Genomic DNA, 143376 nt, shown 5'->3' with positions numbered 1-143376 from the left:
AGCAGCACCTGTCCCAGGGGATCGGACAAGGTGAACAGACTCACTATGAGATCTCCCCTGCAAGGTCCCTCTCTCCAGCTCTCTCTCTGCCCCATTCCTTGTCTCACCATGGTTAGGTATTACACTTCTAAGGCTGGGAGTTCACCAAGGCACTGATCCTTCTGAGAAGGACCCTGCCTGACCTAGAACCTGTCCATGCCCAACCTAGAAAGTGTCCGTGCCCAGAAGGGTGCAGGTTGGGTCCAATCTGCAGTCCCCAAGGCTGCTGAGATCCTGGACAGAGAGGATAATCCCAAACCACTGCCCTCCTCCCACCAAACTTGCTTCATGGGGCATTCCCAAAGGCTGGCTGGAGCTTGCACTCTGTGCCTCCAGAGGCCTGGCATCCTCAATTCTGGCTGAAGGCCTGTCTCCCATGCTGGCAAAGGAAGTGGGTGTGCTAGGTTGGGGGTAGGTACCTGGATGTCTTCTGCCGTCAGGTGGCTTTTCATCTCCTGTTTCCTCTTTGGTGGCGGGACAGGTTTGTGGGATGGAGGCAGATCAATTCTGCAGGGAGAAAAGCAGCCGTTGGTTCGACTGTGGGGACAGGGAATCTGCTCGATCCCACATGCACCACTGTCAATGGCAAAACTCCCTTTGGCTTCAGTGGGAGCAGATGCGGATCAAGCAGCTCGGGCATTATTGGGGGTGGGGTGGGGAGGGCTTTCCTTCTGGGTTTCATCTCCATGAAGCTCACTTCCCCAAGGGAGCCCGTGTGTCAGGGCTGACCAGCTCCTGGATGTTGCTTCACCCACTCTGCAATTTAGCCATAGAAATGTTCATAGTCCCAGAAAAAGGGATCAGTCAGAGCTCCCAGGTGCAAGCAGCACTCACTTCTCCCAGAGAACTGCATCCCCCTTCTCCCCCCCATGCCTGTTGCCTTTTCACTACAGTTCTAGCCCAGACCTTAAATCCCTTGGGGCAGGGACCCTGGGACAGATTCCACTCTCTTTTCTGCCTGTGTAAATCTGGAGTAATCCCAATGACTCCACACATTCTCTTTGCCCTCCCCCCCCCAACTTCTTTCCTCTTGGTCACTGGACCCACAGCTGAGTCTTCTCTGAAGTTAGCTCATGAGCTTTGCAGGGAGGGACAGTCCATGTGTCCGTACAGCACCTAGAACAGGGGGGCCTCGATCCTGACTGGGGCATCTAGGCACTTCTGTGAGATGGCTAGATCCAGTGATTCAGCTTTCCACTGAACTGTCAACATAATTAAATGGGCTGCCTCTAATATTTCACCCACCCTCCTTGGATTCTTTTGTCCACACTACATTTCTAATCCCAGGTCAATCTCTGCCTCAGATTGTGGCCCCCAGGCTGGTGCGGGTAAACCCACTTCAGAGCCGGCAACAAAATCATCCCAACAGGGACGGTTTGACTTTTTGCTTTGGATTCCAGGAAGCAGCTTGTGGTGAGCACTGCCAATGAAGAGCAAGCCAATGGTCTGTCTGGTCTGGTAGCTGGTCTCTAAGTGGCCACTGTTGGATGTGTCAGGCTTTGGCAAAAAATCTTCATATTGCATACACTGTGCAATTTATTCCTGATCCCAAATGGGGGATCAGCTTTTGCCCTGGAGCATGAGGATTGACAGCCTTTGTAATCTCCATCCTAGGGACAGTCTCTGCAGATTCTGCTCATATGCATACACGTGTCTAATCCTTTTACAAACTTATTAAATTCTGCCACTCTAATTAGTGGGCTGCCCCTCCCTTTTCTCTCCATACTTGTTCATTCTCCTTGTAAACTTCAGCAGATGCAGGGGGTAGTTTTCTGCAAACTCCAGCGGATTTCAAGCCCAGAGCAGGGCTCGGGACAGGGATGCAGGGTGGAAAATGGGGGTTGCGGACTGTGGCAAGGATGCCCAGTGACTTCAGTGGGCTTTGGATCAAGCTCCTAGATGGTTCTATGCAAAGTGGGGCACCACACAGTGATGGATGGCATGAAGAGTGGGGAGGAGATGTCTCTATTATCTTGGGCTCCAGGAGAAGGCCTGACCCCAGGGTCAGGGCATTCAGCCTGCTCCATTGTATGACTCTTCTCAGTTAAAGTAGCTCTTCTTCTGCCTTTGTGGAGGGCCATTGTGGGAAACCAACTGTCTGAAAATGGCTCTTTTGCAGGCCTGATGCTGTCCATGCAATTGCACCCAACATGGTTATTATTGTCTCAACTCCCGCTTTTCACTCCACTGTCCCGTCATCCTCCAGTGCCTTCTCTCAAACAGAATTAAATGGAGCAAAAAAATTTTGCCAGGATGTAACACTGTGGTGGGGGCGATGGGGAGATCCATTTGTCCTTCAGCTCTTTGGTGCTTTCCCTTTGCAAATGGGAAGGGGGTGATTTGAGGGTGATAGGTGGGGCATTTGCTCTTAAAAAAGGATACAGCAGCAAGGAAGATGCTGTTCCCTGGGAGGATGCATTAGAAGAACTTCTCCAAAGGGGATAGGGGTGGAATTGTTTGTGCAGCACACACTGGAGCAATCACTCTGCTCCAAGACCTCTGCTCTGTGCCTCAGGGGACATAGCTGGGCAATGGACCCTCAGTGAGCAGCAGCAGGTGGGATCCAGTGAGTTGGTCCCTTCTCCAGCATCAGGCTAGCACACTGTGGTAATAACCAGACTGTAACGAACTGCCTGGTATGAATGTATGACCACTGCCCTCTTCTAAATCAGAGCAGCCTTCCTGTGTGTCATAGATCCCATACTGCTGGTAGCTAATGGAGAGTCACATTTAACTCAAGGAGCTGGGGCCGCATCTCTGGTGCAGGGGGAGATGAGATGCTCTGGTGGGAGTCTGACTGGCCATGTAGTTTAGGGGCAACCACCAATTCCTAGGTGGCTACAGACTTCTTGTGATCAGAGTGTGCTAATAAGGGGTACAGGGAGAGTAGAATGGGGAACAAAATGGTGTTTGAAAGCAAAGATGAGCGCAAACCCAGACACGCCCCTGCCCCCCCAGACTTTGAATGCTGTTAGTGGGACCTGAGCCTGGACTCAGACCCGATTCTTGCCAACAACCTGAGCACCTAGGGGAGGATGGGGCCAGAGCTGAATTGCAGGTTGAGGTCCCAGCAATGTGACTTGAAATCATTCCAATAGTCAGGGAGCCAGAGAGAGATGCCACAGGAGAAGAACCAGGGGTGAGGGTGAACAGGGGGGAGCCTGCAATGAGGAGGCTGAAGGGGGATCCACGCCGGAGGAGCCCAGCTGTGCATCAGGATCATACTTCAAACCCGTGCACACTCTATTGTGAGTCACCCCTTGTTCTGGTGCCTTATTCACCGGAGCTTGGGGAAATACCACTGCCTGAGTGTCTTGCCCTAATCTGAGTCCTGGGGAAGGTGATCAGGGAGTAGGAGAGGGCAGGAGTAGAAATGGGAGGGGGCCAGGCTGGGAAGATGCAGGGAGACCACATCGGAGGTGTCCAGAGAAATGGGGAGATCAGGAGAGCAGGAGAGGAGTGAAGAGGAGAGAAAGCAGGTTGGCTTGTCCGCTTTTCTACCCCAGAATCTCTCAGTGACACAATCAAAGGAGAAACTCTCCCTCCTCCAAAACTTTCTAACAACTGAAAAAGGATCCATAACAAACTCTGCTGTGAGTGGGAGCCAGAAGATGGGATCCAGGAGCTGTCCCTGCATGTTGCCAGAGCATAGGAGGTGGGGAGGGGAGTCAGGTATTTTTATAAATGGGCCTGAAAGCTCCCATGTGCGAAATGCAGGGGAGAGACACTTGCTAGGATCCACTCTGGGAAAGGGCCATGCTGGGGCTGGTAATGGCTTGGCCCTGTTAGGAGGGGGAGCTACATCCCTGAGTGATGAGGCAGAGAGGAGCAAAGATGATTTATCATTCAGGGAGAACCAGCCGGCAGGAAGAAGGGAAAGAAACACACACAATGAAAGAGAATAATTCACTCCTCTGCCCAGGAGCCCTGGACCATGCCCAGGGTACACTCAGCATGGGGCACTCCCTCCAACCAGGCCAGCCACCACAGGGCTGGGGAGCAGGATCCTCTTGGCATGTCTCCTGCCTCCCGCCCACTGTTCCCTCTAAGCTGTGTGCGTGTGTGCATGCACACAGATCCTAAACCCTGCACACACGGTGAAACACTGTGCACACAAACATTTGCACAGAAGACATTTTTTGCACACACGGCCTGTCAAAAATTTGCAAAGAAGAAAATTAGAGGGAACATTGCTCCCACCCTGCTTTTGGGATAGTTCAGCACCATGGACAGCGGGCACTCCAATTCCCAAGGGCTGTGACAGAGGAGAGGGGCCAAGCATCTCCAAACCCAAGGGTGGGGCCGAGTGATGGATCTCTGAGCTCCTGCTCCATCAGCAGGTAGAGGCTAAAGGGGCTGCTCTGTTGAGAAGCAGGCGAGACAATGCCCCCTGCATCCAGGCTGGCACAAGCAAACTGGTGTTTGTGCCTACCAAGCAGGCCTCCCTGCAGCGCAATGGGCAGTGGCGCAGTTTTTGCAGGTTCCCCTATCGTGCCTCCTCTTTAAACATCTGCCCCCAAATACACATAGCCGGGGTGACAAGGTGGTAGAGAAGCCAGGGGAAGCAATGTGGGACTCTGAGCTCAGTCTCCAGGGAGTAGGGCCCTAGGCAGCACTTGGGAATCCCGGTTCAGTCTCTAGCGAGCAAGCCCTGGCTGTCTCTCCACCAGCAGGCACCCCTGATCAATAGCCAATGGGCCACTTATCCAACCCGCCCGCCCCCATCACCAAAGATTTATTTACCTCATTCTCTGTGGGGCTCAGGCAGCACCCACTGCAACCCCCCCATCCTTTGCTTGTGATTTTGGAAAAATCTCAAACTGGCCAATTTGCTTTGGCAAAGCTAAAAAGAGGCCCAGTTTTGTCCAACCCCCGATGCGGGTGTCCCACCCCTCCATGTGCCTGGTGTCGGTGTGTATGTTTGTGCCAGTCAGGAGCAGCCCTCATCTTTTGCTCTTTGGAGACCAGAATCCCACACATGGGTTCATACCCTGCTCTCCCTAGTGCGTGCCATCCTGTGTCACCAAACCTCGGACAAAGGCATCATGGCTGGCACTCACTGCTGAGGAGTGGAATTGTCGTGGCTATTGCAGGTTCGGATACAGGGGCGTTGGCCAAGTGACCTGTGTGAGGGCTCTGGCTCGGAATCTGAAAGGACGTTGCTGTTTAGGATTGAGGAGTATCAGAAAAGCTTTCGGGGGAGGGATCTAGCAGGGAGAGCCACAGCTCAGGCTTGGAGAGCAGGAGTGGAGCTTCAGGGAAGGAGGTGGGGTGGGGCCAGTCCAGGACTGGTATGCTGGAGCCCAGGGTTGAGGTGCAGCTGGGAGCGAACGCAGAGGCGACTCACAGGTCATTGTCGGTCTCCGTGCGGCTCTTCTGCTGTCGCCTGTAGATGATGAACACAGTGACGGCCACGCCGATGATGAGAGCTGCAGCAATTACGCCCCCCAGGATCCCGATAATGCCCCCTGGGGGTCCCTGTGGCAGCGGCTTATCTGGAACAAACACAGAGACATAAAGCATTAGCATCCGGAGCTGGGGGAGCAATGGTGCCAGGTGTAGCAGAGCAGAGGCCCAATGTACTGCAGATCCTGTGGCTCCCGGAGAGAGATCAGCCCCCCCACTGCACACACTCCTTGATCTCCCTGTTCCATCCCTCCACCTGCAAGGCAGACACTTCTGCCTCATGATGGATCTTGTCTCTTCCAGGTCTCCAGAGACCTGGTTTTCTATTGACTGACACTGCTCCATCTTGGCCCCGTCTGACCATTTGGGTCCATGGATTCCATGATCATAGGGCCCTGCCTCGAGAAGCATCAGATGCCTCCTTCACGGGCCTCCCGTGGAGTGAACAAGGCTCCTCGCCACTCAGCAGCCCCTTGCCGAGTACCGTGATCCTCCACACCGAGGGCCTCCCTGCTCTCGGCATTGCTGACCCCACTCTCCCAGCTCTCCCCTCCCCATGGCCTGGACCCCCGCTGGGACTCGCCTCCCCATAACCAGGTCTGTTCTAAGGATTACAGCCAGAACCGACACCAGGGGGAAAGCTATGGGGCACTGGGGGTGGGGGCCTTGTCCTCCCAGAGTCCTAGTGCTCAGATACTACAATGCTGAGCAGCAGTGCCAAACCCCAGCATTCCCCGCTCCTAGTGGCTAGAGATTCCCCCAGGTGCCCACCAAAAACTCCTCGCAGTCCACCAGGGGATTGGCTATGTTCCTGAGGGTTAACCCTTCAGCTGCAGGTACTTTTCCAGATGGCTTAATGCCCAGGAGGACAAGTTTATACTATCAGAGGTTAATCCCAGGGAAGCACATTTATTCCTGGAAGCAGTGACTGACTGGGGGCAGAGCAGGGGTGTGTGTGTGTGTGTGTGTCAGGGCCCTGCATCCATGGGGCACAGATATCCTGGCTGTCGGATGGGGCATATACCCCCTGTCCTGGCTCCCATTGGCTCGATGAAGAGCTCCATGACTTGGAACCGGCCTCAATGCAGCTAACATGGACCTCATTCAAAGGAAACCGATCTCGTGGGCTTGATGGGAAAGAGCTTTGAAATGTACGATAAAAGGATTTAATTTGCTCTACCTTCCAAACTAATTAAACTTGAAAACTAGCTAATTGGCACTTTGTACTTACAGCTCTGGCAGTGATGAAAGTGGAAGATAATTGGAATGGAGGAAGGAAAAAAATCCAGGGGAGGGGGAAAAAGGGGCCTGCTGGAGCCTGGTCCCCTGGGGAAGGGATGCAGCTCACAGCAGAGCATATGCCTTCCTTGGAAATGGGGTGGAGACCTGCCCAGTGGTGTGTGCATCTCATTACAAGGGCAGTGGCCCTGGTGGATGCACCATGTAGTCATCTCCTCCTTGCAGAGGTGCAAAGTGTGATCTGATTTATATCCTCAGCCTGTCACCTGAGCCTGTCACATGCATGAGACATGGGCCAATAATGCCAGCCCTGTCTATGGGGTGGGGCCCAGGGCAATCACCGCAAGGACACACAGAAAATTTGTGGCAGAACAGAGAACTGAACCCAGATTTTCCAAATCCTAAATGTCTGGCCTAATCCCAAGGACAACCTTCCTCTAGCTGGGATGTTAACACTATCAGCTCTGCAGCGCCTTCCAGCCCCAAAGCCCTTGTGGCTTACTCACAGCTTGTGAGCATTCAGATTCTGCCTATTTCACATAAGGGAAGATGCTCTGTGCTAGTCAGTGGAATTCCCCCTGTAGGGCAGATGGAATAATAACGGTATATTGTATATGCTGTGGGCTCCAGGGGCTCCGGCAGCGGGGAGCCCGAAGCCCTTTAAAGTGCCAGCCTGGGGAAGCCAGTCAGGTCCGGCATGGCGTACTGGCTCTTGCCTGTATGCTAGACTGGACCGGACCGGACCGACTTACTTTCACCTCTGCCCTCCACTGATGAAAAGCAGCTACCTCTGGGGTGGAAGAGACCAGCTGCTTAACAGCCCCCAGGAACAATGCAGCTTAGGACAGGAAGTGAAGCAGAATGTTGTGCCCTGTTGAAATTGCAAGGAGAATGTAACTTCTCACATTGGATTGTATCTGTATCACTGGAATTAACATACTTAGACTTGGATGGGTTTCATTTTTAGTGGCAAACGTCGATTTCACTGCATATACACAAACTGACAAAAATATTTCCATCAATAACCTTTGAAATTGACTGACAGGCAAAGAAAGGAAAATGCTGCTTGAGGAACTTGAAATAGCCTTAAATCAAACTCTAACCTTTGCTTATTTTGGCATGCAATATTAACAATTTGTGTTTTAATGGTTATAAAGCTTTAACTTGTTGAAATCAGCATCTACTCACCTACGCTGCTTTCTGACCCCCTGCCCATAATTTAATCCAACTGTGAAAATTTAAGTGGATAAAAGTAAAAAAAAAAGCTTATAAATAGACATTGCTGTTTTCTGTCAAATTCTGCCACATCTAAACAAATCCATTCCAGGGGCTCTTCAGTGGCCACGTGTAGTCAGCACTTTGGATTAATATCCCCTCCACAAGAAAATTTATCCAACACACTCCCTATGTGGAGCACTTGGGTTCAGTGCTGACTCGGATGGAAAAGCCCCCCTATTGATTAGTCAACCCCATGCTCTGGGTACTCCGCCAGCTGCTTAGCTGTGAAGTTGTCACCCTGCCATCCCATGCCCGAAGACCCATCGCATTGCTAGCACAAAGCCAACTCTAACAGATTTCTGAAAGCAACACATCTATGTGAATCCCACTCCCAGACTGCTGCACAAAGGAGCAAATGGGGTCTGCATGGGATTCATGGAGATGTCCCCTCTCCCCAGTTACTGCCAGCGATCAGTCCCTGTGGCACACGGCAAAGAACCGACACACTTATCACATCAGTGCAAAGGGTTCTGAATGCCAGCACGAGACATCACAGCAAGCATGGAAAAGGCTCAGTAAGCCAACATGCTACCCCAACCTCAATTTCCCTGCTGTTCTTCCATCCCTTTACATGCTTTGATGCTAACCTGGGCCTTTATCCTACCTGGCAAGGCACCCCAGCAACTCCATCAGCTGGCATCTCGCCTGGCCTCCCTAGGCCCTTCTTTAAAACCTCTGAGCCAGGCTGCAGGATACTGCAGTCATCACAAGGCAAGGCCCAGCTCTCATCCTCCTGAGCGGTGTTACTTCAGCTCCTCTCCCTCCCCCGCTTTCCCTCTCCATACAACACCTTACCCCATAAATAATATTTCTGCCTTGAGACAGCTCACTTACTGCCATGCTCAAACAGACTGTTGACGCAATGGGATATGATCTCTAGGACTGCATTAGAGATTGTGGCAGGGACAACGATTGTAAAGAATCTTCCAGTCACTTCGGCTGGGGCATTTCTGTGATGAATTGGCCCCAAATGGCTCTCTTGATGTCAGGTAGTGAGCGGGGAACATCAGCTTCCTGCTACAGCTGTAAATCAGGCTCTTTGCATGGAAAGGGCTTGCGGGGGGTGGGGAATAAATAAATAAATAGAGCCAAGTGGATGTCCTGGAGCCAGCACGGGAGTTCATGACAATGGAGGGGGTCAGGGAGATTTGGAGAGGGGACGATGCAGCCATCAAATTTGCAGGGAAGAGAGAGAGGACAATAAGAAAAGAAAGCCAGAGGAAGAGGACAGGGAATGACAGTGGGATGAAGGAAATGCAGGAGCTCCAGGATGAGGGGGATGGTAATGAATAGCTCCACCCCTCAGGCCCTTTCTCCCACAAGGGTGAACCTCGTCTGGGCAGGAGACAGAGCTGCCTTGCTGTTCCAGACAGCAGAACGAACTCCCCCAGGAACGTCAGACCTCACCCCCCCTTCACACCCAGTGCCAGGCACACTGCTCCCACCCACCTCTTCTGACAAAAGCACAGAACTGCGTGGGCATTTACAAACCTCAGCAGCAACCCTACCAAAACACACCAGTCCACCGCACACGCAGAGGGGTGGATGGCCAAGAACATGCTGCACGTGACAGACGTCAGCCGTGTTGCTGAATGCCCGGCTGGGAGGGGATTGGATTTGATGGGGGCCAGATCAGAACCAGCAAAGACTAGATCAGGAAGGAAAGAACGAAGGGAGTAGGTGAGTGGGAGATGCAGGCTTGGCTAGACAGGCCAAGAGGGAGAAAGGACAGGAAAGAGAGGGATACAGAGAGGGAGGCTGTCTTCTATTTCCCCCTTCCCTGTTTTCTCTTTCATCTGCTTCTCTCTCCACATCTTCAGCCTTTCACTTTCCTGCTCTCCCCTTCTCTACCTCTGAGCGGCCGTGGCTTAGCACAAGGTGGCCCTTCCCGTGTCTGGTCCCTGCCCTTATCAATCTCACTTTGAAGAAGCTGCTTGCTTGGGGGCATCTTAATGAACCTGCTGAGTGTTGCAGTCCATCTGCCTGCCGGACTGTCTGTCTAACTGCATTAGCTGGGCTGAGTGAGCCAGGGGGCTCAACGGCAGCCCAAGCTCCTCCTCTCCCTTGTAAGAACTGGGGTACTGTGGGTTAGGGCTCAGAAGCACAGCATGGTATGGAGGGCCCAGGAGTGGACTTGCAGAGGCCGCGAGTTAATATTGGGGTTCACTGAGAAAGCTGTGGGGGTCCAGGGCTGGTCCGGGTTGCAGTGCATGGGCAGGGGAGGGGGTGTGGAAATCAGCCTTGGACTGAGAAGAACTTTTGAAAATTAAGAATGCAAAACCCCTCGCTCCGTGTCACGCTAGAATTGCTTAAAACTCCCCCCAAAGTTTGCATGAAGCATTTGGCAGCAAGGCAAGTAATGGGAAGCCCGATGGTGCTAAACAAACAGCTCAGCCTTATCTGAGTGGCTAAAGGCTGCTGGGAGCTCTTCATTCCTGCTGGAGACTGAATTAATGTGAACAATTAGAATTAAGGATGAAAGGAAAAGAAAAAAAAATAGTTTTTGGTGCCATTTGCCTCCTTTAGTTTGTTCTTGTATTCCATTCTTCCCCAGCCCCCTCATGGGGCTGGGAACACGGTGAGGATCCACCTAACCCCCGGCCTTCCTTGCAAGTGGATTTAAATAGCTACATAGTAATAACAAATCCATTGCACTCACACTGTTGTGTATGTCTGGGGTTCTTAAAACTCTTCCCCAATGCAGGTAAGTATTATTATCCCCATTTCGCAGATGGGGAAAGCGATGCACTAAAAGATGCAACTTTCCACTCGCTGGCAGAACCAGGAATAGAACCCAGGAGTTCTGGCTCCCATGTGGCTCTTCGGAGCTGTGGACCATGAGGCCTTCAGCTGTAGGTCCTGATTCCAGGAATGAAAAAGGAAAGAGATAAAGGACTGAAAGGTTGGAGACCACTGGGTTTCCTGTCAGTTCACTCTGGCATCAGGATCCTAATGAACCAATCAAAACACACCGTGAAATTAGGAACCCTAACAGTCCAATCAGAACCCCAAGGCAGATCAGGAATCTGGAATGAACCAATCACAAAACTTGGTGAGATGGGGAACTCTAGAGAACCAAACCAAAAACGACATGAAATCAAGACTCTAGTTAACGAATCAAAATACTTGGTGAGAGCAGGACTCCTAACAAACCAATCATAACCCTGAATGTGGTCATGGCTCTGTATGGAGCCAATCAGAGCTGTGAGTGAGATGACGATACGGCACCAAAACAAACCAAAACACTTAATGAGATCAAGACCTTCTGTAATTAACCAGTCATGATGCTCAATTAGTTCATGTCCACCAATCTTACTCAGTTGACTGTTCACTAAGAATGTGCACTATCTCCAGTGGACAGAGAGAATCCCCTTTAGACAGAAAAATTGAAGGGGATGTCATGTGAGGGCTCCTGTCCTCAGCACAGCCCCCCACCAGCCACGAAACACACCCAAGTACAAAAAAACCACAGGGCTGACAGCTCCATTTACAGCGACAGAGGCCTGGCTCAGATTTATGGCCCTGTCTGTGTGAGCAACCATGGTATCATTTCCAACCACAAGCTCAAACAGAACAAGCCACCCCCACATATCGTGCCCCTGGGGTTAAATAATGCAAGTGAGACATAAATAGTAAATATTAGCAGAGGGAGAGTGAGGGCTTTGGAGGGTGGACAGAGAGGTTCCCAGGTGGGATTTGGAAAGAGGTGAGAAACTGGAGAGACCCAGACAGTGGCGGATTAGCCAATGGGTCAAAGGGCCCATGCACAGGGGTCCCAGCCAACTGGGGGGCCCTGGAAAAATGGGCACCCCTACGCCCTGACCCCGCTCTGCGGCAGACACACCGCAGAGGGGGAAAGCCCCAGCACCCAGGCCCCCGCTGTGACTCCAGGACTGGAGGAGCTCTAGGTCTCAGGGCTGGAGAAGCTCTCACTCCCTGCTGCAGCCCCTGGGCCGTGGACAGGGGACAGAGCTTCTCCGGTCTTGGGGTTGCAATATGAGGGAGAGAGAGGAGCAAACAGGTTGCAGGCCGTAGTGGGGTGGTGGTGGAATGGGGCAGGACTGTGGATGGACCAGGGGCGAGGCCACAGGGGGAAGGTGCAGAATGGGGTGGGGATGTAGCAGGGTTGCAGGAGGAAGGGGCGGAATGGGGGCAGGAATGTCGGCGGAGGGGATGGGGAGAGCCCCCCCCCCCCCGCTTGCTTTGGTCCAGGGACCCAGGAAACCTTAATCTGCCTCTGGTCACACAGGCGGGTGTTCCAAAGCTCAGAAGCTGCAGAGGAGAAGGCTCTGCCACCTACAGTCAGGGGAGGCAGAAGGCTGGTACTAAATGGGCAGAAGGAGGGAGGGAGAAGAAAGGGACAAGATTTATGAAGTTGGCTGGAGCAAGTCTAAGCTGGGGATAAGCCCTGATCTTCGCCATCGGGGCACTGCTTTGAGGAGCCAGGGGTGTCATTCCGCACTATGGCAGCGAGGTAGATCTCTGTTGGTCTCAGCAGGATTGTTTCAGATTTGCAGCGGCGTAAGCCGGGGGGGGGCGAGGGGGATTTGCTCCAAGTGGAGACATTTCGAATGGGGACCTGAACTGACCGGGAGCCAGCGGTGGCATTAGGAGGGCAGTGTTGGCGTGCTGTGGAGTTCTGCATGTGCCGGGCTCTGGAGGGCTGAGACACGGGGAGGCGGTTGGGAAGGGGGCTGCAGTAACTCACCACAAGAGGAGAGGAAGGTGTGAGTGAGGATTCAAAGGTGGCACAGCCAAGGAACTGGCAAGTCCAGGTAAAAATAGGTCTTGAGCTTGCTTTTAAACTCATGTGGTGGGACTAGCTAATTTGGGGCTCTTACCTCCATAGCCCAGAAGCACAGTGCCAGCCCAGAGCATGGCAGGGTCTAGTTCTTGTTCGCAAAGGGTTAACAGAAGGCTATGCCTAAGGAGAGGCGATGGAGATGGGGAGTTTGGCTAAGCAGGCAGGGCCAAGGCTGGGGCGTGAAAATGAATCCGAGGCTTTACAGGGATCCAGAGCACCTATGGGAGAAGAGGAAGGATGGAGAGTGCTGGAATGATGGGCCCTCCTTACTGCCCTGCCCAAGTTAACCAGCAGGGAGGTGAGAGAACTCGCCAGTGGGCAGGGCATCAGGAAGGGACAAGCACCGTCCATCTGCACTGTACACAAGCCAGCAAGAGCTGAGGTTCTACGCTGCATCTGCAAGACGGGCAGTGGGCCAGATGCTCAGCTGGCACAAATCCTAACTAGCCTAGCTCCACTGATTTCCCCACTGGCACTTTGCTTGGTCAGTGGTTCAGTGCCGAGTCAGGCAACGGTGCCAGCTGCTGCATAACCAATGCACTTTCTGCAGCCTGTGGGTCTGACCTCCCCTGCCTTGCACGGTCAGCATGAGCCACAGTGCTCTCCCACCCTTTGCACTGGTATAAACAACAGCGCACAACACAGGGCAATGGCGAACAAGATCCAGAGAGCCTTTCCTTAACAGGCTGACCCCGCGCTGTCCCGCTTCGCTCCCAACCAGAGCTCCGGGCTGCAGGCGAGAATGCGTGCGAAGGCATTTCACAGTGCGGAGAATCAGCCACCAGGCTGCCACAAATCAATGCTCCAAGCCCAGTCCCGAGCCTGCCGCACAGAGTTAACCCCACAGTGCCCAGCACGTGTTCAGAACCCTACAGGGCCGCCCAGCTCTGACGCTTGTGCAAACAGATCTTTGCGTTTCCAGCTCAGGTTGTGGTGCACCCCGAACAGTGCAGGCTGCACTGTGGTGGCTCAAACCCCAGAGAAGGGGACAGTCATTCCAGCGGGGGTCCGGAACCATGGAGTGAGGGGCAGCCCTGAGAAATATCTGAATGCAGGAGACGGCTGATGGGACGCTGTGGGGCTTTCTGAGCCAGAGAAGTCTCTGGAGCCAATTCTCTGGGGCCTTGCAGCTCAGGTCATCTTGTTTGCAAAGGTGGTGGTGGTGGGTGGGGTGAAATGTTCTAGCCACAGGAATGAGCAGAGATTCCTGATCCTATATCGGTTTATACCCCTTTGTCCCAGGTATAAATGACTCCGCTGGGTGCAGGGTATGGGGACAAGCAGGCCCTATATTTCCTCAAAGGAAGAGGGGGAAGGGAGCGAAGAGGGTTAATAACCTGCAGAGCTGGGGATACGGCCAGAACAGAGACGAGGGAGAGCTGTTATTCCTGCGATGGGCTCGGTGGAACTATATAAATAAGGAGGAATTTTAAAAGCGAGCCCAGGCTCTTCGATGAGGCGGCTTGTTTATGTAACAGTCACTTCCCCAGCTGCCAGCTTCGCGGAGGGGGTACAGCCACCACTGTGCAGGAGGCCGCTCCCAGCTCTGCCTGTGTTGTTGGTCTGCAGCGCTACGTCCCACCCGAGGCATTCAGCAGAAATCCTCATCTCACCCCGAGCCAAACCACTCTGTGCAACAGAGACGCACGGGCACCCCCCCCTACATCCAGCCCTGCGAGCATGCTTGGAGTATTGGGACCACGCTGCCCAGGTTCACAACTGACAGGTACAGGGAACTATATTCTAGGATTTGCTGTGGTCACTGCCCCAGCGCCAGTGCCAGCCCCAGCCTGGCCTCATTTGGTGCATTTTGGTCACTGAATCAGAGCAATCCCCTACCAGCCAGCACCCAGGGGCTGATCAAGTCCCAGAGGAAAGCATGGCCTGGCACCCAGCCCACAGGGTACCGATTGCATTTCCCTTCCGCATTTCCCGATTGCATTTCCCTTCCAACCAGTGCTGTGAAAACAACTCAAGAGGGCAGTGGAGAGCCAGGAGCATGGCGAATGGGGGGCAGACCCCTCCCCTGGGCTCCTGCTTTGAAGAGAAAACCCATCTGCCAATGGATACGCCCAGGTGTTTGATATTAGCTGAGATTTCATGCACATTCTATCCTGGGCAATTGCTTTGCTATCCAGCTCAGGTAATGGCAGGAGGTACCAGTGGAAACTCATCTCTGGCCGCTAATGACCTTCCTCCCCCTCTTCCCTGGTATAGGAGCCATCAGTTGTTAAGTAGCTGCTGGACTGTGAGAGTCTCATCTCCTCTGGAATGCAGTTTGACCCATGGCGACCTCCGATTGCAATTCCTCTTTGAGTCTCCTCCAGCAGCCGCTAATAAGGATAGAGTCTAAGGCTGGGTAATCGCAAGGGGAGCAGAAAGTTAACCCAGCAAGTCCTGGTGGAACCCCCAATTGATCTATGGAGAACATCCTTGGCATGGAGAGATCACCAAGCACTTTGTAAAAAAAGCCTCTCCTGTAGGGGTGGCTTTGCCCATGCTAGAAAAAGCAGCCGCTTCTGGTGGGGAGTACAGCAGCTGTTTGACAGCACAAGTCAACACCAGGCAACAATCCAGGGTGGGAAACAAAGAGCTCTTTATGCATTTTAAAGTGCAAGGGGGATTTAGCAAGGAAGCCACGGCAGCGATGACAGGGCTAGATCCTCTGCTGGTGGAAATTGCCACGATTCCATTGCTTTCAGTGCGGCTATGCCGACCTACCCCAGTGCAGCCCCCTTCAGTTACACTGGATTGCCCTCATTGAATTTGCAGTATGCACTCGCACACACACACACATTCAAGTACATCAATCACAACACAACACAGAAAGGCCTGAATCACAACATTTAGATTTAGATCCAGATTTCAAACTCTCCACATTTGTGGGTGTTTGGCTCTGGGGCTTCTGCTTGGGTCCATCTCTCCACACAACCATCCGTCACACAATGCCCCAAGAAAGCCTTGTGGCAACCCAACCACTTCCCTGGAGAACCACATGGTGCCTCTGCAGCCAGACAGTACAAAGGCCAGGCCAGAAATCTTTTCATTTGCTCCAGATCCCAGTCCTTGAGGTGGCAGCAGCAGCAGGGCTCATGCTGGCATGGGGGATGTAGATATTGCTGCCAGGAACAAAGGCTGCAGCTTCACTTAGTCACCGTTGGGTGTAGTTGGCTTTCCCAGCCCCCAGAGCTCACAGGCAGGGCATTTCTTTGCCAAGCCAATAAATGCATACCTGCAGGGTCAGCCCAGGTGCAAGGAGCAGGCAAGGCCTCCAGGAGGCTTCTGCTGCTCCACCGTGGTCCTATTTCTTCAGCAAAGAGAGTGGGCTGGGACCTAGCCAAGGCTGGGCTGTGCCTGGGGAGTGCACAGGTATTTTGGGGTGTGGCTGGGATCATCCTAGGCTTGGGTGGTGCCTGAGGGGAACCATGCTCAGGTGTGGCCAGGGTAGATAAACCCTAGCGTAATCCCCAGAGTCTGCAAGGCTACGTTGGAGTGAATCCATGTGTCAGGTTAGGGGTCGGCCAGGGAGCTACTCAGTGGGTCCAAGGCTGAGATTAGGGAGCTATGGGAAGTTTGCTAAAATGTACCCCAGGGGTCAGTCCACAGGTCTGGGCCCCCCCACCCCCATCAGCCTCCTGCACACTGGGACTTGGCCAGACAAACTGCTCCATCCCAGAGAGTGAATTTCTGAGGGGTGAGAAACACAAGGAGAAAAATGGAGACAGGCCTGGTATAAACCTGAGAGTTAGTATCGTGAGCCCCAGTGACACCCCCAGCCCAGCTCTGGGAAAGAGGGGAGCAGACTTAGCCCCTCTTCTCTCTGGTCCAGTGTATCCATCCACTTCCAGTGCTCACCTCATTGGAGCATTTATACCAGCTCCTGCAATCTCACCTATTGCTCATTGGCCAGAGTCTGCTGCTTCCCAGGCAAGGCCAGCACCGCAGAACATCCCCAGCGCAGCTCTAGGCAGGATGGGGCCTGGCAATGTCGCATGTTCCCCTCTCCTTCCTACTTCTTAATTTTGGTTCTGCTTCATTTCCTCCCATCTTAGCGGAGAAATGAACAATCAAATCCCTTTGCTAATTTATTTTTTCCTTCTGCACATTTTCAAGGAGGTGATGGCACTTGAAATTGCCTCTCCTGGAACTAAGGGGCCAGATCCTGACCTCCATTACATCAGTGTAAATCCAGAGGGACTCTAGGGATTTCAGTGCTCTTACTCCAGATTTATGTCATTGCAAGTGAGAGCAGAACCAGCCCGCTAATCCGTCTCTAGCCGTTGAAACTCTGTGGATCCCCAGGAGAGTGCATTAGGGTCGTGCTATTACAGGCAGCCACCAAATGAATTTGGAGAGATAGGGGTGCCACTGCTCCTGCTTAAACTCTTATCATTTGTTTTAATAGAGTTAATTTGCTTAACAGCCTTCCAGCTGCTCTCCTGGGGACATCTCACTCTCCACTCATCCTGAGCCCAATCCATCCCATCAGCTTCCTCACAGTTCCACAAGGGATGAATCTGGCTCAGTGTCACTGGGAAGGAGACAGACCCTTGCCTGTGTTTGTCTGAAGACCCCATCCTCCTCTCGCTGGCATCAGTGACCTTCAGAGAGTTAGCCATGATGTAAGGGAGCAGAATCAGGCTCCAGGCAGCGCTTTAGGTTTGTACAGCACCTGACATAATAGGGTCCTGGTCCATAATTAGCAGGTAACAGCAGCAGCATTGAAAAACAGGCTTCCAAAGAGACTGGGAGATACTTCGCTTACCAGCCATTGCTGCAGCTGCTCTCTGCTGCACGCTCCTCACCCTGATAAGCCTCACTGCTTCCCCACCAGTGCTCCACCTCCAGCAGCTTCCCAGACATCCAGGAGATCCTCCAGAGCCCAGACAAAAGAATCACAGGGCTGGAAGGGACCTCGAGAAATCAATTAGTTCAAGCCCCTGTGCTGAGCCAAGTCCAAGTAAACCTAGATCATCCCCAACAGATGATTGTCTAACCTGTTCTTAAAAACCTCCCATGTTGGGGATTCCACAACCTGCCTTGAAAGCCTAGTCCAGAGCTTAACTCCCCTTAGAGTCTGAAAGATTTTCCTAATATCTAACATAAATCTCCCTTGCTGCAGATTAAGCCCATTACTTCTTGTCCTATCTTCAGTGGATATAGAGAAAAATTGATCACTGTCTTCTTTATAGCAGCCCTGAACATATTTGAAGACTGTTATCAGGTTCCACCGCTGTGTCATCTTTTCTCAGGATGAAACATGCTCACTTTTTTTTTAAATCTTGACTCACAGGTCAGGCTTTCTAAACCTTTTCTCCTGTGTGTTGCTTTCCTCTGGACTCTCTCCAGTTTTTTCTGATGTCTGGCACTCAGAACCGGACACAGAACTCCAGCTGAGGGCTCGCGACAACTGAGCAGAGCAAGACAATTACCATCTATGTCTTACATACAACACTCCTATTAATACACCCCAGAATGATATTAGCCTTTTTGCAACTGCATCACAATGTTGACTCATGTTCAATTTGTGATCCACTATAACCCCCAGAGCCTTTTCAGCAGTATTACTGCCTAGCCAGGTATTCCCCATTTTATAGCTGTGCATTTGGTTTTTCCTTCCTAAGTGAAGCACTTTGCACTTGTATTTACTGAATTTCATCTTGTTGAATTGAGACCAATTCTCCAATTTGTCAAGGTTGTTTTGAATTCCAATCCTGTTATCCAAAGTGCTTGCAATCCCTCCCAGCTTGGTGTCACTTGCAAAATTTTATAAGCATTCTCTCCACTCCATTATCCATGTCATTAATGAAAATATTGACTAGTACCAAACCCAGGACTGATGTGTGTGGGACCTCACTAGAAACACCCTCCCAGTCTGACAGCAAACCATCGATAACTACTCTTAGAGGACTAACTTACTAAAAATCAAGTTGTATCACATCTATCTCTTCCCCCCCATTCACAAGGCTAGAAACCTAAAGTCAAAGAAGGAAATTAAGTTGGTTTGGCATTATTTGTTCTTCACAAATCCATGCTGGCTATGCCTTATAAACCTGTTATCCTCTAGGTTCTTATTCATTGATAGTTTAATAATTTGATCCAGTACCTTTCCAAGTATCAAAGTTAGGTTGTTTAGACTCCTCTCTGTTCCCTTTTTAAAGACAACTATTATGTTTGCCCTTCTCTAGTCTTCTGGGACCTCACCTGTTCTCCATGAGTTCTTGAAGATAATTGCTAATGCATCTGAGATTGCTTCAGCTACACCTTTAAGTACCCTAGGGTGAACTTCATCAGGCCTGCTGACTGGAATACAGCTAACTTATCTAACTATTCTTTAACCGGTTCTTTCCCTGCATTACCTTGCATTATCTGGTCACTATTAACCTTTTTAGTGAAGACTGAAGCAAAAAAGGCATTAGACACCTGAACCTCCTTCCCCACTGGGTAGAGAACCCACACTCTCCTTTGTCTTTCTCTTGCTCCAAATGTATTTAAGGAACCTCTTCTTATTGCTTTTTATGGCCCTGGTGAGATGTAACTCATTTTGGGCCTCAGCCTGTCTGATTTTGTTCCTACTTGTTTGCACTGTTCTTTTGTATTCATCCTTAGAACAGACTTATCACATCATCCAGCAATCTCTGGGAGAGAGGCTGGGACCCACCGGCCATCCTGGAAAGGGATTACATTTCTCCTCGCTCCCAGGAGTGTGGGTTGGCATCAAACGCTGCGTGTTGCAGGGAATCTCTAGTAAAGTTACTTCCAGGATCCTAGTGCTCTGGATGCTTCGGAGCGCCTTGGAATAAGAACAAAGTTGTGTGATATCCACATGGCCCTGGCCTGGATTCTGGTGTGACTGCCTTCCTTATTGCTTGTCATGTGCGCTGCTCCTGATCAATGGCTCTGAGGTTAAGAGCCACTTCCTCTAACCTGTGGAAGCATCCGAGCTCATGAACAGCAATGGCAGCTGCAAAGTTTTCCTAGGCTTCCCCTGATAAGACCCCTTCCAAAGGGGTGCTTTGGTTGGATTCTAGACCCCCAAACGCACTGCCCTCCTTGCAAGGAAAAAGAACCATACCATGCACTCCCCTACCTTCCATCTGAGGATCTTTGCAACACCCTTGGGAAACAGTCATTGCTATTGCCACCAGTGAGTCAAATGAACCCTGATGTAACTTCATATGCCAGAGGTAGATTTGGCCCACTATCACTATTTTACCAATGGGAAACTGAGGCACAGAGAGGCCGAATGACTTGTAGAAGGTCAATGGTAGAACCAGAAATAGAACCCAGGAGTCCTGCCAATTACTACTAGACAATGATCCCCTTCCAGAATGGGGAACAGAACACAGGCATGTGCAAGGTCATACCGCACAGGGGATGCCATTTTGTAGAGCACGTATTTCTGCATGTGGCCCACGGAAGTACTCCGTAACTAGCTTCTGGCCCTCAACATTGGAAAGGTTGGATTGTCTTAAGTGAGAGGTGACTTGAAGGTATAAGTGCCATAATGGGAAGAAAAGACAGGGTCCTACAAGGCTTTTTTATCTTGCAGAGAAAAGCAGAAGAACCACCAGTGGCCACAAGTTAAGCTAGATAAATTCAAGTTAGAAACTAGGCACACATTTTTAACAGTGAGGGTGATTAACCACAGGAACAAATTACCAAGTTTCTCCCTCTTTTGATGTCTTCTGATCCAAACTGGCAGATATCCTTCAGCCAAACACAAGTTCTGCTTTAGTCAAACATGTGTCATTGGGCTTAGTACAGGGGTAACTGTAATGGCCTGTGCTTACAGGAGATCAGACTAGATGATCTAATTGTCCCTTCTGGCCTTAAACTCTATGACTCTAGTCCTCTGGAGTAATTACTAGACAATGCTCTTCTACCAGAGCAGGGAAGAGAACCCAGGAGTCCTGATTTCCACCCCCTGTGCTCTAACCACTAATCAACATTCTGCTTCCCAGAGCCAAGGCCAGAAACCAGGGGCAATTCCCTCAAAGCTCCACTCTACCTATTAGACGACTCTCCCCCCACAGTCAATAACATTCCCTTCCCCACTGCATGTGGATGCTAAGGGAAGGAGCCTTGGCATTCTCTGTCTTTGGGAAAGCTGCCAAGTATGCAGCATCCCAGAGACGGGAGAGACCCCAGAAGACTCTATGGAGAGACCAGAAAGCGTAGCATTGCTCGGCACATGTTCCCTGCAGCTTTGTGAGCCTGCGGAATGCTTCCTCCCAGGGAGCTGGACTCCACTCACTCTCCCAGCCTCGTCTGCTCTGTTGCTCAGGTAACACTTTAAAGGCAGGTCCTCGGTGAAGTTTTTAGGTCAGATATAATTGGGAAGCTGTCGCGAAGAGCTATAAAACCTCAGTTAATATGCTGGAACTATCTAGTTAAATGCCAATTATAAAACCCTATAAGCTTCTCAACTCAAATATATTAATAACATAATTAAACATTTATTGCTTATGCAAATTAAAAATTAAGTTAATCGGACAGCAAGGAAACCCCAGGAAGTGACCATTTAACAAACTAATTTCTATTTAATTATCATTCCGCCCAGTTACAAAAGCCCCCCATGCCATTATTTTGGCCTGGTTTGTAATGCTGATTTGAGCGATTCAGACTCCGCTCCGCTCCAGCTGTTGGGATCAATCTGACTGACCTTCCTCTCCGGTGCCACTTGCACAACTGGCAGCATCTGGATGGGACCCACCTACTTCCCGCTTCCCCCATCTGGCTGGTGAAACCTCAGTGCCCTTCGTTGGGTGTGGCGCGACCAGAATTTAGACCTCAGATCCCACCTGTCTCAGTCTAATTATTGGGTAACTAGGCTCTATGGGCCTGCTTCTCTGCTGAGCACCCATGACTCCAGCGGAAGCCACTGGGACCAGCGGGTTCTCAGCTCCTTTGAGCATCGGCCATGGGTTTATATACAGAGGAGGCAAAATACACTCAGACTTTAGGGGGGACTGATGGGAACTTTGCAGCTCAGGCCCATCTGTAGCCAGAACAAGGGCTGCATACAGAGACAGGGAGCAGGTGAGCAGTGAGCTCCCCCCTCCCCCCGCCTTTCAGAGGAAGGTCCCTCCTGTCTGGCTGTCACCCCCATAGGGGGCTGGGGAATCTGCCCCTGCCAGTCTCTAAATGGCCAAGTCCAATCAACCCTCTGCATTTCAAGGGAACAAAAAGTCATTTGGAAAAGGGAGGGGGGACAGGGAGTCCCAGGAAGCACCAGTGGCCAGCTGAGAAGCAATTTGTGCTGCATTCCATCCCATGAGCCCTAATGGGAACCAGACACTTCAGGGGAAGAGATTTGCGACTGGAACCAAAGGCTGATTTTTACCTCTGGAAGGGCAAGTGGGAGGGGGCTCTTGCTCTAGCTCTCAAGCCAGAGATGGATTCTCTTCACACTGAGGTGGCAGCCTGGCACGTATCCCGTGCCAATCTCCTGCGCCCTGCATGGCAGCCCTGGGTGCTGGATGGCCCCTGGAGCTGGGGTGCTCGCCTTCCCCTCTGGAGATCCAGATTGAAGGCACTTGGGGCCGGGAATGTTGGGTTCAGTCTAGACCTGACTGGGGATTTCTCCATAGAGTGCAACCTTCTCACACAGTTCAGAAGAGGTTGGAGGAAGTAGGGGTGCTACTTGCCAGGGCCCAGAGGCATTGGCCGGGGCTCAGGACTGGAACAGCAGGGGGTGCTAGTGGCAGGGTTGAGGGGCATCAGTAGAGTTGCATGGCAGCCCTGGCCTCTAGGCATCTCTCACGTTTTTGAACCCAGGTAGATTGACAAACAGAAGGGAAGAAAGAAAGACCCTTAGGTGAGGAGGTCAGAGAAAGGGATTCAGAGACTATCGGGAGGAGAGAAAGGTGGATGGGATACCAAGAGCATGCCAGGGGTGGAATGCCCATGATCCTCAAAGCGATTTAGGCACCTAACTCCCACTGATTTGGGCCAACACTTCCCCGCAGCCCAAATTTCGCCTCTGCAAAGTGAGCGGACGGGCGCTCTCCAAGCTGCCGGGAGCATTCCTAGGCTTAGCTGCTGAATGTTTGTATGGCAGGTTAAGCTCCTGGGGTGAAAGGTGGCATGTCAGAGCAGTGGGCTGTGATTATCATTACTACAGCGAGGTACATTGTAGAAGCCAGCAGCTGGAGAGCGGGAAAAAACCTGGCGGTGGGAAATGAAGTGTGTTAAGTCCCCGGGGATGGAGCAATTCCTCAGGAGAGCAAAGCCTGTGGGGCCAGAGCTGGGTGGAGAGACACCCCTCCCTCCCCGTGACAGGCGATCAGTTAAACCTGACAGGTGTGAAGTTGGCAATTTTCTTTTCAAAACTGCCAGATAAACAGGCTGGCAGGAATCAGAGGAGATGGAGAGGAACAGAGAGATAAGGCGAAATGGAAACATAAAAGATGGGAAAGTCAAGCACATTGCACAGAGAGGCCAGTCATGGTTCGGAGACGGAGAGGAAAGGAGCGAGAGTATTAACGTTGTGTCTGCAGTCCCATGCTGCCAGCCAAACACGCAGCAACAGAGCTAGGAAGGGGCTTGACTCACAGGCAGCTGCCCAGGGGGGTCCCCCGGGCCCTTGTCAATTGCACAGAGGAGGCAAATTTGGATGCTACGGCTTGACATTTCCTCAGGAGATTTACCTGCCACTGAACAGTCCCTCCCGGGCTGGTGGGCACAGTTCAGAGCCATGGTTTCATGGGGTGTGTGGGAGATGCCTATTTTGCACCCATGACATTGACAGGCACTTGTTTTTCACCCCCAAATTCTGCACTGAGTGGATGCGATAAAAGCCTGATCCAAAGCCCATGAAATCAGGGAAGAGTCACCCTCTGATTTCAGTGGGATTTGGATCAGGCCTTGTGATTGCAAACTCTCTGGGGCACAAAACATGCCTCACTCTGCATTTGCATGGCTTGTCAGTGGAATCCAAACCTAGCACATTCTGCACAGCAGCATCAGCTAAATGTCTTGAGCTAAAGGTGCAACCACATTAGTTGGTAGCAGTAGTAAGTTATTACCCTTTAGCAGACAGGTCACTAGCGAGTGGTGTGACACGCTGCACATTGGTGTATTACACTTGCAAAGCATCACGGATAATTATGGTGCTGTGTATGTGATTTTTCATACCTAATAAGTATTGCTCATCTGATTTGTGCACACTGATACATGTACAAGTGCTTGGTTTGTGAGTGTAACATGTGTGCAAAGTTTGCCAGAGACCTTTGGATGCCTGGCTTGTGAACATTTGGGCACATGTGCTGTCTGTAATGTGACAGCATGGGTTCTGATGGGGTTTGGTTTTTCTTATAGTGGGTCATTAAATGCTTCATTGCAATGAGAGCCGCTGCATGCTGGGACAGTGTGCTAGCTCCCCCCCCTTCCCCCAACAAATACACACACTTTCTCCTGGCTCATCATAAACGTCACTAAAAAAGGGAATTCCAGCCTGTGCAGGCCTCCTCAAGGAGCCACACTACTTCACAGTCTCAGTGCAGGGGGTCCTAGACTGGATAGCATTTGCATAAAGCAATTTCCTATAGCAAATACTTTCATACAAATCAAACTCTGCTTTGCAGATAATCTGAGAACGGAAAAAAAGTTAAATTCATCAAATCCATTTTTCACTACAAATAATTCACCCATTTCTGTTCTAGACTGATATTGGTCTCCCTTGACTCTGGATTAGCACTACAAGACTGATTGACCTGGTCTGACTGCATTTTCCCTGTTCTGATTTGACTCTGGACTAATTCTGGATTGTCTCTTCTCCTGACACTGGCCTACCTCTAGGGTGACCTTATTCTGGATTGATTAGATTACCACTGGATTCACCTTAGTCTGGATTGATTCTGGGTGAGCTCTGGATCAACCCTGTTCTGGACTGTCTCTGCACTAGCTCTGGACTTGATGCTGGGCTAGCTCTTCCTGAAAATTTTAAACCTACATAGTGGTATTTTCGCTGGAAAAAATCCCAAAGCCTTTCACAAATGCACATGCAGACAAGATGCCCAAAGAATCATTTTTCTCCCCTCTGACAGGGGACTGCTGGGAAGGAACGCAGCAGCTGTTCAACAGCACAGAAAAAGGATGGGAAAACAAGGGAAATCCTGCATTGGGTGGAAACTGCCCCGGGAATGTAGGGAGGCAAAACTCAATCACCCACGCAGGAATTTATAGCTCAACACCTGACTCTTTCCAGCTTCACCACAGGATCTTTAACCATACCAAGGGTCAAGCTGACATGACCATGGAGTACCTCTGCATTGATCCTGTCTAAATATGAGTTGACTGTGGTCTTTTTAAGCATCCCTCACCATAAGATCTAAGCATCAGTCTAGCCCTGGGTTTATGCTGATCTAGGTGGACTCTCTGCCAGTGGAATCGATCTCCAGCCTTTACTTTGCCTGAGTGCACTCTCCTATAGACATGGCTAAAGTCCTGGTAACTCTTCCAACACTAATTTTGCTGAGCCTGCAGCACCAATGGATCCTGGGGGATCTACTTGATACTAAGGGTCGTCCGAGAGTTGAGGGTTAGGAACATCATGGAGGAGAACTCCCTCTCCAGAGCTCCGATGCCCCAAAACGACAGGCAGGTTCTCTGCTTGCACTGAGCAGAATTCCACACTTGCCAGGCAGCCCATCTGGGCCAAATTCAACCCGGGGGAAAAGGCAGGCAATGCCATCAAAGCCAACAGGGCTGGACGTGCTTACACCAGCTGTGTGTCTGGCTCATTTCCTTTAACGGGGTCATGTGCTGAAGCTGGCCAGGCAAAGCTAAAGCAGAGGCAACTTTGACAGGGCCAAATTCTCCCCTCCCTGACCCCATTGTGACAGGGATGTAACTCTACTGACTTCAGTGGGGTGATGCCTGATTTACTCCGACGGGAGGCTCATATCGCAGACAGGCCCCATCCACGGGGCTGTCCTGGTCGTGCTGGGGATACCATCCTTCAGGGCTGTTGCTCCAGGCCTAAAATTAAAGCAGAGATAAACATGCAAGCTCCCAGCCACAGCAGCTCCCACACTCAGGTCAGCCTCTCCCAGCTGCTCCAGCTCTCGCTTCGCTCTGTGGAGCAGTTCCAGGCCGCCTGCCTTCGCCCGGCTGCTGCAGAAGACAGAGACCTCTTAAGGAAGCACTGATGCAAGGAAACAGAACTTTGCTAGTGCTGGGCTTGGCAGTGCTGGCAGGAGGACAGGCTATGCCTGGCAACGGCTAGGAAGCTGAGCTGGGCAGAGAGCGGGGAGTGGCAAGGAGCCCTCTGTGGGTGCAGTGAGCTCTGCAAGGCCTTTGCACACAGCACTAAGTGCTTTTGATGGGCTGATGCCGGGGAAGCTTCTTTAATGGGCGGGGACTGTACATGCAGCACAAGGCAGGCAGTACAGGAACCAGAGGCATGCTTAGCTTCCTCCCCGGCCATCTGATGCTGCACTGATGGATTTGCTACCTCGACCTGGTGGGATCACTCTCTCCAGATGGGGGAATTCACGCTGCAGGGCCATCCAGCCTTGGGCTCCCCAACCACGGGGCCATCAGTGCCACCTTGACCTTGCCCTGCAGGGATCACCCTGTCCCAGATGGCAGGGAGAACTCAGCCTGCATGGACATTTGGCTCCCAGCAACACAGGACTCATGCAGCTTGGCCTAGAGCAGGGGTAGACAACCTGTGGCATGCATGCATGTCCAAGGCGGCATGCGAGCTGATTTTCAGTGGTACTCACTGCCTGGGTCCTGGCCACTGGCCCAGGGGGGATCTGCATTTTAATTTAATTTTAAATGACGCTTCTTAAACATTTTAAAAACCTTATTTACTTTACATACAACAACAGTTTAGTTATATATTATAGACTTATAGAAAGAGACCTTCTAAAAACGTTAAAATGTATTACTGGCACGCAAAGCCTGAAATTAGAATGAATAAATGAAGACTCGACACACCACTTCAGAAAGGATGCCAATCCCTGGCCTAGAGGAACCAGCCCAGGGAAGGGAGAATTGATCGTTCATTCCCATTCCTCTCTCAGATCCACTGACGTAAATCTGGAGTGACTCTATTGGCTCCAGATTTACACCAAGATCAGAATCTGTCCCTTGGTTTCTGCAGCCAGATCTAGCCTCCTTAACATCAGCTCGTTTGCTGGCTCCTCACCCGCACTCTTGCCCACCAGCCGGGCTCCAAATGTAGCCCTCGCTGCCAGCTGTGCCAGCCTATAGATTGCAAAGATGTAGCTTTAGGAATAGAGCCAAGCTGCCCCACCTGCCTGCCATCTTTCCCCAGGCTGTGGACACACTCACACGCACACACACAAAATCGGGATTCCACTCATCACCATGTTTTTATTTTGTTCCAGAGAAACAAAACACTTAGGGCACCAGGCGGGAGCTCCGGCTTCTGTCATGCTCAGCTCCCTGCATCCCAAGTGGAGAAGCAGCCCTGTGTTATGGGCTTTATCCATCATCGCTCAACTGTAAGCCATGGCCTGGGAAACGAGGGCAGCACTTCCCTAGAGTGGTCGCTGCAGGACCATGCAAAAGAGCAGCAGGCCCCCACCCTCTATCCCCGCCTTCTTTTCTGCTCACAGCCCAATCTATGCTCCCTTATCTCCCACTGAACTTAGCTGGCTTTGCTGAACCAGCTGTTAGGAATCCACTTATATATGCCAATGCCCCTGTACATCAGTGTATTAGTTTCTGTTGGTGCTGCTGACTTGAAAGCTTGCAACTGAAGTGATGCTGCTTTGCAGACATCTGCTGTTCCCAGGTGAGGGAAGGTCAGAGGAGAAGAGCTGCCAGACAATGGGATAAAGATATGGGCACTCGATTTGGGTGCTGGCACTGCCCCATGGCCTGCCTGCAGCCCTTGGGCTGCTTGCTGACCTTTTTCTTCCCATGCACTTTTGCAAGATCACCTCAGGCCAAATCAGTCTGGACAGACAGATTTCCCTAGCTGCCCCCCAACTTGCTTGGAGGTGATTTGAACCAACAGGACCCGACTGGCATTCAGAAGCACACATCGCTGCTCCTGCCACTGGGAGGGGAACCCATCAGTGCATCCGCAGCTGGGAGATTATAGTTATTCTTTAACCCTCTCTTGAGCTGGCCTCTGATGCTGGAGGGCCCCTTTCTCCTGTGCCAGCCCCAGTGGGGTGCCTTTGATGGTCACTGGCAGCACAGTACATGCTGGCCCTTCCCAGCCCTGGTCCGGAGGGGTCGCCATCAGCCTTACATGTGAGCCATCAATCAGAATTTAATTGCCACCGAAGCCCTGATTAGTCTCAAGCCACTAAGATTCCCTGCTCCTAGGTCTCAGTGGCATTCATACCCCAGCTGAGCCAGTGGCTCACCCAACTAGGGGCTCAGGGGCTGCCTTCTGGATATTAACGCTAGGTCCCTGAGGAGCAGCCAGGGAAGGGGAGGGTGGGGCAGGACTGATACTGCTTGGGATTCTTTTGGCTCATCCCTCCCCTAAAGCCTCCCAGATTAACATCCCTCTCCAAATTCCTGCCAGGTCCTAAAGGAGAGCATCTTTCCAACCCCCACCCCCACCCGCTGCCCGAAAGATCCCCCCAGGGGGGTTTTACTCTGAGCCCCGTGCCGGGTGGAAGGGCTCAGTCCCTGCACTGTGCCTGGGCCATAAAGCTGCAGCTACCGATGATTCACATACCTTCATACTGAGTCCCAGCCCCTGGGTTCAGGGCACTCCTGGGAATGTGGGATGCCCCAGGCTCAGCAAGCTACAGAGCATGCTAGAGACCAGCGATGGGCCAAGGTGAGTTCCCAGTCGGAGTGAGAGACTGATCCTGCAGGACAAAATTAATCCCTGGGTTATGTTGACCATCTTGATGAAGTCAATGGAATGGCCTGTGCTTGTTCTGGGGCTGGTCCCCACATCTATACACCATCACCCAGGACTTCTCAGCCTTTTCTGTACTGCAACCCGTCTTCCATATAATCCTCCCGCCCCTGCTGACCCCCCTTCCCATATGCAATATGAGAAGGGCAGGGTGGTCACAACCCTCTGACTCGTGTGTGTGACCTCCAGGTTGAGAACCCCTGGGCTAGACTAGATCTGAGGCTAAAGAGAGGCAGCTATCTTGGAGTACGAAGGGTTAAATCCAGCAGTGCCCATTGCTTTAAGGGAAACCCCAGCTCTACGTCAAGCCATCTGGGGAAGAAACGAGACAGCCCCCCAGTCAGGCCAGTGCTTTGCGAACTGCATTCCTGGTTCTGATGTAACCTCCCCATAGGCCCTGTTGCACTGAGACCAGATGGGTGCCAGCTGCCAGCATGCTTCACTGAAGATGGGGAACGAACCATGTGAGCTGAGCTGTGCGATGCAGACTAACTCTTTCCCCCACCCACCCAACCCAACCCAACCCAACCCAACCCAGCTTGTTTGTAGAACAATTCCATACTTCAAAGCTAATCGGCCGAGTTGAGATCTGGATCCGGCTGAGTTCAGATTTGGATCAGAATCCCACTCCCAGTCTCCCTGGGGTGCTGGGACCCTGGGTTTTCGATCAAGTTCATCTCTTGTTAAGTAGCGCTATGCAGTCAGAAAAGAAAGCAAACGCCGCCTTCCACCAGTGGAGGAAACTGTGCTGGGACTCTGTTCCTGAGAACTAGTAGCCAGAACAGTGTTCCTTGTCCCACTGTGGTCAGGGCTTTTGAGCAAAGCTGTCCAGTGCATATAGGGAGATCACTATGAGCCAGGCACTACATGCACTAGAATCAATTGCAAGACTCCCATTGGTTTCCCCACATGCTTACTGAGCTCTCTAAAAGGGTTCCGCTCTATGGGTATCAACAGCAAAACTCCCATTGACTTCAGTGGACGTAAGAACAAATCTGCTCTATTTGATCTATTATCTATTGTATCTCACTCTCTAGCTAAATCTCTCTCTCTCCAAAGACAGGAGGCTCTGCGTGAGCAGAGGAACAAGGACTCCCTGGCAAGCTGTTTGTAGGCAGACAGACAGACAATGGAGGGCAAAGATCGGGTTTTTCCCTACATAGAGATGTAGCCTCTAGGGTCTTCTCTAGCAAGGCACCCTTTACTGCCTGCAGTACATTGATCTCTCCAAGCTTGTCCTGTGACAGTCATGGGTTCTGGGTTGGCTTCTTCCCCTTTGGATTGCAAGCAGTCCCTTTTGAAAGCACCGTATATCACAGAAAAGATCATGGCAACTGGAAAGGTGCAGCTTCTCCTGATTTTGTTGCACCCAGCCACGCGTTGCAGCGAGACACCTTCGCAGTCGAAAAGGAAAAGCGCTGCTTCTTTTAAAATTCTTTATTTATAAAAAAGTACATTTCTTTCCACAGCTGAGCCACTATTTTTTTTTATACAAGTAAAAGGGAGGGTGAAGCAACACCCCCCCAATCAGAACCATGAAAACACCCCCCAACCAAAAATTATTACAAAGGATGGAAAACAAAACAAAAAATCATAAAAGCAAATTCAGTCCATTACATTATTATTATTTTTTTACAAAAGCACTTACAACACAGATTACAAAAAAATGCAAGTTTTTTTTTTAGGGTTGTTTTTTAATTCCACAATGATAATTACAGCAAGAAAAAAAAAGTCACCGGAGTTTGGAAAGAAAAGAAAGAGCGAGCCAGAACAGCTGCAGCAGCTCTCCATGGACGCCCATTTACACCAGCTGAGAATCTGGCCCCCTATATTCATTACATTTACATTCACCCTCACATAGGTCACATATGGAATGCCACGCTGTGCGAATGTATGGAACAAGCCCCTTCTGTAGGGCCTGGTCTTGCAACCTTTGCTCATGGATGGAATTCACCCTCATGCAGAGGACCAGCCCAAAGCATTGCAGGCCAGATCCTCAGCCCAATGGCAGTTCGGTGCCTAAATACCATTGAGGATCTGGGCCGTCCCCTCTTACTTCCTACTTAAACCCCGTTTTAAGGGATAACATGGAACCGGGACTGGTGCTGGCTCTTTGGCACGGTGGTGAATCTCAGACTGTGTCATCGCCTTCAACGAGGCTCGTTCAGGTGAGTAACAGCTGCAAGGTTGGCCCTTTGTAGAGGGGTGGGCGAGTTCCAGGAATGATGATCAGAGGCAGGATTTGGATCGGAGCAAGTTGACAGCCTTATCCTCTCCTGCCCCACCCATCTCCATTCCCCTCCCCATCATATTCCCTGCTTCTCCTGGTGGAAGGGGGTGCTCTGCAGGGAAGCGCATTCGTATGCAAAGCGAGTCACTCTAATTCGCTAGGGATCATGTCAAAACAGAAAAAGAAAGTCACAAACTGGGGAGGGGTAAAGTGCTATCGTAAGCCACGTAGGATACGGAGAGGCTTCAGTGCACACAGTGCTGGCAGCGTTCCCCACAGCGCCTCCTGCTGGGAGAGGCTGGGACTGGGATAGCCACAAGAGCCGCGCATTCAATGTTCCTGGAGCATTCCCCACCGCCCCTCCTGCTGGTCTACTCTTCCAAACACCCACCATTTCGCCAGCATTTCCAACAGCTGTTGGTTTGGGCTGGGATTGTAGAAACTCTCCATTTCTCTACCCGCAGCATTTCCTACTGCTTGGCCTGGAGAAGCTCTAAGCATCTCTCCAGCCAGCACTTCCACAACACACCCTGCACTGCCTCCTCTTGGGGAAAAAAAACTGGGACCGGAGTAGATCCCAGCCCCCACTTCTTCACAGCAAACTCCTAGCAGAGCTTTGTTTGGGTAGCCCTGCTGGCATGCTACAAATGTGTCCACCTACACAACTCAATGGAGACCGCACCCCCTTACTCTCAGCCCTCCTCCTCCAGATTGACTGGCAAGCTGAGACTCTGAGACTCATTGAATGTGTGTGTGAGAATGAAGGAGCCAGTGGCTCCTGTCTCTATTTGCTATACTGACTCTCTCTCTCCCCATCAGCGATCTGTGCTGAACAGTCATTGAATTTCTTTCGACGATGAGCCAGGAAAGGCTCCTCTGTCCCTGCCATCTCTGCAATCAATTCAGCTCTAACATTTGGATTTTTGTTTGTTTGTTTGTTTCCTAAAGAAAACTTCAGATAGAGTTTTGTTTTTTTTGTTTTTTCTGACTTGAATAAAAATGATTTACAAAAACACAGGAACAAACCACCAAACAATCTTGTAATTAAATCAGGGAAAATAACATCACTGGGATGAATTGTGATGGATAATCCCAGACATAAGCCCCAGCAGGAAAACAGCTGGGGCGTTTTCATACAAATAATACAGACTCAACTTAGTTTGCAGGAGGAAACATGTCTGCCTGTGCACAGCTCACTGTGGGACAGAAAGGGAAGCTGGCATATAGCTCAGACCAAATTCACCTTAATTTCCCCAACGGGCCATCTCTGGACCCGGAGTAGGACCCTGTAGCCATATAATGAGGCCTTTCTTTACCAGGCGAGTCACCCTTCCGTCCTGCTGTCCTCACCTTCTCATTGTGATACTGGGTCCTAGAGGCTTTGTTTCTCCCCACTTGTCTCTTTCCCTATGGCAACTGCATGGAGAATAATTCCTGGGATACCATGTCATGGCCGGGCTGCTTGTCTGCAACCTCCGTGCCCATATCCTTGCCTGGCACTAACAATCCCTTCTCCCCTTGGACCTTCCAGGGACTACTGCTTACGCAGGGCTGGCTAGGGCTGCACAGATATCTTCAGCAAGCTCTAGGATTTCCCTCTTGGCACAGATGTGCACAATATGACTTGCAAGAATCTGGGTTCTATGCACATACCCAAAAGGTCCCTTCCAGTATGCCTCTTCCCCTGTGCTCCCTAGGTGGGCTTCTTTTCTGTGCTCTGCTCTTAGGGGCAGGGTGGCTCTGACTCATGGAGCTACCTGTGCCAGCAGCCAATGCCATGGAGAAGTGGCTCCAGAGGATGGGGAAACCATACAAAATCAGTGCCACATGCAAACTCCTGAGCAAGGCCTCCTGTTCCCCCTTTTGGTTAATGGGCTCCCCCTGAGCAGCAGAAATGCAGTTTCTGAGTCCCTCTGCACTAGTGCATAACAATCTGCCCTGGGGGTAAGCCAAAGAGGCTGTGGATGGAAGGGGAAGGAGGAGCACACATGAAGGCAAGCTGTAGGGAAGGGGCAGAGCGGAGCTACCTGTCTCCTGCCTCCATGGAAATCTGTGCTCTTTTGCCTGGTTAACAGAGAGGAAGGCTACAAAGGGGACTGTATCGAAGAATTAAACCCTAGCTCTGCAAACGGCCCCCTTGTAATTCATTCCCCATGGTCATAAGGGCAGCTAGCCCTGGATCTCCAACTGGAAATTAGACCCCCTCCCTTAGTAATACTCAGCGGTGGAGGCCACCCCAATGTATCTTCCTGGTCTTCCCCAGGGGTAGGAAGCCTGGGTTCACAGCATGATAGTGTCATGTCTCAGGAAGGTGAGAGGCCTTGGCCGGGATCAGCAAAGCTGTCTAGGGGATTTGGACACTCAGCTCCCATTAAAAGGAATGGGAGTTGGGGAGCTGAATCTCACTGGCACTTTGAAAAGCTCACAGACTGATCGACCATTGTGATCATCTAACCAGACCTCCTGCATATCACAGGCCACAGAACCTCGCCCACCCACTGCTGGAATAGACCCCTAACCTCTGGCTGAGTCACTGAAGTCCTCAAATTGTGATTTAAAGACTTCAAGTTACAGAGACTCCACCCTAGTTGACTCTAGTTCAAACCTGCAAGTGACCCTTGCGCCCCCCCCACACACACACTGCAGAGGAAGGCAAAACCTGCTCCCCCCCCCGGGTTTCTGCCAATCTTCCCTGGCTCAGCCTCTGTGTGCCACCACTTGCTCCAAGAGCAAAGCATGGAAGCAAGGGGCAGCGTGTCTGTCCAAACCAAAAGCCAGATCTGGGACCACCAGCGTGGGCCTGAGCCGTGTGATTTGTGCACTTGCAGCTCTCCGGCCTAAACTAGTGCAAGGCCATTGACTTCAGCACCTGGCTCACGGGGGCAAGTGACAGAATGAGGGTCAGAATGACAGAGGGCTGACTGTCCCTCCAGCCCTCGTTCCTTGGAGTGAGGCCTACCTGCGCCATGACCACCATCACCCCTCAGGGAATGGGGACCGCTCACTGCCATTGCCCAGCAGCTGGGCCTGGTGCCAATGGGGGCACGCGCTGTCAAACAGGAGTCACAAGCCGACAGCCCGACACCGCTTTTACAGCAGCGTGACAGTGATCAGAATCTGGGCCCTTATCAGAGACAGCGAGGCACAAAGTGGTTAAGTGACTTCCCAGTGGCAGAGCTATGCAGGGATTCCCCATCCCTTGACTCAGGGCCCTGAACACCACGGCAGGCTTCCTCTCTAATTGCACCTGCTGGTTAGTGCAGGTCACAGAATTGAAGGCCAGAAGGGACCATCGTGATAATCTAGTCTGGCCTCCAGCACATTGCAGGTCACAGAACCTCACCCAGCCACTCCTATAACAGACCCCTAAGCTCTGGTTTCAGAGTAGCAGCCATGTTAGTCTGTATTCGCAAAAAGAAAAGGAGTACTTGTGGCACCTTGGAGACTAACAAATTTATTAGAGCATAAGCTTTCATGAGGTGCATCTCGTGGGCAGGCCAACCTTGCTGGGCTGTGAGGCTCGAGTCGCTGGGGTGGGGAAGGAGTACCAGTTCTAAACCATTAACTCCCATGCAACCCAAGGACACAGAATGAACAGCGTCCTCAGTTTAGCCCGCTACACATCTCCCCTTCACAACCTTCCTGCCGCGACAGCCCCTTTGACCTAATTAGGTGGGACAGTGTCCGCCACGCCCCCCGCAAGCAGAAGGGTTGGATTCCCAGGGACGGAGATTAGCCCCAGAGAGGGAATGGGTCTTGTTATTGTATCGCAGCAGCTCTCAAACAAATTGTCAATCCATAATTTTTCATGAGGCATCTTATTCCTCACTATAGATTAACGGCGAATCGTTTAGGCTCACTAATTAAGGCTCCATGAGGAACGCTTGTCCAATTAACTGACCCCATAAATGGTCACCCTTCCAGTAACGAGAGCCAGAAGCATCCTTCTTCTGAGAAGAAGGGGGACGGAGCTAGGCACCCTTAGTTTTTCCATGGCCGTAGGGCCCAGGCCTGCCCCTGGTGATGCGCTGTGGGGACAGAGGAAGCCAGCGGGGTGCCTGGGACCACCTCACGCTGTGGAATGAGCAGCTTTGAGGTGTAGCTCCCAAACCAGATGTGCTGATGGCAAGGGGAGGTGGGCCACGCTTGGTTCAGAGGTGAGGAGTGCAGCTAGCCAAGCAGTCAGGGCCCCGTTTGGGGGTGGCATTGGATATATTTTTCCCCCTCGTGTTTTCTACTGGCCCTGGTGTAGTCAGAGAGACAGCAGGTCTAACATGACCCAATGGCTGGAAGTTGAAGCTAGACAAATTCAGACTGGGTGTAAGGTGTAGATATTGAATAGTGAGAGTAATTAGCCACAGGAACAATTTACCCAGGTTCACGGTGGAGTCTCCATCACTGGCCATGTTTTTCGAAAAGATCTGCTCTGGGAATTCTTTAGGGGCAAGTCTGTGGCCTGTGTTACGCAGGAGGTCAGACTCGATCCCAGTGGTCCCTGCTGGTCTTGGGATCTAGGAATCACACCCTGTAAGGGGTGTGTGGGTGAATGAGCCATTAACCCCTGGGGGGGTTACCAATGACCATGGTGTCTCCCCTCAGCCCTCGCTCCCCCATGGCCACCCGCCTGTCTATGATCTATCACATTTAGTTCCCGATCTGGGCTCTGAGCCAGCCTGCTGTGTCTGCCCAAGGCTGTAAGCTTGCTCCTCATTACACTGGATCGCTATGTGTCTGTCTTCCTAGCTCTAAAGAACCCTTGATTTGTCTATGAGTGCGAGAGTCTCACACAAACACACACTCTGGATCATTAACGAGAGGGCAGGATTTCCATCTAAGTGTGCAAATGGGAGCTCCCCACTTCACACCTTACCTCACCTCCCGCCTGCGAGTGTGCAAACAAGACACCCTCTTACATCTGGTCAGTTCACATTTGTACACAAGTCTAAAAAGGGGGCATGCGCTGGTGTGGTGACTTAATTTGCTTTCACACGTGAGTGTGCAAATGAAAATTTGGGCACATCTCCTCACTTCACATTTGCATGCCATGCGCAAAGGGAACATGCCATCCCATCACCTAGTCATTTGGAAACAGAGGGCGTATCACTTTCAAATACAGGCAAACAAACCATCACAAAGAGGAATCAAATCTTGCTTCCCTGGCTCTGGCTCCGGCTCCATACACCCTACTAAACCTCCTGCTGAGAATCTGTATCCATGTTCCCCTGGCGATAAACATTGATCTCCTCAGCTGGACAAGAGACTAACGCCAACCTGCTTTAGATAGCCAGGAAAACTGATCAGGAAGGGAAGGAGGGATGGAAACAGGATGACTGGGGATTCACTGCATCAGAGATTCTGCAAACAGGGTGTATTGCTGATAAGCAACACATGAGAATGAGCTGGGATTACTCTGAGGCAAGTCTGCAGGATTCTGCAGTGAGAGAATTTGCCAGACCCTGGATTGGGGGCTCCTGCTACTTGGCGTTGTTAATCCAGGACACAAGGGCTGCTCAACTGGGCCTGGGGATTTTGCATGAAGTTCTGGCTCACCCATGTGGGCGGGTACATTCAGAGGTGGGCCCAAGCTGCCAAATTCATACCTGCAGCTGGAGTTTGGATGTCCCAGAGTTTGGGGTTAGCATGGGGCTGGGATTTTGGTTTGGCCCTTTTTGGAGTCAGATCTGGCTCCAAAAGCCCCTATGTTTGGGATTGGGAACTTGGCTAGGGCCCATCTCTACTGTACGATGCACCGTACAGTACAGAACCACCAGACCACCCGAGGTGACAGCAAGATTGCAGGAGGGTAAGTGACTGACTGAGATCCCCCAGGAGTATAAAATTACTTCCTCTGCTCTGTCTTTATCCCAGGCCCCCTATGTGTCCGCCATGTCCTGGGAGTCTCATATCACGGTGATGCGCCTTCATCCAATATGTGCTGCTATCCCTAGGCAGGACCAGGTGAGGCCTTGACTCCCTTCAGGTTTGCGGGTTTACAACAGTCCTTTTAATCGGTACCTAATCAGAGGGATGCTGGGGATTTCATTTCCTTCAATGTGGCATTTGCTCAGTAGTACGAAAAAAGAAATCCGAGATCCCCAAATCCCTATGTTGAAGTGAGGGTAGAATTCGGTTTCCCTGGGTATGGATTCACTTGTCAGAGATGGATGGGCACCCTAAAGTTTAGTGGCTTCTCTGAACCCCTGGATCTGTGGAAATAGTCTCTCCCGAGATCTCTAAGACATCCTGCTTTCGATGGGGACAGAAGCACCCCAAGAACAGCCACTCTTGTGGTGTTTCCCCCAAGAAGCACAGAAACCACCAGGAAAAGCCAGAACAATTACAACAGAGTTATCTGATTTCCCATCTCCCATAGTAGTAATGAAATAAATCAGTCGAGGGAAAGGTCTGGGTCAAGTTCGACTGTACCTGACTCAAGCCAGAAACTGTGGAGCTGGTTTTGGAACAGAGACTGGCTGAAGCTGGATGTGGGATTTTGGTTTGGATTATTATAAAGGGTCCAAGTCTGTTGCCCAGTTGTATGGCAGGGTCACCGTCAATGTCTATGGCATGAAACCTGTATATGGCACTGGGGGAGAATTAAACCCATTATAATACGCCTCTGAAACTGGTGATTTCTTTTTCAACAGAAGATTCATTTAGCCATTTGATTAAGGAACAAAAAAACCAAACACCTAGTGAATCCTGCCTTGATGGAAAGTCCATGTCAGACCGACAGCCCTGGACACTGAAATCTTAGCCACAGAACAGCAGGGGTAGCAGCAATCCAAGCTTCCCTCCAACTTCCCCATCACATCTCAAGGCGGGGGAGAGGAGATCAGCACACAGGGCTCAATCAGCCTCCCAAGGGGCCATTTGGTGCAGGCTATCAGTGGCCATAAGGGCAGGGGTCATTACGATGGAGACGTGGCTGGCAACACTCTCACAAAGGGGAAGGATGTAAACTGATGACTGCTAAGAGCTAGCAGTTTAAATACAATGGGCCTGGCCTGATGCCCATTGAAGTCAACGCAAAGGCCCCCCCATTGATTCCGAATGGCACTGGAGTTCCCCGAAAGAAACCATCCGCTTGGCTGGGTGGCACCATCCCCATCAGCAGCATGTTTGCGGGAAGGGCACAGGGGTGTTTCATGGAACCTTTCCCGTCACTGTGGCATGGAGGAATGTGCAGAGGACTGGCGCGTATCGGAAACAGGGTGAAATTAACTCCTCCTTGGCTAAAACTAAAAATCCCTCATGTCTTTAAACAACAGGACACGCCAGCAGTGACCAGCAGCATCACCACAGCCAGGATTCCCACCCCCCCCGCCCCGCCCCTTTCTCTTTTCCTTTTCTTTTTGTTGGTTTGTTTTTAAATACTGTAAAGGGATAATAAATGGGAGGCAGAAAACGGCAGCTCCATTTCCCTGTGCCAATAACAGCCCCGTGCGCCTTGGATTTTGCTTAGTTTCCTTTGATTCTTATTTGTTTATAACATGCTTAACACTGAGACTTGCTCGTCACAGGCGCATTGTGGGTAATGGAAACACCACAAAAAAACAAACCAAAAAAATTCATCTGATATGGCATCTAGGTCTTCATTGCTTTGTGCTTTTCCCCTCCTTGGTCCTCCTGTTTTTTTGCCCTCCCATGGACTCCCCCCACCCCCAAATAAGACAACATACAAACATATTCCAGTGTTTCGGGGGGCATGGAGCGGGAGGGGTCTTTGGGGAAGGGCGATTAGATACACTAAGACACAAACAGGGCATATTATACAAGGATGGGCAGTAGTAGTTAAAGCAAATAGTAACACCTAAGCCACCGATCAGTACTAACACCACAGAAGGGGACAAAGTCATTGGGAGAAATTAAAAAAACAAACCAACCAACCAAAACAACCTCCCCCCAAAAAACGATCCAAAAGCAAAGCTACCAGCCCCTCCCTCCCCTCTCCCGTTGCCTCCGAGTGAGTGGCAGGTGTCTCAAGTCTCTTTCGAGCTCTCTTGGGCCGGGCAGCAGTGGACGTGCATGGATGTAAGCGCGCGTGCGCGATGCATGTGCGAACAGCCCTCGGCCGGGGTCTAGAGAGCGGGGCGGGGAAGCGCATGAGTGGGGGTCGGGAGAGGGGGTGAGCTACACGTACCACTCTTTTTTGGAAATAAAAGATCCGTCATTCTGGGAGACCATGTTCTCGGCCAGGTCCAGCTGCTCGGGATCATACTGGAAACCGAGTGTCCTTTCACCGTAGGGCTCCGTGTGGGCCCCGGTCTCGTCTACCGTGAAGTAAGGCCGCTTGGCGTCGTCCTCGTACTTGTTGGCGAGGCCCAGCTTGCGCTCGCCTCCGGCGTCCTCCTCTTCGTCCTCGTAGCTGCTGCCCCCGAGCGGGCCCGGCTTCTTCTCGTCGTCCGAGTCGTCGGGATACTGCAGGTTCTGGGCCATGGGGGGGTGGTGCTGCGGGACGCCGGCCTTGCTGTACCCATTGCCGTACACGTGCTTCTTGGTGCTGTAGTCGCCCTTGAAGGTGTGACGCCGGCGCCGGAGCACCACAAAGAGCACCACGGCCACCACCAGGACCAGCGAGACTCCGCCCACCACGCCCCCAATCACGGCCGTGGGGATGTTCGGCTGCGTCACTGATTTGCGGTCATCGTTGGGAGGCGGGGTGGAGGGGAATTCTGGGTAGGAAAAGACAGATGGAAGGGGGAACAGTGTCAATCCATGTGCAATCGCACCCTCGCTCCGGGCTTGCATTTCAATCGGTTATTGTTTGGAAGATGAGGGTAAGGAACAAGGAAGGGAAAAATTGGGGAAGGGGAGGAGCTTACGTATGGCGGCCACGACACGGGGTTAGCACTCGGGTTCTAGGTGTTAGTGACAGGTGGACCGTGCACCATTGCGAGCTTTCCAGGTCAAGCCATCACCACCAGCAGCATGCAGGAGCCCCACACGCGACAGACCTCAGCCCACTTCACCGGTGGCATCTAAACCCAGCTTTCCAAAAGCTGGGCCCGGATTCAGGCTGCCTCTGTGCTTCGGCTGCCCACCTGGAGACGCCTCAAGCATGATTTTTGGGATGGGCTGAGCACCCATGGCTCCTGGTGACTGAAACTCCAGGTGTTCAGTGCTCCTCAAGAATCAGGCCTGAGGTGTGTCCGATCGGGCGACTGAAAACAGACGCAGACAAACCAGGGAGGCTGCTTTGCAAAAGTTTGGCCATAGAAATTCGCACTGCACTCGAACAGACTAGTGGGCCATCTACTGGTTTTGGATCAGACCAATGAGCCATCCCACCTGATATCCCTCCTCCCTGCTGTGTCAAATGCAGCCCATCCAGCCCTCTGTCTCAGACACCTCTCAACATTGTCTGATGCTTCAGAGGAAGATGGAAAACCCGATGATGCATCTGTGTAATTCAACTCCATCCAATGGAGCCATCTCCTGCCTGACCCCAGCTGCTGATCGGTTTACACCCTGAAGCATGAAGATAGATAACCTCTATTGTTTTATTCTGGCCGGTACAGTGGCACTGCAGTTGCTAATCCTGTTCACACAGAGATCCTGGCCTAGATCAAGAGCAAGAAAATTGAAACAAAGTTATTTTCCTTTTCACCTTGTTTATTTTATATATTTTATGTTACCACAGACAGTGTTTTGGGGCCAAGAGAGCAAGACTAGCTGCTAAGCCCCTAGGCTCAAAAGAAGCCCTTAGCAAAAAGCTAGCCCTCCTCCTCAATGGAATGCCAGTTCCATGGGTGTCTGCATGGTAGTGCCATAGTAAAGCTGGGTCTGCATCCTTCCTTCCCCAACCTCTGTCACTGGGCCAGCAGCCATCTGCCTGGAACGTGCCTTTGTCCTCGGCAGAGGCTCTGGAATACCCTCAGTGTGGGTGGTGCACTGGCGGGGTTAATGCTCACCTGGAAATTCTAGGCACTTTGCCAAGGGCAGCCCCTAAGGCCCAATCCTGCAAGGGGCCGGTCACGCTCCATCTCTTGTGGAGCCAGTGGGAGTTGGAGGTACTTAGCATCATGCAGGATTGCAAAGAGGAATGCCGGGCTGGGCCAGTTTTCCGCAACGGTCCTGGCTGCGCCTTGGCAGTGATGCTGCCTCAGGGCGGCCTGTCCTCCTGTGGACTCGGTACTGTGTGCCTACTCTTTACTCCAGGGCTCACAAGAGGGGAGGGAGGGAGGGTCATCTGATGCCCTTTTACAGAGCCTCCAATCCAAGGAACTCATTAATCAAACGAATTACTAACTAGAGCTAATTACCAACAAGACTTCCAAACCTGCTGCTTCACTGCAGGTCAGTATCATTATCCCCAGCCCCGTCTGAGAGATGGGGAAACTGAGGCACACAGCGGTGGACTGGACTTGCCCAAGAAGGGAGGTAGCAAAGCAGCAAATAGAACCCAGGTGTCCTGACTCCCAGCTCCCTGCTCTAGCCATTGTCTAGTAGTGCCTTCAAAACAACACTACCCTAGGGGCCGCTCCAGACAGAGGAGAGAAAGAGAGTGAGCGTGCAGGGGAGTAGCCCCGCGTCTCTCCTGGAACTGCCAGGCTCAGAACACATCCAGGAATGTCCCATCAGGAAAGGACACGCACGCACCAGCCAGCCGTCTGGAAACACGTCAAGATACATTCCTTCCACGCGAACACTCACAACACGGGGCCTGATCTCGCTCTTGGGGAGCTGGGGAAAATCCAGAGCAACTTTACAGACTTCAGCGGCATTTTTCTGGATTTACACCAGCCACGCTGAGAGCCGAATCCAACCCCACTGATCTTCTGAGGAAAGAAGCAAAACATTATACTACTGTTCGCACAGCAGAGGATTGTCGGTGCACGCTCCCAAGGCTGCTGCTTCCCCTCTCAGCACCGCCTTGCTTCCCTCCACACTCAGCAGTATTACCCTTGATCTCAGGCCTGCTGGCTTCCACGCTCTCTCCTCGCCAGCCTGTCTGACCCCTCCAGTTCTAAACATCTCCCACTATGAGGCGACCAGGCCATACACTGGAGCAGCCCCTCTCTCCTCAGGGGGGCCTTGCCTTGCCTCTCAAGCATGGAGATTTGACTCCACCAGGCCCTGGGGCTGCTCCTCACTGCTGAATAGCTCTGCAGCTGCCTCCCCATCTTCTGCTGCATGCAGCTGCCAATCAAATACCAAACTCCCCTCTGGAATAGAAGCCAGGACTATGGGCAGACAGACAACCAGCAGAACGATGGGCGATTTCCACCACTGAATGATTGCAAAGCAAAAACAAATAAAAGGCAATGCCTCCCCCCACCCGCGACATGATTGGTGGATCTCATGGCCACAAGAGGCCAAGCGCTAAGCAGGAGTGCAAAGGAGGATAAGACATTTATGAGTGATTGTAGGAAACATCAAACAAACTAGAGTTTGGGAAGAGACAGGAATCCTGATGCTTCAGGGCTTAACCCAACCTCAAACTCAGAAGGAAACTTTCCCCGGGGACAGGTTATCCTAGAAGTGTAGCATTTTTTCCTCTGAAGCAGCTGGTGAGAGGAGACTGGGCTGGACGGAGCACCAGTCTGATCCAGTGCAGCTATTCCATGTACTCATGGTTACCTAGTCCCTCATTTCAAACCCTCCCCATCCTCTGAGATAGAGGTTTTGTTTGTGCTGTTGAAAGAGAGATATTTAAAATCTCCATCCTTTCCTCAAAAATTGCTCCTCTTTTGCATTGTCCCGGATCGACAGTGCCGACTCCTTTGCATTAGGAGTGTTATTAGTGGAAGGCAATGAAACCGATCATAGCAGAGGGTTTTGCAGAAAGCCATGCCAGCCAGAATGGGACAGGTGCACGCAGCTGGGGGAGATTTGCTCCTTCCAGTGCAAGACAGAGGAAAAACGGACAAGCTACATTAAAAGCCAGTTTAGAAGGCCTCTGTGTGTGTGTGTGTCCAGAAAAGCCAGTCAGACGAAACTAAAAACCTCTCTTGTCTCAACTGCTAAAAATGTGACATCTATCCCTAATGGAAACTGGATAATGCTAGCTGCTGATGGCTCAGCCTCTCTCTCTCACACACACGCACGCTTAGCCGCCCCACTTCTAGCCTCTGCCGTGGCCCCATTGAGCTGGTGCAGCCAGTCCTGGGAGTAACCCCAATACTGGCGAATCTTGAGGGGGTACAAAGCTGGTGTGATTCTCTACACCAGCCTTTTCTCCCCTCACAGCTTCTGGCACATGGGTGTAGCTGGAACGCTGCTGATCTTGGACCATTCCCAGAGGCAGGGATGGCTCCTGAGGGGGCTACTACAGCTGAGTATAAGACAGAGCAGCCCACCAGCTGCTCTAGCTGATGCTAGTTGATCAGACTGGTTGCCAGCCAATGCCAGAACCTGGGGGCTGGATCTTTCCCCCCCAGCCCTAAACTCAGCTTGGCTGCAGTTCAGAATTGGTACCTCTCTCTCCTTCTCAGAGATATCATAAGGTCTTTTCAGGCCCAAGCAGTAGGTGGAAAACGGGAGCTCAGTTCTCCCCCTGGAGCTGCCCATGGAAGTCAGCTGGGGACTGGTATCACATGAGGAGATGGGGAAGTCTCTGGGGTTCTATGGATTCCGCCCTCCTCTTGGCTCCAGCAGGTAAATCCAAAGGGAGAGGCCGTGGTTCAGTATCAAGCAGGGAAGGGGAGTTTGGCTCCTGTCTCCTCGTCAAGGGTCTTGTTAGCCGGGTGATTCAAAGGCAGGAAATGGGATGATTCTCCTTAAACCCCCCACCCCAACCCGCAAGATCTCCTGATGTTCAGTTACTTTTCTCCCATCCCCAGATGTCACGTTTCATCAACCCCCCCACCCCAACACTTTGGACGGGAAAAACTAACTTGTCAAAGTGTCGAATTTCACACCTTGTGCATGGAGGAAATGATTTCACTCAAACTGAAGCCCTGTCTCCTCCCCAAAGCCAGTTCTAATGCAAAACCAGGAATGACTGCAAATCAGCAGGATAAGGGGGCTCCTGCACTGTGGGAAGCACTGAAATTTCACCTGCCGCTTGTCAGCCAGGGAGAGCAAGAGAGACGGGGAGGATATGGAGAAGGGAAGGGGACAGAGAGAAAGAGAGGAGAGAAGGGGGATTGCAGAATGGCAGGGCGATCAAGAGAAGGAAACACAGTGACACAGCAGAGAGAGGGCCAGGGCTCATCGGGAAGCCAAGAATGAGGCCGTTCCTGGCACTGCCACTGGGTGGCGGGAGAGACCACTTCTGTCCTCCAGCGGATTGGAGGGGAGCAGGGCTAGTGACCTGTTCCCTGCAATCATTGCAGCATCTCTCTCTCCTTCTCTCTCTCATTTGCACCCCTCCCACCATGGTTCACTGCACAAGAGAGAAGTGAATCCCCACGCATCCCAGGAGCGACTCAGCAGCCCCTACTCTTGCCAAGCAGGGCGACTGGAGGTTCCCAGGGACAGCTACCCCAAACACGGCCTCTTGCACCCCTTAGTGCCTTCACTCAGCAGAGACCTGCAAACTCACGGCTGTCCCCAGCTGGTGGTAGCAGCATGCTGACCCTGTAGAAGGCGGTACCCCACACTGCCCATCACCACCACCCTCTGGGTGCACCCCCAGGTGCCCAGCAGGGTGAGACGAAGGGGAGAGTAAGGCTGGCAGGGCCCTGGCCCATCCCCAGCAGATGAAGGAGAGATGTGGCGGGGTGAGATGAAAGGCCTGGTCTTTATTTCCACATCAGGGCTGTGCCTTGCGGGCAGATCTAAAGCACAGAGATCCCTTGGATCACCCATTCCCTGTCAGGGGCTTGGAGTACTTTCAAAAAGGCTGGGAAAGGGGATTATCCCCACTGACAGACAGGGAAACTGAGGCACAGAGCAGGGACGTGGCAAGCCGACAGGCAGAGCCAGAAACAGAACTGTCACGTGCCGACTCTCAGGCCCTGCTGTGACCCTAGACCTTGCTCCTTGCTGCCCGCTTTCCTCTTAACAGTTCCTGCCTTGCCAAACGGGCTCAAGACTGAAGGGAGGGGCTGGGCAGGGCAGCTTGGCCGCAGACTTCTTTATACCTACTCCACTTGAACTCCCAGCACCAAGTCTCTTCCAACAGCAGCGGGGTTAAGGCATCAGCCAGCCCATCTCAGCCTTCATTCCCACCCAGAGCAGGGCTCTTTCCTGGTAAGCCAGCTCCTCTCCCTCTCCTCTCCTCTCTTCTCCTCTCCTCTCCAAGAGCCACTCTGTCCAGCCACACCCTGCTTTATCACCAAGCGCTCAGTGCAAACAATCCCCTGCCCCCTCATCCCACTGGGGCTGCTGCACCTGCCTGCTGTCGGCGTCGCCTGTAATCACGTGGGAGCTGGGCTCACACAGTGGCTGTTACCTGGGCGTTTCTCGGGCACGCCTGGCAGCAGCTGGGAGAGCGAGGCTGGGAGTTAGGCATCAGCCCCAGCGTCTCCTCTCCCTCCACTGCCCTACGGTTCAACTCTGAAGCTAACTAATGACTTAGGATGGGCCGGATCCTCTGCTGGAGTTACTTGGCGTGGATCCATTGCCGTTGATAGATCTGTTGTGGGTAATGGAGCGACGCTGATTCACACCAGCTGAGAATCTGGCTCTGAGTACTGGCTGTTGAACAATCCTGAGTTCCACAGGCAGGATGAAACGGACCAAATGACAGTCCTGGGTCCTTGTGGAATCCTATGGCCTGTCTCTTCCCCCCGGTGCCCATGAGGGTCCTGGAAACTGACACAATCCCACTGCCCGGAGCTGAGCATGCTGGGCCCCATGTGAAAAATCCATTAGGAAGAGTCTGGAGAGCATTAAAACTACTGTGGAAAGGGGAGCAGCAGAGAAATGGGAGATGGGGGGAGGGATAAGTTGAGCTTTTACTACAGTGTAACACATTCTTCCTCCCTCTTCCTCCCCCCAGCCCCAGTAAAACAGAGAGCACTCTATGCATAGGAATTAAAGGAGCAATACTATCTCCCCACTCTCCCCCTCCTGCGCTCTGCCAGCTGTTGCATTCAGCCAGGGCTTCCTGTCCCCATGCCAAGAGCCAGGCCTCTTGGGGCAGCAGCTGGGAGCAGAGAGAGAGAGAGAGAGATGAGGGGTCGCTCTGGGTTTCGCTCTGGAATGAAGCCAAGCCCACAGCTTCCCTTTGATCCCTCCAAAGAAAAGGACAATCCGGCCTCATCTGCAGGGAGCTCTGGCCTCTGGGGCACTTTCTTCCCCTCTTGGAAAGGCTTGGCTGGGTAGTCAGACTGGAGCACGTTTCCTCTGATCCAGGGTGGGGGGAGCCAGACATCTCATGGCGGGTTTCACCTGTTGCTGATTCACAGCTGGAAAGTGCATGGGAATGAATGAGGGCTGCCACCCTGCGGGAGATCAGGAGTAACCCCACTGAGGCCTTAACAGCATTGCCAGTCCCAGCCTTCCACATATCAGGAGCAAGGTGCCTTCCAATCAAGATCTTTTTCAAGCCAATCATGAGATTAAAAACAAAACACAACTTTCTAGACTCTGTTTTTTCCTCCTTCTGGTCTTTCAGCCTTTAGGATTCACCTGTCCAAGCCTTTCTCTGCAACCACACAGACTAGAAACTTGCTCCATTTCTAAAACAAAAGCCAAGAGTCTCAAGCAATCACCTGACTCCAGGTTCTGGGGCTTTAAGAAAAAAACCCCACCAGAAAGCATGACAAAGGAGAAGCAGATCCCGAGTGAAGTCTCTGGCCAAGCTGATCCCTGAGGAAACGGATGGAGATAAATCTAGCCACCCCTGCTTCCCACTGCCTGGCACATTGCATTGTCATTTAGACCTGTGCAAAACGGGAGTGAAAGGAGTTGGTAGAGCACTCCGGTTTGGGAGCATTTCACACCCACTGTGCATTAGCTTTGAACAGGAGGAGTAAATAATGACACAAGATGCCAGGCAAGGGGTTGGAGATCAGTGAATGTTTTCCTAGCAACTGGCAGGTCTTCAATGTCCTGATCGTTCTGTTTGGATGAAGTTCAGCTGTTAAGTGTAACAATCCACTGGGGTCTGCAAAACCAGGCTGGGAAACTGCCAGGGTCAATGAAACTCATGAGATTCCTGCTACCCCCGGCTCCTGCTGAAGGCTGAGAATACTGCAGGAGCTGGCTGCCTTCTGGGGGTTGGCAGCTTCCAGCGGGACTCCGCAAGCGCAGAGACAATCATGCTTTAAAAAGAAAAAAAAAAGTTAGACCCAGTGGAAAAATTTTTTTCATGAAAAAATTTAGTCCAAATTTCCAAAAGTGTTGGCTGGCTGTACTGAAAGTGTGTGTGTGTCACGAGCGGGGGAAAGGATTTTTTTATAACAAAAATGTTTTGGTTAGAGTTTGGATGAGTTTTCCTATGGTTGAGTTTGGTTCTTATTTGCTCCAGGCACGTCCCAAGGAGATGTCCCATTTGGCCTGGGATCTGGATTGGATTTCAGCTGAGGTTTGGGGATTTGAGCTCAGTCAGGTTTAGGGTTGGATAGTGCTCAGATCTGGTGAGCTGTTCCCATGAGATTTCTGTCCCTGAGTGGCAAACCAAAACAAAAACCACTCAGATGATATGTCATCTTGGGCCACAATCCCCTGAGATTTCACTGTGTGCACTGGGAAATTCTGAGCTTGGACCCCAATCTAGGATATCCCCATCGGGTCCAGGTGGATCAGTGCATTCTAGTCCAGACCCTCTTTAAAGGGCTTTGATTTTAGAAACTCTTATTCTCTGCAGATCACTGGGCCTGCCCCTGCCCATTCACAGTGGAACATCTACCCACATACCCTGTGGCTGCTGACGATAGGATCTCAGCAGAGCAGCACAGAGCTGGGAAGGGAGATGAAGCCAGTCGTGTTAGCTGTTCAGAAAACACAAGGCAGATCCTCAGCTGGTGTAAATCAGTGAGGATGCACAGCCTTTAATGCCGCTTTACCCCAGTGGAAGATCTGGCCCCCCCTTTCCATCGTTCCCTGCTCTTTGTGCTGGAGGGGAGCGCAGGAGTGGGAAGGGAAACCACTGGAAGCTAATCCAGAAGTTCAGCAGCTGCTGCTGGCATTTCAGAATGTGAAGGCTTTTAGGACAGATGCCAAACGTCTCTTAGCTTCTAATCTCAATGTCAGGTCATCTACTGCTTGTCAATTAAAGACTAACCCCCCCAGCAGGTCTCTGGCAGAGAATCCAGAGGCCAAGTTACACCACAAAGTTCCCCGGTTGCACCTGTTCTGAGCCCCCTTTAACCCGCTGCCCTGGGTTCAGAACCCCAAGGGATTTGCACGGATGAGAGCAATACACCATGCAGCCCACAAGCTCCGGGTGCACCTACTGGCAGCCCCCAAACTCCTTAGCTGCAGTGAAATGCTTGCTGGAGAGGCTTCTCTCTCTGTCGCTCTCAGCTGCACACAGGGCCTGGGCTCGGTGCGGAGCTTAGCCAAGTCCCACAGGCTGTTTGCAGTGACCTTGCTGGGATGAGATCACGGCGGGTGAGTAAATAACTCTCCACGCAGCAGAGCAAACAAGGCACCCCTCTCCTCTCCACTTGCTCCCCTCCCGCCTGTCTTGCTGAGCCACAGCCCCTCTACCCCGGAGGATAGGCCAGGAGCCAATGGCAGAACGGCACGTTTATCAAATGCCACTGGCCGCTTACAAATGGATAGGGGCTGGGAGTACGTCTCAGGGATGCACAGGAATGCCGATGTACCAGGGGCATGAATCCGCTGGGCACGAGCAGCAGGGCAGGGCAGGGCAGGGCAGGGCAGGGCAGGGCGAAATTCAATCAGTGACAGGAGAGAAGAGGAAAAGCCCCAACGTGCTGGGGTAGCCACTGGGAGATGGCCTGAGACCCCCATAAGGCAGGGGTGTGGAGTTAACACCGGGCACACGAGCTCCACCTGCCTGGAGCACATCCCTTCCTCTGGCGCTCACAGAGCCCCTCACGGAGGTGCCCATTTCCCCCCACTCCATGGAGAAGGATGAGGTCGGATGTTCTCCAGAGGGGCTGCTGGTTTTGGGGGTCTCCAACTTGAGACACTCGGGGGCTGGGGTTTCAGAGATGCTGAGCACCCACAACCTCCTTTGCAACCAGCAGGATTGGCGGGCATGCCGCACCTCGGGAAGTCAGGCCTGAGGCAGTTTTGGAAGATGTTCAAGGAATCCATTTGCTGAGGGTCACACAGGGAGGGGGTGGTGGGGCAGGGGACAGCTTCCTTGATCCATCCACCCGCCCATTTTATCCTGCTGCCCCTCACTCTGGCATCTGAGCCCCTTCCACAGAAAGTCAAGCGCGATAGCGACGTCCCCATGCTCTCCTGGCTCCCTGCCTCGCACTGCTTCCCGCTGGGCAGCCGGCTCTGACCTCTAGGGAGGGGCCCTCACATACGGACCCCGAGGAAGCTGCTAGGGGAACCTGTCCCTCTTTTCCAGGCCTCTCCCTTCCTGCAGAGAGCAGCGTTGCCCTGCCGGGTCCTCCTGCGGTGGAGCAGCTGGACGGACCCAGCACAGGGGCACCGGGGACAGGTTTTAAATCTGCCCTGGCCATAGCTGAGGACCCCTCTGGAGCTTGGCCCCTTCTCTTGCCTTTTCCCTCGGGGTCCCCATCCTCTCTCATCCCTGTCCCCTCTCAGCATTGCCACCCCCCGCCCCATCCTCTTTAACCTTCGTGGGCCTTGCACGTGCTGAGTACATGGCCTGGCCATGCTTCCTTACGGCCACTTCATGAGCTCCTCTGTGGGGAACCACAGCAGCCAGGGCCGGAGCTGGGCCAAGGAGGGATTCTCCAGGGAGAGCGGCATGGGGAGCGTGGGAGAAAGAGACGGGGGAGAGGGCAGCCAGGCTCTCCCAGTGCTCTGTTAATCTCCACTAGCTCTGCTTAAGTGCGCCCGGAGCTCACCGGCCTGCGCAAGGTTTGTTTTAATGAGGTCTCTCACCCTGTGCCTGAGCTGAACGAGGCCAATACACATGGTCTCCAGCCCCCCCGGCTTCCCCTCCACTCAGCCCTACACACAGACCCACTCCTCTCCTGCAGCTGCATTGCTCCAGCCCCGCAGGGGGCAGCGAGATGAACTGCTACAGATATCCACATGTTGCCAGACTATGTGCAGAGCAACACATCCTGCATGCAGATGCTGAGCCCAGCTGAGACCTTCTGGACCAAACGACGAGCCGAGCTTGAATGACCACAGCTTCTCCTTTGAGCATCTGCGAAATGCAGCTGCCAGTAAGCTGGGTTCAGAGAGGACTTTAGGCCTCCTCCACCACCACATCTCTTTAGGTCCCTCCCTGCCATTTCCAACAGGAGTGTGCACACCCTCTGCATGAATGTGCAGGTGGGTGGGCGCAGGGAGTTGTCTGCCCTTGCACATCACACTGTGTGCATGCACTAGCCCCAGGATCCATGTGCACAGGGTCTGAAGATGGGCACGCGGGGACGACAGTGTCTTCATGTGCATAGGCATGTTTGTGCGCTTCTGCATGTAGGGATGTTCGTGCACGCAGGTTAGTGCATTTGTGTACACATGCCGGTGATTATGTATGAGCGTGTCCGAGCATGCGCGTGTGTGTGTATGCATGGGGGGCCAAATGGGTGGACACATGTGTGACTGTACATGGATGTGCAGTTGTGCCTGGCTGTGTCTGAAGGTACAATCGTACAGAGATACATGTGCACCACTGCTCATGAATCTGCAATTGTACCTGAATCTGCATGTGCCTGACTGTACACAAACGTGCCTTTGAGCCCTGATGCACGTGAGCGTGTGCATACAACCAGGCCTGCACGTGCATGCATGATGGAGCGTGCTCCCCTGCAGGGAGGCCTGCTTGCCCTAGAGCCCACTTAGACATGCAGGGACACATGAGCAGACAGTGAGTCTATAATAAGAGTCCCTTATTATTTCCCACAACTAGCTGTAATAAATAGTTACATGCCTCACTACATGGATTTGCCTCAACCGACAAACGTCCTGCAAGGCAGGAGAAGCTATTACGTGAACAGATTGCAGGAATAAAATATTAAATTTCCACTTATCAATCTTTTTAATGTGCTATAACTCTAATAGCAGCTTTCAGCCTTTCCCCGGAACAAATCACCAGTTCGCTCAGGAGGGAGACCAAACTAGCCAGGCGATTCCCCTCCTTGTTCACATCTGGAGTGGGCAAATAGCAGGCGGGCGTGATGGCAGGAGAGGGGGACAGGCACGTGTGTGTGAGTGAGGCGAGAGCTGGGGTGGGTTGGCTCCGCACTGGACTCCTCTCTATTTTACCCAAGGCTAGCTGCTCACTCGACTGAGCACCATTTATTGTGCACGGCTCTTGAAAGGGGCTTCGTGGTCCGCTGACAATCCCTAAATTGCCTGCAAGCCCCAAACAAATGTACGTGTAATAGCCCAGCGAGGCCGGCTGAGCCCTCTCCAGCGCTGACCTAATCAGCCCTTGGGGAGAGCTGGATAAACATATTCAGATCCCATGAATTATTAAAAGGGTATTACTTTGCGTATCCCGGGCCTAATGAGTCAGCTGCTAATTGGCTCGTACACAGCCTCCTCCAGTGCATGCGCTTCCCCCGCCACTGAAAACAGGGTGTGGGGCATGACTCCAGATTCATGCATCTGGCATCCAGGGCAGTACCCAGCCCTCGTTCCCCAGCACTATCACTGATGCCCTATCCCAACACCCTCCAAAGACTGATTTTAATGATGGCTTTCCCCTGCCCTCGGTGCTAATCATCCCCTGGGCCCCATCTGGTAAACAGCAATTCCCCAAAGCTTTTCCTGCTATGTCCATTTCTGCTTCCCCTTGCTCGACACGTGCCCCCTCCCGTGCTCTGTTCTCCATTCCCTCCGGATGGCTCTCTCCATGGGCTGAGGGCCCATCCACCAAGGCACAAGGAGCACTTAGGCACCCAACTCCCACTGGAAGTCAGTGAGAGTGGGCACCTAACTCCCATGGGTTCGTGGTTCCCCCCGAGTGTGAGGCCTTAGAAGAACCACACTCACAACCCTGCCACCATCTGCCCAATGAACCCCACACTCTAGCCAACTCTGAAACAGGAGATGTGCCGGAGACACCAGGAAATCCACAAGAGACTTCACTATTGCTAGGGATTTCATGTGGAAGGTACCCGGTTACGGTGTGATGATGGGCAGCAGCGTAAGTCCCTTTGACAGGCAGATGTGTGTGTGTCATTGTACATGGCTCTGCAATTGTGCATGGCCAGCTGAGAGACATGGGAGCAGAAACAGGGCCTTGCTATTACAGGCCTCACAGCCACGGACATCTTGGGGCATATTTCGACTGTGACACAGTAATGGTTGAGTGACAGAGAAATCTGAGATTAGAATGAAACACTATTAAGAAACCCTGTCTCCCCCAAACCCTTCCCTTGCATGTGCTGTGAATCTACTCTCCTGCGCTGGGAACAGGGAGCTTTCTACCTTCCGGTCTAGCCCAGAGCACTGGTCATTACCATTTGATGGCTATCGGGCCTACGTGAAATAAGCTGCGGTTTCTAGAGGGCAGTTGCCCATGTTGCCAAAGGAGCACAGTGGCTGGCATTGATCAGCCCTCTTGTTGGTACTCCTGCAACAAGGCCAGTGGCTGAATGGATCTTGGAGATGCTCATCTCTCCGGCCTCTAGACACGATTCCGCATCAATGTTGAGTCAGGGCTACTTGCCTCACTGCTGCCCAGGCTGTATCTAGTCTGTAGGCCCCAGTCCCCAGTCGCTCAGGCTGCCATGCCAACTCCTTTCACCAGCGAAGTATTCCACGAAGGAAAACAGAAACCAGTCCCGGCTCGATCGATAAGGACGCAACGGTTTGGACCACAGGTTCACCCCAACAGCAATTAACGAATGATACGTAGCATCTCAACAGCTTGTTTCATCCACAGACCTCCACACACTTCACGAGGGAAAGTAAACGTGATTGTCCCATGTGCTAGGTGGGGGAAACTGAGGCACAAGGGACGCCCAGACCAACATTATCACTGATTTCAATTTGAGGCACCCTGGGACCAATTCTCAGAGCTGCTGAGCACCCACAAGCTGCAATGGGCATCTGTGGAAGGCAGGGGTGCTCAGCACCTCTGAGAATCAGGCCTGAGATGTCTCAAGTCAGGCACCTCCCCGAAGAATAAGGCATCTGGAAAGAGTGGCCCGCTTTTGAGAATGATTTCAGCCACCTCGTCAGGGGCTGGCAGGGCGGGAATCAGAACCCTGCGCCCTTGGGGCTCCCAGCCCTGCGCTCGGACAGTGGCCCCTGCTGACAATCTGCCCATAGGTGCCCATGGTCACGCAAAGGGTCTGTGGCAGCTCTGAGAATGGGACCCCAGTGTCCCGACTCCACTCAGCCCCTCGTCTGGCCCAGCAAGTGCAGGAGGCCTCGTTCCTGCTCTTCACTTGTGCTCTGAACATCCCGTGCCCTGGAAGCCCCCACAGTCTGCAGAGCGTCTCATTAGCCGTGTGCCTTGGAGGGAACAGTATGGAGTGCTTGGGCCTTTGGTCAGATTTAGAGAAAGAAAACAGCACGATGAGTCCCCAGCCCACCTGACAGCAGCCGCCTTGGCCCCAGGAGCTTGTCTCCACTCCCACCCCCCCCAGGGAGCTATGCATGCCTCAGGGACTGGACACAAGTTTCCCATGCCCCCTGTCATAGGGCAGCCTGATAAGCAGCCCTCTGCAGATCAGTCCTCTGCCTCATTTTGCATGGCCAGTTGGCAGCAGTTCCTCGGGTAGGGTTTTATGCTGCCTGGAAATTCCCCAGTGGAGATCGGAACCAGGCAAGTCGGGAGACCAAACAGCTGGGAAGCTATGGCACATGGTGGCAGAACCAGTGCCCTGCTAAGCCCAGGGCTTAGAGTGCTGGGCATCTTGGTTGGTTGTAGCACAGTATGGTATACTCTCCCAGTTCTCTCTATCCCAGCAGCGTTGCAGCCTGGCCAATGGGTGGGGAAAACGTCAGAGCTCCCCTGCATGGTGGAAAAGGTTATCCCCAGGGCAAAAGGCCTCCAGCCATTGTATTAAGCCAGCTGAGTGAGATCAGGCTGGGATCTGCCTATCTAGATGTTCATACCATGCTTCTCATCCTGGTAGCTAAGCAGGTTTGTCTCCAGGGCACCGGGTGGCACATGATCTCCTCGCAGATGCTGGGAACAACACTGGGTCATTTGTCTTTTTATAACCACCATGGACTGAGTTGATCCGAGATGGAGATCACCCACTAGAGGAACACACGTCACAAGCACAACCACACACCGTCAGCAGCGCAACGTACCCCAGGCCCTCAGGGCTGCTTTGTCAGCCAGCCACTCCTTGCTATCTCCACCAAGACCCGAGAGCAAGCAGATGCTCTGCCTACCGCACGGGCCCTGAGCTCAGTGCTGTAGGAGGACACTTCCTTTCTCTGCCATTCGCCTGTCACTGCCAGATGTCAGACCAACAACTTCTGATGTCATTTCTCCTCCCTCATTAATCTACTGCCACATGATGCCACTTCCTCCCTTTGACGTCATCAGGACGCCTCCTAATGTCACCTCCTCTCTGGATGTTAACCCAACACCTCCAGATGCCACTTCCTCTCTCAGTGGCTAGCCTGATTTCTCATATGACACCATTCGACATCACCATCTTCACTCCTGGCCCTCTGATGTCACTCCCTCCTGGAGCCGAGAGAAAGTGGCCCATCTCCCTACAGCTTGTCTCCTCAGCCTTGTGTGCGATGGTAGGGTTAACGGCTGTACAGAGCAGCAGCATTAGAAGGGAAGGCGCACAACTGGAAAAACTGCTGAGTCACTTCAAACTGACAAGCTCGGGACACAAAAAGTCGCCCACAGATGTCGGACCACTGCCTTGTTGGGAGCCACTCCTCCTTCCCACCCCCTCAGAAAGCCTCTCCTTCCGTACTTCTCGCCACACATCCCAGCTTTAACTCTCGCTTTGAATCAGAAGCCGAAAGGAAAACAGAGGTGAGATCAAAGGAGCCGCAGCGTATAAAAGGAAGCGAGACCGAGAAAACATGAAATGAAATCCAAGCCCATATCACACAGAAAACAAACCCCGTGAGCGCAGGGGCAGAGCAGAGATCCTGTTTGCTTTATCGGTTATACCCCGAGAGAGAGTCCAGCTCTAGGAGAACTGACAGAAAAGACTCCCCAATCTGCCCCTTCCTGGATAGGCTGAGTTTTTCCTACCTGTGACATTAACTTCCACGAGCCCCGACCGTGTGCCGATGGTGTTGGTGGCCTCACAGATGTACGTCCCTGCCAGGCTGTAGGAGACGGGCCCTTTGAAGAAGAGGGTGTTGTTCTGGACTTCTACGTTCTCGGGTAGCGAGCCGTTCAGCCTACGGGGGGGAAGAGCATTGGGGTTGGTTCCCAGAGATGGTTCTTTTGGGGTCTCGCGGTGTGGCAATGGGCAATGCTCAGGCAAAGCTGATGCACTCACGAATGCCTAGATAATTCCACTGACTTCAACAGAGCCACTGGTGTGAGCAGGAGGGGGATCAGTTCCTTGTTTCACCAACTCCTTTCCAACACCTCCGGGTGTTTACCTCTCTTCATCTGCAAATGGGCGTGAGTTACCCTTCTCTGTCACTACCACCTGACCCCTGACCTGCTTGGAGCATGGATTCCCATCTCACCGAGGGCTCCATCCCAAGCTCAAGGGAGTTAGCTGGATGACTCGCATTGACTTCAATGGGCTTTGGATCAGACTGGCAGAAATTAGGAGTCAATGGAGCTACACCTGGGTATGTTATTGCTGGATCTGAGCACCTGGTTGCTGAGCTGTCAGAGACAAACCTCTTGGCTCTGCAAATCTTTCTAGAACATCCTTATTTGGGGCACTCCCAGTTCCAGCCAGGCACCAGAAGGAGGGGAAAAAATCAGCAAAATATTTCAGAGCCTTAAAACGGATCAGTTTCCAGTGTGGTTCTGGAAATAGGTGCAGAGTTGGGGGCGGGGGAGTTGTTAGGTTTGAGGGTGGGTGCGGTTAGGTTTATCATTTTATCTCATAGACTCCTCTCTAGCGGGCCTTTAACCCACTTACATCCCCCTTGCCTTCCATTCATTGCAACCAACAGACACAAGGATAGTGAATCGCTACTGCACGATTCCCTTTTCATGCCAGTGTAACACCACAGGGCAGATCTTCAGCTGGTGACAATCACCATGACAATGCTGGAGCTCTGCCGATATACACCAGCGAAGGATCTCACCCACTGATGTAAAACTGGAGCAACAGCACCGAGCCAGGCGCCAAGTTTCGGAAAGCCGTGAAACAAACAAACAAACCCAAAAAATCCATACGCCAAGGAAAGAAATACACATCCCAGTCATTCTTAATTACCGTACAAAGTAAAGCAATTACTTTTATTAAGCAATTACGTTTACTAAGTAATCTCTGCCCCCTACAAAAAATGCATTAACTGTAAGTAATTCTTAATAAAAAAGAGGAATTAAGTGTACCTTGGTTGCATTAGTATAGGAAATGGATATAAATAACAATATATATAAGGCAAGGGATGACCATGAATACCCTTAATAAATAAAATGCATTAGTCAGGAAGGGTGGAATTCATCCCCTTGCAGAGAACCAGCGAAAGGGCTATGTGCCACTTAAGTCCCAGGGTATAAGTGATACTTAAGTGGGGAATATATAGGCCTGCTGTTGGTCCAGTGCCAATGGGTGAATCAGGGCCTGGCCCTGCAAGGCGCTGATCAGCAGAGTCATTGGGACCAGTGGGAGCCCGGCACTGTTAGCATTTCAGCAGGGATGCGAAGGCAGTCATGCAGCCAACACCCAATGAGCTGGCACCTTGGGGAGGAATCCCAGCCTTAAAAGTCTGAACACCGTTTCCAACAGACACCCTGGGCCAGCCCGCGCACCGGGGTAAACCAGCCATGCTCTGTTGATTTCAGTGTAGCTGCTGCACTGGTTTATGCCTGCTGAGGACCCTCCATCTACTCAACTAGCCATCAGTTTCCTAGCTCATCCTATGTAATCATGAGCCAGTCCCGACAGGAAACCCACTTCCTCAAACCTGGCAATCATTCAGCCTCTGAGCCCCTATGTTGGCCCACAAGAGTCCAGCCCTTGGTGCCTGTGGGTCCAAAGGGGACCCTGGCCCTGGAAATCTGTACCCAGAAGCTGGGATTTTCCAAAGTGCTCAGCACTGGCCTAATCCTGTGCCCACTGAAGCCAGCCTGCATATGGCACTTACATGGCCCCCGTTACAGGAATATCCAAATACCCCAATCTTTAATACATGTATCCTCATTGGTGACCAGCCCTATAAGAGGGAGCCGGGCCCAGTGCACCTGAGACTCCTTTCTTGCTTCCCAGCTGGGCCTCAGAGAGAGGGGAATAGAAGCCAGGCAGGTAATAAGTCCCTGGTGCACTGGATCCCCCTCCCTCTTAAAGGGGCAGTCACCCTGGCACTCTTCACAAGGCCAGGAGGCAGGGAAGTGCTATTATCCCCATGGAACAGATAGAGAACTACTCCACGGTGTCAGCTGATTCCCGCGGAGCTTGGCAGGACAGTCGTTTCCATCTCCTCCAGCCCCACAATGTGGAGCACTGCACAACTGACCAGGCCCACAATGCAGGGTTCCCATCTTCTACTTAAGCATCCCCCTGGGTCACTCCTGGAGGAAGGCTGCTGACTGGTGCAATGTTCAGCTCTAGTGTAACACAGAATCCCCCATGAATATGGGCAAAGAGTTGGATGGGGCATTAGGAAGAATCTGTATAAAGGGCTAGGTATTGTCATCAGGGGGCCACCTCTCCCTCATCCCAGCCCTGCAAACAGCCCCCTGCCTCAGTTTCCTCCTGCAAGGGGCTTCTTCAATCACTCACACCCCCTTTAGCCCATTCACAGACCTTCCCAAATTCTGGTTTATTCAATTAGCAGCATCCAAAATAAAGTTCTCAAATCCATCCATTTAGCCTCTTATCAGCTCACTCCCAGGCCTTGCCTGCTTGTACCTTGCTCCCCAAGTCCCAGCAGCCTCCATATTTCTGCTAGAGCTCTCTGAGAATCCGCTTTCTGCGGCTTCCTGTGGCTCTTTAGAGGGGAATCAGCTGATCCCTGATCAGATGTGCCTACTTAAGTAACACTTTTTTTTTTTGTCCATTTCCAGTCTTTCAAGCCTAGCGTTCTCAAGTACTATCTGGGGGTCCTGCTAAAGCAGCTCAAAGAGAGGCTTGTGCCCTGGCTCCCAAAGTCTGAGTCCTAATGCAGACTCTCTGGCAGGATGTTACCATTCCGATGCCTCCGTTTTCCACCTCTGTTAAAACCAGGGCTGGGCTAATTCAATGTGGCCTAATTCCAAACCTAGCTGTGGGGCTGAGACCCAATGAGACTGGGTTTGCAATACAACAGCAAAGATTCCCAATTAAAAAATAAACACATCTGCCAGCATAGCTGGTGGGTGTGAGGCTGGGAAACCAGGTGCCAGCTCATGCCAAGGTCCCCGTGTCTCATCAGAACACTGACAAACACATGGGTGGAATCGGTCTGGCCCCTCTGTGTGTTAGTCTTGTTAACATGGGTATTAGAGTTATAAGAATATATTTAGAATTTAGACTTTACTGAATGCTTGTGAGCTGCTGCATGCATTAGTCTCACTTGTACCTTCTGTATCCCATACTCTAAGGTAGTATTTGAGTGCTTGTATGGTGAGCCTCTGTGATTGTGTAAATTGCCAGAGAGGAGAGAGATTAACTAGTGTGAAGTGCTGATCCCCAACAGAAAGCATTACGTCCTGCCCAGCAGGAAAAGTCCATCGACAAGAGACGGACTAGTGTGCAACGTTAAAGAGGACAAAAGGCAATGGTTGTTCTGCCCTCCCCTCCCCATGAAGAGGAGCCATGCAAGTGGATTCTCCCATCAGCTGAGTTTGCAGCTCAGAGCATAAGGCAGGAGGTGAATAAAATAAAACCCTAATAAGAAGGTACTGTATCTCTGTGCTGCTTAGACTCGGGGGGACAACAGTTTCTAGGGATAAGCAAAAGATCCCCAGCTGCATAGCCTGGGTTAACCCTAAAGGACATGAAGAGCTTGCTTATTATAAAAGCTTCTATTGCCTTTTAAAACTTAAGATTGTAACTCATTTGTGTGGGTATGTTCACCTGTTTTAACCTTGTATATAACTCCTTTTTCCTATTTTATACATCTGTAAAGTTTTTATTATAGGATTGGCTAAAAGCGTTGTCTTTGGTGTGGGATCTAAGGTGCAACTGACTTGGGTGTAAGTGACTGGTCCTTTGGGACTGGTAGTCACCTGAATATTACTCATGGTGAAAGGGACCAGCTATCATAAAGGTAGGCTCACCTGGGTGGCGAGATCAAGATTACACTTGATCCTTGGTTGGTGAAATCCAAGTGTTCACAGCCAGTTTGGGGTTTGTGTGCTGGTTTTGAACAGGCTGCTCTGAGCCTGGTACTCACGCTCTCGAGTCACTGCATGCAGCATTACTGCGGGGGGAGGCTTTTCTATCCCTAATACAAGGCACGGGCTGCCTTCGAGCTGGCAGTATTTCTGCTCTGATTTAATCTAGTTGGATAGTAAGACAAGGGTGGGAATGATAGGGGGATACTGATGGAGAACGTAATTCAGATTTGCAAAGTGTCCCAGAAATGGTCAGCCAGATTCCCCGAGACCTGGCATCCATGCAGCCAGCTCTGTCTGGTAAAACAGGGATCAGAACAGCTCAGAGGGCTCTTGGGAAGATTTCTGGCTCAGTGTTCGTGCGCTGCTTGGGAGGTGACATATGGCAGGTGTTGCTGTTAGGGTGATGGTCCCAATGGCAGTTCTGGGAGGGTAAAAGCCAGTAAGCAGTGCTAGCCCTATGGAGGACAGCTTGCTATGAAAGGAAAGACTTGGCTTCTTGAACCTGGTGGGGCCGAGTCAAGCACCTCCTAGTCTCCAGGCAAGGGGCCCCCTGAATTGATGGCTCCCCCGCGGGGTCAGGTGCAGGAATGGGAAGCCTATGCTGATTACTGTAACGAGCGAGTGAGGGAATCAGCAGCTGTTCTCCGCTGCACAAAAGTGAGGGAAGGGGAGGAGGTGATTGCCATTCCAGGCAAGGCTGCGGTGTCACCACCGGTAATTCGCTGCCTCTCCTTCAGGAGCAGAAGCAAGCAAATGCAACTCGCAGGTTAACGAAAAGCATGAGGAGCGATTTCTCTGCCTGTCCAGCTGGTCTCTGACGTGGGAGCAGGGAATCAGTTCTATGTTAATCAGCAGCACAGAGGGACAGGTCAGAGTGAATTTCTCCCCGGTGCTGCTGCTCCGCTCACGAGGTGGTCCTGTCCCCATCACTCACCATCCCCATCCCTCCTGCCGTGCACACACAGCTCCCAGGGCCTGGCTGCTGGGGATCAGCAGAGTTAGTTAGCGAGCTCCAAACCCAGCCTTTGGCCTGCTTCTCTCCCAGGGGAACAAGCTAATAGACAGCCCTGAGCTGATGGGGAAGCAGTCTGTGGCAAGGAGGAAGAAAGAAAGAAACAGCAAACAGCTGCTTCTGCCCCTCTCTTCCCTTTCCATCTCTGTCTTCTCCTTTCTATCCCTCTTCCTCTTTCTTTACTACATCTCTCTTCTCCTTTCCCTTCCCTTCCTCCCTCTGCAGCACTCCCTCTCAGTTTAACCCATACACAGTCCTCACCTACCAGTAAGTCCTCTGGGAAGGGAGTGGTGAGGACTGAAACGAAGGGGTATTTGTCGCAGTAGCCTCCTCTCTCTGTCTCTCCCTTCTCCACTCCCCAGCTCCGTCTGCAGCCAACGAGTCTGTGCCCCCAGTGGCTGAGTCGTGAGCCATAGTCCCCTCGAGACCGGCGGGCCATAGATACACACACCCACACTGGCAATAGAATACTTACTCTTTCTAGATTTTAAAACTGTAACAAAAGGCAAGGCCACAGAGGGCTAACTCCAGGCCTGGCCTAAAGGATACAATTCTCCAGGGCCCTGCCTCGTGCTGGGAGCGCTTATGCCAGTTGCCAGCCAATATGCCCCCTCGTCCAGATGTACACCTGAAGTGGTCCTGCTGAGGGACATGCAGCAGGCACAGTGTATGGAGCCCTGCATCCCCTGCCGACTGTAACTGCCCCTCCCACCTGGCCTGGGCTAGCAAATCTCACGGGCTGAGAAAAAATGACCCAGTCTTACTCACATTGTGGCTGTCTGCCTCCCTCTAGTGTTACAGCAGCAGCTGGAGGCCCCATGTTGAGATCAGGGCCCCACTGCGCAAGGTGCTGTATGCATGCATAGTAAGGAACAGCCCAGCCCTGAAGAGCTTATAATTTAAACAGACCAAGTATGTATTATTGTCTCCATCTTACACAGGGGGAACTGAGGCAATGGGAGATCACATGACTTGCCCAAAGTGACAGACAAATCCTGGGACAGAGGCAGGAATTGACCCCTGGTCTCCTATGATCTTGGCCAGCCCCAGTCCCACAGGGCCACCTTTAACACCTGTAAGCTGGCCTTACTCCCAAAGGATGTGAGCCACCGGGAGCCAACGCCACTCTGCACGGGGTGCTGGAGCCTCTTGTATCACGCGTGAAACCCTCTCTCTATGCTGCCCTGGATGCTGGTGCAAGAGGTGCCAAGATCCCACACGGAGTTTACAGGGGAAGACTTGGCAGCGGTGACAGAAGAATCCTCTTCAGGTTTGAGAGCCAAGCAGCCTGATGCGGGAAGCGACATGAAAGAGAATAACTCTGGCTCCCTGCAAAGACATTTTGAGAGCCGCTTTCCCGATGACAAGTGCCAGCCGAAGAGAAAAGAATCCGTTTGATTGGTTTTTAAGCTCCGTGAATGCAAAAAGAAATAACCACTCCAGGTTCTGTCAATGTTCATCTAAGCCCCCAGTGGCTCCGGCTCACTTCTCCTTCCCTTTAGGACATTCAGCCCAAAGCTGACAACCTGGAGGAGGCTGAATTGCTTCCATTTAATGACTGAAATGTGGGGAAGGGTGTGCCAAAGGGAGGTTGGTTAGGGTTGCAAAGCGTTCATTGCAGGGAGAGATTTTCAAAGGTGCATAAACTCAACCGAACTTGTGCTCTTTAATCCTTATAGGCACATATGACAATCCCCCACACCACCACCGAACTCCTGGGTTCTTTTTCTGGCTCTGCTACTGACTCGCTGAGTGAGCTTGGGCAAATCACTATACCGCTCGGTGCCTCAGTTTCCCCACTTGCAGCACAGGGAGAATAATACTCATCCTCCTTATAGGAGGGTTGGGAGGATTATTGGATGTCTGTCCATCTCCATGGAGTTGCGAAGGTCTGTATAATGGCCACTGCCACATACACACACTCAGAAGTTATGGAGTGACAGGTGGGTTACCCTGTCAGGTCCAGTGATGGAGCTAGAGCCTCTAAGATTGAGGGGAAGCAATGGAGTTACGTGTGTCCCACCACCTGCTTGACCTCCACGCAACAAAGGGCATCTCTTCTCTTAGGGCCCCGGAGAGCATGTCTGTGTGCATCTGGACACATCACAGCTATGCTCCGTCTCCGAGGCAGGGACGCACTGGAAAGGGGCAGGCAGATGGAGTCTTCATGCCCCAGCGGAGCCTGCAGCTGGCACCAGGCACCCAGGTTTGCTGGGGGAGCGTGTTCACCTACACCCCTTCACTATCGGGTGCAGCTTGCACAGCTCATTGTGCTGGGGTCAATCCCCCAGCCACCATGAACACAGCAGGGGCAGGCCAGCCGCATTTTCTGTTCTTCTCCTGTGCATCAAGGGATCCTCCTGCCGCCACAGCTCAAAGGCCCTCGCAGCCCAACTCTCCCCGCTCTCGGGTAATTGTCAGATTGACCTACAATGCTACCTAATTAATGCAAACCAGGGCTGAGAGAAGGGGGAGGAAGCTGCTAGTTCCTTGCCTGCTGCCCGTTCCCCTCCATCGGAGATGGTAGGGCCCCCTGGGCCTGAAAGCTCTTCCCCTTGGCAAGTGCTGGGCCTGGAGGAGGCCGTGGGCAGGAGAATAACCCAAGAAAGCAGGGAGGGGATGTAATCGTGGGGGAAGGGGATCATGGTCCCCTAAGGAGAGGACCGTGACTGTTTCAGCTCCCCACCCTGCCCCATCCCCCACAGAGCCTGTTAGCAGAGCTGTGAGCAGAGCTGGAAACCTTTGCCCATGCCAGGCAGACATGCCGGGGCTCAGACCAAAGCCCAGCCCCATCCACGTCATCCCAGCTGACAAGCCCCGTGAGTCCATCTGCCTGGAAAGGCACTGCTGTCCCCTGTCACCAGGAACGCGCCCGTGCCTTCCTCGCTAGCGTGGTCTGCAGCCATACCCCTGCAGGCTGTCCTGTAGGCACGGCTGGCAGAGGAAGCAGGTTGCTCTGCATCTTACAGGCCAGGCTCCACATGGGGCAATGGGGGGGGGGGAGCTGAAAAGGTCAGAGTCCCGGACAGCAGCAACTCCAAACCCCCTTAATTGGCAGCAAGACACCTCCCCCGCCCCCAGAAAGCTGATTTCAGTCCCGACGGATAGACTCTTCTATATATGTCCCAGATGACTATGTAGAGGCAATCCATAGAGAGGCAGGATTTATAGACCTGCTCCTCAGCTGGTGTATGGTTTACACCAGAGGAGGAGCTGCCCCATACAGGTGCAGGCCTGAGTTCCCCATAGAAAGCTAGTTTCAATCCTGGCAGAGTCAGGATTTCTATACACAGCCCATTTTGCCCCCAAAGAAGTAGAAATATCACTCTGCCGCCTTAAGCTCCCCGTGGAAAGATGGTTTTGGTTTCTAGTGACCCTGAGGCCCCATTTCTCTTCTCAAGGGCACAGGTTTTACCATAGTGCAACCCCACTGATGGCAATGGAGTGATTCCGGATTCATAGTGAAAGCAGAGCCAGGCCCTGTGTCTCTATACACAGCTCCACAACCAGGCCCTACCGAGTCCAAATACCAGTTGGTAGGAGGCTTCTAGCTCTCCAAGGGGGCTCCCTGGCTCTTGTAGGAAGTGGTGTGCGCTGCTACAGGGCCGGATGCCTTGGGGTACTTACAGCCTCCATTGGTAGGTGGTAGCGGGGGGGTTGGCATCGGATTTGCACGTCAGTTTCACATCCTTCCGATTCAAAAACCAGTTGCCGTCAAAGCCCTCGATGGTGACTTCTGGCTCATCTGTCAGGGAAGAGAGGGATGGCAAGAAACAGGGCCAGGGGTGGGGGGGGGGGAGAAAAAAGAGATGGAGAAAGAAGTGGGGAAGGAAATGGGAGAGGAAGGGAAAGGAGGAATAAGGAAACAGAGATGGGGAGTGAAAACAGAAAAGAAGGATGGAGGAACAGTGGGAATGGAGGAAGATCAGAGATGGGGACAGAGAACATTAGAGAGGAGTAGAGAAGACAGAGAGGAAGTTAGGAAGAAGGGAGAGGTGGAAAAGGAGAGAAAGAACGGGCAAAAGGAAGGAGTGGGTGAGAGAGGGAGGGAGGGCGAGTGGTTATTCCAAGAGATCACTGTTCTCTTCAACCCCAGGGAGGATGTGGCACTGGTCTCCACCCCTGCAGCAAGCTCGTGACCCTCCCCTCCCTGCACCAGCCCTGGGGATACTCAATCAAGACACCAGGCCTTGGCAGCTGGCCTGGCCCCATTGCTCTCTCACTTACACTGAACATTGAGAGTCATGCTGTCGGTGAAACGGTCCAGCTGGTAATTGACCACGCACATGAGCTGCTGCCGGTGGGCCTCCCGGCTCGGCACCAGGCGGTACCGGCTGATCACCGTGATGGTGCCATTGCTGTTCTTGATCTCCTGGAACTCCGCCTCCCCTTTGAGCTTGGTGTCCCAGGTGACGGTGCTGGGCGGCTTCCCATTGGAGGACATGCAGGTGGCTACCAAGATCTTTTCCGTCTTGCTGGATCTGGCTACGAGGGGCCGGGTGGTGCCCTCCATCCGGTTGGTGGGCTTGGCTACAAAGAGACAGCAGAGCAGGGACAGGAAGATGTTTTAAAATCACCACCAATCCCCATGGCTCCCAACCCCCGGGAAACCCAGTGGTACAGCCTCACGGCTGGGCTCTTCCTGGCTTGATCCAGAGCTTGAGCATATTTCCTGCAGTCTCAGAAGAGCTACTCTGAACCTCACCCACTGGGGATCCAGCCCTCCAGGCTGCAGGTCATGAAGAAGGGTGGTGATACATTGGATGGGCAGTTGAATTCTCTCCTTTCCTGAAAAGCCCAGGTTAGAGAGAGCCTTGTGGGGGGAATCTTAGGCCAAGGTCTCTCTATCCACAAACCCAGGCTAAGAGAGCTCCAAGGAGAAACCCTACTAATGCTTTGTATCACTCTAGTGTCTTTCATTTGGGACTCTCAAGCCACTGAGCAAACTAGTTCAGCCTCCCCATGAGCCTGGCAATGTCAGATTATGGAGAACTAGCTCTGTGGGTGCAATTTAAACCAAGGGATTCCTCCCACCAGAGCCTCAGGGAGTCCTAGGTCGCTGGTCCCAGGTTCCAGATGGCATTTGGTGGGTGACTCTGACCCAGGGCAGTGATACGGGCTGAGCATCTGGCCCAAGGCAATGGCTATATCTTACCCAGCACGGTGAGGTTCAGCTGGCTCTCCCTGTTGCCGGTTGGGAAGGTGGCAAATTCGCAGATGTACACGCCCTCATCCTCCAGCTCCAGCCGGGACAGCTGGATGGTGCCATCCTTAAAGGAGGGGTTTAGAAAGGTCACGCGCTCTTTGTAGGGGGAGAGGATGGAGACTCCCATGGCAGGGTTGTAGATGGCCACATTCTGCTTGGAGCCATTGGTGGCCTTCTGCCACGTGACCTGCGTGATCTTCACACTGGGGAGCGGGTTGGTGAAGCTGCAGTGAAGGACCACATCCGTCCCGATGAACCCCGAGACTGTGTCATTGACCAGGACGGTCTGAGCCCGGAGCCCTGCAACGACAGAGCAGGGAAGACGTGGATGAGATTGAGAAAGAGAGAGAGAGGGACTAAGGGATCCTGGTCTCTGGAACCCCCGCACAAGAGCTGCATCTGGTGCGTAGCAGGCAAGGGGCTGACATTCTGGGACCACCCCCTGAATTTCAGCTGCCCCAGGAATTTGTTAGGCACCGGCCCAATTCCTACAGCATTTGATTGCAGAGCGCACCAACCTGTAGATGCTGGGGGCTTCTGGTCCCTGCCGCCTGCCTTCCAGTTAGCCAAGAGCTATTGGACCCCAGAGGTCCGTCCCCAGTGCAGGTCATAGCGTCACATAACAAAACTCTTCGGGTCAAATCCACCCTGATGTAACGCCATGGAGCCCCCTGCAGCCAGGGCTGACTGGGACCCACGTCAGCATCTGGGGGAGCCAGCTTCACTACTGTTGTGTAACAAACTGCAACCCCACCTACAACATCCATTTGATAAGGGCTGATATCCCCCAGCCATGCCGGCCAGTGAGGTCTGCTGCTCCCTTCCCCCCCATAGCCACCCAGTAAGGTCTAGTGCCCAATGGCCAATGTGGTGGCCTCTGACCATCCCCTGATGGCCTGGGGATGGACAAACAAACTGATGCTTTTACACTTGGGAAACATGTCACATGCTACTAAAGTAATTACTGCAAATATACCCCCCACATGTGGCTATCGAAGCATACCTATGCACCCATCCACACACCACACACACCGCGCCATCACATACATGCACAGACACATCAACTGTTCTAGGCATGCAGGGAACCACATCCCCAGTCACCCGCGGTACACACATGAACTTACATGTGCGCAAACAGCTACAGGCTTGGCCAAACTTTGCTCTCAGGACATTGCAGGTGGCTCATTGAAAGCAAGGGGAGTTACTCAGGAAGATTTGTTGGCAGCATTGGATGCACCCCAAGGGTGCAAAAGATACTCACAAACTGACACATGCATGCACATGTGTGCGTGCACAGACACACGCACACAGAGGAAAACAAGCTATTGCAGATTAATGGCTTGCTCCAACTCCCATTAAGGTCAGTGGAGATACTCCCATTGAGCTGCTGAAGCCTAGAATGTGATTTTCAGAGGAAATCTGACGAATAGGGTTATGAGACCACCCAGGAACACAGGCTATTTTTCACTTCCTGCCCTTTCCTTTCCTGTTGTGCATTGTTGCTGTCAGATGGCAAACAGCTGCCTTGTTCCACCCCAGAGGTAGCTGCATTTTAGAGGCAGATGAAGCCATTCCTACACACAGGCTCTGTAACACAGAGATGAAAGGCATTCAGCAGAAGTGTAGCATATTCTTAGGTTATTCTTCTGTCCCAGATGATCCCTCCCTCTACAGAGGAGGAAATAAAGTCTCTCACAAGATCAACATTTAAATTCATCTTTGGCTGCTGCCACATCTTCCTCTAATCTGTGTGTTTAGAGATAATGCTCCAATAATTAAATAGTTGATATGTATATTAAAAATGTATTGGAAGAGCAAGGCGCTGAGAACTGGAAAAGCTGGTTCTGCTAACTCCCTTACGGGGGAGGCTGAAATGCATGTGTGCAGAGCGTGAGAGAGGGAGCCCAAAGAAAGAGAGAAAGGGTAGGAGGAGGGAAAGGGGTATAAAGAAAGAAAGAAGGACAGGAAAGGGTGATGGAGAGGAAGGGAGGGTCAGGAGACAGAGAAGGAGGGATGTAGGAGAAATGGAGATGAAGTGTCTTCATGGTCAGCGCATACAGCCATTCAAAGCCATCGCTGCTAAGTGCAAGGGCATCAATACTGCTGCTGTCAGAGCCAAGGCTAGGAACAGTCTGGCCTCTGCACTCCCACTCTTCTAATGGCCAACCAGGTTCCAAGCTCCTTGCAAAACCGAATGAGCTCCTTGTGGGCCCCCACCCCACGTACACACAGTGTTCTCTCACACTCGCATGTGCACATCCTTACATGCGTTCATGCACAGACACGGGCAAACATATTCTCACTCATGTCCTTAGACACACATCTATGCCTACACATGCAATCCCTCATGGACAAATCCTGTCACACACATGTGCACTGGCACATTTCCAATCTCTCACACACACGTCTCCTCTCTCACACACATGCACACACACACACACATCCTCATCCGTGGGTGCACACGCATTCCAACTCTCAAGCATACATCCACACACATGTCCTCACGGAGGCACATGCTCACTGCCAGCATTTTGTTGAAAGCCGGCTGCACTTGCTTCCCTCCGGCAGTCCTCACCCCTCGCTGTGGCCCGGCTGAGTCCAGAAGGGATCCTAACAAAACCTGCACAGAACTGACACTTCACCCATAGACCACAGCAAGGCAACAATGAAGCCTGAATACCCTTACTCTGGGCTGAGTATGGGCTCCCTCCTTGAGCCAGGCTTCGTACCCCTGCTAGTCACTCAGCATTGCCGGGGAACAGGGGCTTGCCCTAATGTTCAGCTAAGAGTCACTGAAAGGCACTGGGTGTGTGCAGCTGGGGAGCACCACACGCCTCTTGGCCTTTAGATCCAGCTAATGAGCCCGCCGAGCAGCACAGCATCCCTTTGGTGTGGGAGGAGATGGAGCCAGCTGATGTCGAGCAGAGCACCCCCAGCAGCACTGCACCTCCCGATGCCATGCTGGGGCCAGATAGATAGGACCAGCCTGAGTCAGGAAGGGAACGGCAGCAGGACTGAGATGGATGAAGAATGTCTGGGCAATGAAGCTCTCAGCACAGCACCCCCTACCTGGGGGCAGAGAGCTGGGACCTGTTATGAACAGCGGCCCCCCTAACAGCACGAGGCACACTGGGTGATGGAGCACGCGAAGAGGGGAAAGAACAGCACTCTGCGGCCTAATACCAGGCCAGGATTCGAGGAAGGGGGGAAATGCAGCGCATCCAACTCGTCATGCAGCATGCTACGATCCTTCTGCCCTCGGGTGAGGAAGCCTCTTGCAGAACTGGCTGCACCTGCAGAGGTGAGCGAGAGCCTTGCCAAGCATCCCAGCTCTGAAGTGTTTACAGCCCCGGAGAGCGTGTGGGAGCTTGCCGGCTAGCAGAGACAGGCACGTAGCAAAGGCCCTGGGAACAGACTCCTGCACGGCTCACTGCTGCTTGCATGTAGGTAGGCACTCCCTCTTTCTCCCAAGGCCTGGGGAGGATGGATTCATCAGCCCCAGCCCCACCTTCTTCTGAAGTGCTGCCAGCACAGGCAGGTAGGCTCAGCCACCAGTGAGAAACCTCCCTCAACAAGCCCTGGTTCTCAAAGTGAGCTGATGGCTCCAGGGTTTGGGCAATGGTGCAGCTGGCTCCGGTTCCACATAAGCTCTGTGACCCTACAGCTGTTCCTCAGGAGCATGGCTTTCCAAAGACCAATAGAAGAGGAAGAGGCCATGTTAGCTTTCAGTTCAGTGAATGGACAGCAGAAAACCAAGCTCCTTGCCGAGGCTGGACTCCTTACCATGAGGGCCAGAAAAGCGAGTGATTGGCCAGAGAATCATGGAAGTCAGAGACAGAAGAACCCTCCGGGGTTCTCTGGTGCATCTCCCTGCCAATGCAGCTACAGGGAGAGGAGCAATGTCCTGGTGGCAAGGGGATGGGTGGCCTAAAGAAACACTGCCCAAGGGATGCTATTCCACAGGCCAGATGCTAAGGTGACTGGCACCTTAGAAATATCATTGGGATGATGATACTGATGAGAAATAGGATAGATAGACAGACAGATACCTTCAGGAAGTTTTTCTTTATATTCAGCTTCAATTTTCCCTGTGTTAATTCCATTCCATTACCCCGAGCTCTGTTCCCGGCAATGCCCAAGGAAACTAACTAAGGATCCTTACAAAACTGGTCAGATTCTTCAAAGAGCTGGAACTGCAGCACACTTCCCACTTTTACCCCAGGCTGGGGCATTCAGCCTGGCTTGCTATTCTGCCACAGAAAATAGACTTCTCTCCCCTGCTCGGATCTTTCCAAGCCCCTATCAAAACCAAAAGAGGATTTCCTCAGTAAAGCCTGGGGTCACGGAGAGAGAGCAGCAGGGTCCCGGGCACATGGTGGTGGAATAGACACAGGGACATGCAAACAGAGCAGAAGGTGTGCTGGGATAAAGGGAAATAGCACTGGGCAGCATGAAAGGGCTGGGATACATGGAAACGGAGCTGGAGTGGCTGGGAAATAGGGTCATGGAGCATAAGTCCTAGAATACAGGGATATGGTGTCGCTGGCCACACAGAACCAGGGGTTAGGGCAGAGGGACATGGAACATGATGGCTGCACACATGCCCAGCAAGATGGCAGAGACCTGGGTTACATTAAATTTGATCCTGATCTGCAACACGTCTAAAACAAGAAGCAGCTGGCAGATCCCCCACGACAAGGGGGGCCCTCACCCCCCAGACACAGAGGGCTGGATCCACGGCCGGCTGAAAGCAGTGTGGCCACGCCAAAGGAGCCACTCTGACTGATGCCAGCTGAGGATCCGGCCAGGCACCGTGCCCGACTGGAAGTCAGGCTTCTACACGCAGCTGCTTTAAAAAAAACCCACATTCCTAACTGTTAGAGGCTGCAGGGGGAAAAAATATACCAAGAAAACAACCAGCACGTGGAAATCATGTTTCCTCCCAAGGTGTCTGAATGCTGGTGTCTGCTTTGGGAGAGAGGACAAACCTCTGCTGACCCCTTCCGGCTTGCAGCGCCCCTGGATCCTGTCTGGGGAAACAACCCCACCCCCACTTCCAAGAGACGACACCAAATCCCGGCTCACATCACCGAGAACGAGGTCAGATGGAGCCAAGGCTTTTTGCAAGTTACCAGCGAACACAAGTGACCTTCCTCTGCTCCCCAACCTAAACCTGCAGCCAGAGCATAGATTGGCTGCCGCAGAGCAGCCAGCTGCCCTCGAGGGCGTTTGCTCGCAAGGTGACTGAGACTCGATGGCTTCCCTCCCCTTGGCCCAGTGCACACTCAATAATTCATCAGAGCCAATGCACAAATTATTGGTGGGAATCTGAGAGTGCGCGTATAAAGCCCCCAGTCAGCCTCGGGAGAGGCCTGGAAGAGCCGAGGATGCGTGTGATGAGGGATCCAGAGGGGTAGGCCCATGTCCAGCTCTGCTGCTCCCGTGCCGGATCGCCAAGAGCCCGTTGACCTGTCCCTGCCTGTGCCAGGGGGGCAACCAGCTAGCAAGGTAGAGCACTGAGCAACATTAGCTCTGTACAGCAGAGCGTGCTCAGTTGCGCCCTCCTTACTACTTCTCGGGCCAAAAAGCCCCAGCTGAGTGCTGGAGACATACCGGTGCCCTTACTTCATTAGTGGAGACCTCAACTACACTTCTCCGCCCTCGCTTCTGAAGTGCTTTGTGTGGAGTCTTTTCTCCAGGATCCTCATTCCAGACACTCACTGGGCCACGTGAGGTTTCAGCGCTCTGGCAGCTGTGCTCAGCACAGAGCCGGCTGCACCCTCCGGCATCGGCAGGGAGCTTGAAGGGGCGTGGGGGGAGGAGGATGTGTGCAGGGGTCCCCTGGCTCATACTTCCCCTGCGTCCCCGATTGGGACACCTACCCCAGGCATTGGCTGGATCTGGCCTCGTGAGGCCCCCGAGTGTTGGCCTAAGACAGAAGAACAGGCTCTAAGAGACCCTCTGAACTAGTCTCCTCCATCCTGCTGCACCAACACCTCCACCCTCTAACCAAGGGACTCCTTCGTCCCCCAGCCCCTCCCACAAGACATCCCTCTTAGTAGCCACCAGCTCTGCTCTCTGGCCCCTGCCAAGCCCGGCACGGTCACCTGGAACCTGGGCTCTTCAGTGCAAGAACAAGAGCATCTCCCACTTGAATGAAAAGGATAGCACGGTGCTTTGCAGACACGACTGCTAATGTCCTGCCCCTCAAGAGTCTCGTTTCTAACTCAGAGAGCTCTGTAGATGACCCAGCGTTTGCTGGAGACAGCAGATTGACGCTCTGCTACACCGTCGTGCACCCAATTCATCACTCTTTGTTAGTAAGAACCATGTGAACTCCATGCTGCTTTGCACAACTTCACATTGGCCCAACCCGCCATGGATTTCTCCCTCCCGTTCCCAGATACCCCTCCTGCCCCTAAGGCATTGAAACAGCCCTTGGCATCAGTCTGGTGAGACTCCCTGCTGGTGTGGCAATATCGCTGTGTACCTTGCTGACACAAATGCTATGGGGTGGGGGCTGTCAGAGATGCAAAGGCCCTTGTGTCTCAGGCTATGTCTACACTACAGCCTAGGGTTATTTATAATGCATTAATGTTTTACTTTTCTCTAGTACCCAATCCTGAGAGGCTCTGTACACCCACAGTTCCCATTGACTTCAGTAGGTGTTATCCTATATATACACAAAGATCAAATCACTCGGCACTGAAATGCAGCCGCCTCTGGAGCAGAACGCAGCAGGCATTTAACAGTCCACAGCAACACTGCACATGGTTTAGGGAGGATGGGAAGTAATAAAGAATCTTAAATCCAGCTGAAACCACATGGGGAATTTTGAGAGGCAGGATGTGATTACCTGAGCTGGAACACAGCCAAGACTATAGCGTTAACACCCTTCCTCTTGCAAGAGAAGTACCAAAAAAATGCCCAGGAGATTTTAACTGATCATTAGGCATTAGAAACTTCGTTCTACATCTCTTCCGACAGGCACCGTTCTCACCACGCCATGCTTAGTCACTAGCTGAGAAAGGAGAGTCTCCCTAATACATCACCAATACACCACTTCTTGCAGCACACTAGCCCTTCACTGGAGGTCTCTTATTCAAATACTGATCCACCTCAACCCTGCTTAGCTTGTGAGCTCAGATACCAGAGGAAGTAGACAATAGTGCTTAGACATCCATGCAAGAGGCACATTAGTAATAAGACAGAGAGATAGCTAGTGAGATAGTGTGGCACGATTGCCACTGAAAGTGACACAGTGGCATACAAATGCAAAATGTCCAGATCTGGGTTGAAATAACATTAAGATCATGGCAAGACAAGTCAAGACACTTGCAAGCTAAGGCATTCCCTCCCATAGCTATGTGACATCAAGACGCTGGGGATTCAGTGGCATGGCTTACAATGCCGCCTCTGGCTTCAGTTCAAATCCATCTCAGAAAAGAAAGACCAATCTTGGCTTGGGATTGCTAATGGGATACACAGCCCCTTTCACTCGAGGTCACCGGTTCATAGCCAGAGCAGGTCAGTAGTGACGACAGAGATGTCACTGGCCTGTGGTAAGTGAATTTTTTTTTGGTAGTTCTCTGTCTAGTTCCAAGGAGTGTCCACATCACAAAACCACCCCACATCTGGCCCCTTTGCTGGCAGTCTAAAGGTACCAGATAATGGAAACAGACCCAGGTTGAGGTTCAATGGAGAGGAAGCTTGCCCATGCTGGTCCAGCCTGGTGGCTAAACTTCAATCTCCGCCCGGATGCCATCAGTCAACACTGAATCCAGAAAGAAAGATCTGTCCTAGACCATTTTTGATTTTCTACTAACTCCCCTCAAAGTTTTATTATAACTTTCCTGGCACTATTATGGTTTGATGGTAGCCCCTACAGACCCCGCCCGAGATCAGTGCTCTGTTGTCCTGGGTGCTGCAGATACACAGTAAGAAACAGCCCCAGTCCCCAAGAGCTTACAGGCTAAATATACAAGATGGAAACAGACACACGGAGAGGGGAAGTGATTTTCCCAAGGCCACACAGCAGGTCAGTGGCAGAGTCAGAAAGAGGCCCGAGGTCTCCTGAGAACCAGCCCTATCCACTAGGCAACACAGCTTCTCCATATTTCTGTGAATGGCAAATGGCACTGCTCTAGAAAATGAGTTGCAGACTAGACTCACTGGGATGATTCTCCGCCCACTCCCATGGCTTTTCCACTGCTCTGGGTCCGCTGACTTCAGAGCAGCCGCTTCGCCCAGTGTGAATGGGAGACGAATGCTCCCTGGGGCGGAAGCAGGAAGGCTGGCAGAGCAGGGCTCCAGGTGAAAGTGCTGAGACAGCGCTGGGACGGGCCTTCCTGCAATAAAGCTACGAAAGCCAAAGCTCAGCAGCAAAGCACAAAGGCTCCTCAGTCTGCGATCCCGCTCCCAGTGCTGGCCCCGCCCCACGAGCATGCCCGCTAATCCCTCAACTAGTTCTGCCAGTTCCCAGCCCAGGGCGGGTAGCAGCACTGCCCCTTGCCTCTGCCTGACCTGGGCTGAGCGTCACTGCTCGACCCAACACTGCTGCCTGAGCCTGCCCGGGGCTTCCTATGCCCGACAGCTCCCCAGTTCCTACTCAGCCTCTTCGCCTCACTCCCCTTCTGCACCCTTTCGCTCCACATGAACTTCACCCCTCAGCGCTGATGCGCTGCCAGCCTGCCTCTGCCCTCCCGACTCCATATCCCGCATTTTTACCCATCCCTTCTGTCTCCCCTAGCTCCCCACAGCAGCCCCATGCTTCCTCTGAAAGATGCCCCTCAGACTGACTCTGTAACATTTGCCTTCCACTGACCTGTATCCCTCACCCCGCAAACCCTCAACCCTCGATTGTCTTCCAGCCCTGTACCCCTCACCCCCCTCCCATTCTCCTCTGGTGTATTCCCATCTCTTGCTCCACACCTTGTCCCCTCAGTTTCCCCTGACCCATCTCCAGCAGTTCATATCCTCTGAGGCATAATTATTATCAAGGAGCGTGGCTGAGTAGCAGGATCCCAGCGGTGCAGAGGAGCCAGAACGCTATTTGAGGAGCTGTCTTTGCTAAGGAAACCAGGTCACATGTGGGCAAAGGCCGGGGAAGAGGTAGCACCTGGGCTTAGCGTCCCCTGTGCCTACCGATGAGCTGCTCACGGGGATCACTCTCTTGCCAACTCTCCGCTGAACTGCACGCAGGAGGGAATGGCGGAGTTTGGCCAGGCGAGCTGAAGCGAGATGCCCTCCGTTAGGATTCCATCGGCCGGAGGGAGGGAAGCGGGCCAGAAGATGATGCAGGGAAGGCAACGCAGCTGAGCAAACACGGGGACCAGCAAGAGCACCCCCTACTGGATGGAATATTACCCTTGACATGCCCCAAGCTATCACCTCTGTGGGAACATCCCTCCTGGAGGCGGAGAGCAGGGGCCAGATTCAGAGCAGACATTTGTGTGGGTGCAGGAGAGCGTTGGGTGGAAGAGAGCAGTCCAACTGAAAGATAAAGGGTGCTGGGAGCGATGGTAGCTTCTTTTGCGGGGACCCCCTGAAGGTATGGAAGTCTCCCTCCTACCCACCTTCTTCAAGGTCACCTCTGGAGGTGGCTCGAGGAGTTCTGTGCAGGAGGAGGTCAGCGAGGCGTTCGGGGGGGAATCAATCTGTGAGACCGTCTCATTTCCGAAACAAGGAATCTGAGACCTAACAGCTTAAATGAAAACACAAATAAACCCGATGGAAAAAATATCCCCCCTGAGCTGTCGGATTAGAGTGGGAGCAGGAAGCAGAGAGCGTGGAGTGCCCGGCCTGGGGAGATGACTCACCCTGCACCACAATGGGAACATGACAAAAGCCGAAACTGTGCTGACTCAGCCCTGAGCTCAGCGCCAGCGGGCGGGGTTAATGGCTGCGATCTCCATGCCCCCTCCCCTCCTGATCCCAGCAGGGCGGTTAAACCTGGCCTCTCCGAGACACACTATCACCAAAGGGGCAGATTGCCAGGCATATGGAATCACAAGGGATTAGAGAGTCACCTGGTGTTATGTCCTGGATGGGAAGCTAGACTAGTGCCAAACAAACCAATCCATGTCAGCCCCAATGGACAGCTCATCAACTAGAGCTGATATCTTTGTGCCATTAGATCACTCAGGACCCCTACTTTGCTGTGTCTTATAATAATGTGGTCAGATCGCAAGATAGCAGATCGTAACCTTATGCCATTCTGATTACAGTCTTGCTTCCACCCTGTCCTACACCTGCTGTGGTCCTTGAATGAATTTACCAACTAATCTCTCACCATCTCCTGCAGTTAGAGAGGGATGCTCCATGCCTTTTGAGAGCTGGGATTCTGAACTCTCCAAAGATATAAGGCATCGGTTGCTAATCCTTCCCAAGATACTAACAGCTAAAATTATTTCAGTCAAAGCCAGGAGAAGAAGGAGAATGCACGATTGCCATCAGAATGATGTGGCTTTAAGGTTTGATAGCTCATGACATACCAAGACTGGAAACTCTCTGAGGAACCTGTAAGCATCTGCAAACTCCCCTGGCCAGAAAGAAAGAGGGCACATGAACATGGATGGGAAAGTGGGGCAAGTGACAAAGGAAGATATTCTTCATGGGCACCTCCCCCTCTCCAAAAGTAACTCCTCTTCTCTAACCAGAGGGATAGTCACTCCAGGAAAGGTGACATATATCTTTGTATCTCCACAACCCTGGAGTCAACAGGGCAGTTTATAAGATTCCTGCCCATGGAAAAACAGGCTGCAAAGGGCAGCGTGTGCCATGGCATGAGTGTGTGCACCTGAAACAAGTCTGCTGCCCCACTGCCTGGTTCCCAGCCTTCTGCTGCTCAGCCTTCATCTAATCTAGACTCAGAGCTTCACAAATTCCTCCTCTTCCTCCGGGCACAGACTGTCCACGTCTAAGGCACTGAGTAACACTACCTATCCCTCCTACCTTGGCCCCACCTGTAAGAATAATACTTTGTGTTTAGACAGAGCTTTACATCTTCAAAGGGCTTTACACTAATTCCCCCTCTTAACAGCCTGTGAGTATTGTTATCCCTGTTTCACAGATGGGGAACTCTGAGACACACAGAGGTGAAGTAACTTGCCCATGGTCACCCAGGGAGTCAGTGGGAGAACAACATCTGTGTCCTCCAGCAGCCTCCCTGAGGCCGAGGTTTGACATGTTGACTGAACCCAAGCTCAGGGCTCAGACATGATACTGGCACTTTGTGTCCAAGGAAGCACTTACAGACATTGATGGACTAAGCCCAACAGTCCCCCCCCCACCCCGTCATCCCCATGTGACCGATGGGGGAAACAAGGCACCGAGAGGGGACGTGACTTGTGCAAGGTCACACTGGGAAGAGAACCCAGGTCTCCTGACTCCCAGCTCTAAGCGCTAGATCCTGCACTCGGTGTGACTAGAGATGGACACAAATGGAGCTATAGCTCTGCCAGGGGATTCTGACAAATGGTTCTGCCAATCCCTGGTTGTTAAGGCCTTATCAACTGACTACAAACCAGCTACCAGTTGGGAGGGTGGAGAACTGTGAACAGACCCTCTGACTCCCATGAGCCTCTCCCCCTCACCAGTGTGAGCCGTTGTCTCGCCGCTAAGTGGCTCTGGAAAGGTCGGCCAGAAGAATCCCACCGACATGAACAATCTGGGGGCTCCTGAGGGAAGCTGAGTCCAGAGAAGGGTTCCCCAGAGAGTAACCTGGGAATGAGGGGGCCCCCAGGGAGGTTAAAGACCAGGGTCCCAGTTCAGCTCTGGTCCAAGCAATTGAAACGCCATGGAACTTAACAGCTGAGATCCGAGCTGGATTTGTCCCAAGCTCTGAGCAGGGAGAGGATCCCCTAGTTTCATGCATGCTGCCTGACCCCTCTTCTCTTGTGTCTAATCAGCTCCCAGCCTCCACCAGGGCCAGGCCATGGCTGGAATGAGCGCTGGGCTTGGAGGCAGCTGCACAGATGGGGGCTTAAGGGAGCCTGCTGTGCTCCTAAGACTCAGGACTGTAAACAAGCCAAGGGACCACCCACTAAAGGCTCCTTGCAATGTCCCTAATCACACAGTGAGTCTGGGGGGAGGAGACGAGTGAGGGTCTCAGCCTGGCCAAGGGGCCTCCCAAGCAGGACCACGCATCCTGCCTTGTCATGTCTGGTACAGACACGGCCCGGGGCTGGATGGGAATGTGGCTTTGCGGTTGGGAGTCACCGATCCACTCAGAACAAGAGTCACTATGATCCACTCAGCTCAACCCCCAAGTCTACTGGACCTGAAGGGTGGGGGGGGGAAAGAGGGGCGGTCTGTCTGCTTCATCCCTCCCAGCTGATTGCTTGAAAAGGATCGAAAAGGCAAAGATGTCCCAACCCAGAAACGCTCCTCCCAGACACAGGCTGCAGGGCACAAGGAGGTCTTTCTCGCCAACAAAGAGAAAGATGATTTGCCCCGGGGAGGGGGTTACATTCCAGGGGTCAGATTGCTCAGTGCCCAGCCAGGCATGTATATGAAATGCCCAGCATCCAGCAGCTCCCATTCTTCTCAATGGGGTGTGGGGAGGGGGGAGGGAGAAGGGAGGGATTCTCCACTGGATTCTTAATGGGCACTCCTGGGTGTTGAACATTCTGGTTCTGCTTGTCCCTGTGGTGTCAAGAGGGACCAGAACCAACTCCCCAGATCCAAACAGTTCCCGATGTGGTCGGGGGGAAGGGAGTCTAGATCTAGATGTGGATCCAAAACTTTGGAGCTGGGGCCCATGCCTGGAGGTCAAACCCCCACAGCTCACGTGTGCTTTTGTATGAACAGGGCAGGGTGGAAGAGCAAACAGAAGAGGGGGAAGGAGAGAGAGAGAGAAGAAGAGAAAGGAGGGATGAGCCTCCTCCTCTCTAGGTGCCGAGGAAAAGAAATCAAAACCCACTTTCTCCGGCCTGCTAGGTTCTCCCCATAAGCCCCACATCAGGGCCCAGGGCCTAAAGGGACACTGAGGCACTCAGCTGGCTGCATGGGAGGGAGAGAGCAGAGCAGCTCTGCTGAGACAAGGTGCCATAAAGGGGCTTCTGTTCCAAGCAGGGATTTGCGGCACGGTCCTTGCAGGAGCCCAGGCCAGGCAGCTAATTGTGCCCACTCCCCCTTCGAGATGCCTGCAGTGGGCACAAGCCCTCATTTTGAGGTGAGGAAAATTGGCAAACGCAGATAATTTGGAGACAGGCGAATGGGATTTGCATGCCTAGAGTTTAAGAGGCTGTGGGCAGCCAGGGGGCAGGCCTGGAAAGCTATGGGGGGAGACTGGAACTTCCCTGTGACCCATGATCCCTTCACCAGACAGGCGTCTTCACACTCCCAGGAGCCCAGAGGGAGATGGCAGGTGAGACACAGCAAACAAAACACAAGGGGGATCTGATGCTAAACATCACCCAGACCAGCCCTAGAGCTAGAATTACAGGTTGTGCCTCAACAGGCACATTGTTGCCCAGGTCAGGCGCCAGCTCGGGTTTTGTGCAACAACACACAATAGGGGGGATGCCTGCCAGGTGCGCACAGACAGGAGAATTTGCAGTGCACCATAGCATTGGTTCTCCATGTCAGCAACCATCCATCATCTACATTGTCATGCAGCCATGGATTCCCAGGGTCTGGTGGGGGAGCCCAATGTTGCCTCCCAAGATTAGGTAACAGCAGTGGAGAAATCCAGTACTAAATAGACACGGGGGCTCAGATCCTTGAAGGTGTTTTGGCACCTAACTCCCACTGAAAGCAATAGGAGTCAGATGCCCAAATACCTTCAAGCATCTGGACCAAGAAGCCCAAATTTCAACTATGGGAGACACACCATGGCCTCCAGATCCCATCTCAGGATGCTTGAGTGGGTAGGTAGGGTCACAAATACCTACCTCGTAGCTGAAGCCCTGACCAGACCATGCAGCGACAGGCCCTGGATGTTCCAGGGAGGCAGACCTGCGTCGCCAGGTTTGGATCTGGAATCTGACCATCCCCAAAGGCCAGTTGCGTTTGGATCCATGAAACTCGGATCTGGATCCAGATCCAAAGGTCCCCAACACCAGGAGGCCATTGGCTACTGGTGGCCCAGTCTGAGTCATGATATGGTAAGCAAAGTAACAAAGATCAGATCTGGAATTGGTTCCAAATCCCAGCTGCCCAGAAGCAGGTGAGGTTTGGAGGCCGGGCACCTTAGAGAGCCTGGGAAGGTTTTAAAAAATTAACATTTTAGCCAAAAAAAAGTTGTCATTAAATATTTGTGATCTTCCCTTCTATTTTCCAACCATTTTGCAGTACGTAGATGGGCAATAGTCAGAACATTCAGATCTCAACTTCCTTAATGATCAGCCAATGGAATAGAGTCAAATCCGCTGTCTCAGGTCAGGGCCCATATTGGAGAAATGGGCCCACAGATATCAGGTCAGATGCTCAGCTAGTGCAAATTGGTGTATCTCTTTGACTTCAATGGAACGATGCTGATTTACATCAACTCAGGATCTGGCTCCATGTTTCCCTTTTGCACACCAATGAGCAATGCTGGGAAGGTTTGGGGTTGGGATGGGAAAAGCAAACTACTTGGCCAGGCTCTGAAACATAGGGCAAACTGCAAAGGTGGGCGAGGAATCCCAGAACAGGCTGTCTGGAGAGATGGAGTGATTCCTCCCAACATCAAAACACCATGACCTCAGCCATTCTCCTGGGATCTCTGCACAGTCAGTCCCCACTGAAACTGGGAAATGAAGAGGCTGCCACAAAAATGGAAGGTGTGTTTAAAATATATATTAACCTTTTCTATTTAATCTATATAACACAACCACACACAAATGACTCCTGTTTACCTCTCCATCTATTGAATCTGACACACACCTTCTATCTAGCTATCCATCCCTGCTAGAATTTTCCATCACTGTACAATGTAACTACAGAATTCCTGGGTTCAATTCTTATCTGTGCTCCTTTCATCTGAACCAGCTGGCCCATCCCCATACCCTCCCCTTAGATCAAGCCTACCCATTCTGGATGGGTGCAGGGTCAGGTAGAGTAGCCACAGGAGCTAGCCCATGGCATGCCTATGCAGCTGAAAAGCGGATTAGGTTCTGGCTCTGAAATGTTCTCAACCTCCAGCTGTCTGTCCCTCCAGAAGGATCCCTGACTTTCTCTCTTTCTGTACAGAAGGTTCTGCTCTTCCCACCCACCTGGTTAGCGAGCCCCCACTCCCCTCCGTCTGTTGTTTGCTTCTTTCTGAGCAGTAACTGGTACACGGAGGCTGTTTAAAAGAACTCATGTTCCTTGCTGATTAAAAAAAGAACAAAACAAATGGTTACATTTTTTAGCAGAAACTGCAATATGGACTCAATTCCTGAAGCAATTCTGCATTTTTAATGATCAACTTTACCCAAGGAAATTTCAGCCAGCTCCCACAGCGGTGGGGAAATGAGGAAGGGAAAGGGTTCTTCACGCTTCCAGAACTTTTTTAAAAGCTGCGTGCGGCTGGATGAAATCTCTCAGCACTTGGCTCTGTAGTCTAGAGGCCGTGTGTTTGGCCACAACACACATCATCTGCTCTTAGGCAGGCAGCTGTGAGCTTCCAGCTAGCCAAGATTATGGCACTGCGAGCTTCCTCACAGCAGTGCCCCCGGTGTCATCCAGGATTCCAGCATTGTGAGCTGTCTAACAGCAGTGCCCCATTACAAAAGCAAGCTGCAGATACTGTCGAATCCCTCCATGCCAATGCCAGGACAGCCGGCCCCACGCATCACAGCACAGCCGTGCAATGAGTTCTCAGCTCTCAAGAGGAAGCCCAACAAAGAACCTTTAGCATGATAGAAAGGGAAGTCCGATCCCGAAAGCAGGGATGCTACTGTGACAGCTGCCATCTGGGCTGACCCACTGGGGACTGAAGTGGGGATCTCCAGAGCTAAAAACACAAGCTACTCCAGCTTGAGCTGAAGAGACACACCTCCCTGGCGGGTGCTATAACAGACCCATCTCCTCTGTAGATCAGGCACAGCAGGGGATCTATATCGCACTCTCACCATTGGGCTCTAGAAGTGCCTGGACAGAGAGTGAGGCAGCTGATTTCCAAGGGAGGACAGTGGGGGTAGAGCGGATAAGTATCTAATACAGAGGGTTTGTGATACAGCCTGATGCTCACACAGCATTGTGAATTCAGCAAGATTTGCACCTCACTTGTCTCCTGCTTAAGTGGAATCCACCCCATGTGTTTGATGTGTTAGCAAAGTGTTTGTGCTTAATTAGTAAAAAAGAAAAGGAGTACTTGTGGCACTTTAGAGACTAACAAATTTTTGTTAGTCTCTAAGGTGCCACAAGTACTCCTTTTCTTTTTGCGAATACAGACTAACACGGCTGCTACTCTGAAACCTGCTTAATTAGTGGCACTTTCTTCCCTGTTAAAGTTAAAAGTGGTGCAGTTCTCTCCATCTTTCTCCTGGCTCAGATGCGGCTCCTACGCTAATAAAAAGGAATCCCTAGCAGATCTCTTGAGGTGTCGTCTCACCACAGCCACCCAGCAATTGCTTCCTTCCTCCGATGGCATTTGAAGCGCACAGCTAGTGGGCACGGCTGAAGGTGAGCATTGTCATACCTTGGCCTATGCACTGCCTACCACTCCCTGCCCCAGAATTCCAATACCACAGTGCCCCTCCCCATGGCATCTCTCCACTTTACTCTGGAAACCTCAACACCCACTATGCCCAGGACACCCTCATCACCCAGCATTTCCTACCCGTGTCACTCCAACCCCATGTCACCCCATGTGCAATGCAGTCACCTTACTCCAACCCCTTTACTCCACGTCACCCTCTTCCCACATGCTCCCAATCCGTGGCATCCTCCCTGCCTGCTGATGTCTCCATCCCTCTGAAGCCTCACCTGATGCCCAGGGACAACCTCTTGTCTTGATGATTCCATCCCACAGATCTCCTAGGCACATGGCACTTCCCTTTCCCTATATCATGCCCAGTGCCTTCTACGTATATTAATGGCCCCATCCCATGCCACCCAACTAGTGAATGCCCCTTCCCTGGCACTCCCCTGCCAATGGCATGGCCAAAACCCACAGGACTCCCTGCCCAGTGCATCACCACTGTGCTTAATACATTACACTCAGGCAGTCACCACTGAACTCCCAGCAAGGCAGGCACTCCTGCCACCTACCCTGGCACCTGCTTGCTCCCAGTAGGTGTGACCCAGGTTGTTCTCTGCCCCGCTTCTGGCAGGGGGCTGGGCATGAGGCTGGCTAATTATTCTCTACATTCCATGCAGCAGTGTCTAATTATGACAAAAACATTTTATCAGGCAATAAATATTTATTTTTGGAAAAAATATTTACACATGTTGATTTACCAACCAAGCTAATCAGCCCTGAGAGGGAAAAGCTTTGCCTGCATTAATTCCACCACTCAGGATTCAGAGGAGCAAAAGCAGGTCACCCGGCCTCCCTGGCTTGGCATCGGGCATGTTATCAAGGTCACCGAAGTGAGCTGGAGATTTGCCCCATGGCCATGCGGTGTGTCACCAGTCATTTCCCTCTAAACAGAAGTGATTACGGGTGCTAATAAAAACGACCCTTTCCCTAGCACCTTTATCCAAAGGGACACTTCAGCAGTAGCACTCCACAGACTATGCATCCTCTACAGCCTTTACCTTCCACTGAAGTGCAGCCACCTCTGGGGCGGAATGCAGCCGCTGTACACAGTAATGCTGCTCAACAGTTTAGAAGCTTCCCTACTCATTGCTGAGATACCAAGGTGACAGGCTCCTGAGAAATACCATAGGTAGATGGCTGAGCACCTCAGAGATTAGATCTAGAGGTAGATGTATCTGAAAAGCAGCCATACTGAATTATCTTTAAGATGTTCAAGACATTGACTATAGATCTCATCTGCAGGACCTCCAACCCTGGTGCAGCGGTGTTTGGTTTAGTTCTGACTTGGAAAGAAAAGCTCCACCTACAGACAAGGAAATCACTTAACCTCTGTGTGGCTCAATTCCACATCTGTAAAATAGAGATAATGCTTCCCTGCTTGGTTGCAAGATGCTCAGACACTGGTGATGGGGGCCGGACATGTACATACATCAACAGGATTCACTGCTATCATTGAGTGAATTGGAGAGTCAAAGGGTCACCTTTCACTGAGCAATTCAGGGATGGCTGATCAGAACAGAGAGCTGCCTGTGACTGCTTGGAGCAGGCTCTGGTTTGCATGCTCTTAGGTGGATGCAAAGTGGAGAAGAGAAACAAGCTCTCCATGCATTAACAAGAAGAACAGCACAAGCTGGGGGTCAAACCTTGGGGGAAAATATTTCTTTGAAATGTCAAGTGAAATTTCTTGCTCTTTCTGGACAGGCACAGAACGAGTTTCGTGGTTTTGGTTTTGTTTCAGCACAACACTTGTGATAACTGGTGCAGTAACAGGTCTCCCCTGAACAAACATCATGACCCCATAAGCCATGCAAGGGTCTAACAAAATTCACTGGCTTTGTTATGGGGTTTGCATTCATCCAACTGGATTAGCATCAGCCGAAACCTTAAACCAACAACATTCCAGGAATGCAAAGCCAGTGTGGCACTGAATGTGACATCAGCCCAAAGCCTACGTCTAGTGAAATATATCAGACATACCAAACACTCAGCCATGTGAGGAAAATCCTGCACTGATGAGAATGACACAGCCAGTGGGAAAGTGAAAGTGCCTCACGCAGGGGAATGACACTCCCTCTCAGGGAAACATCTGACCAGCAAGACACAACCACTCCTAGAGGCACAATACTTCCCTCTCCTCTGTTAGGTGAAACCCAGCCTCAAAGGGTAAGGATCTTCTCCCCCAGCCTGTTTCAAAGCTGGGAGCAGGGGGTGTCTTACTCAGGGCAGTTTTGGCTCCGGCCTTCAGAGCTCTTCAGGCAAAGGAAACAGAGGGAAACCAATAGGAAGCCCAAGAGGGAGGTGGAGTTTCCAGTTGCCACCAGAAGCGTGAAGGCAGCTCTTCCTCTCATTGCTGCCATGAGTGTTAGGAGACAGGGATGGGTTATATACAGCCCCTAGGGGGGACTTTGGGAATTCTGCACCTTACATCTGAAAACCAACACCTGATTCACTTACTCCAGTGTAAACCCAGAGTAACTCCACTGACTTCAGCAGGGTTACTCCAGATTTACCTCCATGTAGCTGAGATCTGGATCTTGATCTCTTCCTCTCACTCCCGCCATTCTAAGATCTCAAAATCATATTCTCTCCTTCCCCTTTTCTAGGAGCTGGCTAGCCTCTTCGGCTCTCTAGCCTATCCCCTTTCTTTACACCACTCTAAAAACTGGGTGTTTGAATCTCTCTCACACACAAACAAACCCTGTCTCTCTCCATTTCACACAAACCCTTGCATTCCCCAACTAACTGCCACCCATATCCCTTCGCATTTCAAAGGAATATCCCCCCCCCCCCAGCTTTGACCCCCCAGATTGTGTTGTTCTTCTTGTTAATTATGGGGATCTCCAGACAGGGCCATGAGCTAAAGGTCCCCTGGGAGCAGATACATTATCTGGAGGCAGCTGTTTGGGTTATGTGGCTATTAAGCCCTTTTAATCACTTGGAAGCAAAGAGCCCGTGGAATAATGACAGGTTTCAGAGTAGCAGCCCTGTTAGTCTGTATTCGCAAAAAGAAAAGGAGTACTTGTGGCACCTTAGAGACTAACAAATTTATTAGAGCATAAGCTTTTGTGAGCTATAGCTCACTCCGATGAAGTGAGCTATCGCTCACGAAAGCTTATGCTCTAATAAATTTGTTAGTCTCTAAGGTGCCACAAGTACTCCTTTTCTTTTCGTGGAATAATGGTCAGTGTTTAAAGCAACCCCAGCTGCCTCCGTGGGGCTGGGATATCTCACTAAGAGCTGCCTGCTAATTTTCTGTTTGATTAAGTTCTTACATGAGCAAAAGGGACTCTCTGACCTGCAGCAAGAGGGCAATGAGGGGAACTTATCTCAGACCCTTAGAGTCCATCGCTGGGCCCACAGCAGAGCCTGTTCTGAGCTGCAATGTTCAGGTCTGGATTTCAAATCCTTCTGCACTGAGAGTGGGGCGGGGATTTTGGCTTCAACCGTGACTGAACTAGATTCAGATCCAAACTCACCGACCCCCCTGAGTTTCAGGAGATGAGATCTGGGCTTTGAGGTCTGGCCTAGCTCTACATTATACCCAGATGAGAACAATGATTGCCAGGGGACAGTACAGCGGCCGGGGTGAACCAGTCGAAGTAGCACACTACCTCCATAATGGCTGATATTCAGCATGTCTATGGAGCTTTCTGGTTCTGAAACACTGTACAGACACAAAGTCACCAACCAGAACCAGAGATGCAGGTTGAAACCTCCCCACCCCACCCCCCCATTTTTTTTTAATTTTAAAAGCATCCTGTTTACCTTTTCCTCCTTTATTTCTCCTTGCTGCCTCTCCAGCCCCAGGTTTGGGCTGGCACCAGGAGTGGAGGCACCATGATACCATCATATAAATAGCTTTTGTCATACAAACTGGGCCCACACTAAATTCTCTTTAGTCCAGCCACAGATGTTGCTCAAGATCTGAATGCAAATTCAGAGGTGGTTTTTGCAAATGGCTCCTATTTTCTCAAGCAAAACCCCCACATCTGACCACCCCTACACTTGAGAGCCTTTGAAACCTGCATCTGGATGAGAATTTCCTCTCTCTAGATCACACTAGCCCCTGCGATCCAGCCCTACCCAGCTTCGCACAGCACCGACTGTCTGGGTAAGCAGCCCTTGTGGACAGATCCATCCCAGTATGACTGTCTCATTCCCTCATCTCCAGTCGCTGCTTCGAGGGAATCCCGTATGCAAGGGGACTCGTGTCATGGCAAGAGTGTGTCTAGGATCTCCCCCGGGACACAGAAGCCAGTTTGCTGCTCATCCCTCCTGAGCCCCCGGCCCCACAGAGAGCACTCACCAAAAGGGAGATGCGCCCAAGGAGCTAGACCAAGGCTTGCTACATCCCTGCAAGATATGGGCTCTGCCAAAGGCTTCTCTGTCATCACTCCATGGAGCAGAACAGACTAATTAACAGGCTTCCAATTACCATGGACAATTGGACAAATGAGGAGACAGTTCCAGCTTGGACTGGACCCGCCATGGGGCACTGGGGTCACCAAAACAGCCCCACCAAGCTTTCACTGTGCCCACCCACACCCTGCCCCGCTCTGAACTCCCTAGATCACCCAGCTCACAATACACTGTCATTCACTCCCCTTTTCCTCTCCCATGTGTGCTCTCCCGGTGAGAGAAAACAATGGGGGGGGTCACATCTCCCTAGAGGCTGAGATCTGAGCCAGTGCTAAGGTGACCCGGTAGGATTGGCAATTCCCTGCAGCGCTGGTGGTCAGAGTCCCCATATCAGATTATGACAGCTCCCCAAGTCTCCCTGGCAGAGTCCTGGAGGCAGTCAAAGGATCAGTGGGAGGCTGGACGTGCCACCCAATTCTCCCACCTTGCTCCATGGTCATGTGTTCAGATCTCAGCCATTCCCTAAGAGGACGTCTACACTTCAAGTTGGGGTTTGATGCCTAGCATGAGGAGACAGACCCGTTGGCGCTCCTAGCCAGCTAGGGCCCTAAAATAAGAGTGGAGCTTGCCGCAGGAAGGGCTAACGGTCCCCCCTGAGAATGATCCTGTCTGAGGTGCTAAGTACACACTTGGGGAGGCTGCCATGGCAACACTAGACTAGTAGTGTGGGGACATCCCCTCCAGCTGGGAATGAGACCCCCACCCCAGCTCCAAGTGCAGACGGACCCTAAGTCCCAGCACACTCAGCGTCGTCACAGTCAGTGGTGACCCCACGACTAACCCCTCCTCCCTATGGTCACCTTCCCCAGACCGGCTAGAACAGGCCATGTTGGGTGGGCCCCATGTGGGGCTACCTTTCCGAGAGCAGCGTGCCCCCTGGTTCACTCTCCTCCCCCAGCCTGGCTCTTCCTCCCTCCCTTCCCCCAGGCACCAGGAGAGTCACAGTTTTGGTCCCACGGGACCTGGGGTCTCTACCGCACTCCCCACCCCCTCCAGCCCTCCTGGATCCTATGGTGGGAAGCCACACCCTGCCCCTTCCAGCTCTGACTTGCATGCTTTCTGATCCTGGCTGGGCCGGAGCAGAACAAGCTGGGGCCTGCCGCCTCTTTCTCACCTTCCCTTTGAACAGAGACACATAGCTGGTGAGGTATGTCAAGCACAGCTGCACACACAGGAGCCAGCCCTTGGACCATTGTGCACCGAATCCTCCCCACAACCCATGAGTCACCTTGAGCCTTAGGCCCGGAATAGCCGCGTTTTTGGAACTCGGGTCCGGAATAGCCGTGTCCTCCTCTGCCCCACACCTCCTCTCTACAGCCAGGGTCCCAGGGCACAGGCTTTTCTGGGTTACCCCATGGAACGGTTCCCCGTGGTTCCTCCCCCACTGACGTCTCTGGGAGAACTGGGCTCCGGGGTGCCATAATTGGGCTCCTGTGGGGCAGCCACGGGTCTTTGCCATGCTCTGGGGATGGGACTGTGGAGCAGAGGGCAAAGAGCTGAAAGTGGCTACTAGCGACTGGGCGGGGGGGCAGCACCAAAGGGCTCTGGATACTCCAGCAGTGGTTGTGATGTCGTCTGTGTGCACACGGCCATGGAGCAAGGGAGACAGGGTGCTGGGGAGCAGGGATAGCCTCATGAGCAGATGACTAGATCCAGGGAGCAATAATGGCTCTTTGCACAGATACGATCCAAGCCCATGGGACCGGATGGAACCGGCTTTCATCAGACTTCCCCTTCAAGCCCCAGCTCAGGAACAGACAAAGGTGATGGCCGTCACGGTCATATTCACCGGCTGGGGAATGGCTTCCTTCCGATCCCCCCGCTCCTCCCTCAGCCCTGTCTCCCCTCTGCCCTACATACTCTCCAGGTGCTGCTCCTCCCCCATCCCCATTTGCCCCCTACCCAATGCTCTTCCCCACTCATCATCTCTGTCTTCAGAGTATCTCCCCTTTTAACCTTTCTCCAGGTATTTATTACTTAGCTCCTCCAATTTTGGCCCAATACCCCTCCCTATTTTTCACATGCATCAGCTGACCGAGGGCCCCTCCCTGAATGGAGAGAGTGCCCTGTCTTTTCTGTGGGGAAGCCAGTAGCATCCTGCCCTGCTTCTACCCAGCGACAGGCAATAGCGGCTCTCTGCTCTTACCCCAGCAGGGTGGATGTGAGGAAGGGGGCTCATGCAGATTTTGCAGCATGCAAAAGTGATCATCAGTGCAGCCGCTGGGGGGATCGAAGGAGACATCCCTCCCCCCCACCCCCAATCACTATTCACTGTCTTGTCTTGATCCCCCTCAATAGGCTCCTGGAGCTGACAGCTAGGAAGGAAATTTACCCTTCAAACCCAAAGACGTGAAACCAGCCAGCCAGAAAATACTTGCCCCCTCCCAGCACTGGCCAGTGCGTGGGTAACTCGCCGGCCCCCACCACCTCTCCCAACTGGAGCAGAGGCTGTAATTAGGTTAATGAGCTAAATCTGGATTGTAATTGGGATTCCCTGATTTACTGGTCCATCTCCGGCTTTTGTTTTATTGCCAGTGAAGGTTCCAAAAGCCATCCTGGTTAATGGCTTTGATATCAGAAAGGTCTCCCGGATCTTTAATTGTATTTAATGGCCAAGGTAATTAATGATCATTGAGCAAAATGGAGATGCTTGAAACAGGGCTCTGGGCATGCTCCCCTGTGCCTGTCGTGTCTCTAGCCTGGGCAGAGATATCCTGCAGACACAGAAAAAGAGGGATGAAAGAGAGAGAGAGAAAACAGATGAAAGAGTAAAAGGAAGAGAGAATGGTGGAAAAAATGAAGGATGAGAGAGAAAGAGATGAAAGAAACATGGTTGAAAAAGGGAATGGAAGAGAGAAAAGGAGTGTGAAAGAGGAATTGGAGAAGGAGAGAGAAAGAGCAAAGGAAGGAGGCAGAGAGACAGCCATCCCGTCCCGTCCTGATCCTGGAATGCATAAACCGGGGAATCTCAAGTGGGAGTAGAGATGTTATTTTACATCTTTATTTGGCACTGGTGCGACAGCTGCTGGAATACGGTATCCAGTGCTGGAGCCCACAGTTCAAAAAGGTCATTGATAAATTGGAGAAGGTTCCAAGAAGAGCCATGAGAATGATTAAAGGATTAGAAAACCTTCAATCATAACAGATTGAAAGAGCTCAATCTATGTAGCTTAACAGAGAGCAGGATAAGGGGTGACTTGATTATAGTCTAAAAATATCTACTCGGGGAACAGATATTTTATAACAGGCTCTCCAATCTAGCAGAGAAAGTAGAACACGATCCAATGGCTGGAAGCTGAGGTGAGACAAATTCAGACTGGAAATAAGGTGTAAATTTTTACAGTGAGGGTAACTAACCACTGGAACCATTTGCCAAGGGTCAGGGTGGATTCTCCATCACTGGCCATTTTTAAATCCAGATGGGATGTTTTTCTAAAAGTTCTGCTCTGGGAATTATTTGGGGCAGTCCTCTGGCCTGTGCTATACCGGAGGTCCAACTTGCTGATCACAATGATCCCTTCTGGCCTTGGAATCTGTTCTCCGTCCATCCCATCCTAGACTCATCTGCACAGGGCAGGAAGGGTTCAGTGGAATGGGAAGTTAAATGGCCTCTTAGCAGCGCTTCTACTGGAAGACCCCTAATCCCTCGGAGACCATCATGTAAATGTTCATTGGCAGCTTGGCCCACTGGGAATCGATCCAGATTTTGTTTTTTCATCCCATTGTCCAGTGACCAGCCCAGTCTCCCAGCAGAGCTTTCCAGGGGAAGGTGCTGCCTCCTTCCATCATCCCTCCTCTCCCCGCAAGCCCTCCGCCTGGATCTCTTCCCAGCCCTGTTACAGGAAGGCCAGCGGGTGGCTCCAGCACCGCTGTTTGATGTGTACACCTCTGGCTGAGAGCGCCTGGCAGGGTGCACAGAGCTGTCAGAGGATAAAGTAGCAGATAACACGGCCAGGGGTGTGGAGTCAATCCCCAGAGCTGAGAGACAAGACAGGAGAGCCCGGGATCCAATCCCCACTTGTTATAGCCGGGTGGCAGAGACACCGATAGCCCTAAGTTCAGTTGAGACTTGGTACAGACCCTGCTCTTTAGAAAACCTGGCCCAGGATTTGTGGCTTCCATGCCCAGCCCGTACAGGCCCTGGAGAGTAAATGGAGAAGGGGCATTTACAGACATTGCTTGGACCTTGGTCAGCAGGCTAGTATTGCACAGAGAAGCAGGGTAAGACCTCCCAAGTATCTCTCCTCTTACCTCCTCCTTCCCAAGGGGAAACCTATGGCCAACAGACCCTTTCTAGCCTTCCTAAGCTCTGGGAGCATTTGCCTCTTCCTTCTCTGGCTGTTTCCAAAGTTCAAGCCCCAGGGATGGGGGAAGCAGGTTGTAACACATCCCCTCTCTCCCAGGCTACACGGATGCAGCTCCCCTCCGAGCCAAGATCTGCAGCCAGCATCTCTCTGTGTCTCTCTCCCTGGAGCAGGAACAAAGCTTGTCCAACCAGTAATTGGCTTTCCTGCTCTGACTTGCCCCAGAAACACAGCTGCAATCAAAAATGTCAGCATGACAGTAGGCACTGAGGAAACGTGAATCAGGCCCTGGTGCTTTGAGGCCTTCCAGATAAGGTCCTTGATAAACAAGGGGGTTGCCTGTTAGGTGGGAGGAGGGTCTGTTCTGGCTTGCTGAGGAATGTGCTCCAGCTCCTAGCCCAGATGACAAGGGTTGGTTTAACGTTCACCATTTAGTAGAGAACCACTGTGCCCTCTGCCACTCACCAACACTGGACACGCTCAACACAATGGCAGCTTTGGTGCCAGCTGCCCCTGACTCAGCCCCCGACTTATACGGAGGGAGCACCATAGCATGGGAACTCACCCAAGTTCAAGGCAAGCTAGAGAGGGGCCTGAGCTGGGCTTGGTGGGGAAGGGGATTGGATTAGGGGATCCCAGTCAGCCCACCGTAGAGGTAAAAGCCAGCCGTGAAATTGGGAGCTGGACATCACCCAGGTTCCAGGGGCTCATTTGGGTTTCTCTTTTGAGGGAATTCTCCCTCCAGTTTCCATGCTGCTGGGTTCTCCTCCCCTCACCTCCCAAGCTTTGGTTGATGTTTTGCATTTGTGCAAACCCCCAAATGCTGCTGAGATCACTGGACGGCTCCCGATTTTATGCTCGCACCATAAATCAGTCCCTGCTTCATTTCAAACTGAACCCAGCTGAGCTTGACGGGCTTGCAAGCTGCAGAGACACCTCTGCCAAGCTGGGGCTGAGTTTCGAGTGTGCAAGTAGAACTGGGCCTGCACCATGAAGTTCAGATGTAATTTTTCCCCAAGTCCTGGGTAGCCCTGAACCGGGTTTTTGCTTCCATCGACTGCAGAGCTAAGGGCAGGGTGTAAAGTTCACCGTCTGATCCTGGATCAGCTTGGACCTGTCTTTTCCCCTGCATCCTCAGCATTTAGTCTGATCCATGATGGCGACAGCGGCCCGTTGCCAAATTCAGTTCCGGCTCCTCACTTTCCCAGGGTCTGGGAGTCTGGAGATCATCCCCATCCCCCTTTGAGACAAGCTGTACAACCAGGCAAGTTTCACCTTGTTGCGGCCGTCATAACTCCTTTACTAACCTAGGTGCCCGCCCCAGGGCTTTGGGAAAAGATTCTGACAGTACAAGCGAATATTGCCAGCTCTCGCCCCCGCTCAATACAATGCAGCTTTGCTCCATACAGGGCCTTTGGTATGTATGCTCTCACCCTATTGGCTTTGTTTGCACAGAGCTAAGTTATAGTTATGGAGCTGGAGCCATATTTTTCAATGTACTTAGGTCCTTACAGATTCAGATAGCTGCCTAGTGATACAGATAGCGCCTGACTCCAACTCCATGGAGTTGGGCGCCTAAGAGCTTCTGAAAATCCCACTAGGTGCCTATCTGCATCTTTAGGAGCCTAAACATCTTTGCAAATCTGACCCTTAAATAATACTCAGTGACCAGCAGAGAGAGAAACGAAGAGGCACAAACCAGGGAGCAGAGAGAGATCCTCAGCTGGGATTTAAAAAGAGCTGGAGTGGCAGCTCCCTATGCTGGGGAGTTGCACAGGACAAGGCTCTTGCACCGAATGGGCTGAGGCTAGGCAGCAGGGCGTGGAGGAAGGGTGCCGAGGATGAGCAGTGGGACGGTGGAGACCGAGATAGGTCAGGGAAGCTGCCTCAAGCAAATCGGGAGAGAGCAGTTTACAACTCGATCCTTAAGTGAATGGGAAGGCAGGAGAGGGGCACGTGTACGTGCTTGGGGTGCTAGGTGGTGGGATGTGGGGTGAAGCTGCCACTTGGGATCTGTCTACCATGATATATTCAGCTGTAACAGATACACATGAAGGACACAGCCTAACCTTGCACCCATTGCAGTCAATAGTGAAACTGCTCCTCCTAACTTCGACAGCATCAGGATCTGGTGCTCTGAGGGACTGATCCTGAGACCTAGGGAGCTGATCTTAGGAGGCGCAACAGATGCTCAGAGCCCCGCAGGATCAGGCCCACCTCCTAGATCAGGGCTCTTTGTTTACGTCATTGTTCCCTCCTTGAAACCAATAAAAAAAGGTAAATCAAAGAAATCCCTGCAACATTCCTCCCCATGCATGTGCCAGACAGGCAGAGGAGCGCCGGGCTGGTTTATTACAGCAATTACAGCAGGGTCTAAATCTTCCTGAGGGCCATGTGCTAGTGATAGAACAGAGATCTGCCCTTTAACGACCACACCAGAGGCAAGGAAGGTGCTGGGAGCCCGACAGGTATCGCCTGCCCGAACATTAAGGGACGTTTCAAAAACAGCATCATTTGTTGCCTCTTATCCTGAAGGCTCCAAATTCCTTTGCAGACGGTTCAAGGGCCAGAACCCCTTATCCCACTGCTGAAACGCAACCACCTCTTGGGAGGAGAGCAACAACAAGGGCTCAACAAACAGGGAAATTTCTCTAGAGAGGAGAAGGTTTTCCCCAAGAGGCATGCTGCCAGCATTGTAATTTACTGGTGGTACTGCAGTTGGGTCGAGGAGCCGCAATCATGACCAGAACCCCACTGTGTTAGGCGCTGTACAAACAAAAGACGGTGCTTGTCTCAAGGGGCATATGCACCACTGGAAACACACTCCCATCTCCCCTCACCCATGACTGAATCCTTTCCTGCACCACTGGACACTGCAAAGCCAGCACTGCCCCTTCCCAGAGGACACCCGGAGGCAACATGATCTGGAGGCAGCATGGTCATTGAGCATCGCAGGACCCTGACTTTAAGCACAAACTCCTTGGGGGCCTGCACAGAGTGCAGCTCCCCAGCCAGCACTAGGTTCATGCTGATCCCACCATCCAGCTCCACAGCAAGATCTCTCTGCATGTACACCAGGGCACTGCACTCTACCTCCCTGCTTTGCAGCCCAAAGAAAGACGAAGGGACAAGCTTTGGGGAGGAATTATCCACCCTATGGCCGGTTACTGTATCCAGTTACCCCCTCCCATTTCTCCCATGCCTGGGGGGGTGGGGGGACAGCTTGGCTCAGATGGGGTAGAGTTTCAAATCCTCTGACTGCTGCTGACTGATCCCCAGAGACCGACATTCACCATCAGCAGGGAATTGCTCAGCTGAGATCTTCCATCCACAGCCACACTAGCTGGGATGAACACGTGTCAGGGATCTCAACCCTCATGCTTCAGGGCATGAGCCAATCATGAACTGATGGGTCAGGAAGAAACTGCCACTGCTGGGCATGTTGAGGAATAAGTGTCATCCTCTGACGCAGCTAATACCACCCATGGCTGGAAACATGATGCTGGGCTTGATGGAACAGTGGTCCAACAATATGGTTATTCCTGTTATCGTTTGTTTGTTTCCATCAACAGCTGGACTGAGGGGCAGCCAACTGGATCCACATCAAATGAAAATGGAGTCAAACCGGCATCTAAAGCTAGAGATGGGCCCAAGCCCAGTAACTGGATTTCAAACACCCAGAAATTCAAGGCTGCTCACTGGGACCTGGGCAGGGACTCCAGGGAGCTCATAGTACTGCCACAGTTGGGGAAGGGCGGTAGGTCAGTGCACGGTGCTGGTGTGAGCCAAAGCTACCATCTGCTACTGAGGCCAAAAAGGGACTTTTCCACTGTCCAGTGGAGGCAGATCATTTTCTGCAGGAAGCAGGAGGGGCAGACAATAGACTGAGGAACATCCAGCCAAGTGCAGCATTCACATTGCTGTGAGGTCTTGATGCAATGTGAAGAGCAGCTGGATTCAGCTACCTGATAAGCTGGGGGGATCTTCCTTATACTCCCAGCCTAGCTCTGATGCCATCCCCATCGCAGCCGGCCATGCACCTCCCGCCCTCCAGCTGCTGGTGGGAGCCAGAGCCTGTGTGCTCGTGTCAGGGCTCCAGGAAGCAGGGTGTGTGTAGCAAGGGTTGTGCTGCACTGGGAAACCCAGGGTCTCTTTTCAAACCAGCTAAACATAGCTGCAGTGCACACATGTGCCTGCAGCATCTGTGCAACCTCATGTGGGCCAGCTGCTGGGTAACAAGTTGCATCTAAATTGCTCAGCTTCAGGTTTCAGTGTCTATGAAACTCCCCCGATACCACGCAGTTCCAGATTCCCAGCAAGCCCTCCTGTAGAGGCGGGAGAAGGGGCAGGCTCAGAAACACAGGCAGCCTATACAAGGATGCTGAAGGGGTGTCAGCAGAACCCCCCAGCCCCCGCATTCAGTGCAAAGCACCACACTGAGTTCATGTTCACAACTGCTGCAGCCACGCAATTGGCAACACCAATCTGGATTCTTTACCCACTTATTAAAGGGCTGGAGACACCCGTTTGCGCCTCTGTTCAGTTCTCCCCTATTCCTCCTCCTCCTTCACTGTTCGTATCTCATTCTTTCCAACACCCTCTTGTTTCCACTCTTGATTTCGTTCTCCCCTCCCGCCATCTCTGCAGCAGCATGCAGCCACCTGGGCTGATTGCTGCAGCTTTCCCGTTGCTGCTGAGAGACCCGATGCGCTCCGGCCTGCCAGCTCGGAAAACAGGAGCAGGGGCGGGGGGAAGATTGCCTGACCCCACTCACTGCAGGAACTTTTCCTGCTGACCCCACCTTGAAACATCTGTACTTAATAAAATCAGACTTCAAGCCCAGTGATTTCCAATAGCTGAAAGCACCATGTGAGCAATTTCCATCTGCAGCATAGCAAGGACACCACAGCTCTCGTTCCTCTTCTCTGCTACTGCTGCTTCGACTGGGCACCAAGTCAGGCTCTGATCCAGACTTCCCCATAGTTTGCTGGGGAGGAAGATTTTAGATCTGAGGTTATAGTCGCAGCTCATGGTTTCTAATAAAGGGGCAGAAAGTGAGGAGAGTCGTGTCCCTGCCTCCCCCCCCCACCAGCTACATAGAGTGCAGAAAGCCACTGCATATTCTCCTCTTTGAGGCTGATGTGCTAAAGAGCCACATAGTTAGCCTGTGGAACTCACCACCACAAGATATGCTCAAGACCAAGTGTTCAATTGGGTGAAAAACAGAGGAGCGGACTTTTATATGGATAGCAAGACTATCCAGAGTTATAAAAATAAGGAGGAAAAGAAAACAGGAGCTTTAAAAGGAACTGAAACCTCTGCTTCCTGCCGCTATCTTTAACTGTTAGGGGTCAGGACATTTCCCCGGGTGGCAGGTTTTTTTACATTACCACGTACTACAGTTGTGGGTTTTTTGCATCTTCCTCTGAAGCCGTTGGTGCTGGCTCATGTCAGAGACAAACTGGACTTTATGGAGCCCTGCTCTGATCCAGTCTGGCAGTTTCTATGTACCATGAGCATTTCCTGCAAGCCTGGATCACCCATATTCCTTCCTGGGCTCCCCTATCCACCACAGCATTGGCAGAGTAACCTATGGACTCTGTGCCAAGCTTGACCTGACTTCTGTGGCAAGAGCCCTGCATTCCCCAGCCTTCCAGTGCAGCAGGTTGATGATCCCATGGCAGATACATCAAAACCATGGAGATGTGTATTGTTTCACGTATACAGATGAATTAACCAAACATGACAGTGAACCCTCAGTTATTTAACTGGATGTTCAATACAATTCACTGGATGCTGTCCTTCCATTTTTAACTTTCCAAGAACTGCAGAATTTTTCAGTGAAAATGCATGGCTGTTGTCAGAGGGTGAAGCTGGAGGATTCAGCCACTGGACGGAGGACAGCTGGGACTTTTGGCATCTGGCAGGGTGAGGGAGGCAGGCTGGGACTGTGGGATAACTGCAGCAGCTGGATGGGGCTTCTGGGCACTTCTCTTTACAAATATTAAATAATCAATGTTATCAAAATCAGCAGTGAAAGAATTAACAATGCCGACATTTGTAATTCAATCATTAAGCTTCAGAGTTAACTCACAATTGAGGAGCAGGGGGCAGCTCACACCTCTCGGAGCTATTGTCTCAGGCTGTCTGCAGATTCAGGCATCCATTTGTAGCCAGTTCCCAAGTTTAATGCTTTTTTTGCAAGCTTAGGTTCTTGATCATAATTCTGAAACCAGTGCCACCCTGATGGCCGTATGTCTTCTGTGGTGCTGCTCTTTGGGCTCCCTTCTTGCAGTGCACTCGTGTCACTCTGAAATTCACCCCTCCACAAAGGCCCAAAGCTGGCCTAGCTGCCACTTAAATCCCACTTACAGGCCTCATTCAGTAGATTTCATCTGGTAGGCAGAAGCTGCCGGGGGTAGAGGGCGATCATTGTCTGGCTCTAATTCACTGTGTCCTTCTTCTATCTACCTTAAGCCTTTTTACGGTGGTCAACATCACAGCACCAGGTTTTACGTTCACCTTGAGCCAGCTCCATCTCATTCCCAGCTCCCAGCTCCCAGCTCTGTCCCTTTCCCCAGAGAGCCATCGTCAGCCTCTCTGAGTTACAAAATAACGGAGCTCCTGGGGGCGATGTCAGTGAGTCATGGGGGACCAAGGAAAGAGACAAATCTTGGCAAGACCTTAATTGGTTCTGACAAATTAATAACATTGGGGGAGGGGAAGCCCTCATTTATCCTCCAGATCTAATTTCCTTCCCTTGTGTTTTATTTCCCTGTCACACCACATGCTGTCAGGAATGTTGGAGGGGACAAAGGATTGAGGGGGGGAAGGAGACTGTCAAGCAATCCGTCATTCCCTGACCCGCACACCCCGTTAGCATTTCCAGGAAATGGAACTTCAGATGCAAAGCCATCAAAAGCACTCCTAGTTATCTCCCTCAGCGCCTGAGGGTAGAATGGGTGACAGGGACTAGACTGGCACCACAACCACCCTTCACAGAGAGATCCTGATGGAAAAGTACAGGGCCAACATTAACTCCAGGTTAGAGAAATCGAGACACCTGCCTCCATCATCATGGAATTACAGACAGAATTACGCCCAGATATGGGCCTTCTACCAGACAAAAAGCCCTCATCAGTCATGGAACATGGGCCACATTCTGCTTTGGTATAGACACAGATGACTTTCTACAAGAGAAGACACAATCAGCAACTTGGGAATAAAGCATGCCAAGCCATGGGGATAGATGGCCTTCTGCCAGGCAATCTGTCTTCAGAAGCCATAGAACCAGGGATTGAAGTCTATCCAGACAAGGATGGTTGTAGCTGTCTGCCAGACAAGAAGCCTCAACCAGTGAAAGGAGGAACACAGCAAAGCCCAGGCAGGAATCCTGGCTAGCTTGGCCAGCATTTCCGAGTGGTTCTGGGTGCTGCTGAACTTGAAACACCTCAAAGGAAAGCTGAGCATATGCTTTCTGCAAAGCACCCTCTTTTAAGAGGCCTCAAATTGGGTGCCTAGAATCACAGGTCACTTATGGAAATGTAGGGCCTTGGACACTCCCACAAGCAAAGCCAGCACCAGGTGAACGGCAAAGCTCTCTTCTCCAGAGCCCTGTTGGAGGATATTTATTCACAACGCACCTTTCCTAGCTATGTCTTTGCCTTGGATTCTCCCCACCTCTTCTCCCCCCATGAAAGCTGATGCTGCCCGAGGGTCCAGTTTCTGACTCAACCTTGAAAGACGAGGCTCTTCGGCCCAGAACTCAATCCAGTCCTTGTAAAGCAATGCGTGGCCCGGGTGAGCGCTGAGAGACAGAAGGACGTGTGCCATGGTGTCTCAGCGGCAGCTGTATTTATAGTAGGACGGGGATTAGTGCTGCTCGGATACCGGCAGGAGCTCTCGAAGCACTGGGGATGGGTACCCTGCTGGCAGACAAAACAGCTCAAGCGGACCATCTATTTAATTGGGAAGCTTTATTGTTTCCCTTGGACTCCCCACTCCAGCAGACCTTTTCCAATCTGATTGATATTACAGTCACATTCCAGCTGAGATGAGGGTTGCATGGTGCTAGGCGCTGTACAGACCTAGAGTCAGAGACAGTCCCTGCTCCGAATTGCTTATAACCTAAATAGACAACGTAGATGGGTAACAAAGTCAGGGGAGAGGTCAGTGGCAGAGCCAGGAAGAGAAGCCAGGTCTGAATGTCCCCTCCCGTGCCCTACCAGCACACCACTCTGCCTTGCCTTCCCTCACTTCCGGCTATGGTCAAAGGGCGGGTGTGCAACCCTACGTCTTCTCGTGCTGTTTGAACCCTTGCCATCCTGGTGAAGCTCAGGCTGCTATCAGAAAAAACGCCCAACAGCCACATTCAGTGGAAAAGCCGAATAACCCAAACACCGCCTCCCCGTCCCTCCCCCCCATGCAAGCTGTCTATTGTATAATCCACACAGTTGGCCATCGCTAATGCCTCGTTGCCCTGGTCACCGGGAGTGCTGAACTGCCGGAGGATAAAGGGATCCCCCTCCCCAGCCCCACCCACCCCACTGCATCCTCCAGCTCCCGGCTCAGCCCAAGGTGCACAATGAGCCCCTGGAAAAAGATGAATGGCTCAGGGAGCCATTCTCTGCACAGCTGTTCCCTCCCACCCTGGATTGGAGGGCAGGGGAAAGGGAAGGGGGAAGGTTTGATTACTGCTTGTCCGGCAGGGTAAAACAAAGCTGTGGATCTCAGCGCTCTGGAGTGTAGCTAGAGACATTTCTAGCCAAATAAATCCTAGATCCTGCCCCTGTGGCACCCCCTGCAATCCCACAGCAAGTCAGAGTGGAAACTCTAGGCTGAGAAGGAGGCAACCTTTCCGCCGGCAGAATGGGGCTGGATCCCAGTGTTGATACTGAGCCCCGAGGTTTATTTTGAATCAACTTATGTTCCTGCGAGAGCCAGCTCCCACTGCCATCCCTTCCAATGGCACAGCTATCGCGTTTCTGAAGCAGCATCCAGAAAAGTGCAATCGTAATCTTTCCCAATACTCCCAGTCCTTCCTACTCTGTTTCTGAACATCAGCAGCCATCAGAGAAGAAAGAATTCCTTGGGAGAGCCATGAAAATGCACTGAGCCAGACGATCCGCCGGTATTGTGCAGTCCTTCACACCTGTGCCATGTGCGTACGCCATGCTACCATTCTGACCAGGTCACGCTTTGCACCTACGTTGCCCAAGTTTAAATGACAATACAACGGGCCACGCAAGAGAGAATCAGCCCCACAAGCACTTAATAGCCCACAAGAAATATGTTCTAGCCTTCTTTTGTTATCGCTGTAGATCCTGATTCTTATAACATTGGACACGTCTTTCCACTAGTTTTCAGACAGGACAGCGGGTCGCTAGCGTTTACGAATGAAGATTACACCCTTCCAAATCTATTCACAACGCCCACATTTTGCCCAACCCGAAGGCCACGGTGGCAATTTGCCAGGGCATCAGAGCCATATCTGCCAGAAACAGAGAAGGTTGCAAACATCTTCCTTCCCTGAAAGTGCTGCCTCTATAAACACGTGTTCCCTGTGTGCAATGCTCTGTCTTGATCCCTCACTTAAATCAAGATGGAGCATTGTGGTCTCTCTGGGCTGAGACTCCCTATAGAAGGTCAGGGTGGCTACGGGCCAAACTTTGGACCCCCTTGCTCTAAGGCCTCTAGCATGCTTTTCCCCTGACTTCTCCCCTCCACACAAAAGATGCCTAGGCTGGTATTTTCAATGGGAGTTAAGCACTCATTGAAAGTCAAACTGGACTAACACCCCTAGGCCTATTTGAAAACCCCCTTCTCTAGCCTGAGGTCCCTCTTTGGACAGTCCTGGCCTCACAGCTCCTTTGAAGTTCCAGTTTGGCTCATTATAAATGCTTTCTGCTTGCTCAGCACTTTTCGCCCACGGGTCTCAAAGCCATTTCCAAAGGGTTATTTACACCCATTGTCAGCCCCATTGTAGAGACGGGGAACTGAGGAAAACGCAAGGCAGAGGGACTGTTATGCAGTGAGTCTATGCCATAGTTGGAACTAGAATCCAGGTCTCCTGATGCCTCCATCAGTCCACTAGACCATAACCATCCTCCAGCAGGGCAGCAGGTTAACTTCTGTCCCTTGTAAAACAAGTCTGGCCAAGACACCAGCCCCTGGGGTAGTGGACTCGACCCCCTAATACAGGAGCTGATTTCAAGCTGGCATGAATTTTTAATCACTTGTAAATGGAATTGACATACTGCTGCTTGGTCCATCTTGCAAATAAACCACCCCCTTTCTACACCCATACTCACAACACCAGCTGGCCATTCCACTGCTTGTTCTCTTGGGATACTAGTCCAGAGACAAAAAGAAAAGGAGTACTTGTGGCACCTTAGAGACTAACAAATTTATTAGAGCATAAGCTTTCGTGAGCTACAGCTCACTTCATCGGATGAAGTGAGCTGTAGCTCACGAAAGCTTATGCTCTAATAAATTTGTTAGTCTCTAAGGTGCCACAAGTACTCCTTTTCTTTTTGCGAATACAGACTAACACGGCTGCTACTCTGAAACTAGTCCAGAGACCTTGCATTCCACAGACAACAGGAAGACCTGATAACCACTATGCCCCTGGTGTGCTAATACCACTGCTTATAGATCAATATTGTCTCATTGTTCCGTTGTACTCCCCCATCTGTCTGTATACACCTGTTCTCTCCTGTGGGACCATATTTTTGCTCTCTGTTTGTTCAGCGTCTAGCACAATGACTCAAGTCCATGACAGGGGTTCCTAGGTGCTAGAGTAGACAAATAATTAGAAAATAATAATAATAAAATCCTTTGTGCAGTTCAGACTTTAAAACTTCCAGCCTTACCATTGGAGAAACATGAAACAATTTTCCTGAGGGCCAGGGCTTGGCCATACTGGGGACAGGGCAGACAAGTGAAGCTGCTCCAAGACACTATTTGTATTGGGGCAGCTTATCCCTGCTTGACGCTGGGCTAAACTGCACTGAGGAAAGCTGAAGCTTCGCCTTGGAGTTTGCATTGGGGTAACTACATCAGGGCAAATCCCCACTGTGGAGAAAGCCGCAGGTGGGGCCATCCCCAGAGGTTTGGCAGATTCTGCAGGATGGGATATCAAATTTGCCTCCTACAAGCCTTGGAGCTTAGTAAAACCCGAATGTATGAACATTTGTGGAAGGAGAACCCGACAAGGCAGCTGAACGAGCTGGGGCCAGTCGTATCACACATGTCTAATGCACCTTGATGGAAAATATTTACAACACACACGGCATTTTCTAAAGAGCTCTGTATGCCTGGCGCCCATTGGGAGCGGAGCACTTTTGAGAGCCTGGCCATGATGTAGGTGCCTCAGTGGGAGCTGAGCTCTTTGGAAAACCTGGCCCCAAATGTGGGTGCTGAAACCTTGAAAATGTGACCCTGAGCTCTTTGGGAAATCAGGCCCCACTTGGCCAACTCTTACAGTAGGAAGACAGGTTTCATAGTAGCAGCTGTGTTAGTCTGTATTCGCAAAAAGAAAAGGAGTACTTGTGGCACCTTAGAGACTAACAAATCCGATGAAGTGAGCTGTAGCTCACGAAAGCTTATGCTCTAATAAATTTGTTAGTCTCTAAGGTGCCACAAGTACTCCTTTTCTTAGTAGGAAGACAGATATTTACAAACCAAAATAAATCCATTGCAGGCCCATGATTAACTATTTAACTCCTTTGTACAGACCACAGGCAAGCTCTGCTACTATTTATTGCTCAAAGTGCAATTGCGGCAGAAAAATAATCACAGATACACAGTGCCAACTTATTCATCAAGTCTATTTTCTCAGTGAGTCAGAACTGTTCTGGGAGACACTTACAGAGTGTACTTCACAGGTCTCCCTGCATTCAGAGCAGTGCTGTCTGTATACCTCTGCTGTCAACACATGTGCCTCTCTGTGGCACTTGCTCCTGCCTGCAGAACATGCCAAGATCTGGCCAAGGGTCTGCCCCACAGCCCATCAAGTCAATATGGTCCTGACTTCAATGGCTTTGAGGTCAGGTTCCAATTCACCTGTGATGCCTGGAGAGCCAATATAGCTATGGGACGGTGGACTGGTCCCAAATTTGCCTCATGCCTCACCTGCTAAGCCCCGAATGCAGAACCCTTTCCCATCCCTGTTTGGATCAACAGGGCTGCAGCACAAATCATTTGGTGATGTGTAAACAGGACTGAATGGATCCAGAGAGAACCCCACAACCTCACCAGTTATCTGAACATAAATGATGCTTTAACGTTCAGTCACCGATAAATTAAAGCTAGCTCAGGTGATGTTGTGACAGGGCAGGCTGTAAAAGCCCACCTGGGACCCTGGGTAATGACTCCAGTGGCTTAGCTGTTGTTTTAAAGCCAGCTGTGATGGGGTGGATTCCCCATCCTGGCTTTAAAAGGTTTACTGTGGCCTGAGAGGCCAATTAACCCATCTGGCTGCACTTGGAGGGTGGACCAGCCCCAATTAAAGATGAGTCCCAGCTGGGAGAGGAGCTGGGTGGCTTCTGAAAAGACAGGGGATCTGGAGCAGAAAGGGGCTTCAGGGAGAGCAGAACTCTGCCATCACTCTCTGGGACTAGAGAGTGGAGAGACTGCCCAAAGGACAGTTGGCCCTTGGATCCTCCTGATTAGCAAAGTCTGGCAAGGAGAGACACGTAGCAGCCACTGGGGGTGCACCAAACTCTGGTGATGAGCCCTGATTGTAAGGCAGGATCTGGCCTTCTAGAGAGAGAGCCCTGGGAAGTGTTCAACTGAGGACCAGAGAGGGATGAACAGTCAAGCTTGAGGATGGCAGGAGTTGGGTTAAATTTATACTTTTGGTTGGGGACTTATTGGGGAATTCCAGGGAGGAGCTCTGTGGCCTGCAAGAATGGCGAACTTAGGCAGGCTGTGGGAGAGGCCTGCTGACAGGCATGGGTAGGAAGAAGTCCAGGGAGGTGGCAGCACAGAGTCTGGTGGGGTGAACCTTGACTGCCTGTCCTAGGTTCCCTGGGCTGGAACCTGGTGTAGAGGACAGGGAAGGAGCCCTTGAGAAGGGGATGTGGACTCTTTGGAGCCCTGAGAAAAAGGGGCATTGAGGGTGGAAGACTGGATGAAGGGATTGGACATGTGTCCATGTTGGACTTTCTCTTGCCCCAGAAGGAACGGGACTAGACGTGAGCTGGCCAGGTCATGAGAAGAGGCAGACCAACACCGGCCAGCAGCGGCTGTTGGCAGGGTCACTAGGCAAGGAGAGGTTTCAGAGTAGCAGCCATGTTAGTCTGTATTCGCAAAAAGAAAAGGAGTACTTGTGGCACCTTAGAGACTAACAAATTTATTAGAGCATAAGCATGCATCCGATGAAGTGAGCTGTAGCTCACGAAAGCTTATGCTCTAATAAATTTGTTAATCTCTAAGGTGCCACAAGTACTCCTTTTCTTTTAGGCAAGGAGAGCCTGCTACGCCATTCCCAGCCAAGAGGGAGACAACTCTTCTGCAGGGATTAACGTGTCCGCAGCACTGGCACTGAGACAAATCACCCTTTGGTGTGTAAATGGGCCTGAATGGGTCCAGAGAGCCCCGTGATGCCACCAGTTAGCTTAATACAATGGATGCTTTAACGTCCAGTGCCAGTGTAACAAATCTCTGGCCACCTAAGGGGATGTCTACTCTGCAATCAGAGGTGTGACTGCAGCATGTGTAGACATACCTGGGCTAGCTTTAATTTACCGGCAGCGCTTTAATGTGGCTTGTGTAGTCGTGGCACAGCGCTGGGAGAGCTCTCTAAGAAAACCACCTCCACGAGGGGCATGGCTCCTGGTGCTGGTGCACTGTCTATACTGGCACGTTACAGAGCTGAAACTTTCAGCGTTCGGGGGGGGGGGGGGTTCACACCCCTGAGTGAGAAAGTTGCAGCACTGTAAAGTGCCAGTGTAGACAAACCCTTAGAGATGGTCTCTGCCCCAAGAGCTTACAATCTAACGAGTCAAGGTAGACAAAGGAAATATGGTTATTCCTGTTCTGATCAAGGTGGAATTGAGGCATAGAGAGACTAAGGGCTAGATTTTCCAAGATTATCAAAGATCAGCCTGCAATATTCTGAGCTCTTTTGAAAACTCTGGCCTAAGTGACTTGCTCAAGATCACACAGGATTGACGGAGGTTCTGTGGCAGTGTGGGAAACTGAACTCAGGACTTCTCGCCTCCAGCACAAAGGTCTACACAACCAGCCTCTTTAATATAAGGATTAAATTCCATCCAGAAGACGCACCAGTTTAACTCCAGGTGCGGCATTATACTGAGTTGGTACAACTGGTGCAAATTTGTGCGTGGCTCCATTGTTCTAAACCTGGCTTCGGGGCAAGCTAAGCTGATAGCAGCCATGTTTAAATTAATGTAAAAGTGTCCACACTCAAAGTTGCATCAGTTTAGCTAAATTAGTTGAAGCTCATTGCTTTATTTAACCTAGTTCAATTTTGTGCTATGGCCCCCATTCAGTAAAACATGTATGCAGGTGTTTTAACCTTAAGCCATGTGTAGTCCCCTTGCCTTCAATCACATGGTTCACATTAAGCACCTGCTTATGTGCTTTGCTGAACAGGGATGAGCTTATTCATATGCTTCAAGTTAAGCATGTACTTAGCTGATTTGCTAAATTGTGGCCTAACTAAATTCATACTTCAGCGCAGCAGCCTGGAGTATTCGTTCCAGTTTGTCATGTTAACTGGATACAAAATGTTAACATCCTCGTACACTAGATGCCATCTCTGAAGGCTTTTCCTGAGGATTGTAGAGTCACAGGACAGCCCAGAGCACAGAGACAAAAGACGCTTGTTCCTCATTTTATTTCTAATTATTATTGGGAATAAGAAAGTAGTTGGGCTCCTGTTTGGCTTGAGAGCCAGTGCCAATCCCTCCCTCCCCAACTCTCAGGAACATATGCTCAGGTTTGCTGACATGCAGAGATCAAATAACCTATCACTGAAAGGAAAGATATTATCCCCTAACACCATTCAATGCAAACACCAAAACAGCGCTTGGCTTCCCGGATTAAAAGCCAATTAAAGAACTTGGCTTTTCAACGGGAACAAGGATCTGACATAAATGTTTGGGTCGCTTTTGTTGTTGCTATTGGTTTTGGCAAGGAGGAATTGTTCCATTTAAGTGCTATGGATGAGCTATGTTAAAATCAGATCAATCTTTCTCAAAACATTTTGGCCTTCCTGTCTTCTTTGGCAAAAAACACATCTGCAAAAAAAAAAAAAATTCTTTCTGGATGATTTTTTTTGTTTTTTGTTTTACCTCATCAATGCCGTTTTGGGTTTGGTTTGCCGTTCTTGTGCCAGGCTCTGACACAAGCAGAGCTAAAGCAGGCATTTAAAATCTACATCAGAACAGACGGACCCTCGTCCCAAGAAAAGTGAGCTGGGTAGTCTGGGGAAATCCTCAAAGCGAAACTGACCAGTGATGGCAATTCAATGGGGCTGGGATTTTGGGTCATTACAAAAATAACATTTTCTTTGCAAGCAGGAACCGAGATAAGGGCTCCAGATCAAGACTTGTACATCTCTGAACACAAGATGTCTGATTGCATTTACTCCCTTCCTGCACTTAGTGGTGTGACAGAGGTAAAGGGATAGAGGTAGCTTTAAGCCATCTTTGTGCTCCCATGGACCACTCAGAGGGCCTACCCAGCCCCCAGTGTAAATCAGAGCTGTCTCAGTGTTGCTCTAATTTACGCTTTGCTTCCACGGCCCAGTTTGGGTCTTAAGCAGCAGAAAATAGCTGTAGGGCAGTGCACTAACCCACACCTCTGATTCGCTCTGCACCAGGGGCACAGTTACAGAGTCAGCAATGTCCAAGGCAGGAGCAGGGCACGAGATTGTAAACTCTTGTGACGGGGATAGTGTCTAGCACAGTGTCTAGCTAACGCAATACACATAAATAAATACATAGGAAATCAACAGGTGTGTGGCAATGACAGACTGATAGATTTTTGAAACAAGCCATTTTCTGGCTGGTTTCAGTTTATGATTCTCATACACTAGCACAAAGCTGCAATGTGGAGGTTGCAAAGACTGCAGGCACACAGTTATTTGTTTTTCTCTCCTATGTTTGTTTGTTTTTTCAACTGCTTCCACTGGAAATAGAAAATATAAATAGCAGGGAACCATTTCTACTGGCCTGAGTATTCATTACAGGCTTGTTTTGAATAGAAATAGGATCATGGGCCTAGATTTGCCTGTCAAGTGACTCTTTAAATAAAAACAAACAGAGAGAAGAACAAACAAACTGGCCTGGATTCTGCTTTGGGTTATGCACCGGCAGGTCACTGAGATTGCTCCAGTTTCTCTTGTGCTGTCTGGGCTCTCTGCTGGGGGCAAGGGGGTGGGGATTTCAGTCCATACTCTGTCTGTATGTACAGGAGCACAGGACGGGGGAGGGGATACAAGTCGCAACCCCCACCCCGTGGGAACCTAGCTGGGGGGACACCCAGAATCCTGCTCCTCGTGACCCTTTCAGGCAAGACGTGGGGGAGCTTTAGCACGGCCGGAGTCGGTGCCCAGAGCAGGTGCAGGTGGGTGGGGACGAGGTTGTTGCTAGCGACGCCTCCATAAAAGAAGTATTGTAGCCATGCCTTCCAGCACTGCCCCCACCCGCCTCCGTGCTGGGAGGGCAGGATGCCTCTGAGCATGGTCCGTGGGAAGCAGGGGGCGAATCCCCGCTGCACCCCATTGCACTCTGAGTGCAGGTCAGGGTTTCCAAGCTGTGACCCAGCCCCAGCGGTGGGTAGGTGGGTGTGAGCGAGAGAGTGAAACCAAGAGGAGACAGAGCCAGAGAGCGGGAGAGACAGAAGGGAAAGCAGGAGGGGAAGGGCAGAAGCAAGGCTGGGCAGGGCGGAATGAGACGGGGCGGGAAGGTCCCGCCCCACACAGGATCCCTCCCTCTCCCATGCCTTTCCGCCCGCCCAGGGAAGGAGGAGACCTTCGGGGTGTATTTTTCTTTTCCCAGCATTCCCCAGGCCACCGCTCGCTAAACCTCTGTCTCAAGCCACTCCATCGCCATGACAACGGGGCGAAAAGGAACAGATGGTCTCGATGAGCCAAATTCCGGTTAAAGAGGGAGGAGGGGAGCGGGGCAGCGCTGGCTGGAGAGGGGGAGTTGTGAAACGCTCGGGCGCCCCGTCCCGGCCATCGCCCCACGCCCAGCCGAGCTCCAGGCATGCAGCGTCACCCCAGCAAGGCCAGCAGCGAGGGAGGACACTCCAGAGATGTAGCGTGACCCCGGGGAAGGCCCAAAGGGTCTGACGGCGAGGAGGGCACAAGACCAGGGGAGAGAGACAGACACAGGAGCCGACTGGAAAGAGGCCCACACGGACGCGGAGACCCTCCTGGACACACAGGCTCACACCTACGGAGCTAACACATGCACACACCCAGAGACACCTCGGTGTGCACACAGACACACAGCCATGGGCAGCAACCTGGACACCCAGAGAGACAGACGCACTTGTATACACACTGACATCACACACACACAGACAGGGGCAGAGCCCCCTCTTCCCCGCACCGCTGGTGGTTACACTCCCACTGACACCCATGGAGCCCACCCCACAGCTGTGGGGCCTTCAATGCATCCCTGGGAGCAGGGACGCCAAATGGACCAGGCCTTGGCTGTTCAGGGGAATGGAGGTTTTCAGCTGGGATTGCCAACTTTCTGATTGCAGAAAACGAACACCCCCGGCCCTTCCCCGAGGCCCCGCCCCTTCTCCAAGGCTCCGCCCCTGGTCACTCCATTCATCCCGCCCTCACTCTCCCCACCCCCCCCCGGGTGGTTCCCAGCCAATGGGAGCTACAGAGCCGGTGCTCGGGGCGGGGGCAACACGCGGAGCCTCCCTGGCCGCCCCTTTGCCTAGAGGCTGCAGGGACACGCTGCCACTTCCAGGAGCCGTGTGGAGCCAGAGGAGGCAGGGAGCCTGCTTTAGCGGTGCTGCACCGCCAACCGGACTTTTAACTGCCCGGTCAGCGTGGTGACTGGAGCCACCAGCAGGGTCCCTTTTTGACCAGGCGTTCTGGCTGAAAACCGGATGCTTGGCAACCCTACTGTGAACATCCCTATCTCCTTAACCCAGTGGGGATTCTGCCTGGGGAATAAGGGCTCAGGAAGGATGCCAGGGGGGTATCTTGAATTTATCTGATCTCCCTAATCTGGCAGGGACCTGCCCAGGCCTGGGTGAGGTGTGTTGGGCAGGCCAAGAATTCCTTCAATGTGTAGACAATTCTCATGTCTCCCTGAACCAAAGCTCACTCCCTACAGCTTCTGGGGTGACTGCATGCTAGTGCAGCTGGGTCTTCCTCATGCTGTGGGGCTGAGGACCAGACAGCCCCAGCCCATAGGCAATCCCCAAGACCCACATCGGCAGTGCAGTGATCACCACTTGTCAACAGGGGACACAGGCACCTGTCTCAGATGGATTCATCAGAGCAGACCAGGGGCCGGAGCGGGGAGGAAAACCAGGTCATTAATCTCATCATGGATTAGCTGCAATCTGTCCATTGGGGGCTCCGGTGTAGTGTTTTGGATCAGAAAAGAGGAGGGGAAGCAGCATCAAAACGTCTCTGAGACTCACGTAAACCACAGCAAGTATTCAGGGCTGGGAGCGATATTGCAGGCTCTGCCACATTTCCTTCAGAGAGTGCAGTGTCAGTCAGACATGGGATTCTTCCTCACATCCGGACCTAATCGGATTTGAAACAGTGGCTGCGCGGCTGTTAACAGCTGTTACATTCCAGAAATGGATGCATTTCAGGGGTGGACGAAAGTGGTGCTCATGCATATTTACAGCACATAATCAGTTTCCTAAAGTTTATAAAGCCTCCCAGACTCCCGTGCATTGCAAAGCAACATACGTATAAATGCAAATGATCAACCCTGATTATAGAGCCTCACAGAGCCATTGTTTCAGGAAAGAAAGAAAAAAAATGCTGATTTTTCATTATCCACCTTAATTTCAAACCCTGGACAATGGGGATCCCTTGGACATGCAGATCCATTTTCTCCAAAACAACTGGGGCAACAATCTCTTTCCAGAGCCAACTCCAGGGGTACGTCTACACTGCAGTCAGGAGGCGTGGCTGCAGTGTGTGCAGATGTACAAGGTAGCTTTGATCTAGCTGCTGCTCCACTGCTAAGGTCACTCAAGCTAGCCTTGATCTAGTTAGTTCAAAACTAGCTCAGATATATCTGCACACACGGCAATCACACCTCCTGATAGCAGTGTAGCCATACCCTGGAGCGGCTCTTGCATCATCATCATCCAACAGCATCCAGCTCATCTCCAGAGTGCAGCCAGTCTCCTCCTCTGCACCAAGCACACAGTTGCACTTGCAAAGTCCTGGGAGCATTTAACCCTAGTCGGGAGCAAGCACTGCACAGGATGCCATAGGGCCCAACGGCGAGAATGGGGACTGGGAGCTAATGGGACTTGACCCATCTCCATCTTCTCATCTTTCACCTCCATGGGAGCTGCTCCCTCATCTCTGGCCCAGTGAACACAAAGATTATGCCCTCAAGGGACCAGGCAGCCCTGCTATTTCATGCCCCACATGAACAGCAGAAGCAGGTCCCCGCGTCTCTTCCCCTGCAGGCTCCCATCAAGGGAGATTTGAAAGTCAGCTTGGAGCCAACGACCTTCATGTTCAGGAGGAGCAAACCAGGTGCTGTACAATGACACGTGCCACAGGGGCTGTCTGCCCCATGGGAGTCCAGGAGGAGCCTTCCAAGAATTGCCACCTCTAGCTTTTGATTATGGGTTATTATTAGCAGTTCCGCCTCCCCCTCCCCGCTCATTTGTTTGCTAGGGGGAGGTTGTCTCGTGTCATTTTCCACTATGCTCAACTTCCAGTCGGGGTCTCTGACAGCTCTGTTATCAGTACCTGGACGCGTGAAGGCTGAGGAGCGAACAGTTCATTCATTTCAGCCCCCGTGTGAATGGGTTTGTAGCAGAGCTGAGTTCCTGGGTCCCACTGCAGTGCCTTAACCACAAGACCGTCCCGGCTAATGAACGTTGACTCTACTTCTGGCTCCCTGTGAAGGTAAAGTTACATCCTAGCGTCCCCTGGGCTTTGTCTAGATGAGGGATATTTGCACTAATGTAGGGCAAGCTCCAAACGTAGACGGACTGCGCTAGCACACAGCCAGGCTGGCACGAGCGTCTTTTCCCCCATAACTCACCAATGGAGTGACCCCAGTGCAAATTTCCCTTCTTGGGAAAAGGGACCAGCCCTGGAGACTGATGCCCTGCAACCACAGGAACAGCCTGGACAGCAGCAGTGCAGGCTTCCCACACAGAAAATTAACCCAGTTTGACCCACCCCCTCCCTCCTTCCTTCATTGTCCCATTCATGTTCCTCTTTTTGTCTGTGCTAACTCTCCCCTCCATCGCTCCTCCCAGATCAAAGCTGCCTCTGCTCCCTGTATTGCAAACATAATTCAGCTGGAAGATAAGAAACTCTCCAGCAGGTCTTTATTAATCCCATGGAAGGCTGAAATGAGAGGAGAATGCAAGGCCTGAACAGCTCAGCAAGGCCAGGACAGGGGCTAATATGCTGTGAAACCAGTTCACAAAGGAAACAACCCTTCAAAAAAGTCCCTTTCTTAATGCACCTTAAATCTCCTCCACTCCTGCTCCAAACCAGGGTTTCACAGTAACCAACTCGGAGTCAGCTCCTGAACAATCCCATCCCAGATTTCCCAGGAGACACCCAGCATGCTCAGGCAGGACATTTAAAGAGCACAGGCAGTTCTAGGAAGACCTCCAGCCAGGCAGGATGCATTCAATAAAGCTGCATCTTCTTTACTGCAATACTGAGCCTCAGCATATTAATTCCAGCTTCCCAGGGAGCTGGGACACAAATCTCCTTTCCGTGCATCCCGACCACAATTTGCGATGCCCTCTGGCAGAAAGCAAATAGCTCCAACCCCAGCTTTGCAAAGCACAGCTTCCGCATACCCTCCCTTCCCCTGGAAGTCTGCAAAGACCCGGGAGCTCTACACTGGCAATGGGATATCAAGCCCTTCCTCCACCACCAGACTGTGAGCTCAATTCCAGCCTACAGCAGCAGAGACCACAGTTGTTACAGCTAAGCGCCTGGATATGTATTGAGCATTATGGTTCTCAGACAGGCACCTACAGTGCTACTTGCTCCCCTTATGTAACGAGCTGGCCCCCATTACCAGCTGGGCACTGCACAAGATTTGATGTATTTACCCTCAGAACCCGCCTGGGAGGTCAGGCAGGCCTATTATCCCCATTTTACAGATGGGCAACTAAGGCTGAGAAAGGCTAAGTGACTTGCCCAAGGTCTGACAGGAAGTCTGTGGCAGAGGAGGAATTTGAACCCAGGTCTCCAGCTAGCAACCTAACCACTAGGCCATCCTTCCTGCCTTGGTATTCTCAACAGAGTGACCCAGGATTGAGTGGGGCTTGGGACATGACCTGCCTCTTCAACCCTACAAGTGGTTTCTCCAGTTGAGGGTCAGTGGGCAGCAGAAGCTGGCCCTGCTGCTGCCTGTTCCTTGGCTAAACAGCAGGTACTTTTTGCCAGCCCTAAAAATTCCCATCAAATATTTATTTTAAACCACAAATGAGCTGGCTGCAAAGCAATTGAGTGTAAAATCAACAGACCCTTTGCAATGAAACACAGGAGAAATATAATGGACCAAGTTCATCCCTGGCATAACCCCAGCAAAGACAGCAGAGTTAGACCAGAAAGAAATATTTGCTCTGTTTGAGAACATTTGCAAATTTACCTGCACTAAACAGCTTCCTGCACTAAACTGGGAATTCCCTCTGCAGTGAGCTGGCTGATCTTTGCTGGTCTCAAAAGAGAAACTATTTTGGCAGCTTATTGGTGGTACCAAAAAAAGACACCTATCTCTGTGCTTTGCAAATTTCCTCCCACTTGTATTATACTAGCACCCACTGAGATCAAGGTCCTCTTGTGCTAGGTGCCGTACAAACTCATTGCAAGAGTTCCTGCCCCAACAAACTTATAACAAGAAGAGGGAGGGGGAGGATTCTTATCAGCAACCCATTCCCAGATGAGGCATAGACAAAGGAAGTAATTTGTCCAATTTCACACAGGGAGTCAAGTAGAGCAGGGATTAAACCCAAATCTCCTGCGTCCGAAGGCACTGCTTTAACCACAAGAATAGCTTTCCACTCTGAATAAAAGTTGATTCAAGCATGATGCCAGCTGGTGTGGAGCAGAAGGCGTTGCAAATATATTGAGCGCTTAGGATGCCAGGCAATCATTTTGCAGGGAGGGCAGCAGCTGGATGTCAAAAGCACGAAAAATATACTTAAAAATAAGGCATTTAGCTTCATACTTCCAGAGTGGATTTATCGATAGCACAGCAAACTACAAATTGGAGTCCTCTCCTTAGCCACTGAGCGGGTATGGCTGAGACAGCATCTGTGCAAACAACCTCACAATAAGAAAAGGAGTACTTGTGGCACCTTAGAGACTAACAAATTTATTTGAGCATAAGCTTTCGTGAGCTACAGCTCACTTCATCGGATGCATTTGGTGGAAAAAAACAGAGGGGAGATTGATATACCACACACAGAGAACATGAAACAATGGGTTTATCATACACACTGTAAGGAGAGTGATCACTTAAGATAAGCCATCACCAGCAGCAGGGGGGGGAAAGGAGGAAAACCTTTCATGGTTACAAGCAAGGTAGGCTAATTCCAGCAGTTAACAAGAATATCAGAGGAACAGTGGGGGATGAGGTGGGGGGGAGAAATACCATGGGGAAATAGTTTTACTTTGTGTAATGACTCATCCATTCCCAGTCTCTATTCAAGCCTAAATTAAATGTATCCAGTTTGCAAATTAATTCCAATTCAGCAGTCTCTCGTTGGAGTCTGTTTTTGAAGCTTTTTTATTGAAGTATAGCCACTCTTAGGTCTGTAATCGAGTGACCAGAGAGATTGAAGTGTTCTCCAACTGGTTTTTGAATGTTATAATTCTTGACGTCTGATTTGTGTCCATTCATTCTTTACGTAGAGACTGTCCAATTTGACCAATGTACATGGCAGAGGGGCATTGCTGGCACATGATGGCATATATCACACTGGTAGATGCACAGGTGAACGAGCCTCTGATAGTGTGGCTGATGCGATTAGGCCCTATGATGGTATCCCCTGAATAGATATGTGGACAGAGTTGGCAACGGGCTTTGTTGCAAGGATAGGTTCCTGGGTTAGAGGTTCTGTTGTGTGGTGTGTGGTTGCTGGTGAGTATTTGCTTCAGGTTGGGGGGGCTGTCTGTAAGCAAGGACTGGCCTGTCTCCCAAGATCTGTGAGAGTGATGGGTCGTCCTTCAGGATAGGTTGTAGATCCTTGATGATGCATTGGAGAGGTTTTAGTTGGGGGCTGAAGGTGATGGCTAGTGGCGTTCTGTTATTTCTTTGTTGGGCCTGTCCTGTAGTAGGTGACTTCTGGGTGCTCTTCTGGCTCTGTCAATCTGTTTCTTCACTTCAGCAGGTGGGTATTGTAGTTGTAGGAATGCATGATAGAGATCTTGTAGGTGTTTGTCTCTGTCTGAGGGATTGGAGCAAATGCGGTTATAGCGTAGAGCTTGGCTGTAGACAATGGATTGTGTGGTATGATCTGGATGAAAGCTAGAGGCATGTAGGTAGGAATAGCGGTCAGTAGGTTTCCGATATAGGGTGGTGTTTATGTGACCATCGCGTATTAGCACCGTAGTGTCCAGGAAGTGGATCTCTTGTGTGGACTGGTCCAGGCTGAGGTTGATGGTGGGATGGAAATTGTTGAAATCATGGTGGAATTCCTCAAGAGCTTCTTTTCCATGGGTCCAGATGATGAAGATGTCATCAATGTAGCGCAAGTAGAGTAGGGGCATTAGGGGACGAGAGCTGAGGAAGCATTGTTCTAAGTCAGCCATAAAAATGTTGGCATACTGTGGGGCCATGCGGGTACACATCGCAGTGCCGCTGATTTGAAGGTATACATTGTCCCCAAATGTGAAATAGTTATGGTGAGGACAAAGTCACAAAGTTCAGCCACCAGGTTAGCCGTGACATTATCGGGGATACTGTTCCTGACGGCTTGTAGTCCATCTTTGTGTGGAATGTCGGTGTAGAGGCTTCTACATCCATAGTGGCTAGGATGGTGTTTTTAGGAAGATCACCAATGGACTGTAGTTTCCTCAGGAAGTCAGTGGTATCTCGAAGATAGCTGGGAGTGCTGGTAACGTAGGGCCTGAGGAGGGAGTCTACATAGCCAGACAATCCTGCTGTCAGGGTGCCAATGCCTGAGATGATGGGGCGTCCAGGATTTCCAGGTTTATGGATCTGGGTAGCAGATAGAATACCCCAGGTCGGGGCTCCACGGGTGTGTCTGTGCCGATTTGTTCTTGTGCTTTTTCAGGGAGTTTCTTGAGCAAATGCTGTAGTTTCTTTTGGTAATTCTCAGTGGGATCAGAGGGTAATGGCTTGTAGAAAGTGGTGTTGGAGAGCTGCCTAGTAGCCTCTTGTTCATACTCCGACCTATTCATGATGACGACAGCACCTCCTTTGTCAGCCTTTTTGATTATGATGTCAGAGTTGTTTCTGAGGCTGTGGATGGCACTGTGTTCTGCATGGCTGAGGTTATGGGGCAAGCGATGCTGCTTTTCCACAATTTCAGCTCGTGCACGTCGGCGGAAGCACTCTATGTAGAAGTCCAGGCTGCTGTTTCGACCTTCAGGAGGAGTCCACCCAGAATCCTTCTTTTTGTAGTGTTGGTAGGAAGGTCTCCGTGGGTTAATATGTTGGTCAGAGGTGTGTTGGAAATATTCCTTGAGTCGGAGACGTCGAAAATAGGATTCTAGGTCACCACAGAACTGTATCATGTTCGTGGGGGTGGAGGGGCAAAAGGAGAGGCCCCGAGATAGGACAGATTCTTCTGCTGGGCTAAGAGTATAGTTGGATAGATTAACAATATTGCTGGGTGGGTTACGGGAACCACTGTTGTGGCCCCTTGTGGCATGTAGTAGTTTAGATAGCTTAGTGTCCTTTTTCTTTTGTAGAGATGCAAGTCACTTGCCTGCATGCCTCCACTGGGGGGCTGCCACCAAGTGTGAGGGGAAGCTCTCCCCCTCATGGTCCCTTCTGTCCTTGGCCTCTGGGCCCTGAACACGGGAGACGATAGTGGTTTGGGCCCTGTACGCAGACTGACTGGAAAGCGAACTGCAGCCTGACACGCTCGGTTCACATAAGCCACCGAAAAGGCTGTCTACAGTGACAGCTGGAGATGGGTCTGAGCCACAGACTCTGACCTGGATCCACATGCCACCGAAGTTCAGGGGTGGCGTTTGGACAGAACTCAACCAGGATGCCCTGGTCGGGAACTGAACCGGGAAGGTAACTTCTATATACATGGGGGCAGCATCCCTCTCTGTGGGTTGCAGATATAAACAAGCCCTTCTTTCGCTCGCCAGCTCCTCAACTGTCCGTGTTCTCAGCCCCACACTCCAGAGAGTTCTGGGTATGGTATTATTGGATCTCCCATATAAAAATGGGATCAAGGCAGCTGTCAGGCTATGGTTACACTGCCCCTACTAATTGGTATTACAACAAGCAGACTGCAGCTCTCACTCCAACTCTCTGTTGCTTGTCATAATGTAATCAAATCTCTCTTGCTCTCTCTTTATCATGGAGCGTGATGGGAACAGAGGCTATGGCAACTGTGCGGCTTCCAGAGCGCATGGATCCTTCCTTATCACAGAATCACAGAAATGTCGAGCTGGAAGGGACCTTGAGAGGTCACCAAGTCCAGCCCCTGGCGCTGAGGCAGGACCAAGTAAACATAGACCATCCCCGACAGATGTGTGTCCAACCTGTTCTTAAAAACCTCCAATGACAGGGTTCCACGGCATCCCTTCGAAGCCCATTACAGAGCACAACAGTTCTTGAATATCTAACCTAAACCTCCCTTGCTGCCAATTAAGCCCATTACTTCTTGTCCTACCTTCAGTGGAGATGGAGAAGAATTGATCAGCATTCTCTTTCTAGCAGCCCTTCACATATTTGTAGACTGTTCTCAGGTCCCCGCTCTGCCTTCTTTCCAAACACACCCAGTTTTTTTAACCTTTCCTCATAAGTCAGGTTCTCTAAACCTTTTACCATTTTTGTTGCTCTCCTCTGCATACTCTCCAAATTGTCCACATCTTTCCTCCAGTGCAGCACCTGGAATCGGACACAGTACGCCAGGTGAGATCTCACCAGTGCCAAGCAGAGCAGGACAATTACCTCCCACATCTTGCAAACCTCCAGCTCCTTTTCAGCAGTGCTCCCACCTACCCAGTTATTCCTCATTTTGTACTTGTGCATTTGATTTTGCCTTCCTTTTTTTTTCCTTATGGGGCCGGGGATTGTAGCTTTACCAGCCTTTCACCTTCAAAGCCCCAGACTCCATCTCACAAGTGAAATGAGTTTGCTGGTCTTAACTTTGTGCCAGTAGAACATTGTCCGTATCACAAGATTGTGCCGCTGCCTGGCACAGCTACGGTCTCTGCTCAGGAAAGGTCCTGAAGATTGGCATTACGGGGGGGATGCAAGTCAGGACTGAGGTGCATTGACAGAGCTTCGGGCTGTGTATGCCCAGGACTGGAACTGTAGTTGAGAATGTGATCAGAACTGACGAGCACCGTCAGAGCTGGGCATGGATAATCTAGGACTGGCGTAGCAGGGGGGCCTGTGGGTCAGGCTTGAGGAGCATCAACAGAGTTGGTCACGGAGGAATCTAGGACTGGCATGGCAGGGAGGAGTGTGGGTCAGGCTTGAGGAGCAGCGGCAGAGCTGTGCGGGAGTCCAGAGTGCGATAACAGGGCGAGCTGCAGGTAGGAATCAAGTACTGTACACTGGCAGAGCTGCACGTTGCCCTCCCTGGGAACAGCAGGACATTCCAAAGAGCGGCACTGAGTTATAGCAACAAAGCTGAGTGGGATCCCAGGGCTGGCCCAGCAAATGATGCTGCAGAATGGAGCTGGGGTGCAGTGACAGTGTTGGGGAGGGGAAAGGCAAGGACTTGAAGAGCCGGGGCTGCAGCAGGTCAGGGAGGAGGCTAAGCTCTGAGCATGTCTGCATTGAATCTGTTTTCCCCATGCATGGCGCTATTATTATTAATATCACGATAGCACCTACAAACCTCAATTAGGTCAGGGCCCCATTATGCTAGGCACTGTACAAACATAGTAAACGACCCCAGCGAGCTCCCCACTAAGCTGACTAATGAGCTCCTTTCCAGCATGCTCCTTCCTCCCTGCCCACAAGCAGCAGCCTGTTCTTTTCCATCTCCTGTCCTGAAACACTGGCTTCAGGAGGCTCAGCCGATTTACGTTGGTTGGGTGATACCCAGCAGGTGATAGACACAGAGCCCGGGATTTGCTAATTGTTACAAATTGGCAGTTACGCAGACCTGAGTTTCCAAGACAAGTGAAGGATCAGCCCCTGGACCACTCAGCTCTCCGGAGAATGCCATAAACAAGCTTAAATAATTGGACTGCTTAGGCCAGATGCGCGTCTAATTATTCTTAGGCTCCACAAATAAAGGGAATAAATCCGGGATGGTGCCAGGCTGGAGGGTGCAGAGGGAAGCTATTTTCCACATCACTTGAAAGCAACTATGATAAATTGCACTGAAAGATGCACCTCCCTGGGCTAGCCATATTTTAAACTCCAGAAAGAAGGGAAGGAAAAGCACATTTCAGTATTTATACCACTGGCAAAAACTGTATTTAAAAAGTGTCCCATTCCCGCTGACTGAGTGAGAAAGAAAGAAAGAAAGAAGAAAGAAAGAAAGAAAGAAGAAAAAAGAAAGAAAGAAAGAAAGAAAGAAAGAAAGAAAGAAAGATTTTCAGCTGCTACAGTTAGATGTCTGGAAATGTTATACTCATGAATCCACTCCTACCACCTCGTCTGGAATGGAGTGAGAAATGGGGACCTTGGCAGGCCAGGTTTAGGAACTTTCACTGAGATCGCTGATTCAACTCCAGTTTGGGTCAGTAGCAAATGCAAGTTGTTAACATCTGACTGTGGGTGGCTAGCCTACATATTATCATAGTTTTTAGTAGTTCTATGCACTGAACGCCCAAATGAAACTGAGGCCCATTGCGCTAGGTGCTGTACATACCCATAGTGCGTGACAGTCTCTGCCCTGAGGGGCTTACAATCAAAATAGGCAAAACAGACAAAAGGTGGGAGGCGAAACAGAGCAGAATTGAGTTGCCCACAATCAGCGGTAGAGCCAAGAATGGAAGCCAGGTCTCGGAGCTGCTAGTCGGGAGCTCTATTCACTAGACCACACTGAGTGTAATGAAGGGGTGGGTCTCAGCCCAGCTCCCAGCAGACAGAGGACCATGCATGTAGCACCAGGCTCAGCACCCTGGTTGGCTGTCTCGCCAGACAGGCCAAGGACTTCTAGAGGCTTCTCCCAAGTATAATGTGTAACCCATCATGAGAGAGATAAGCCAGACATAACCAGAGCACTCTTCTCCCCAGAGATCCCAAAGATTTTTCTCCTCCTGAGCTTGGTCCCATTTCTAATTTACCCTCCAGCCTCATGAACCATGAACCACACACCCCCATCCCCTTTGCAAGTGGGACGGTATGTGCTGCAGTGTGATCCCTTTGCCTCCCTCCTATGCTCACCACTGCGGTGTCTTGTCCACTGTGAATCGAAGGAACTCGTCAGACATCGCAGCACCGATCAACCCCCCAAACACTATGTCTCTAACAATCAGAGTGTCTATGATCCCTCCCTCTGGAAGGAGATGCTGATAGGCCTTCCTTGTGCCTTTAATTCACTCTCTGGAGTCAAGCGTGAGTTACACATGTTGGGCAAGCTCTGCTTAATTACCAGTGGACAGTAAAATCATCGCTAGGAAATTCACACTCAGGGATCTTGCAGTCTCCCTCTCCCTCTCTCTCCCATTCTCAGTAAGCAGAAGATGCTCAGAAGCTGCCTTAGTCAGTGCTTGCTACAAAGACTGCATTGCCTCTGTCTGAAAGGCCATGATTTTGTTACATCCCTGCCTGCAGCTGGAGCATGGCAGCTGGAGTGGGAGGGAAGAGGGCTGCTGCAGATGTCACAAGCTGTAATAGCACACAGCAAAAGCGTGATGACCATGGAGATGAGCAAAACTTTAGGCTTTGCATGTGCAGATAGACATATGTGAACAGCAGTGGCTGCAGAGATGAGCAGCAGTGCACCGACGCAAACACGGAGATGCACGCAATTATGGGGACCAGCACAGATGCATACAAGGAGTCAGAGCCAAGCACATGGGAAACATGGGTGTACATGCCTGAACATATGCAAACATGGAGACCGACACACCTGCAGCAGGCCCAATGTCTGCACATGTCCAAACAGGGAGACAAAAGTGCTATTTAGAAACATGCATGCTGATATGTCTGTGCGCTGTTTCTCTCAGACACCCACAAAGACTCCCTTTCCCCCAGCAATATCCCAAAGGGCAAAGCCTGGGGCTTTTTAAATGGCTCCCGTAGGGAAGTATGTGCTTTCTTCCCTATGCCACATGGAACCCTGCCCCTGCCTTGGGAGCCATGTCACTAATCATCAGAGATCTCTGGGGTTGGATTTGTCAAAGGTTTTGCTCCTTCTTTAATGCCTTTCGCCCCAGGATCTCAAGCCCTTTACAATCACGAATTAGTCAACTTTAAGAGAGCCCGTGAGGCAGGGAGAAGATCACTCCAACCACAGCTCAAACTCATCCAGCTCTGGGGCGGAGCACATCTGCTGATTAACAGCCCCCAGCAATGCTACCAAACACTGTGGGAGAGGAAGTGACGAAGGATCTTGTATCCCATAGACACTGCAGGAGAGATTGTGGTAGTTGATATGAGTTAGCATTTGGCAAGTATGCCAAGGCTGCTATGCAGAGCGTCATGGGATCTTTACCACAAGCGGGCAAGTCCTAGCTTCTCCATCTCAACCACTGCCTCCTGCAAACCAGTGTCCCCTGCCCCCATCCTGCAGTGGTGGCTGCAGAGAAGAGGGCTCTGGCCTGACAATGAACAGTTTGTTCGGTTGTTTCCATTGCAGTTAAATGGCCAGTGGACTAAATCCTCTTCCAGCCCAGCTGCACCATCCAGCATCTTCACCTGTCAAATGGCTGAGCTCCTGTTCTCCTGGATGAGGCCATACAGACTGGGGAAGTGAGATATGAGAATGCATCCTGAGGCCATACGCTCTGTGGGGACGCCCTTTTCATTTTGCTTACGTACAGCGCCTAGTACTGAACTTGGCTAGGGCCTCTAAGCATGACAGTGATACATTCCTTACTCTTCCTCTGTGGCTGGCACCCCTTGTACATCAGAAAATCCACCCTGTGCATCTACCTGAGAGCCTGCTGCAACCTGGGGCCATTCTTACTCTGGGGTGCCTGAATAACAATCTGATCTTTAGTGCCTAGCCCCGATGGAGGGTGAAGTGAAATTTCAGGGCAGGAGATGGCTCTGTTGTTGCTGTTTGTACACAGCAGGTTTGGGTTTGGTGGTCAGTTATGACTCCGCAATGAGCCAATAACTAACCCGTCTCAGGCCCTGGGAGCAGCCGGGTGGTTTGTTTTTTGTTGCTCAAGGACAGAGCTAGGATCATTCCTCCCCTTGTTTCTTTCCTCGCTGACACTGTTTATCTCGCAGGGAGCTCAGTGCTGGTGAAAGGTGCTGGACTTACTGCTCTGGAGATGGGAAGCCTCTGTTTGTTCACAGAACAGCTGGGGAGAGGGTTAAAAATGCCCAGCCTCCTCCCCCTGCTATGTACCCGGGACTTTATAGCCGCATTCCCCATGCCCTTACCCTCTACCTAGGGCTTGCTGGCCCCTTACTATCCCTTGTGCCCTTTTATAGTCTTTCTTTACTCTCTACCCTGTATCCCTTTGTTCTCCGTGCCCTGCGGAGACGGGCCAGTGCTCCCTATCTTGTGGCTCATCACCCCCGAGTCTGTCCTCTGTCTCTCACCTATGTGTCTACTATAACCTGCGTCTTATCTCTGGGATCCTACATTCTATGCCTGATACCCTGGGCTGGTCAGCATCTGCTTAGACCTGTAAGTCCCACAGCCTCTAATTAGTCTTTTCTACCCTATAGCCCTGCATTGAGTCCCCCGACTGATGTCCTGGCTCCTGCATCTCATGCCCTGAGCCACATCTACTTGTAATGGATCGTATGTGAATAGATGGCACATCATTAACGGCATCTAGGCCAGAGAGCACCAGCCACATGGGGTCTCACCAGTGGATTTTGCAAAGAATATTAAGGTTGAACCCAGAGATACTGCCGAACCAGACTCAAGAAGTGCCCCATCCCTGTGGGGAAAGCTGAGGGGTTCAAAGCAGATACACAGAATGCCGAGACAGTAATCGGAGCCCCAGCCTGAATCTGCCCAACACAGCCACAGATTCTCTTTTGCCCCCCTCAGCGGCTGAGATCTGCACTCTGCGTTTTCAGCCTCGATTAGAAAACAAGGCTGTTTATGCGTTTGGGTGGCCACATAGCACTCGGCTCCAGCCCCTTTGCCTCCCAAACAGACATCCCATTGTATCTGGAACCGCTGTCGCCTGTTACCAGAGAAGAAACGCTGGACGCTAGCCACAACCCACAGGATCCCTGGACCTGTCTGTCACTCCAGGATGTGTCTCCAATCAGCCTGCTCTAAAAGAAAAGGACAACGGATCCCTCACTGGGGAACAATAGATTCCCTAGGCCCGGAGGGTCAAATATGTATCAGACATACTGAACTACAGAAAGCCACATCCACCTGAGCTAACAACCATGGGAGGGGACCCAAAAGTTCCATCTCCATGGGGCAACTCCCTGTGTTTAACAAATGGGCGAGAGGGTGGGTGGCTGAGCTCCTAGAAGAAAGAAAGAAAGAAAGAAAGAAAGAAAGAAAGAAAGAAAGAAAGAAAGAAAGAAAGAAAGAAAGAAAGAAAGAAAGAAAGAAAGATTTGGCTGGCCAAGAAAGAGGGCTGCGATAACATGCTTAAGCCCAGTTAAAGGGGGGCTGGGAAGAAAGGGTGGAGAAAGAGGAAGAGATGCAGCCAATCCTCAATACACAGAGGCTTACTGGCACCTGCTGTGGCCTAGATAGGTGGCTTATATGGCACACGCTGCTGGTTCAAAGCAACGATGTGATTCAAGCTCCTTGTGCAACATCCCAGCACAGCAGAGTGGGGTCACCAGCCATTTCTTCTCTTGCACTGCAGCAGCCTCCCCTGCAGTGTATGCCCCGATCAGAGAGAGGAAGGCAACATGGGGCATGGCAAGAGCAGGAATTACTTCTTAAAATGACCCAGATCCTTTATCTCAGCGGGCAATGTTGCCAGGTGGATTGCTCCTCCCCTTGATCTCTCCCACCCACCCATATGGCTGACGAGAATTCAAAGAGCCACTGAAAACATCCTAGACCAGGACTGGCTCTAAGCCACAGGAGCAATGGGCGGGTCTGGAGGAGAGCGGGAGAGCGAGGCAGAGCCTAGCGGACAAGGTGTAGAAAGACCATTGCCTCTGCCCCCTGCTGAAGCTGTGTCCTGGAGCATCAAGCATGTGGAAGGAAGGGGAGGATGGAATCTCAGTGGGCACCATAGGTCGGGGTGGAGAGCCCAGGAGTAGAATTTCAAGCCCTGCTGGAGTGTAGGATTGGGGTGCACGTGAGGTGGGATGAGGCTCGTCTGCACTCTGCCTGGATCTAGCTGATAATAAGAGTGTCCCCCCAAATATTGTCTGGAGGGAGGGGAATATATACCTCACTGAGCGCCAGCATCAGAAGAGACATCTTGTAAGGGGGAGGTGTCCCTGATACAGACATTTCCCCTCCCAGTGGGATCTGGAAGGGTAGGAAACTGTAAGCCAGATCCTCATCTGGTGTCAGGCAACCCATTCACAGCAGAGGTTGAGCCCCTGTTCCAAAGCCCACTGCCTCTTGGTACAGAGAGAGCAGGGAACTTCAGCCATGCCAGGGCAGAGCATCAGGAAAGAGGGGAGAAGATAAAGATGCTTGACACCCCTGTCCTACCAACCGAGTTACTCACTGCTCACTGCTTAAAAGCCTTATAGTAGCAGCAGAGCGGAGAAGTTGCTGCAACCCCTCTGGGACCAGTCTGTGCCAGCCCCTGAGAGGAAGAGGAAGAGAAAAGCAATTGTGAAGAAAATATAGGGGTTAAACTCCCACACTCCATCCCCCCCGATCCACTGCAATGCAGCCCCAGATCCAGGCACATGTGCCCATGACGCAGACTGGTGCACGTAAAATGGGCAGTGCCAGGGTACGTACCCACAGGGCTCGGCATGGGGAAGCACCGATCCCTGCTTCACACGCAGTTTGTGTCTGCGACAAGTGCGCAGTTAGTGGCTGCGAGATTTGGAAGCCGGGCCCTTAAAACACAGGAAGAGTCACTCAGCCACTGGGGAGGCAGGGGAAGGCCAGAGGGAGGTTTGATTAGCCCCTGTGCGCTCTCACCTGCTGACTGAAAGGCCTCACTACTCCCTCTACGGAGTTTCTTTTCTGCTCCAGAGCTGAGGGGTTCCCTTCATCCCAGCAGCAATGTGAAAGTGAGCAGGGCCCATCCTAACCCGGACTAAAACCTTTGCCAGGACAGGTCAATGGGCATCTTAGCGGGACATCAAGAGAGGGGTCTGGGCTTAAAAGCAGCTCAAGGAGGAGTGGGGGATATAGTTATCAATTTGATGGGTTTTCACTTGAAAAGGTAATTTGGGCTACAGAGCTTTCACTGCAGCCGGAGAGACCCTGGGAGGGCAGTGACTGAATTTGTGGTTCTCTGACCAAGCAAAACCTGTTTCTCAGCTGACATTAAGAGAGGACAGGGGGAGACGATGCAAACTGCACGCTGCCTCTTCTGGCTTCCGGTACCAAACCACCAATGAGCCGGGAAGCTGGCTAGAGCTAAGGTGATGCATTTGAATAAGAGAACAGTTCTCACAGCATTATTTGATTAGGAACCATCTGCCCCTCCCTGTATTTCATCTGTGCCCTTCATACCAACAAACCCAACTGGCCTGTGCAGAAAGACATATGGACATGTCAGTGCACACCCTCTGTACACACATGCACACACCCCGGATACACACCCACACCCACAGGGCATGCAAGTGCACACACACACATACCACTGTACGCACACTTGCATAGACGTACATATGTGCAGACACACAAGCATGAAAATACACATACACGCACGGACACTTGTCTGTGTGTGCACCCACTCTCATGGGGTCACCGCTGCAGGGCTGGTAAAAAGCACTTTGGGATATGAGCCCGGGATAGCTATTGGTGGGTATTTGCAGGATTCCCACCGCCACCTCGTCTGCTTTCATTCCCGGCTTTGGCTCATCTGAGCATCACACTGGCCCAAATATCATCACCCCAGGGAGTTGGCACCCTTTAAGGACACTCTCCCAAACATCCTCTCCTGATCAGGGCCAAAGGAATTCCCAGTGGAGGGTGGGGACTCAGGACAAGCCCATGCGGGGGCTCCCACCACAGGACAGCAGGAGAGACAGCCACGGTAGGGGCAGCTAACACCAGAAATCTTCATTGGCCCAACGCGATCAAAGAAGAGCTGCTCTGACCGAAGAGCAACAACTTAGCAAGATGGAAGCGTGCATGGCAGCCATTTGCTTAAGAAAGTCAAGGGCTCTTCTGTGTCCATCTGAGGACTTGCAGACTCATCTCTGCAAAGCTCCATGGACAGCCTTCCTCCTACTGCTCTGTGTCCCAGAGGACCATCTCTCTCTCTGCTCCATTCTGCACACATCACTATATAGCTGCCCCTTTCCCTCAGGCCTGTCTGCTGCTGGTTGCACTCCAGCAGAAGTTGTGCCTGTTAATGACACAGTGCATTTAAAGATGAGTGAATTTCCCTTGGTTACAGCAAGGACATGTTACTGAGGAGGGGGCAGTCGCTTCTGCTCCTCCCCAGCATCCTCCTCCCTCCTTATCTCATCTCTCTATTTAGGTCCTATCGAGGTTTAGACACCATGCCCATCTGATTGATTATGCACTCACTCCAACAGGAGAGTGAAAGGGAGCCCGCTGAAGGTGTCACCTGCTCATCTGGGGCGGGAAGCAAGTCACTGGAGCTGGCTTGCCCGGTTCCCACGGTGACTCAACTCAGGAGCGAGAGGTGCCCAAAGGATCGTTCTCAGCTACCCAGTGCTTCCCTAGAAACTAGGCTGCTGCCAGTTGGAACAATCAAGACTGAGGGAGAGCCAGCCATGAGGAAAAGGCTGCTGGACCCTGCCAATGCCCATTTACACTATTAACCACTGGTTAGCGATGCCCCTTGCATTGTTCTGAGATGAGTATCCCGTCATGCCCTTGGTAATCCCCCTCTCTTCCTAATCCTGCTTTGCAGCCCCTATGGTGTTTGCCAATGATTTCCAATTAATTTTAATACCCCTGTGAGGCTGGTGAATATTATAACCCCATTATCCAGATCAGGGAAACTGAGGCAAAAGAAGGCAAAGGGGTTCACCCTACAGACACACAGACTCAGAGACCGAGTTTGGAAATAAAACCCTGGAGTCCTGTTCCCTGGTCCCCCCTGCTCTAACCAGTAGTCAAAAGTGGTTTCCACCATGCAGTAACCGCAGAGTAGCTGGGCAAGTTGAACTCGGGTCAGCTGGGTTGGCTCCAATTCCAGCTGGAACACCCAACCCATGCTGACACACACACACGCCCATAAATTCACTCCAGGCCAAAACTTGGTCAGTAAGTTCCAGTGCACTAGCAATATTTCATGAGAAAACAGCCACAAAACACACACGCTCCCAAAATACTATAGTCTGATCCAGTTGTTGTCATGCTGCAGGAGTGCACAGAAGAAAAAAATCTGACCCGAATCCAACCAATGAATTTGATGTTTGCAAAAATCAGCCTTTTAGCAGATGCTTCATGATATTATTGCTGCTCTTTGACTATAATATGGACCAGTCCCCTTTGGCATCTAACATAGATATTCTGCTTGGGCATTGTGAATGGTCTGATGACAGATTCTCCTGAAGGCTGTGCAATCTCCTTGGAAAGGAAATTTCCCCTTGAATTGCAGTGAAGTCTCACATCTGACCTAGGGCCTCCAGGCCACTATAACTTGGGTGTGACTTAGCCAGTGATCATCAAAGTACTTTGAAGTTGTAAATTGCCATCAAGCATGTCTATAGCACCTCCCATCTGTGGATCTCAAAGCACCTTACAAACCAAGCTACGCAGGCCCCACTATGAACTCAAGAAGTATTATTGTCCCAACTTAAGAGAAGGGAATTGCCCACATTCCTACAGGAAGTCTGCAGCAGTACTGAGAATAGAAATCAGATCTTCTGGCGCCATGTCACCCATATCAACCAGAAGACCAGCTGTGCCTCGAACGGCACCAATTTCCATGGCAGATAAACAGATAACGCATTAGTACTTCTTAAACATAAATTTAACCACAAGTGTTCCCAGCCTCTGAAAATCAGCTGGTTAGGGTCTTTCCTGTCCAGCTCCCTGTGGTTTTGAATAGGCCAATTCCCATTAACATCCTTGAAGCTCTACACCACAGCCTGACATGATACCTGGTAATGGCTCCACACGGACAGGAAAGGAGATTTGCATGATAGACTGCAAGAGCCTGGAATTGAATCCGTTATGGGCGACTGAGCAGATTGCATTAAAGACAATTTGTGAAACAGATTTTTATAGGGGACTTCTCATGCCTTTTTATGGCAAGGAACTTCTATCTCCTTATAAGACAAAACTAAACATTATAAGAAGAGAGGGAAGGGGAGGGAAACGCACACAGGAGAGGAACAAAAAAAAAATCTGCATTGAACAGATGAACATTAAAGGTCTGATAGAAGCAGAGGAATGCAGGGAGAAGATTAAAATTGCCTCCTGATTTCATTGCATCCTTCCTGGGTCCCATGTCATTCCCTTCAGCAAAGTAGGGAATATATATATATTTTTTGACCAGCAGAGTGAAAAAGAGCTTCATTCTGTGTTCTCCACCTCTCCCTGTCTTTTCCCTGACACCTCTGCCTCTCTGGCTCTCAGTGGCTATATATGGATAGCTACATGCATGCGCTCTCCAGCTTTTAAATGTAACATCTCACTCCCTTGCAGAACTCACTGTGAACGGATGTTGCTGAGGTGAGCCATTTAGTAAGATTCATAAGCTCTTTGGGGCTCAGCGACCATCTTTTTCTTCTGTTTTTGTACAGCATCTAGCACACTTGAGCCCTGATCTCTGGCTGGGATTCCTGCCTGCTACCAGAGCTGAAAATATCAACCATCCATGCTTCAGGGCACAAAGCGGTTACCAGCAGGGATCAGGAAGGAATATATCACCAAAGTGTTGCAGAGTTGACTGTACGTTTCTCTCTGCAAATCAGAGCCAAGCTACCAGACAAGATGGGCCATTGGTAGGCTCCAGGAGAGCTGGAGGAGGGATAGAAGAGTAGACAGAGCACTGATCTATTGCAATCTGGCAGGAGATGGGACTTCCAATGGACCCTTAAGTATAGCAGGAAGCAGGATACTGATTAGATGGAGCACTAATCTCTTCTAGTATAGGAGTGGCAGGATAGGAACTGAAGCAATGAATAGACAGAGCAACTGTGTTTTGCTAAGGCAATTCCTATGCTTCAACGGTGATTTGAGGGATAAATTATTAATCACAGTGGCTGCTAAAGCAAACCACTCATCCCTCTGCTCCTGCAGACTCATTCCATCTCCAGTACCTCTTGGCTGTGTGTGGGGAGCATGACCTAACCAATGCCCCGAATGGAAAATCTCCAAGGGCATCCATGGCAAATGATTTCCTGCAAAGTTTGATCTTGTTTCCTGCAAGAAGCCACAGCTCAGAGCAGCTCTTAAAACAGCCAATCCACCTGGCTGGAGGAATAGTGGAGAACAGTGACCTGTATAAGAGGCCCGGGCTGTTTTCACCCATCACATTATTACTCTGCAATGCACAACCAGCTCCTTTTCCTCCCAGGCAGGGCGATAAGGAGGGACACATCCAGCTCTGGCTTCCCTTTCCCCTGGACTCTCCGCCCTTGGCAGATCCTCTCTGGACTCCTGACTTTCAGCACCAGGCCTTCACCTTCTCTCACATCCCTTGAGCTGGCCAGTCTCCAGGTTTGCCCATCCCTGTTGATCCCCAGTGGAGACAGGTCCCAGGGTACTTGTGGCCAGCTGCTGATCCAGCCCTCTGCCTTTCCCCCCTTTTAAAACACACACCTCTGATCCAGCTCCTCCAGCCTCCCCAGCTGTAAGGCTCCCTCCCTCTGCAGCCCGCCCCCCCTGCCAAAGGGCAGGCACTGGGGGCGCTGGCTCCTGCACTCACAGGCTTGGGCAGAAGGAGTTCAGCCCTGAAAGGGGGAATCTGTTGGAGTTGCCTCCCAAACGCATTTTCCAGCACAATGCCCCAGGACTGTCCCTGCCCCTCGGCCCCCCATCTGAGTGCTAAACTGACAGCCACCTTTTCGTTTTCTTTGCCGGACCCCGGGTTTACATTAACCCGCTGGGTGCTGCAGTAGGCTCCAGCAGAAACAGAGCCAGCCCAGCCAGGGCAATTTGAAAAGTGGGTTAGTCAATGAATTGCCCTACAGCCAGGGTCAGGGAGAAGGGGGCAGAACCGAGCCACGCCTGGCAAACCGCTGCCCACGGGTGGGTTCTCCTCCCACTTGCACCAGCGGGTACGGCAGGGCGAGTCTTCAGTGGAGTCGCTCTGGCTTGACACAGCTGGCGCCGGGATCCGAATCAGGCCCCAAGAGCGGATCGGCACCGTGACCCGTGCAGCTGGGGGGGGGGGACGGGAGGGGGGACACGCGCGCCCCAAAACATCTGTGCGCCTCCCCACGCACACAAACCGCCCCAGCGCCAGGGACTCTGGAGCCCGGCGGCTGCCAAAACAAATCATCCGGTTGCTGTTTTACAAGCAAAGATGATCTCGGCCCCTTCTGCCAGTCCCCCTCCCCACCCCCCCAGATGCCTTCACGTCGGCTGCAAAGCTAGGCAGAAAAGAGGCCGGGTTCTCCCCCCCCCCCCAGCAACCACCACCACCCTATTCACCTCCAACTTCCCTTCGCCCCCCAGCCGCACCAATCCCCCCGCCCCATCCTTGCAGCCAGGGAGCCGGGCCCTGGGGAGGGGAGGGCTGGACACCCGTCGATCCCAGTCGCTCACCTGGTAAGAGGGAAGCCACCAGCAAGCAAACTCCAGCAGTCCACCAGCACCCAGGGCAACTCGGCCGCCGGTGCGGAGCCATCAGAGTTCCTTACTCAAACAGCGGGCGCGACGCGGGGGCTCAGGCGAGCTGCTGGCTTGGGTTTGCACCCCAACCCCCTTCCAAAAAGAAATGGCAAAGGAAAATACAAACACGACCCAGGCAGGGGCAATAAATATCGGGCGCACCAAGCAAATCTGGCGGGGCAGGCTGCGCAGGGGCCCCTTGAAAATCCACCGATTGTCGCGGACAGCCTCCCTTCTGGGGGTGCAAAAATTGCTCCAAGAGGGAGCCCGGACCCGGCTTCCCCCCCCCTCCCCTCCCACAGCGGGGAGCTCTCCTTCTTCCTCCGGCGACCACGTCCTCAGGGGCAGAGCGCTCTGCCTTAGCACCGCCGATCCCTGAAAGCAGGCGGAGGACAGGTCATGCTCCCCTTCACCGCCTCCCCCTCCGGACCCTGGGGGCAGGTCGGAGCCCTTCACCGGGGAACAAATCCCAATGCAACCACGCAGGAGGCTGGATCTCTTCCCCCGCCGCCCGGCCGGGCTGTGCCAAGAGGGGAAAGGGCTTGTTAATTTCCAGTCCACGTTGCGGCGATCAGATGGCCCCAGCTTGGTGCAAGTTGCAAAGCTCCATGTCTTCGCTTCTCTCCTCCAGGAGCAGGGGGGAGGCACGCCCCGGGCCCCGAGAGCGGGAGCGAGCGAGCGGGCTGGCGGCGGCCGGGGGGACTCTTTGGCACCCCGAGATTTTGCTGCGGCTGGGGGAAAGAACCGGAGTCTCCTTGGAGCATCAGCACGGGGGGAAAGCGGGTCCCTCCCTTCTGGTCTCTGATCTGTAACAATGGGACGCGCAGCCACACACTGGCGTGGCTCCGGATCCGTAACCCCGCTCCTCCGCTGTGATGTCAGCCCATGTAAAGCAGGGGGAGGGCTCAGCCTTAACCCTTTCCACGGGGAGGCGCGGGCCCCGGCCGCCCCGCCGTGGCCTGCAGGCGCCCCTCGCTCGCTGGCGGGGCTGTGGCTCGTTTTTTTAGGGCTCCCCCCCTAAAAATTAGCCCCGAGTTCGAGTGGCTGCGCACGCCGGGGAAGACAGACTTAACATGATCCCGTCCCCACCCAGTATTCAGCCGGTCTGGGCCCGATCCTGCTAAAGCAGCATTAGCCCACTAGTTTCAACTGGTTTTTTTTTTTCCCCCCACCAAATGCATCTGATGAAGCGAGCTGTAGCTCACGAAAGCTTATGCTCAAATAAATTCGTTAGTCTCTAAGGTGCCACAAGTACTGCTTTTAGTTGCAACTGGATAACTCCCCCTCACACACACACACACACACACACCTGGAAGATCTGCAGCGCCGGACCCACTATCTGTTTGGTTTGCTATATTTAATCCCTGAAGTCATCCCATGGGACCAGGATTCTGTGGCTTCTGGTGCTCTTGAGTAGTGGGACCAAGGGCCTGGGAGTCAGGACTCCTAGGTTTACCCACACGTGCCCGCCTTCACCTCAAGTATTTCCCTTGTATATTGTTTCCCTCTTCCGGCATCCATAGTCGGTCCCATCCATTTAGACTGCAAGCTCTTCTGGGAGCCCCTCACCAACTGGAGTGATGGATGAGTAACACTAAAATCCGGTTTTTCTGGCTTAGAGCCCCTGGGCCCCACTTTATCTACCTGTACAAAGGGGATATTGATGATAGGAACTTGCTTTACAAAGGGGCTGGATCAAGGCTACAGACCCAGGTTCCCAGCTCTTGGAGTCACTGGATTAAATCATAATCAGAATATTATGGTTTTAGCCCTCATGGATACAGAAGAAAGTCTGAATATGTGAACCAAGTATAATATGCCTGCCTGAGCTTGAAAAAAATAGCCCCTGCCACCTCAGTGGAGGGTGAGGGTGAAGGACTGGGAAATATCTGCAAAAAGAAAAGGAGTACTTGTGGCACCTTAGAGACTAACAAATTTTATTTGTTAGTCTCTAAGGTGCCACAAGTACTCCTTTTCTTTTTGCGAATACAGACTAACACGGCTGCTACTCTGAAACCTGGGAAATATCTAAATCTCTGGCTTTCTTTCATTTGACCCAGTGTGAGACTTTGTTAAGGTCTGCAAAGCACTTGGATGATAAAGGCGAACTCTTACTATTGGTAACAAGTAGAAGTCTGCCCCCAGCCAGAGATAGCTCATAAAAGGGATGCAGTTTAAGGCCCAACCATTTCCATATCCAATGGTATACAAGGAGTGGCACAGCTGACATCACATCTGACCGATTTTGACTTCCCTAACCCAATGGATCAGGTGCCCAATTTGCAGCTGGGTGAACTGGAGGTGAGATTTAATGTGGGAGTAAGCAAAACTCAAACCCACAGCCTCTGAGATTGCATACTTTTATAGATGGCCCTTGTTTATGTGGGACCTAGACAATGTGTAATGTAAACAAAGGCCATGTTTTGAACATATTTTGTGTGTATATCAATATGTAGTCATGCTGATTCAGAATTAGCATTTTTGCATGTATGTACTTTTTTAAAATGACCCTTGAAAATGGGACCTAGAGAAAAACAATGTTTTCTGCTTTTAAAGGTCCCTCTGCTAACTCAGTATTTAACCAACAAGCCCTAGACCTCAAGCTGCACTCGGTTTTTCATCTAATCAACAAGAATGCGAAGTTTCAAACAAAGATGTGATGAACAACAACAACAACAAAGTCGTGTTGATTTCAAGCTCCATTAGAAACAACACAGGAACAAATCAATGCTTGGCAAACAGAAAAGGACAGATTCAGTGGGGAAGGATATTGCATACAATGGTGAGTGGAAAGGCGGAAGCCATAAAAAGATACCTCCAAGGACTCTTTCAACACCTCTTTCCTTTTTTTTTTTCCTGGAGAAGCTAATTGCCATTCAAGGGAAGGTTGGACAGTGCTGTAACCAAGCAGATTAGCCAAATACAAGGTTTGTTTGAAAATAATGAAGATTATTTCATAGTAATGAGGTTTAGCTAATGGATTCATGGATTTCAAGGCCTGAAGGGACCATTAGGATCATCTCGTCTGACCTTCTCTGTAGCACCAGCTAGAAAACGTCATCCAGTAATTTATGCACCAAGCCTAGGTCTTCTGCCTGATCTACAGCATACGTTTTAGAAAGATAACAAGTCTTGTTTTAAAGACAAGTGGTGGTGGATGGACAGGTGATAGTAAATTGTTCCAATGTTTAACTACCTCACTTTTAAAAATGTGTAGCTTAATTTTAGTTTGAATTTGTCTAGCCTCATCTTTTAGCCATTTGGTCTCATTTTGCATTTTTCTGTTAGATTAAAGAGCAGTCTACTGTCCAGTTCATGGAGGATAGGTCTATCATTGGCTATTAGCCAAGATGATCAGGGTTGAACCTTATGCTCCGGGTGTCCTTAAACCGCTGACTGCCAGAAGCTGGGACTGGACAATAGGGGAGAAATCACTTGAAAATGCCCTCTTCTGCTCATTCCCTCTGAAGCATCTGGCATTGGCCACTGTTGGAAGACAGGATACTGGGCTAGATGAACCATTGGTCTAAGCCAGTATGGCCATTTTTATGTTCTAAACTTGCTTGCCCATATAGGTACTTGTAGAGATTGTCACCTCACATTTCACAGCATCATGGCTTAGATCTTCATAGCATGATCCTTCCTCTCCTTTTTTACTTGCCTGGATGAGTAATAAAATGTTGATACTTAAAGTATTGTCCCTAGCTTCTGAGTTAGCGTCCATTTAGATGAATGGAGCAGTCTAAACCTCAGAACTATTGTTTCAGGCTTTCTGCAAACTCAGGCAGATATCTCTGTGTTGATGACATTCACTTCATGTTTTAAATGTTTTATTTGCAGTCATAGCAGCTAGAAGTTTACTTTTAAAAAATAAATGAGGGCTGAAATTCTGCCAAACAATGGAAAGGGCGAGCCTGGCCTTCATGCCCCCAAAGGGAGCATACCACCCACTTTGTGAAACCGCCACTAATACGATAGTCACTTGGCCCACTCTTATATAAGTTGTCATGCAACTAATGTTCTTGAAATTGCAATTAAAGCATGCAACATTTGGCTGGCTCCCGGTAGTGCAGTGAGGAATCGCCGGCCACATGTCAGCTGAGGGTGTATCGAACTAATCCAGGACTTTTTCATGGACGCTGACTCTACAGGCAGCCGTTTGCAACCAGATCCTGTCTGGTGCAACCCCCAGAATCCCTGGCGACAGTTATCAGGATGTGAGCTGAAGCAGTGGCTTTGATGGTTCGCTCTGAGGAGGACACATCTGGAAGTGGCTACGGTCTGCTCTAGCAAGAGACCAGACACAGAGAAAGAGATGGATTCAAAGTGCCTGGAGTCTGGTCATTTGGGGCCTTCCCTACACCATAGGCTGAAAACAACTGGTGAGGACGTTAGCCAGTGACAAAGTTTATCGTAACAATCGGGACAGACTCCAGCTGCATCAGATCCTACAGGTATGACAGATCATCAATCCCTTAGCCAATCAGCAACACAGAGGGCTGCTGCATGGGCAGAGAGCCAGGTCTCAGTGGAGACAGCTCTGCTCTGGGCCTCCATCACATGCAGGGGCACTTTCAGTGACGCAGCTTCATAGGAACACACGTTCCTCACTGGTTAGACTGAGCTGTTTGTCCCTCTGAAACAGAGAAATGTGGGTCCATGCAGTTGTGTGAGGGGAAAAAGGAGAAATCACCCAGCTACGCCTTTGTAGACACTAAGCCTTTTTCTGCTCTGGGCGGACATTACAAAGTTTGTGGAACTATGGGCTTGAATTGACCATAGGCCAAAAAGGATCATCTACTCTGGCCTCCTGCCTAACAGAGGCCAGAGAATTTCACCCAGTAATTCCCACATCCTGGCACCTTTGGGCATAACTTGCATTGGATGATGCTTTGCCACTGTCCACCCTTGAGGTGACAGCTTTCCAGCAGTTCTCTATGCATGTAGTTTGCAGGGCACTGTGACATGACCGGAACTATAGAACTGGATTATATCATATTATGCTGCTGATTATGGCCAGAGGGACTGAAAGAGGAAAAGAAATCGCTCTTTAAAGCATTTCTCACTGGGCTTTTGCAGCTGCTTTTGTTCTGTGAACGGCCCACAGCAGAGCCCTGTGACTCTGTGGAGCGCATTTGACAGTTGTCACCACCCTGTACCTGGGGTGTATTTGCTGCAAAAGTTGATTACATTACCTTCCGTGTTTATAAACATTTTGAATCAGTGTGGCGTGCAGTGCTGCACAGAATGTTTAAGATGGCATTGGCTTTATTTTTGCTTTTTCGTCTGTAAACACACATAATGTATCTGCGATGCACTCAACAGTGAAGAATCAGAACTGCAAATGCTTCTGTGCTTGGCTTCAGTTCTGAGCTAGCCTATTGCAACCTCTCTCTCTCATACACACACACACACACACACACACACACACTGCTCCAGCAACAGAGCCAGAGCCAATCTCCTGTACCACCTCTCCTGTAGGGAGAAGGCATTTCAATCTCCGTATTCCTTCCCAGCCTGTGATTCTCTAGATGGCTCCATTTAATGCAACCCTGAATTAGAGGAGACATTGTTCCCCAATTAACAGCGCTCACACAACTTCTAAGCCCTCTGCAAACATGAGCTGGGTCTAGGAGTTTATGCGATTCTCTCAGAGCACCTTAGCCCCCTGAAAAGCTCACAGCACCCCTGGTGAGGCAGGAATTTTAGTATAATCCCCCTTGTCCATGGGAGAAAAGAGGCCCAGGGAGATTAAAGCCCTTAGGTGCAATCTTGGCCCTACTGAAGTCAATGGGAGTTTTGCCATTGGCTTCAAAGAGATCAGGATTTCACCCCATATTTTCAAGGTCTGTTGACTTGGGGTGCTCGGTGTTTGGGGGCCCAGCAAGAGACACATGGCTGGGGCTGATTTTCAGAGGTGCTGGACACTCACCACTCCAATCAACATCCCTGGGAGCTGCAGACACTCACCACCTCAGAAAATCAGGCCCCCACATGTGTCTGGAGAACCGCGTCCAAAATCAGGGAACGATTTTGGCTGGAGTTACTCTGCCCCGGTCTCAGAGCAGATTCAGGGGTCCCCAATCACCGGCTATGCCAAGCTGCCTTCCAGTCCCAGGCTTTCTCCTGGGCTGGTTGTATTGATGCACCCATCCCTGACCTGAATGAACCATTCCTGCCCTTGCTGCAGGGAAAGGCAAAGAATTCCTGCCACATGGTCTTTCAGTCCTCGGGACTCCTCCCACTGCTCCGAGGCAGGCCCAGAAAGGGATGGAGGATCTGCCCTTGCCAGCACACAGCCAGCTCAGGAGAGGGAAGGCAGACTGTGTCTTGATCACAGCTCCTCTTCAGGGTACCTCTACCCCAGGCCAGGGCTGCCACCTCTCACTTGTAGTGCCCAGGGTGTGAATGGACGTATGCCCCACCCTGCTTCTCCTGGAGCCAGGGCTTAATTTGTAAGAGGTGTCGGAGCTACGCGCAATTTTTTTTTTACTTTCATAACTGACGTGGCAAGCCCAGAGGTGCCGGGGCTGTGAACTGCCAAGCCCAGAGGTGCCAGGGCTCAGCCCTGCCGAGGCCTGGCACAAATTAAGCCCTGCCCAGGGCACATGTAGCTGGAGGCCGGAATCCCCAGTGGAGCCTAATTTGGATGGTATCCAGCTATAAAATGGAAATTGGTGGGTAGATTCTGAAGGATATGTCTCCATCACAGGGGACGGGATGGTTTCTGATGGAGCAGTAGGGGCCATCAGGAAGCCAGCAGTTGGCTAGAAAAAGTATGGGCAGAGCCGGGGTTTCCCTCTCCCTAAAATCCCCCCACATTCTTAGGGAGAGAAGACACAGCTGCAAGAAGCACAACTGTCTGACGCCATCTAGTGACTGAAGGGCAGCATCAATGCTGCTGGATTCACCCAGCCAGACAAGGATTTCAGGGCTAGGGAGTCATTTATCACAGCAGGGGATGAGCTGCTGTTCACAGGGGCAGTCAGAGAGAAAGAGAATAGAGAGGCAGGTAATGGAGATGTCCAGAATATCATGGAGAAATGCTGATTTCCACCAGCTGAGGATCTGGCCTGTCATCCCTAGGAGTTTTCTCACTGCTTAGCCCCAAGTGAGTTGCTTTTAGAAGTGCTGAGGTGCGTATGTTCCCTGTGAGGATGTCAGCTCTGTCTGTCTAGGTGTGCATTCGAACATGACAAAAGAATTATTTTACTCAGGGAAAGTTGTTTAAACGCCTGATGCAACGAGCTATTGTTGCTGTTGACAGAGCTGGCACCCCAGGAAACGTGTACACACACACCACACACACATACAGCCTCATGTTAGACAGAGAACACAATCGGCTTCCAAGTGAGACACGGGAGACAGACAGAGAAAATACAGAGAGAGGAAATCAAATAAAAGCAGCACTCCCCTCATTTCAAAGGGCATCTATTCCCAGGGTAGCTAACAAGGAAGTTGCAAAGAAAACACAGCCTTCTTCCCTGCAAGGATATAGCCCTCAGACACGACGCTGTGAATCCCACATGCTCTGCAAAGCCTATGCTTCTCATCTGGAGAGTGCACAAGACTTAGTGGTGGTTGTACTAGAAAGCATCATACATTATTTAAGAGCCACTGTATCGCTGCCTTCCCAGGAGATGCGGCACACCCTGTGAGGCTTTAAGGACAGGACATAGAGTCCCTAAGTGGTACCCTGAATAGCCTGCAGGGTGAGAGTTTTGGAAACTCATGGGTGCTCACTCCTGTAAGAAAAGAAACAGAGGGCTTATCTATGCTTGGAAATTTACTGGAATACCTATTCCAGAATCATTATTAGCCTTGTTTGCCTCGGACGTGAAAACAGTCTTGTTCCCTCATAGGGGCTCTGTGGACTGTGGAAAACTGTGGTCGAGTGGTTGGATCACGGGACCAGACGGTGGGAGTTGTATTCCCAGCTCATCAGCTGATTCACTGAACTCAGTGGAATCACTGGTATGAATCTAGAATAACCCGATTGTAGTCAGTGAGGTAAATGTGGAGTAACTCCACTGCAGTCAGTGGTTTAAATCTAGTGTAACTCCAATGGAGTCAGTAGTGTAAATCCAGAGTAATTCCACTGAAGTTATTGGAGTGATTGGGATCATTCTGGAGTAACTCCAATGGATTCACTGTTCGGACTCTGGAGTAACTCCAGGGCAGCCAGTGAAGTCACTGCTGTGAATCAGAGGTAGCTCCAATGGAATCATGGCTGAATCTGGAGTAACTCCGGGCGGGGCGGGGGGGGGGGGTGGCAGGGGTGGTCAGCCAGTGGAGTCATTGCTGTGGATCTCAGGTAACTCCAGTGTGGTCAGTGCCTTTCCTCCAGATCTGGGGTAAGTGAGAACAGAATTCTCACCTGTGCTGTGCATTGAAATCACCACCCTTACTGTATTGGCAGCCTACTGTAATCTACCTGCCACTTGCCGCTGAGCCACCTCCAGCAAGCTCCCTCCTTTCGCTTGCTGCTTCCCACACCCACCTCTTTCAAACAGATAATTAGTTTCTATTTGTCACAAACCAGCTGCGGCTCTGAATCCAGCACCCGAGACCCAGTTCCCTCTGAAGAGCCAGGTGTCATCATCCTCATCACAAACTCCTTGATTGACCAGAGGAGGCCCAGCCCTTCCCAGTGTGGCTGATTTATCATCCCCTAGGCTGTTAGCATAAATACTTGATAAATACAGATATTAATAAGCCGGCCTGAGTTTTCCTCCCCGGAGTTAATGAATCTCCCTGTGCTGACACACGTGGGCATTGCTGGGCTGAATTGACAGCAGAGAGCACATTGGTGTATTGTTCCGCTGAGTCTGGGGGAGGATGGACCAAGGGGGCGAGCCTCAGGTGTGTGCGGGCTCTGACACCACAGATCTCAAGGGCCTACAAAGGCTGAGCTGGCCCTAAATTAAAGGCCTCCCACAGGCCGTCTCCCTTCCCATCTCTGAGGCCCTAGAGAAAGTGGGGCTCTCCCTTCTCCATCCATGATTCTCTCACCCTCCCTGCGATGCTGGTAGGTGGGCCGACCTTCTTTCTCCGCCTCTGACAAGTAGTGAATGGGCTCCTCTTCTCACCTCTAAGGCACTGGCAGGACTGGGGACTATCCTCCTCTGGCGCACATGTGGGACAGTTGCTGTCCTCAGCCAGTGGTTCTGTTCCTATCTGATCTACCTGGGGTTCCAAAGACAATTCAACTAGCCAATTATCCAGATTCTGTCCTCTTTGCACCCCATGCAACCTTCCCAAGTGACTTCCATGGGCTTGTGCAGGTGTAGCCAGGAGCAGAATTTGGCCCATTCCCCTCAGAAAGAGGATAATTTCCCAGGGCTGTGTCTGCAGGGGGTGCATCCCTTGTGGCTTGGCTAGAATTAATGAAGATGTTTTACTGTCAGAGGGTTGGGAATGAGATACTCGGTTTTTCATCTAATCAACCTGTAGTGCACCAAATTCACCGCAGTGGAGAGAGCAGAGCTTGCAAAAGGGCAGAGTTGTGGTGACAGAATAGAGAAGGATTTTGTGGGCAGTGAAGCTGAAATGGTGGCAGTTTGCATGATGGTAAAATCCATTGGACTAGAACTTCTGCTAGAGGAAAGTCTCATATTTGCAGACTTCTGACCTCCAGCACGGGTGGTTAGTGACTGTACATGAGAAGGGAGGATAGTCCAATGGTTAGGGTGCTAGCCTGGGATTGGAAAACTCCAGGTTTAGTTCCTTGCTCTGCCACAGACTTCCTGTGTGACCTTGGGCAAGTCACTCAGATCCTCAGATGTATGTAGGCACCTAAGTCCCATGGAAATCAATAGCACCTAAATACCTTTGAGGATCTGGGCCTTAGTGTCTCTGTGCCTCAGTTCCCCATCTGTAGAATTTAGCTAATATAATTATTATTATTTATTTGTAGCAGTGAGGAGCCCCATCATGGACAAGGACCCCACGATGCTAGGCGCTGTACAAATACAGAAACAAACGACGGTGCCTCCAAGGAGTTTACAATCTAAAACTGCCCTACATCCCAGGAAGGCTGTGGGGAATACATACCTTAAAGATGTGAGGTGTCGAGATACTTCAGTCATAGGGGCCAGTCATGGGAGCCTTAGATCAATTGACTTAATGAATCACCTCTTGACAAGCAGGGAGAAAAACAACATATTAAATTTTCCTTTGCAAATTTTTGAACATGAAATTTGATCCCCAACCCAAATGAGCTCAGATCAAAAATTGTTTGAAAGCCTAAGATTTCAACTGGAGTGTTTTTGGTGGAGGTTGGGTGACAGGTGACATTTTTGGGTTGCAAAACATCCTGATCTGGAGGGACAGAAACACCCACTGTTGCTGTGGAATTTCACTGGGATGTTCTGGCTTTCACAGAGCTAGGAGCAAAGAAGAAGTTCTTCTGAGAAGTTCTGAGCATCTTCCACTCCCATAGGGAAGCAGGGATGGCCAGTCCATCGGGCATTGAACTATGATCCCGGAGACTTGGATACTATTCCTGGCTCTACCACTGACCTGTGGTGTGACCTTGGGCCCTTCCTTTTGCCCTTTGTCTGTGTTATCGGTTTAGACCGTAAGCTTCTTGGGGACTAGGAGCCAAGTTACTGTCTGTTAGTCCAGCACCTGCCTCAACGGGGCCCTGATCTCAGTTGGGGCTGCAAGGTGCTTAATATAAATAACCCTCACTGAAGTGGTGGGTGCATGCCACCTTTTAGGATTTTCATTGACTTCAGCAAGGAGTTTTCCTGAGTAAGAAGCAACTAAGGCCTCAGGGCTTGTCCTAGGGAAGTTAGAGAGGGAAAAGCCCTGGTAGGTCATTGTGGCAAGGCATAGAGCCCCCAGGGAACAAAGGGTTAACCTTAGCTCTCTTTTGCATAGGTGTTCTGGGGAAAGGTTTTAAGAGTGGCCGGTTGGCAGTGCTTGCTCTGGGGGAAGGCTCCATGCACAAGAGGCTGAGTCATGTCACAGCCCTTTGCTAGTGCACAAGCCCTCCTTGCTGTATGGTTCTCAGTGATTTTCGGAGAGCACACAAAAAAGATTGCTTCAGGGTTCCCGCTCCCCACTCCTGCTGCTGAGGGCGAGCGGTGAAGGAGGAGTGGGACTTGCATGGAGCTTGCCTGTCAGCCACCCAAAGCCTGAGCCAGTGAAGTCAAGGGGACACTAGGCACTGCCTTCAGTGGACATGAGATCAAGCCCTGGAACAGGAAGAATGACTGGCAGCTGGAGTTACCTACTCTGCTAACCTCAGCAGGAGCCCAGATGGAGGTGATGTCTTCCCCAGCTGACCGTAAAACAAGCAGAGCCTTCAGGAACTCCCCGCCACCGACAAGCGCTTACCCTTCTGCAGGGAGCTGCATGTCCCCCTTAGCCGCCAAGAAATGCTGGCACTGGCTGAAAACAGGTCTGGGTGGGGTGGACAGCTGTGAGCGTGCACAGTCCTTCCTCTCCCCCAAACCAGACAGTACAGGGCAGCAGGATGATTGGGCAGTTATTGTGTCCAGCTGGGCTCAAATCGCGGCTCTGCTGCAGATTTCCTGTGTGAGCTTGAGCATGTTGTTCAAGGCCAGATCTTGCCTGTCCCACAAGGACACCCTTGCCTCTGCAGAAGGATGCTTGATCTTTGCCCAAAGCTCAGGGGGTCACTGGGGCTTGGAATTCTAAAGGGGACAATGGCCCAGCTGGCTGAGGGTGGAGGAGCACCCAGGAATTCAGAGTCTCCCCCGGGGCACCTGAGAGCTCCCACTAGGGAAGTGCTGTGCCCTGCTGACAACTACGGCTCAAAACCACAATTTACTCCTTTCTGCCTCAGTTTCCTTCTCTGCAAAACAGGAATGAGAACACTACTTCCCTTCGCCCAAAGGTTCAATTCATTGCTGGCTTGGGGGGAGGAGGGGGGAGCTGTTGCTGAGCTTTAGATGGAGGGTGCTAGGAAAGTGGGTGGAGTAGTGTGAGCCTCCAGAAAAGCTAGTGGATAGGGCATCAGAATGGGAAGCAGGATACCTGGATTCTCTTCCTGGCTTTGCTGCATGACCTTGGGCAAGCCTCTTTCCCTCTCCCTGCCTCTGTTTCCCCTTCTGCCTTGTCTCTTTTAGTCTGTGAGCTTTCAGAGGCAGGACGGACTCTCCCTCTGTTCCTGTGCAGCACCAGGCCCAATGGGGCTCTGATCTCCACTGAGATCTCTCTGCGCTGCTGTAATCATCATGAGCCCACAGCTGCACTCACAAGGCAAGAGTGGCTGACACCATTCATTCTGAAGACCTGTGAAGACACTGGGTTGGAGGCAAAGAGAAAATAAACCCAAGAAGAATGGAGCCTGAATGGCCCATATGCTCTGAAACCCTCGGCTCTGTGGGGAGCAGCCGATAAAATTCATCACTGTGCTTAAAGGCAGTAAAAAGAAGGGAAGTAAACAGAGTAATTGAGAGGCATAAACAGAGGGCAAGTCAAAGGTACGGCTAAGCACAGGGCTGTGGCACATTATAACTTCCCCAGCAGTCCGCGGGCAGCGAATTGTTCAGTCTAACACAAAGGAAGGGGGTTGCCGAGCTGTGTTATGGAGGGCTAGCTTGGGATATGTGTGCAGACACACACAGTTCTGATCCACTTGCAGCCAGCCCCTCCTGCATTTCTCACTGTTGACACACTGATCCCCTGCGCTTTCCTCCCAAACCCTCTCCATTCCCCACCTTCTCTGCCACTTTTGACAGCACCACCATCTTCCCTGTCACTCAGGCCCCTAGCCAAGGGGTCCCTTTTGATTCCTCCTTTTGTCCCCCATCCCTTCACATCCAAATCCTGCTGCTGCTTCCTGCACAGCATCACTAAAGTCTGCCCTTTATCCCCGCTTCTGGTGGCAAAAAGCTCTCCTCCCCGTCCATCTGGATTGCTACAACATGCCCTTCTCCAGCTCTCGTCCAACACTCCTTTCCTCTGCAGCGTGCAAAAGGCTGCTAATACCACATCTTCCTCGCTTGCTGCTCCCTGCACATCACCTCCTTGAATGAACTCCTCTACTTGCTCTTCCACCATATCCAGTGCAAGTTCAATGTACAGGGGAGTAGGTGTAACAAATCCCACCTTGGTGCCTGATCTACGCAGGATATGGGTCTGTTAAAGGACCACCTGGGGCAGCTTGGTTCTTTAGCTCAAGCTGTGGTATCTCATGTTTTTAGTGCT

At 51.5% G+C, this 143376-nt stretch overlaps 1 protein-coding gene and 1 long non-coding RNA gene across 2 annotated transcripts; one reads left to right on the top strand and one right to left on the bottom strand.

Moving 5' to 3' along the window:
• The first annotated feature begins 32770 nt into the window (after positions 1–32770).
• LOC122457197 lies at positions 32771–38423 on the top strand. The gene is made up of 2 exons (XR_006276606.1): positions 32771–34237; positions 34341–38423. It is a non-coding gene; the product is annotated as an uncharacterized LOC122457197 (long non-coding RNA).
• On the bottom strand, positions 38214–130993 carry NECTIN1 (nectin cell adhesion molecule 1). The gene is made up of 6 exons (XM_038380488.2): positions 130129–130993; positions 65383–65733; positions 64455–64757; positions 63855–63972; positions 55013–55164; positions 38214–39536 (listed from the first exon to the last, which is right to left on the bottom strand). The coding sequence occupies exons 1-6, from the start codon at positions 130208–130210 to the stop codon at positions 38995–38997; spliced, it is 1548 nt and encodes a 515-aa protein (XP_038236416.1). The 5' UTR covers positions 130211–130993; the 3' UTR covers positions 38214–38994.
• Positions 130994–143376: the final 12383 nt, after the last annotated feature.

Source organism: Dermochelys coriacea, chromosome 22, assembly GCF_009764565.3.
Source record: "Dermochelys coriacea isolate rDerCor1 chromosome 22, rDerCor1.pri.v4, whole genome shotgun sequence".
Taxonomy (NCBI): domain Eukaryota; kingdom Metazoa; phylum Chordata; order Testudines; family Dermochelyidae; genus Dermochelys; species Dermochelys coriacea.
This window is presented reverse-complemented; position numbering and strand designations above follow the sequence as displayed.

Coding starts and splice junctions, on each gene's coding strand:
- NECTIN1 (XM_038380488.2), bottom strand. CDS start 130,210: ATGGCTCCGCACCGGCGGCCGAGTTGCCCTGGGTGCTGGTGGACTGCT. Junction 64,758..65,382: donor GCTGAACCTCACCGTGCTGG/GTAAGATATAGC, acceptor GTCTCTTTGTAG/CCAAGCCCACCAACCGGATG. Junction 39,537..55,012: donor CGTGGAAGTTAATGTCACAG/GTAGGAAAAACT, acceptor TTTCCTACCCAG/AATTCCCCTCCACCCCGCCT.